Raw genomic sequence first — 119,919 nt, forward strand, 5'->3', positions numbered from 1 at the left:
CTCTGTGAGCATTTGTGTGCCCAAGCCTCATAGGCGTATCGAAAGGGTCCCACCCTGGTCACCAATGTAGCTGACCGATGTAGAGAGAGACAATTGCCTTTGCAGAATGTTTGTGTGGTCTAAAGCTTATGTGGTCCAGAGATGAGAACCCTACCATTTAGGGGGAAAGCCTAGACTACTGACAGGGACAATGGATTTCTCATCACTGAATGTTACAATAATCTTTTTTTTTTTACCTGTTAAACAGATTCTGCATTCATTTTAGTCTTTAAGATTTCTCAAACAAGCATGTGAATCTGTAGTTGGTGTTTTTCAACTCTAAAATGCACTAAACGGTGCAAGACAAAACCCATGAAGAAAAGACAACAGGCAAATGCGTACAGTATATGGTCTCATTGTCTAATAGTAACAGCAGGGCTAGTTCAAACTGCAGGACTTGGTGAATAGATCATGGGAGACAAAAGTGAGAGACAATAATGAAGATGTTAAACAAGCATGTGTATCTAAAATGGGTGTTTTTCAACTATAAAATGCACTTACTGTGTAAGACAAAATCCACAAAGAGACAACACGCAAATGCCTATGTGGTCCCACTGTCTAAATAGAGGCGGCAGGGCTAGTTCACAATGCAGTAGGATGGTTCTCCTCATAGGTGATTGAATCAGCTCATGCTTGATGAGTAGCACTTGGTTGATCGCTGGGAGCAGGATACAGGGGAGCTGAAAAGATCATGCGATACGAAGGTGAGAGACAACAATTAATAAAATAAATCACAGCAAAGGAATGTAGTTTGTGAGCTAGAAAATGAACATCCCAACCGTCTGAGGCAGGGTGCTCTGCAATCATCCTACTCCAACTATTGACAGGAATGTTGAGCATCTCCCAAAACACATACCTCCAGCATTTTCTGCCTGTGCGTACAACATTGTAATTGCTCCTTAAATTGGTCAAGATGGTCAACCATGCCCATTTTCTTGTTGTGATCCATTACAAGCTCTGGAACAGATATAAGTTCCTACCACTTTTAAAAACAACTCCAAAACCTCTGTGGTAAACCGTGGGGTGTTGGGTTGAGCGTGCAGAGATTGACACAGAGACAGCTGGTTGTCTGTATGGCTAGCTGGTGAAAGTGATAGATCAGGTTTACGCTTTGTGAGCGCAGCCCAAATTCACAGGTACACACAACTTTCCTTGCCTGACAGACTAACTAGTTAGCAAGCAGCTTGGGACGTTTCCATATGAATTACATCGGTAAAAACAAGACAAAACAACCAACTAGTTAGCTGACTATATACAAATAAACACTACAACTATTTCCATAATACAGAGAGCAATCATTTGAGCTCAACAGCTGATGTGCTCGACTGTACCAACCAAGTCATCATGACATGACAGGACTTGATAATCTATAAACTATTCCCCAAGTTTCACAGCATCAAACATCGACAACATTAAACATATATGTTTATTTTTTATTTAACCTTTATTTAACTAGGCAATTCAGTTAAGAACAAATTCTTATTTACAATGACGGCCTACCGGGGAACAGTGGGTTAACTGCCTTATCTGCTGTTTACGTATTTCACTCACCTCGACATCATCGCTTTTCAAAGTGCAAGGATGTGTGCGAATCCGTATCACCAACTAACATAGATAAAGCCTCTTTCACAGTGAAAAGTTGTCTACTTCGGCGCTGTCATTTTGAGTAATGAAGTAAAAAAAATGTTGAAAAGTCAAATGACAACATACTCTGTTTCTGGTTTCTGGTTGATGACAACAGCCATGTGAATACTACAACAGGTTGTTAGCAAGTAAATGTTGCGATATTGACACAGATAATAATGTTAGAAAAACAGGGATGTTCGCTGTCGCTATTGTAATTTAAAGAAAGGCTGTCGATGGCTGCTATGGGTTCTAAAGGGTTAAATTATTACTTGGAATAAACTGATACCTAAAACACTGCTTGTCCCGGAATTACATGTTAGGTAGTGATTAAAGCTATCTGCTCCTGCTAGCTAGCAACAGATCTACTTGTTGTAACTAGCTAGCCAACTAGCAAGCTAGAGAGATAGAGATCTCAGCAAGCTAGAGAGATAGAGAGCTCTCTCAAGCTGTCACCAGCTGTGTTTAGTACCTTAGATCCGGAGAACTTGATTGGCTGACATGATCATCAGAGATGGTACCTGGATAGTACACAAGTTTTGAATGGTTTACAGTTTAGTTCTCAGCGCCGTTTGCCTGTCCAGCTAGCGAACATAAAAATAAGTATTTGGAAAAAAATGGCAAGAATTAACATTGCCAATAAACGGAAAGGTCTTCAGAAGAAATACATATACACAATATGTAAAAAAAAATGCTTCTCCTCAACAGAGATAAATCATCTCGAAAACTAAAGCATATAGCTTTCTACGGCCCACCACCTATCTGACTTGTTTGGATTCAAAGTCTGAGTTGTTGACCCGTACTGTAAAGTTAACCTCCAATCAGATATCAGACCTTCAGGATGTAAAGAGAACTGCAACTCTGCTTCACAGAGGTGTGACAGAATGAGGAATGTGGAACACAACACAGAGAAGGTTGAATTCATGAGAAGACAATAAAACCGTTCGCATTGAGTGTTGATAAAAGAGAGGCCGGGGTGCGGGCTGACCTGTGATTGGGCCATAGATGTGGTGTTGAAATGTGTGTGTGTCTCTCTCAGTGAAGGCCTGGGTCTAGACTAAATGTGTGTGCCTCGCTCAGTGCAGACCTGGTTCTAGACTGAATGTGTGTGTGTCTCCCTCAGTGCAGACCTGGCTCTAGACCACTTTGCCATGAGAAGGTTTTTCCAACGACAAAGTGTCTTCGTTAATGACTCCCTCGCAGAAACAGTAGGAATCTGGTTGGTTGACCTCGATCTGCAAAAGGTCCTCTGCACAACAGGTCAATATATTTCAAAGGTCAACTCTCAGGTCAACAGTGAGATTCAGATGTTTTCAGGTTGAGGGGTTTCTTATTCTGAAGTTTTACCTGAGATTACACGGTCAGGGGTCAGACTTGGGAGGTCAATCACTTGACATACTTCTTGTCACACGGAGCGGGACAGGTGAACCCAAGAGCAGACTCAGACGAGGAGACTGGGATGAGGTAACCAAGGTATTTATTGAAACACAGGGGGAAGATTGATTTCAGGCCAGGGGAAGCTCGGGCGGGTTGCCGGAAACCAAATGCGGAGGCTGAGGCTGGAGCGAGTGGTGTTAGGACAGGGTAAGCAGGTCGGGAGGGGAATCCAAGGGAGCGTAGAGTGGGGAATCCAGGACAGAGTAGCAGGACTGACGAGAAGTCGGACTGGAGACAGGGACCAGAGTCAGAGCGGGCAGATCTGTAGCGGAGAGGAAAACAGCGTCAGGCAAGGGAAAACAGGACAACAGGAACAAACGGCTAGAAACATGGACTGACAGAGCAGAGATTACGATCTGGCAGTGTGGAAGTGGCAGGACTGAGTATTTATAGAGGTCTTGATTATGGAACAGGTTGCAGCTGGTGGGGATCTGCTCTGACTCCAGCACACCTGTCTCTCGTCCACACAATCACACACACACACACACACACACACACACACACACACACACACACACACACACACACACACACACACACACACACACACACACACACACACACACACACACACACACACTGGGGGAGTGGCGGCAGGTCAAGTAGACACAGGATGAGCACTAGAGGGCGTGGCAGGAGCAGATGTGACACTTCTTCCCTCTCTCTCTCTCTCTGTCCCACTCTCTCTTTCGCTCTTTATCCCCTCCCTCTCTATCCCCTCTTTCTCTCTCTTTCTCCTCTCCCCCTCTCTCTCCCCACATCAAATATGTGTGGATGTTCAGCAGTCCACTAAAAGGAGTGATGAAGAGGAATCCCTCTCTTCCTCATCTGTGTTGTTCTTCAAGGCATGCTCAACATCAAGCCTGAGGGAGGTTAGAAATACTGACAGAAACACCCTACTACACATCTCACATCAAAATTATACACATTGTTCTCAGATATACAATTTATGATGCACTGCTGAATTTGCACTGTATATTTCATTTTTGTGTTGTGTGCAGGATGTCATCTGTTCCTGAGATTTTACCGGAGCCTGCAGGCTGTCTGCACCTCAGCAGTATAGTGAGATATAATACTTCAGCTATTATACATTTATATTATATACACTGAGTGTACAAAGCACTAGGAACAACCTTCCTAATATTAAGTTGCACCCCCTTTGCCCTAAGAACAGGCTCAATTCGTCGGGACATGGACTCTACAAGGTGTCGAAAGCATTCCATAGAGATGCTGGCCCATGTTGACTCCAATGCTTCCCACAGTTGTGTCAAGTTGGCTGGATGTCTTCTGGGTGGTGGACCGTTCTTGTGGTGGACCGTTCACGCAAAACTGTTGAGTGTGAAAAACCCAGCAGTGCTGCAGTTCTTGACACACTCAAACCGGTGCCCCTGGCACCTAATACCATATCCAGTTCAAAGGCACTTAAATATTTAGTTTTGCCCATTCACCCTCTGAATGGCACACATACGCAATCCATGTCTCAATTGTCTCAAGGCTTAAAAATCCTTCTTTAACCTGTCTCCTCCCCTTCATCTACACTGATCGAAGTGGATTTAACAGGTGACATCAATTAGGGATCATCAACTTTCACCTGGATTCACAAGGTCAGTGTATGTCATGGAAAGAGCAAGTGTTCCTAATGTTTTGTCCACTAGCATAATGATGTAAAACCAGCAATGGTAATACAATTATATGTGTGTTTACTTTCTCTGTTTATATCTGTCACAGTCACGTGCAACCAGTAAAGACAGACATGGTTTACTTTGTACTGCAACCAGCTCAACTGCTGAAGGGGGACACAATGGTAAGGTTTTTCCAATTGCATTCATCTCTCTACTCCGCCTGTCTGCCTCGCTCTCTCTGTCTTGAGCTTTCGCGAGTGAACTTGCAACATTGCATCGACTGTGTCCAGCCCAAATGGCGGGTGCATAGTGCACTCTTTGGATGAGTGCAAAGGTTGCAGGTAGCTGTCACGATCGTGTGTAGAGACGGACCAAGGCGCAACGTTCTCTGAGTTCCACATATTTATTATAGTGAAACTTTGAACAAAACAAATAAAGAAACAACGAAACGTGACTAACTGGTGCACATGCACTAACTCAAAGCGCAAAATAATATCCCACAAACACAGGTGGGAAAAATGATACCTAAATATGATCCCCAATTAGAGACAACGATTCCCAGCTGCCTCTAATTGGGAATCATACAAATCACCAACATAGAAATAATAAAGTAGAACCCCACATATTAATAATAAACTAGAATACCCCCCCAGTCACACCCTGACCTACTACACCATAGAGAAACAAGGGCTCTCTATGGTCAGGGCGTGACAGTAGCCTACTTTTTGAAATGATTTGTTTGGCATTTAAATGAAAACTTAATGACTGGTTGTGTTCATGCCACATTAAAAGGAAATACATTTGTACCGTTAAAATACATATTTTACTATTAGGCCTATGAAAATGTTGAAAGAAATGTGCAAATAGGAATTTTTGTGAAAAAAATTTATCCTCCCCAAATGTCACAATACAATTCACATTCTCCCAAAACTTTTGAACTCTGAAATCCTGAAACCCACATGGGACATGTAATGTTGTACAAACATTAGTGGACTGGGATGACTCTATGAACCTGTATAGACAGCTAGGTGAGGTAACTGTCTGTCTCTACTGTCTGTGGTTCAGGTGGAACGCGATGATAAAAATCCTCAGCCAGCCAGCCGAGAGGTCATCTTCAGGCTCCAATTTCACACTGGCATTATCCACAGACAGCCCCTCCTTTTCCCCAAGGTAGACCTTGAAACAGTCAATACAGGTACAGCAGTATGCCTAATGTGAAGCCTAATTCAATTACCTACTCTCCCTCCCGCTCTCACACACACCCACCTCTCTCTCTTTCTTTCTCGGTCTCTCACTTTCTCTCACACATACACACCCTCCCTACTCTCTCGCTCTCTCTCTGTAAATATTGTCATGGGCTAACCTTGGTCCAATCACCAGGTGATGAGTACAGGTGTGAAATACACACGGAAGCAAAGACACACACACACACACACACACACACACACACACACACACACACACAGATAGAGATAGATTTTCAACTTCCCTCCCTTTTCCAGATCCCAGATTTCCAGACGATGGGAAGGTTGTGTTGATGTTCTCTGAGAGTCCTGAGAAGATGCCGGGTAATTCCCAGCCATCATTGTATTTAGACATAATCCTAAACTCTCAAACCCCCTCAAACCACCATGGTCCAACGAACACGGCTACAGCTGGTGTGGCTGACTAACAGCCCCTACCAACCCCGGTCACCACGCAGTCACACATCCTGTCAGTCGCCGTCTCAGACTGTCAAGATTGTCGTATGAACGAAACCAAGGCGCAGCGTGCGTATCGTTCCACATCTTTATTTATATGTGAAACTATGCAATACATACAATAAACTATAAAAAACAACAAACCGTGACGAAGAGGTACAACATGCACTAACTCAAAATAATCTCCCAAAAAAAAAAAAAAAACAACTTAAATATGATCCCCAATTAGAGACAATGATGACTAGCTGCCTCTAATTGGAAATCATACGAAAACCCCAACGTAAAAAAAAGAACCTAGAACACAACTTAGAAATAAATACACTAGACAAACCCCCCCCCCAGTCACGCACTGACCTACTCTACCATAGACAAATACGAGCTCTCTATGGTCAGGACGTGACAGTACCTCCCCCAAAGGTGCGGACTCCGGCCGCAAAACCTGAAACCAAAAGGAAGGGTTAGGGGGGGTGTCTAGTGTTGGTGACGGCTTCGGTGCAGCACGAAGAATCTTCTCATCCCGCGGATCCTCCCGCATTGGAGGCAGTTCTGGTGCGGGACGAAGAACCCTCTCATCCTGCGAACCCGCCAGCATAGGAGGCGGCTCTGGTGCAGGATGAAGAACCCTCTCATCCTGCGAACCCGCCAGCATCGGTGGAGGCTCCGGGCTGCGGACCGTCGCTGGAGACTCCGGACTGCGGACCATCGCTGGAGGCTCCGGACTGCGGACCGTTGCTGGAGGCTCCGGATTGGGGACCGTCGCTGGAGGCTCCGGGCTGTGGGCCGTCTCAGGAGGCTCCGGGCTGTGGGCCGTCTCAGGAGGCTCCGGGCTGGCCAAGCAGAGCAGAGCAGAGGTAACACACATCATGACTCGGTCACAAATCAAATAATTCCTTCTGGGACCAGTGCATCAGAATTGTTCACCTGTTCAGTCAGAGTCTGAACAGATACACAGGCACGTCTGTTTTCACAATACGTGTGTTTGAGCAGAAATTGTGCATAAAGGTTTGATTTATTCTGGGCCTGCTTGACCAAAGTGAAGAGTCCAGCCTACCTGTGCCTCCTTGCTCTGGCCAGAAGGGGACAGTATTCAGCAGAATGCAGAGCCTGAAACTTTTATTGGTCACATACATGTGTTTAGCAGATGTTATTGCGGGTGTAGCGAAATGCTTGTGCTTCTACCTCTGACAGTGCAGTAATATCTAACAAGTAATATCTAACAGTTTCACAACATACACCCAAAATACACGTAAATCTAAGTATGGAATGGATTAAGAATATATATACATATACGTCAGAGCGGCATTGGACTAAGATACAGTGGCATAGTTTAGAGTACAGTATGTACATATGAGATGGGTGATGCAATATTTACAAACAATTAAAGTGACTAAGATACCATAGAATAGTATAGAGCACAGTTTACACATATGAGATGAGTAATGAAAGATACGGAGACATTATTAAAGTGGCTAGTGTTTCATTTCCTTAAAGTGGCCAGTGATTCCTAATCTATGTCTATAGGCAGCAGCATCTGATGTGCTGGGAGCTAGTATACAGTGCATTTGGAAAGTATTCAGACCCCTTGACTTTGTTACATTACAGCCTTATTCTACAATTGAATAATTTTTTTTTTGGCCAACATCAATCTATACACAATAACCCATAATGACAAAGCAAAAACAAGTTTTAAGAAATTTGTGCAAATGTATAAAAAAAAAAAACTGATATCACATTTACATAAGTATTCAGACCCTTTACTCAGTAAAGGTCAGGTATTCTGCCACTGTGTACTCTCTGTTAAGGGCCAAATAGCATTCTATTATGCTCAGATTTTTTGTAAATTCCTTCCAATGTGTCAAGTAATTATCTTTTTGTTTTCTCATGATTTGGTTAGGTCTAATTGGGTTGCTGTCCTGGGGCTCTGCGGGGTCTGTTTGTGTTTGTGAACAGAGCCCCAGGAACAGCTTGCTTAGGGGGCTCTTCTCCAGGTTAATTTCTCTGTAGGTAATGGCTTTCTTTTGGAAGGTTTGGGAATCACTTCCTTCTAGGTGGTTGTAGAATTTAGCAGCTCTTTTCTGGATGTTGATAATTTGCGGGTATCGGCCTAATTCTGCTCTGCATGCATTATTTGGTGTTTTACATTGTACACAGAGGATATTTCTGGAGAATTCTGCATGCAGAGTCTCAATTTGGTGTTTGTCCCATTTTGTGAATTCTTGATTGGTGAGCAGACCCCGACCTCACAACCGTTAAGGGCAATGGGTTCTATAACGGATTCAAGTATTTTTAGCCAGATCCTAATTGGTATATCGAATTTTATGTTCCTTTTGAAGGCATAGAAGGCCCTTCTTGCCTTGTCTCTCAGATTTCTCACAGCTTTGTGGACATTACCTGTGGTGCTGATGTTTAGGCTGAGGTATGTATAGTTTTTTGTGTGCTCTAAGATTACAGTGTCTAGATGGAATTTGTATTCGTGGTCCTGGCAACTGAACCTTTTTTTGGAACACCATTATTTTTGTCTTACTGAGATTAACCTCTCTGGGGTATGTGGGACACTAGCGCCAACAGCCAGTGAAATAGCAGAGCGCCAAATTCAAAACAACAAAAATCTCGTAATTCAAATTTCTCAAACATACAAGTACACCATTTTAAAGATAAACTTCTCGTTAATCCAACCACAGTGTCCGATTTCAAAAAGGCTTTACGGCGAAAGCATACCATTAGATTATGTTAGGACAGCACCTAGACAAGAAAAACCACACAGCCATTTTCCAAGCAAGGAGAGGCGTCACAAAAAACAGAAATACAGCTAAAATGAATCACTAACCATTGACGATCTTCTTCAGATGACACTCCCAGGACTCAGGGTTACACAATACATGTATGTTTTGCTCGAAAAAGTTTATATTTATATCCAAAAACCACATTTTACATTGGCATGTAATTTTCAGAAATGTTTTGCCTCCAAAACTGCCGGTGAATGAGCACATCAATTTACAGAAATACTCATCATAAACGTTGATAAAATATACAACTGTTATGCATAGAATTATAGATACACTTCTCCTTAATGCAACCGCTGTGTCAGATTTAAAAAAGATTTACAGCGAAAGCACATTTTGCAATAATCTGAGTACAGCGCTCAGTCACCAAAACAAGCCATACAGATACCCGCCATGTTGTGGAGTCAACAAAAGTCAGAAATAGCATTATAAATATTCACTTACCTTTGATGATCTTCATCGGAATTCACTCCCAGGAATCCCACTTCTACAATAAATGTTCGTTTTGTTTCGATAAAGTCCATATTTATGTCCAAATACCTCCTTTTTGTTCACACGTTCAGTTCACTATTCCAAATGAAAAATGCGCGAGCACTAAGTTCAGACAAAAAGTCAAGTTCTATTACAGTTCATAGAAACATGTCAAACGATGTATATAATCAATCTTTAGGATGTTTTTATCATAAATCTTCAATAATATTCCAACCGGACAATTCCTTTGTCTTCAGAAATGAAAGGAACTCAGCTCGCTCTCACGGCTGCGCACGTGACTGAGCTCATGCCATTCTGCTAGACACCTGGTTCAAATAGCTCTTATTCTCTCCCCATTCACAGTAGAAGCCTGAAACAACATTCTAAAGACTGTTGACATCTAGTGGAAGCCTTAGGAAGTGCAATATGACCCCACAGACACTGTATATTGGATAGGCAATCACTTGAAAAACTACAAACCTCATATTTCCCACTTCCTGGTTGGTTTTTCTCAGGTTTTTGCCTGCCATATGAGTTCTGTTATACTCACAGACATCATTTAAACAGTTTTAGAAACTTCAGATTGTTTTCTATCCAAATCTACTAATAATGTGCATATCCTAGCTTCTGGGCCTGAGTAGCATGCAGTTTACTCTGGGCACGCTTTTCATCCGGACATGAAAATACTGCCCCCTACCATAGTGAGGTTAACTATCAGGGCCCAGGTCTGACAGAATCTGTGCAGAAAATATAGCTGCTGCTGTAGGCCCTCCTTGGTTGGGGACAGAAGCACCAGATCATCAGCAAACAGTGGACATTTGACTTCAGATTCTAATAGGGCGAGGCCGGGTGCCGCAGACTGTTCAAGTATATATGATATATATGTTGAAGAGGGTGGGGCTTAAGCTGCATCCCTGTCTCACCCCCCGGCCCTGTGTAAAGCAATGTGTGTGTTTTTAGCCAATTTTAAACGCACACTTGTTGTTTGTGTACATGGATTTCATAATGTCGTATGTTTTCCCCCCAACACCACTTTCCATCACTTTGTATAGCAGTCCCTCATGCCAAATTAAGTCGAAAGCTTTTTTGAAATCAACAAAGCATGAGAAGACTTTGCCTTTGTTTTGCTTTGTTTGTTTGTCAATGAGGGTGTGCAGAGTGAATATGTAGTCGGTCATACAGTAATTTGGTAAAAAGCCAATTTGACATTTGCTCAGTACATTGTTTTCACTGAGGAGTCTGCTGTTAATAATAATGCAGAGGATTTCCCTGATGTTTCTCTACTTTTGTGGATTGGGGTGATCAGTCCTTGGTTCTAAATATTGGGGAATATGCCAGAGCTGAGGATGATGTTAAAGAGTTTAAGTATAGCCAGTTGGAATTTGTGTTCTGTATATTTTATCATTTAACTTAGGATTCCATCAACCCCACAGGCCTTTTTGGGATGAAGGGTTTGTATTTTGTCCTGTAGCTCATTCAAGGTAATTGGAGAATCCAGTGGGTTCTGGTTGTCTTTAATAGTTGATTCTAAGATTTGTATTTGATCATGTATATGTTTTACTCTTTATTCTTTGTTATAGAGACAAAAATATTGGAGAAGTGGTTTATTCATACATCTCCGTTTTGGATAGATAACTTCGTGTTGTTGTTTGTTTAGAGTTTTCCAATGTACCCAGAAGTGGTTCGATTCTGTGGATTCTTCAATTACAATGAGCTGATTTCTGACGTGCTGTTACTACTTTTTCCGTAGTGTATTTCTGTATTGTTTTAGTGATTCACCATAGGCTCAGGTTCTCTGGGTCTCTATGTTTTTGCTTAGATAGGTTTCTTTCTTCGGTTTTTGCATTTTTAGTCAAACCATTTGTCAATGTTCTTCATTTTCTTAGGTTGTCTGCTTGAAATGTTTAGATTTGATAGGGAAGCTGTGAGGTCAAATATACTGTAGGTTTTCAACTGCCAAGTTTTCACCTTCACTATTACAGTGACACATTTTGTTCAGGAAATTGTCTAGAAGGGATTTAATTTGTTGTTGCCTAATAGTTTTTTTTGTAGATTTCCACACTGCTTTCCTTCTATCTATGGCATTTCTTAATATTATTCACTTCCTGTTGAGATAATTTTCTTCATAATTTCTAGCCAGATGTACAATGTTCCTGTTTTGACCAATTTAATAGAGTGGGTTTGGTCTGCTCTAAACCAAATTAGCATAACCCCCTCTCTCTCACTCACTCCTTCTCTCTCCTCTTGCTCATCCTATTCTTTCCTCTGCCATTCCTAGTCTCTTACTGATTATTGCACTGTACTCCCCGCCTGCTCTGTTGCTCCAAAAGTTTCTGTTTTGCTCCTTTTCTCTCTTCTCTCCTCTCTCCTCTTTCCTCTCTCCTCTCTCCTCTCTCCCTCCCTTCCTCCCTCCATCTCCTGCTCTCTCAGTACCTCCAGACCCAGGTAACAGTGTTGCGTAACTTCATGTGTATCTGTGGTGAAAGGGTGAAGGAGGATCATTCTACTGCTAGCATCCATAAACACACACAAGATTAAGATGTGTATTCTTTACACACACACACTCACTCACACTCATACCAACACACACATGCGCACACACAGAAAACCTTGAGCTGCCCATATATGGAGAGGGGAATGTAAACATGGGGGTGGGGTCTCAAGGGAGTTGTGTGTGTTGGGGTGGGGGGCAGTGGGTAGATCAACGGATGGAAACCTGCAACCTGAACCTGACAAAGTAGAGAGGGGGGAGAGGAGAGAGAGGGAGAGAAGGGAGAGGTAGAAGGGAAAGGTAGAGAAAAAGAGAGGTGATACGTAGAGAGAAGAAGAGAGGTGAAATGTAGATAGAGAGAGAGAGAGGATAAGATATAGAGGGAGAAAGAAGAGGGGTTAAAACAGAACCATCTGCGTTTTTTCTTCTCACAGGCTGGCACCCTCATGTCTTTGCGTGAGCGCGTGTTTACCTGTTAATGTACGGTGTGTGTGTGCGTGTGCAAGTGTATGTGTGTGTTTGATTATGCTTGTATAACTGTTTGCATGGTGCTTGGCCACATTGCTTTCCCAACGCGTGGTCTGTCTAAATTACATGGCTGCCCGGCTGTGCCAATTTAGACCTGGTATAAAACAGCTGGAATTCAAACATCAATCACCAGCTATAGTGATTGTTACAGCTGTCTGGGGTTGTGTGTGTGTGTGTGTGTGTGTGTGTGTGTGTGTGTGTGTGTGTGTGTGTGTGTGTGTGTGTGTGTGTGTGTGTGTGTGTGTGTGTGTGTGTGTGTGTGTGTGTGTGTGTGTGTGTGTGTGTGTGTGTGTGTGTGTGTGTGTGTGTGTGTGTGTGTGTGTGTGTGTGTGTGTGTGTGTGTGTGTGTGTGTGTGTGTGTGTGTGTGTGTGTGTGTGTGTGTGTGTGTGTGTGTGTGTGCGTGCGTGCGTGCGTGCGTGCGTGCGTGCGTGCGTGCGTGCGTGCGTGCGTGCGTGCGTGCGTGCGTGCGTGCGTGCGTGCGTGCGTGCGTGCGTGCGTGCGTGCGTGCGTGCGTGCGTGCGAATTACCAGGGTCTCCCAGAACCCCCTTTCAAACCTAACCTGTGACATCATGTCTAATAATTAAGTGCTATGCAAACAGAGACAAAGAGAGAGGGAGCAGTTACCCAAAAACAATTACATTTCCTTAATATGACTGGCGAGAAGCTGCATACATGCTCTTGCAGTGAGCTGCTTCCTCAAATGCTAACTTTCTCTCTGAATAAGTCTGAATGGGTCATGTTACAATACCTAGTCTATCTGGAGAGATGTCCTCATAGGAGTCCCATCAAACTAGGGGGTCCAAGGTATCATTGTCCAGATGACAGAGGGTCCACTTTGCCAACCAGGACTCAGGGGTAGACATAACATAGTAAGTGAAAATTATTATATGTTAGAGTTTGGTATGTATTAATCTGAGGCTGTCCATAATATATCTGGGATGATATGTTACGAATTCCATTTTTGTGGTTAACGTTTGCAAGGTGGCTAGGTGGCTAATGCTAACATTAGCTAGTTGGCTAACGTTAGCTAGGCTAGGGCTAGGCTAGGTTAGGGGTTAAGTTCAGGGTTAGGAGTTAGGTTAAAGGGTTAAAGGGTTAAGGTTAGGGTTAGGGGAAAGGTTAGCTAACATGCTAAGTACTCATATCATATTAATTTTAGTGTCCTGGATTTTCATTTACTATGTTACGTCTAGCCTATGAGACCAGCCTGGTTTTGCAAGTGGCTGCTGCCTTCACATGACAAGAATCATATAGAGCACATGAGAAAGAGAGACTGAGTAAGACAGAGGCAGTGTCGGTCATGGGTTTGTTTCACAACAGCCCAGCATTGTCAAGGAACACACACATACAGTGCCATGCAAAAGTTTTCATCCCCCTTTGCGTTTTTCCTATTTTGTTGCATTACAATCTGTAATTTAAATTGATTTTTATTTGGATTTCATGCAATGGACATACACGAAATAGTCCAAATTGGTGAAGTGAAATAAAAAAAATTACTTATTACAACAACAACAAAAAAAACGGAAAAGTGGTGCGTGCATATGTAGTCACCCCCTTTGCTATGAAGCCCCTAAAAAAGATCTGGTGCAACCAATTACCTTCAGAAGTCACATAATTAGTTAAATAAAGTCCACCAGTGTGCAATCTAAGTGTCACATGATCTGTCACATGATCTCAGTATATATACACCTGTTCTGAAAAGGCCCCAGAGTCTGCAACACCACTAAGCAAGGGGCACCACCAAGCAAGTGGCACCATGAAGACCAAGGAGCTCTCCAAACAGGTCAGGGACAAAGTTGTGGAGAAGTACGGATCAGGTTTGGGTTATAAAAAAATATCCGAAACTTTGAACATCCCACGGAGCACCATTAAATCCATTATTAAAAAATTGAAAGAATATGGCATCGCAACAAACCTGCCAAGAGAGGGCCGCCCACAAAAACTCACGGACCAGGCAAGGAACCACATTGTCCGATTTCAAAAAGGCTTTATGGCGAAAGCATAACATTAGATTATGTTAGGACAGCGCCTAAACAAGAAAAACCACACAGCCATTTTCCAAGCAAGGAGAGGCGTCACAAAAAACAGAAATACAGCTAAAATGAATCACTAACCTTTGATGATCTTCATCAGATGACACTCCCAGGACTCAATGTTACACAATACATGTATGTTTTGTTCGATAAAGTTATTATTTATATCCATAAACCCCATTTTACATTGGCACGTGATGTTCAGAAAATGTATTGCCTCCAAAACTTCCGGTGAATGAGCACATCAATTTACAAAAATACTCATCATAAACGTTGATAAAATTTACAACAGTTATTGAAAGAATTATAGATACACTTCTCCTTAATGCAACCGCTGTGTCAGATTTCAAAATAGCTTCACGGCGAAAGCACATTGTTCAATATTCTGTGTACAGAGCTCAGCCATCAAAGCAAGCTATACAGTTACCCGCCAAGTTCTGGAGTCAACTAATCTCAGAAATAGTATTATAAATCTTCACTTACTTTTGCTGATCTTCGTCGGAATGCACTCCCAGGACTCCCACTTCCACAAGAAATGTTTGTTTTGTTCGATAAAGTCCATATTTATGTCCAAATACCTCTGTTTTGTTTGCGCGTTCAGATCACTAATCCAAAGGCATAAGCGTGAGCGCAAAACCCAAGACGAAAAGTCAAATAATTCCATTACCATTCGTAGAAACATGTCAAACATTGTTTACAATCAATCCTTAGGGTCTTTTTAACATAAATCTTCGATAAAATTCCAACCGGACAATAGCGTATTCATTACAGAGGAAAAAGAAGGAACACGCGCCTGCGTGCCCGCGCAGAAAACAACTTGTTGGTCCCAGGCTTGAGACAGCTCTTATTCTCTTCCCAGTATCAATAGAAGCATGAAACAATGTTCTAAAGACTATTGACATCTAGTGGAAGCCTTAGGAAGTGCAAAATGACCCCACAGACACTGTAGTTTGGAAAGGCAATCAGTTGAAAAACTACAAACCACTTCCTGGTTGGATTTTTTCTCAGGTTTTTGCCTGCCATATGAGTTCTGTTATACTCACAGACATCATTCAAACAATCTACTAATAATATGCATATCCTACCTTCTGGGCCCGGGTAGCAGGCAGTTTAATTTGGGCACGTTATTCATCTGAATTTCCGAATAACTAATCTTGGGTGAAATACCAGTGTGCAATCACAGCAGCAAGATTTGTGACCTGTTGCCAGAAGAAAAGGGCAACCAGTGAAGAACAAAACACCATTGTAAATACAACCTATATTTATATTAATTTATTTTCCCTTTCGTACTTTAACTATTTGAACATCATTACAACACTGTATATAGAAATAATATGACATTTGAAATGTCTTTATTCTTTTGGAACTTTTGTGAGTCTGTTAACTGTTAACTTCTTATTGTTTATTTCAGTTTTCTTTATTAACTATTTCACTTGTTTTGGTAATGTAAACATATGTTTCCCATGCCAATAAAGCCCCTTAAATTGACATTGAATTGAGAAGGGAGAGTGAGAGAGAGCAGAGACGGAGAGAGAGAGGGCGTGGGGGGACCCAGGGGGGCAGTTAGCACCTATAGAGTAAGAGAGAAAGAATGTTACTCTCTGCTAGTCATCCTTTAGCTGCCTGGGAGAAAGAGAGACGACAGGAGAGGTGAGGAACTCTGCGCAAAACCTGGTCTGAATGGTTACCACTCTTTTCCTTCTCTTTCCCCTCTCTTTCTCTTCTCTTCTTCCCCTCTCCTTTTAATTTAGTATTTTATTTATCTTTCTTGTTTCACTCATGTGTTTGTCATCTGGGTTCTCTCCTACTCTTGAAGGGACTTGTGGAATAAGGCGTTTCTTGCATGTTGTTTCCAGATGTAGTGATGATGTAAGCTTGTTACAGTGTTACGTTGTTGCTGTAAGTTGTTGTAGTACTGTTTGTATTCGTGAATGCATGTGGCGTTAGTGATGGTAGTGAGTGTTTTTGGTGGGAGAGGAGTTGGTGTAAGTTACAAGGGTATAGTTTTTGTCTGTGTTGCAGCTTTTTCAATATGTGTGCGACATTGATGAGTGGGAAGGGATGTTTGCGTGCTGGTGTGTGTGTTTGTGTGTGTGCTCTGTGGGAGTGGAGTGGAGTGGAGTGGAGTGGAGTGGGTGGAGTGGAGTGGAGTGGAGTGGAGTGGAGTGTGTGTGTGTGTGTGTGTGTGTGTGTGTGTGTGTGTGTGTGTGTGTGTGTGTGTGTGTGTGTGTGTGTGTGTGTGTGTGACATGAGGTTGAGAGAGGCTTTACTATGCCAGTCTGGTTTTGAGTTTCATAGTCTCGCTGGACTGAGGAGGCTACACTGGGTATTTATCATTCCGTGTGTATGCGCGCGTGTTTGTGTGTGTTTTTGCATTTGTGCGTGTGTATGTAGCATTGTTATGATGGATTTTTGTCCATCTGGATAACATATTGGGTTCGAAACCAGCATTACGGAAAAACACATGAATTTCATAGGAATCTGATCTTGCATGATCTCATGTGACCACGTGTGATTTTGTGTAAAGTTCATGTGATAGCATGCGACAACATGTGAGTACATGTGAAAACATGATCTCATGTGAAATAAATGTGACAACATTGGGATTCAAAATGTCAACGTGATAACTTGGAACTACACGTGATAACATGATCTGCTACACCACCAGAATACATTCCTGCACTTTGCTAAAAGCTGCCTAGATTCAAGTCAATAATGGTCCAATTATCACCACTAACGTTACAGCAACATAAAACTAGCAGTGCTCAAGGGTACTTGACATAGAGTATACATGAGTGCTTCGAGGATTTGAACTTGCAACCTCTTGAGTGCATCAATGTTTCTGCAGTGCCACCAGGTTCATACTTTTTCAGAATGGTGTAAGTGCAGACCACAATTAAAGGTGTTTTCTGGTAGAGGCGTTTCTTGATATGAAGTTACACCCATTGATGCTTGCCATTGGTCCGTGGCAGGTTCATTCGCGTCTGGAACAACAGTTGTTGACAACTGTTGCAATGTAGCTAAGCCTAACCCTAATCCTTTTCCTAAACTTAACCTCAGTCTATTATCCTGCCATGCTAATTCACCAAACCTGACAAGGCAGCAGCTACTCTTCCTGGGGTCCAGAAAAACTAAGGCAGTTATATATAATTAAAAACACTACATTACATTCCACAACAGATTTCACAACACATTAAGTGTGTGCCCTCCCTTATATGACCTAGATAGTTTGTGTGTATGCATTGGTATGTAGGCTACATGTGCCTTTTTAAAAATGTATGTAGTTCTGTCCTTGAGCTGTTGTCTAATTATGTTCTGTATTATGTCATTCTGTATTATGTTTCATGTTTTGTGTGGACCACAGGAAGAATAGCTGCTGCTTTTGCAACAGCTAATGGTGTTACGTTCGTCAATGGAAGGATCGGACCAAGGTGCAGCGTGGTAAGCGTACATCTTTCTTTTATTAGATGAACACCGACAAAGAAAATACAAAACGAATGTAAAGTTCTGCAGGCTTCACAACAGCTATACAAAAGCAGGATCCCATAAACAAAGGTGGGAAAAGGGCTGCCTAAGTATGATCCCCAATCAGAGACAACAATAAACAGCTGCCTCTGATTGGGAACCATACTAGGCCAACAAAGAAATAGAAACATAGATATGCCCACCCAAGTCACACCCTGACCCAACCAAATAGAGAATAAAAAAGGCTCTCTAAGGTCAAGGCGTGACAGTACCCCCCCCCCCCCCCAAAAGGTGCGGACCCCGGCCGCAAACCTGAACCTATAGGGGAGGATCCGGGTGGGCATCTTCTCTCGGTGGAGGCTCTGGTGCGGGACGCAGACCCCGCTCCGCTTGAGGCTCCCCCCACTTCCGTGGAACCGGACCGTGGATCGTCGCCGGAGGCTCCGGACCGCGCATCGTCGCCGAAGGCTCCGGACCGCAGACCCTCGCCGGAGGCTCTGGACCGCAGACCCTCGCTGGAGGCTGTGGACTGCAGACCGCCGCTGGAGGCTCTGGACTGCAGACCGTCGCTGGAGGCTCTGGACTGCAGACCGTTGCTGAAGGCTCTGAACTGCAGACCGTTGCTGGAAGCTCTGGACTGCAGACCGTCTCTATAGGCTTCGGGCCATGGATCCTCACAGGAGACTTCGTGCCATGGATCATCACTGGAGGCTTCGTGCCATGGATCATCACTGCAGGCATCGTGCCATGGATCATCAATGCAGGCTTCGGGCCATGGATCATCACTGGAGGCTTCGTGCCATGGATCATCACTGGAGGCTTCGTGCCATGGATCATCACTGGAGGCTTCGGGCCTTGGACCGTCTCAGGAGGTTCCGGACCATGGGCCATCATAGGAAGTTCCAGACTGTGGGCCGTCTCAGGAGGTTCCGGACCGTGGGCCGTCTCAGGAGGTTCCGGACCGTGGGCCGTCTCTGGAGGTTCCGGACCGTGGGCCGTCTCTGGAGGTTCCGGACCGTGGACCGTCTCTGGAGGTTCCGGACCGTGGACCGTCTCTGGAGATCCGGGCCGTGGAGCGTCTCTGGAGGTTCCGGACCGTGGAACGTCTCTGGAGGTTCCGGACCGCGGACCGTCGCCAGAGGCTCTGGACCGCAGACCCTCGCCAGAGGCTCTGGACTGCAGACCCTCGCTGGAGGCTCTGGACTGCAGACCGCCGCTGCAGGCTCTGAACTGCAGACCGTCGCTGGAGGCTCTGGACTGCAGACCGTTGCTGAAGGCTCTGAACTGCAGACCGTTGCTGGAAGCTCTGGACTGCAGACTGTCTCTATAGGCTTCGGGCCATGGATCCTCACAGGAGACTTCGTGCCATGGATCATCACTGGAGGCTTCGTGCCATGGATCATCACTGCAGGCATCGTGCCATGGATCATCAATGCAGGCTTCGGGCCATGGATCATCAATGCAGGCTTCGGGCCATGGATCATCACTGGAGGCTTCGTGCCATGGATCATCACTGGAGGCTTCGTGCCTTGGACCGTCTCAGGAGGTTCCGGACCATGGGCCATCATAGGAAGTTCCGGACCGTGGGCCATCTCAGGAGGTTCCGGACCGTGGGCCGTCTCAGGAGGTTCCGGACCGTGGGCCGTCTCAGGAGGTTCCGGACCGTGGGCCGTCTCTGGAGGTTCCGGACCGTGGGCCGTCTCTGGAGGTTCCGGACCGTGGGCCATCTCTGGAGGTTCCGGACCGTGGGCCGTCTCTGGAGGTTCCGGACCGTGGGCCGTCTCTGGAGGTTCCGGACCGTGGACCGTGTCTGGAGGTTCCGGACCGTGGACCGTGTCTGGAGGTTCCGGACCGTGGACCGTCTCTGGAGGTTCCGGACCGTGAAACGTCTCAGGAGGTTCCGGACCGTGAAACGTCGCTGGAAGCTCTGGACTGGGAACTGTCGCCGGAAGTTCTGGACTGGGAACTGTCGCCGGAAGCTCTGGACTGGGAACTGTCGCCGGAAGCTCTGGACTGGGAACTGTCGCCGGAAGCTCTGGACTGGGAAGGCGCACTGGAGGCCTGGTGCGTGGAGCCGGGACAGGTGGCACCAGACTGGTGACACACATCTCAGGGCGAGTGTGGGGAGCAGGCACAGGACGTACCTGACTGGGGACACGCACTTCAGGAAGAGGGCGAGGAGCAGGCACAGGATGTACTGGGCTGTGGAGGCGCACTGGAGACCTGGTGCGTAGAACCAGTGCAGGATATACTGGACCATGGAGGCACACTGGAGGTCTGGAGCGTAAAGCTGGCACAACCCGTCCTGGCTGGATACTCACTTTAGCCCGGCAAGTGCGGGGCGCTGGCATAGGACGCACTGGGCTGTGAAGGCGCACTGGCGACACAGTGCGTAGAGCTGGCGCAGGATATCCTGGACTGAGGAGGCGTAATGGAGACCAGGAGCGCTGAGCCGGCACAACCCGACCTGTCTGAATGCTCACTTTCGCACGGCAAGTGCGAGGAGCACCGGGCTGTGGATGCGCACTGGAGACACATTGGTATCTCCGCAACGGTCACATGCTCCTTAAAGCGAGTGCGGGGAGTTGGCTCTGGTCTGAAACCTGGCTCTGCCAACCACACCGTGTGCCCCCGCCAAAATGTTTTTTGGGGCTGCCTCTTGGGCTTCCGTCGTGGTCGTGAACTTCGGAGTCGCTGTTGATCCTCCCTCGCTGCCTCCGTCTGCTCCCATGGAAGGCGATCCATTCCTGCTTGGATCTCTTCCCACGTCCAGGAACCCTTTCCGTCCAATATATCCTCCCATGTCCAGGATGTCTGCTCCTCCTGGCCACGCTGCTTGGTCCGTTTGTGGTGGGATCTTCTGTTACGTTTTTTGATGGAAGGATCGAACCAAGGTGCAGCGTGGTAAGCATACATCTTTCTTTTATTAGATGAACACCGACAAAACAAAGAAAATACAAAACGAACGTAAAGTTCTGCAGGCTTCACAGCAGCTATACAAAAACAAGATCCCACAAACAAAGGTGGGAAGAATGCTGCCTAAGTATGATCCCCAATCAGAGACAACGATAAACAGCTGCCTCTGATTGGGAACCATACTAGGCCAACAAAGAAATAGAAACATAGATATGCCCACCCAAGTCACACCCTGACCCAACCAAATAGAGAATAAAAAAGGCACTCTAAGGTCAGGGCGTGACAAATGGGGATCCTAATAAAATACCAAATTCCAAATACACTCAGGCTACTTGTCATGACTTCCGCCGAAGTCGGTCCCTCTCCTTGTTCGGGCGACGTTCGGAGGTTGACGTCACCAGCCTTCTAGCCATCGCCGATCCACTTTTCATTTTCCATTTGTTTTGTCCTTGTCTTACACACCTGGTTTCACTCCCCAAATTACTTGTTCATTATTTAACCCTCTGTTCCCCCATGTTTGTTTGTGAGTGATTGTTTGTTTGTAATACGGTCCGTTATTGTGGGCTAGATTATTGCGTTATATTATTGATTCTTTGAGTAAATTACGTTTATTACTCATATCTGCTGTCCTGCACCTGACTCCTCTACACCAGCTACACACAGGCTTATTACACTACTGCTCTACTCCCACATATCTACAACACAACATTCATGTGTATGTGTTTGTATAGTGCATATGTTATCATGTGTGTGTATGTGTGTGTCTTTACTTGTGTGTGTGTGTCTCATCACAGTCCCCGCTGTTCCATAAGGTGTATTTTTAAGTCCAATTTCACTGATTGCATGATGGTGCAATGTTTCTGCTGGTATGATGGTGCATTGATCAGGCATACAGTTTAAAGACATTATTTTAGCAGTGCACAAATGTATTCTTGCCAATAAATTCATAGCCGATCTCTATCATGGTCACAGACCTGGTGGTGTAGCAGGAAATTCAGATTGCTGGCATCACCCTTACGGAAAAAAAGTACATTATATCACGGGACATTTCACATGTGAAAACATGATCACGTGATTTTCATGTGTTTTTTCTGTAAAGGTGAGAACCATGTTAGGATGTTTGTAAGAGTTTGTCACGCTCTGACCTAGGAGAGCTGTGTTTTCTCTGTTTAGCTAGGCCAGGGTGTGATAGGTGGGTGGGCATTCTATGTTTTTGTTTCTATGTTTTGGCCGGGTATGGTTTCCAATCAGAGGCAGCTGTCTATCGTTGTCTCTGATTGGAAGCCATACTTAGGCAGCCTGTTTTTCCCTGTGTTTTCGTGGGATCTTGTTTTTGTGCAGCTGTGTTTGTGCAGCCCCAGAACGTCACGTTTGTTTCAGTTTCACCTGTTTATTGTTTTGTTCGGGTTCACTAATAAAATATGTGGAACTACGCTGTTCCTTGGCTAATTTATGACAGGGAATTCGAAGACAGCACTCGTGACAGAGTTTCTCAAGACATTTGTTTTACCAGTCATCAGGACATCACATGATGGTCCAATATGGTTTTAAACCATCCCAAACCCTTATAAATTACTGTAATGAAATGGTAGTTTTAAAGTCAGTGGTACGCTGTTCAGCCTAAGTATGACTCCACCTGGGATTTGAACTCACCACTTTTGGGGTGCACCAATTTTTTGTGCTGTGCCACAAAGTCTGTAGCATTCCCATACACATTCATTACCTATAATACATCTCTGCACTTAGCAAAAGACTGCCATCTGCATTGCTTTTTGAGTTATCAATTATTGTGACTATTCTCTCATTATTATTTCATTGACTTATTTTAGCAATTTGAGGGTTTTCTGTATAGTTCAATGTTACTCCTGAATCACTACGATAAATATAATAGTTTTTCATGAGTTTACTTTTAACAAAGATGAGATTAACACCTAAGAAAGAGCACAGGTGAAATCAGTTATTAACACAGGCGTAGGGGCGTAGAAGAAAGATCAGAATGCCATGAACCAAGAGGTTGTGAGTTTAAATCCCTGGTGACAACATGTTGAAAAGTAATTACTGAAAAAAGAAACATACACAATGTAGTCATGTATGTGAAAGTGTGTCAAATATGTAAGTTGAAAACATTATGTTAAAAGCACTGTGTGTATCATAACAACACATTCTTGTTTTCACATGTGCAGTGTTCCAGAACCACATGTTTCCACATGTGAAATGTTAAGTGAAGTGTTCCAAAACCACATGTTTTCACATGTGAAAAGCTGCTCTGGCACCCCAATGGTGGAACAAGCTCCCTCACGACGCCAGGACAGCAGAGTCAATCACCACCTTCCGGAGACACCTGAAACCCCACCTCTTTAAGGAATACCTGGGATAGGATAAAGTATTCCTTAGAAGGATTACTTTATCCTATCCCAGGTATTCCTTAAAGAGGTGGGGTTTCAGGTGTCTCCGGAAGGTGGTGATTGACTCTGCTGTCCTGGCGTCGTGAGGGAGCTTGTTCCACCATTGGGGTGCCAGAGCAGCGAACAGTTTTGACTGGGCTGAGTGGGAACTGTGCTTCCGCAGAGGTAGGGAGGCGAGCAGGCCAGAGGTGGATGAACGCGGTGCCCTTCTTTGGGTGTAGAGACTGATCAGAGCCTGAAGGTATGGAGGTGCCGTTCCCCTCACAGCTCCGTAGGCAATCACCATGGTCTTGTAGCAGATGCGAGCTTCAACTGGAAGCCAGTGGAGTGTGCGGAGGAATGGGGTGACGTGAGAAAAGTTGGGAAGGTTGAACACCAGACGGGCTGCGGCGTTCTGGATGAGTTGTAAGGGTTTAATGGCACAGGCAGGGAGCCCCGCCAGCAGCGAGTTGCAGTAATCCAGACGGGAGATGGCAAGTGCCTGGATTAGGACCTGCGCCGCTTCCTGTGTAAGGCAGGGTTGTACTCTGCTAATGTTGTAGAGCATGAACCTACAGGATCGGGTCACCGCCTTGATGTTAGCGGAGAACGACAGGGTGTTGTCCAGGGTCACGCCAAGGCTCTTAGCACTCTGGGAGGAGGACACAATGGAGTTGTCAACCGTGATGGCGAGATCATGGAACGGGCAGTCCTTCCCCGGGAGGAAGAGCAGCTTCGTCTTGCCGAGGTTCAGCTTGAGGTGGTGATCCGTCATCCACATTGATATGTCTGCCAGACATGCAGAGATGTGATTAGCCACCTGGTTATCAGAAGGGGGAAAGGAGAAGATTAATTGTGTGTCGTCTGCGTAGCAATGATAGGAGAGACCATGTGAGGATATGACAGAGCCAGGTTATTTGGTGTATAGTGAGAATAGGAGAGGGCCTAGAACTGAGCCCTGGGGGACAGCAGTGGTGAGAGCACGTGGTGCGTAGACGGATTCTCGCCACGCCACCTGGTAGGAGCGACCTGTCAGGTAGGACGCAATCCAAGAGTGAGCCGCGCCGGAGATGCCCAACTCGGAGAGGGTGGAGAGGAGGATCTGATGGTTCACAGTATCAAAGGCAGCAGATAGGTCTAGAAGGATGAGAGCAGAGGAGAGAGAGTTTGCTTTTGCAGTCCGGAGAGCCTCCGTGACACAGAGAAGAGCAGTCTCAGTTGAATGACCAGTCTTTAAACCTGACTGATCTGGATCAAGAAGGTCATTCTGAGAGAGATAGCAAGAGAGCTGGCCAAGGACGGCACGCTCAAGAGTTTTGGAGAGAAAAGAAAGAAAAGATACTGGTCTGTAGTTGTTGACATCGGAGGGATCGAGTGTAGGTTTTTTGAGAAGGGGTGCAACTCTCGCTCTCTTGAAGACGGAAGGGACGTAGCCAGCGGTCAAGGATGAGTTGATGAGCGAGGTGAGGTAGGGGAGAAGGTCTCCGGAAATGTTCTGGAGAAGAGAGGAGGGGATAGGGTCAAGCGGGCAGGTTGTTGGGCGGCCGGCCGTCACAAGTCGCAAGATTTCATCTGGAGAGAGAGGGGAGAAAGAGGTCAAAGCAATGTGAGCAGGACCAGCGGTGTCGTTTGACTTAACAAACGAGGATCGGATGTCGTCAAGCTTCTTTTCAAAATGGTTGACGAAGTCATCCGCAGAGAGGGATGTCTTTAGCTAAGATGTCTTTAGGGAATGTGATACCTAATATCAACATCTAGTGCAATTTTGTGGCACAAACTTTATGGTTACGGTAGCTATATACTGTGTATGTTATGCATGCATTGTTACAGTGAGTATGTTATTATTGCTCTTCAAGATGAAAATGTCTGTCTAAACCGCTTCCATCAGATAGAGGAATTTGTGTGTTATCTAATATCAACATCTGGTGCAATTATTGTAGTTTTGTAGAACAGAGTGGCTAGTCAGCTGGAACCACTCTCTAGTTCATTCTACAATCCTTTTTGTCTTTCCTGGTTTAATCTGATATTAGAGGTCACTTTGTGTGTGGTGTGCATGTGTGTGTGTGTGAGAGAGAACAAATCAGTTGGAGGGGCCTTTGATTTCCATAAGTGGGCACGTTTTTTCATGGGACCTTCAATTTTTTTAACGGGTGTAATAGTAAAAACATAGGAAGCTTGTGAGTTTCAAGTTTGGGGAAGCTTACGATTTATCCTACCATTTATACTGATCTGCATGCCAATTATGATTATTTTTAAATGTGCATTTTCATGGAACAGCTCCATTTCAATAATAATCATTGTCAGATGGTTAATCATAAAAATCTGAAGTAAAATTATAAAAATCTTAAAGTAAAAATTCAACTATGGCAAGAGGACCAGCCTCTGCCATATGGACACATTGGTAAACTGTGATCCATTGGCGGCTAAAGAAATGAGAGCATAGAACTCTGAGATAGCCTTTAGGCCAATTCAGAAGTAGGCCTATAACTTCCATCGTCAACTAAGTAAAATACATATGTCTAAAGCCAACAAATAAAACAGTAGAAAACATTCCGGTTCTCTCTACTCTGCCTCCCTTTCTATCTGTCTTGACTTGATCTGTTGCTAGTGAAGTGCAACATTGTATCAAATCATTACTGGTTCCGGCCTGAAGCAGTAGCTAGCGAACTTACAACATTCTATCAACTGGCCTATTCCGGGCCCTCAGAGTTTCCTGCTCCAGTGATGTTTCTACAAGATATATGGGATCACCAGATCATGACATTTGGCTCTTTCACACCGAAGCGTTGGTGATTATCGAGGATGGGAGTGTTGAAAATATTTTTTAAGTACTGAGGAACTATTATTTGCAATGGATGTTAAAAAACAGACTTTGTTGACTTGTGTGAGATGAACAAAAAATAACTGAGAAGCTCAGCTTATTAGTTGTGTACGCGGTTAAGAAATCAGACAGATGGGCACTTTCATACAGTTGAGGTCGGAAGTTTACATACACCTTAGACAAATACATTTAAACTCAGTTTTTCACAATTTCTGACATTTAATCCATGTAAAAATTCCCTGTCTTAGGTCAGTTAGGATAACCACTTTATTTTAAGAATGTGAAATGTCAGAATAATAGTAGAGAGAATGATTTATTTCAGCTTTTATTTCTTTCATCACATTCCCAGTGGGTCAGAAGTTTACATACACTCAATTAGTATTTGGTAGCATTGCATTTAAATTGTTTAACTTGGGTTAAACGTTTTGGGTAGCCTTCCACAAGCTTCCCACAATAAGTTGGGTGAATTTTGTCCCATTCCTCCTGACAGAGCTGGTGTAACTGAGTCAGGTTTGTAGGCCTTCTTACTCGCACACACTTTTTCAGTTCTGCCCACAAATGTTCTATAGGGTTGAGGTCAGGGCATTATGATGGCCACTCCAATACCTTGACTTTGTTGTCCTTAGTCCATTTTGCCACAACTTTGGAAGTATGCTTGGGGTCATTTTCCATTTGGAAGACCCATTTGCGACCAAGCTGAATATAATTGAATATATCCACATAATTTTCTATCCTCATGATGCCATCTATTTTGTGAAGTGCACCAGTCCCTCCTGCAGCAAAGCACCCCCACAAAATGAGGCTGCCACCCCCGTGCTTCACGGTTGGGATGGTGTTCTTCAGCTTGCAAGCATCCCCCTTTTTCCTCCAAACATAACGATGGTCATTATGGCCAAACAGTTCTATTTTTGTTTCATCATACCATAGGACATTTCTCCAAAAAGTACGATCTTTGTCCCCATGTGCAGTTGCAAACCACATTCAGGCTTTTTTTATGGCGGTTTTGGAGCAGTGGCTTCTTCCTTGCTGAGCGGCCTTTCAGATTATGTCGATATAGGACTCGTTTTACCTTAGATATAGATACTTTTGTACCTGTTTCCTCCAGCATCTTCACAAGGTCCTTTGCTGTTGTTCTGGGATTGATTTGCACTTTTCACACCAAAGTACGTTAATCTCTAGGAGAAAGAACGTGACTCCTTCCTGAGCGGTATGAAGGCTGCGTGGTCCCATGGTGTTTATACTTGCGTACTATTGTTTGGACTGATGAACGTGGTACCTTCAGGCATTTGGAAATTGCTCCCAAGGATGAACCAGACTTGTGGAGGTCTACAATTCTTTTCTGTTGTCTTGGCTGATTTCTTTTGATTTTCCCATGATGTCAAGCAAAGAGGCACTGAGTTTGAAGGTAGGCCTTGAAATACATCCACAGGTACACCTCCAATTGACTCAAATTATGTCAATTAGCCTATAAAAAAAAGCCATGACATCATTTTCTGGAATTCTCCAAGCTGTTTAAAAGCACAGTCAACTTAGTGTATGTAAACTTCTGACCCACTGGAATAGTGATACAGTGGGTTATAAGTGAAATAATCTGTCTGTAAACAATTGTTGGAAAAATGACTTGTGTCATGCACGAAGTAGATGTCCTAACCGACTTGCCAAAACTATAGTTTGTTAACAAGAAATAAGTGGATTGGTTGAAAAACGAGATTTAATGACTCCAACCTAAGTGTATGTAAACTTCCGACTTCAACTGTACATATGCATGCATTCTGGAGAGAGACGCACCATGTGTTCGCCACACACCCCTCCCCTTCTTCATGACGCAACATTTTAAGTGATACTTAAGACACATTCTCTTCACAAATATTTTTGATGCTTTTCACTGACAGACACAACTCAATCAGCTAGAACTATTCTGCACTTCCAAGTAAAAAGGCAGTAACTGCTCATTTGGTCAAAAATGAGTTAATATCATTTTTTTGCTACATTAAATACATGCTTAATCATGTGTACAAGTATCCTGCCTCTATTGTATTGTGTTTTGGAGAAAATGGGGGTCATGTTAGCAGTAACTGCATAAAGTTACTGTGAAACCAAGGTAAATATAAGAAATTTCTCCCAGTTTCACGCTATGAGCAGTTACTACCTTTATGCTTGGTAGGGCAGTATTGCTAGATGCACTACCCAAATTGCAGGCTTCCCAAATAGGTATAGGCCTACACACTTGTGTGTCACGGCTGTCAAAAGGATCGGACCAAAATGCAGCGTGTTCGTAGTTCCACATATTTTATTTAACGTGAAACTGAAATGCAATACACTAATACTTGAAACACAAAAACAACAAACCGTGACACAGAGAGAAAACACACTACTCAAAATATAATCACCCACAACCACAGGTGGGACAAACATCAACATAAATATGACCTCCAATTAGAGGTAACGAGGATCAGCTGCCTCCAATTGGAGATCAACCCAAACAACACCAACATAGAAATACAAAACTAGAAACTGAACATAGAAATACAAAAACAGACAAACACCCCCTGTCATGCCCTGACCTACTCTACCATAGAAAATAACTTCTTACTATGGTCAGGACGTGACATTGTGATTAAGTGATAATGCCCGAAAAGCTGGTGACTGGAGCATATATTGCACGGGTGATGTTAGGGCCGAGACTATGTTGAGGGCCGGCAAACTGTGCCAATATATCCTCAAAACACTGGCTTTGAGGGAATTATCACTTTTATACAACGGGTTACCAACATATTCAAATAATTATTGACATATTTTAATTCAAAACATTATTTTTATGAATTTATTCATACTATGTAATCCTTCCACGAGATATAGTCCTGACACAAATCGATGATTTGCTACCCAAGCTGGCTGGTCGTTAGTTCTATCGGTTCGGTTGCCGGAGACGTGACCCAGTCATTAAGTCTTTTTGTTCTAAATCTATGGATATTCAAATAGAACAGTCGTTCATTCTAAATGGCCATTAGCATGATGGCTGTGAATGTTCTTATCCCTTGCTTGCTAGTCTTAAGGATCGGTGTCCCGCTAACGGGACAACTTCCTGTGAAACTGGAGGGCGCACAATTCAACTAAATAATCATAAATATTATGGATTTTAAACATTTAGGTACATATAAATGTCTTATATCGTCTGAAAGCTTACATTCTTTTTAATCTAACTGCACTGTCTGATTTACAGTAGCTATTACAGTGAAAACATGCCATGAGATTGTTTGAGGATGGCGCCCCACATCAAAATATTTTTCCACCGGCACAGGTTTCATACTTTCACATATAACGATTAAATATTCACTTACTTTTAAAAAATGTTCCTCTGATTTGTCATCCAAAGGGTCCCAGCTATAACATGTAGTGTCGTTTTGTTAGATAAAATCCTTCTTTATATAACAAAAAGTCTGTTTACTTGGTGCCATCGATTTGAGTAATCCACTCGTTCAGCTTGCAGAGAAAGGAATCCGAAAATCTACCCCTTAACTTTGTTTCAACACGTCAAAATACATTTCTATTTACTCCTCAGATACCCTAAAATGTAATCAACCTATAATATGAAATATACGGAGCTGTGAAGGGAACGGCACCTCCATACCTTCAGGCTCTGATCAGGCCCTACACCCAAACAAGGGCACTGTGTTCATCCACCTCTGGCCTGCTGGCCCCCCTACCTCTGAGGAAGCACAGTTCCCGCTCAGCCCAGTCAAAACTGTTCGCTGCTCTGGCACCCCAATGGTGGAACAAGCTCCCTCACGACGCCAGGACAGCGGAGTCAATCATCACCTTCCGGAGACACCTGAAACCCCACCTCTTTAAGGAATACCTAGGATAGGATAAAGTAATCCTTCTAACCCCCCCCCCCCCCTTAAAAGATTTAGATTAACTATTGTAAAGTGGTTGTAAAGGTGAATGCAACAATTTGTAAGTCGCTCTGGATAAGAGCGTCTGCTAAATGACTTAAATGTAAATGTAAATGTAAATATTTATTTCAGAAAGAAGTATGTTCAATAGGAAACCTATTTTAGCAGTAATTTCTTCATGGCGCACGCAAACACAAATTTCCAAGACTGTCTTTCTACTAAAACTGTTATTTCTTATTCTTTTTTTAAAAGTTAAAAGCCTGAAACCTTGAACATAGACTGCTGCCACCCTGTGGAGGCCATAGGAATTGCATCCAGCGAGCTAATTTCAATATGACATTTCTCTTGCATTTAAGTGTTTTCTTTACAATGGTACCTGTCAAGGGGCACTCAAGGAAGCAGGAGGGGTGAAGTCAGGCGCAGGAGACAAATGTCCGTGAACACACGTTTAATTGACACAAACCTCAAACAGCCAAAAAACAGGCAAGGCATGGCAACAATACAAAATAGACAGAATGAACCCTAAAACAAAGTAGGGGCGCAGCTCAAAACTCGCAGCCTTACTAATACACAGGCAGAGGGAAAACACCTAACCCCAGCCTAACAAACCTGACGAAAACAATCACGTACAAACAAAACCCTACACAGAAAGACTAAATAACCCCCCCACTAATGAACTAACACAACACAGGTGCAACCTAAACTAGACCTAACAAAAAGAAAATTAACAGAGAATCGGTGGCAGCTAGTAGGCCGGCGACGACGACCGCCGAGCACCGCCCGAACGGGGAGAGGCGCCACCTTCAGTCGACGTTGTGACAGTACCCCCCCCCCGACGCGCGTCTCCCGCAGTGCGCCGACGCCGGCCTCGAGGACGACACGGAGGGCGAGGCGCAGGGCGATCTGGATGGAGGCTGTGGAACTCCCGCATCAGTGATGGGTCCAAGATGTCCTCCACCGGTACCCAGCACCTCTCCTCCGGACCGTAGCCCTCCCAGTCCACGAGGTACTGCAGGCCCCTTACCCGGCGCCTGGAGTCCAAGATGGACCGGACTGTGTACGCCGGGGCCCCCCCTATGTCCAGGGGGGGCGGAGGGACCTCCTGTACCTCAGCGTCCTGCAGTGGACCAGCTACCACCGGCCTGAGGAGAGACACATGAAACGAGGGGTTAATACGATAATAAGAGGGAAGCTGTAACCTGTAACACACCTCGTTTATTCTCCTCAGGATTTTAAATGGCCTCACAAACCGAGGACCCAGTTTCTGGCAGGGCAGGCGTAGAGGCAGGTTCCGGGTTGAGAGCCAGACTCTCTCCCCCGGGGTAAACACGGGGGCCTCACTGGGGCAGCGGTCAGCGCTCTCCTTTTGTTGTCCCCTGGCCCATTCCAGGGATTCCTGAACGGCACTCCAGGTCTCCTTATAGCGCTGGCCCCAGTCCTCCACCGCAGGGGCCTCCGTCTGGCTCTGATGCCAGGGCACCAGGACCGGCTAGTAACCCAAAACACACTGGAAAGGCGACAGGTTGGTAGAGGAGTGGTGGAGAGAGTTCTGCACCATCTCGGCCTATGGCACGAGCCTCGCCCACTCCCCTGGCCGGTCCCGGCAATACAACCACAGAAACCTGCCCACCTCCTGATTAATCCTCTCTACCTGCCCATTACTCTCGGGGTGAAAACCTGAGGTCAAACTGACCGAAACCCCCAGCTGCTCCATAAATGCCCGCCACACCCGGGACGTGAACTGGGGGCCTCGATCAGAGACTATGTCCTCAGGCACCCCGTAGTGCCGAAAGACGTGGGTGAACAGGGCCTCCGCGGTCTGCAGGGCCGTAGGAAGATCAGGTAAAGAGAGCAGACGTCAGGACTTAGACAACCGATCCACAACGACCAGGATCGTGGTGTTCCCCTGAGACGGCGGGAGGTCTGTGAAATCCACCGACAGGTGGGACCATGGTCGCTGTGGAACGGGGAGGGGCTGTAATTTCCCTCTAGGCAGGTGCCTAGGAGCCTTACACTGGGTGCACACCGAACAGGAGGAGACATAGCACCTCACGTCCTTCACCAAGGTGGGCCACCAGTATTTCCCACTAAGACCCTGCACCGTCCGCTCAATCCCTGGATGACCCGAGGAGGGTCTAATTTCAATATGACATTTCTCTTGCATTTAAGTGTTTTCTTTACAATGGTACCTGTCAAGGGGCACTCAAGGAAGCAGGAGGGGTGAAGTCAGGCGCAGGAGACAAATGACCGTGAACACACGTTTAATTAGCACAATCCTCAAACAGCCAAAAAACAGGCAAGGCAGGGCAACAATACAAAATAGACAGAATGAGCCCGAAAACAAAGTAGGGGTGCAGCCCAGAACTCACAGCCTTACTAATACACAGGCAGAGGGAAAACACCTAACCCCAGCCTAACCAACCTGACAAAAACAATCATGTACAAACAAAACCCTACACAGAAAGACTAAATAACCCCCCCCCCCACTAATGAACTAACACAACACAGGTGCAACCTAAACTAGACCTAACAAAAAGAAAATTAACAGAGGATCGGTGGCAGCTAGCAGGCCGGCGACAACGACCGCCGAGGGCCGCCCGAACGGGGAGAGGCGCCACCTTCAGTCGACGTTGTGACAGTGCCAATTATATGCATATCCTGGCTTCAGGGCCAGAGCTACATGCAGTTTACTTTGGGCACGTCATTCAGACAGGAAATGTTGCAAATCTCGGAGAGACAGCAAGGTTATTACAAATCTCCGCTGTGGAAAACCAAATGCTAGTCTAAAAGAAATGGGGGATAATGTCTAAATGCTTTTTACAGTGTAGATCTAGTATATAAATGACCTGGCTGTGCTGATGAGACAATGGATTGAGGAGTCAGATGGAACAGAGTAAATAGGCATTTGAACGTCATAGATTTGGTGGTAACTTGTGGAATAGACACCGGCTCAAATGCAGTTTTAACCAATCAACATCCACGATTAGAACTAATGATCCTCTGTGGCTAAGTCATGCTCCCTGGTGAAGTATTTTAATTATTTTATTTAGACAGGAGTAATTATATAATTTTGCCAAAATATCAATTTACTTTAGGGCATCCTAACAGTGCACTGTGCACCCGCCAACTTTCCTTTCCTATTTGCAACATGCTGAACCCAGAGATCTGATATAATGATGAGATGCTCATGTCTCCGCCCTAACAATGGGAGTCTTTGTCCCAAAGATGGGAAGGCAGGTGACAAGCTTAGGTCTGCATATTATTCCCATAGAAACACATTGGGCTTATAATGGACAGATTTTGGCGAGTGAACCCTCTCGCTTAGCCTCTTCCTCTCTGCTGAAACTACACTGACTGCACAAAACATTAAGGACACTCTTTCCATGATATAGACTGACTAGGTGAATCCATATGAAAGCTATGATCCCTTATTGACATCACTTGCTAAATCCACTTCAATTGATGTAGATGAGACATGAGACAATTGAGACATGGATTGTATATGAGTGCCATTCAGACGGTGAAGGGCAAGACAAAATATGTAAGTGCCTTTGACCAGGGTATGGTAGTAGGTGCCAGGCACACCGGTTTGTGTCAAGAACTGCACCACTGATGGGTTTTTCAAGCTCAACAGTTTCCCGTGGGTATCAAGAATGGTCCACCACCCAAAGGACATTCAGGCAACTTGACACAACTGTGGGAAGCATTTGGAGTCAACATGGGCCAGTATCCCTGTGGAACTTTTTCCACACCTTGTAGAGTCCATGCCTTGACGAATTGAGGCTGTTCTGAGGGCAAAGGGGAGGGGAGGTTCAACTGAGATTGAAATGTAATAACAATAACGAGGCTATACACAGGGGGTACAAGTACTGAGTCAATAGGCAGAGGTTAATTGAGGTAATTCAGGTAATATGTACATGTAGGTAGGGGTAAAGTAGCTATGCATAGATAATAAACAGCGAGTAAGAGCAGCATAAAAAAAAGGTGGGGTCAATGCAAGGCCTGGGGGTAGAAGCTGTTAAGAAGCCTTTTGGACCTACACTTGGCACTGTGCGTGTGTGTGTGTCCAGTGCACCAGGCCTCTGTGTGTGTGTCGAAGGATGATTAAAAGAGATTGAGGGTTCTAAGTTGTTAAGCGTGTCATACTTTTTGTCTCTGTGTGTCTAAGTGTTATCGCTGTCTGTTTTACACATCTTCTCTGCCTCTTCCTCAGCTCTGCCTCATAGCCCTGGCCCTGCCGATGGCAGCCTCTACGCCAGAGTGAGGAAGAGAGTAGTGACAAAGGAGGTGATGTTTCCCCTGACAAGCAGCGGCCCTATCCCCAGTGACCTCGCCCTGTCAGCCAACAGCGATTCAGGCCTCTCTATTGCCTCCCATTGGACAGGGGTTATTACTGCAGTGAGCCCCGGGAGAGGGCCCAGTGAGGACGAAGGTAACCAGCAAAGGAGGCTTCTATCTGGGGTTGGGCTGGAGAAGGCTCAGCCTCCTCTGGAAAACATGACAAAGCTCCCAGACTCCAGTAATGGAGAGGGGAAGTTGGACGGGGACAAGGAAGGCTTAGGGCAGCCTGTCAATGGGGAGGCCTTGCCCAGCGAGAGGGAGATAGACATCCTGGATGATGACGAGGTTATCCCTGAGGCTAGCCCCACCTTGGACAGGCATAGCTCGGCTAGCATTGGCTCATTGTCCTCTGAGAGCCTGCCTGAAGCCCAGCAACTGGTCCAGAGTGGAAGTGGATACTCCACACCATCCACCCACAACACCCAATCATGGGTGCAGCAGCAGCAGATGGTCGACGCCCCAGAGGGGGAGGAACAAACAGACAGGGGGTGGGACAGCCCTGTGGATACACCTCATCTGATTGGTCCAGACACCCTGTCAGTTCCAGACATGCCCAATACGGGGACCAGCAGAAGAGAGGCGGTGCAGAGACGAGTGGAGGAAGGGGTAGGGGTTGAGAGGTTGCCTGTGCAGATGGACAGTGACAAACATTCCACACACACCACATATGCCACACACACCACACATGTCCAACACACTACACATGCCACACACCACACACACACACCCTCACCCTCAGGGGAACCCTGTGGGCAGGAGGAGCTTGCCTCGTTAGCAACAGACATGGATGAGTCCATCGATCAGCTCAACCAGTTGATCCTAGACCTGGACCCCACCTTCATACCAGTCCCCACCCGACATCCCGCCCTCCCCCTGTCCCGCTCCGCCTCCCTCCACACCAATGGGATAAGTCAAACGACAACCGAAGCCAACACCAGCCAATCAGGTGAGAACATGTTAACCAGAGCGGGGTACCATCCTTCTCATTCAAATAACATCATACTGACGAGCTAGCAATGACTTCAAATTGAACATCTGTTTGTCTAATTTGAGATACAGTAGAATCACAATAGAATCACAAGGAAAGGCGCTGTCCCTCTGTTACGTTATAATATTTCAATATTCATCTTAAAAATGTATATTAAAAAGTGATTTTATTCATTTTACTTTCAAAATTCTTACAGGTAAAACATTCAATCAGTTACAATGAGAATCAATCACTCAATCGATCGTCAATAAAAAAATTCAAAAGAATAAACAATTCAAACAATAACCAAATGGTCATCCAATCAAAAAATAAATAAAATAAAAGCGATCAAAAAAGAATCAGAAGAATTAGTCTGTCAATCTGTCAGTTAATCCACAAAGTGTCTGTGTGTTGGGGGAGGGGTGGGGTCTGGGCTGGCAATTGCTGGATGGAGGCGACAGTTGTGGTTATATCCTCTGCCGTCTATGGATGAATTCCCTAGTGGGGAGGCAACCATGAACAGCCATCTGGAGTGTGTATTTCTGTTCTGATGGTAATGTCAGGGTCATGGTTTCTGGGATGACTTGGGTGGTGGTGGGGGCTGTTTCTGGGACGTTTTGGGTGGTGGGTTGGGCGTTGCATGTGGAAAGTTCTGGGTTCTGGGACTGGTTCTGGCTTCTTCATTGTTGTTGTCTGGTGGATGGGGTAGGGGTTAGTGGGGTTGGGTTTTTTGGCTCTTACCCTGCCTGTGTGGGAACTGGGGCAGGTTCTGAAGAAGTGGCTGCCGTTCCTGCACAGGTTACAGGGTGCAGTCCAAAGTGGGAAGGTTGTCTTTACAGCTCTGGCTGTGCAGGCTGCGGCCAGATGGCCTAGTTGGCTACAGTTCATGCACAGTTTGGGCATTTATACACAGTACCAGTCAAAAGATTGGACACTCATTCAAGGGTTTTTCTTCATTTGTACTATTTTCTACATTGCATAATAGTGAAGACATCGAAACTATGAAATAACACATATGGAATTAAGAAGTAACCAAAAAAGTTTGAAACAAATCAAAATAAATTGTATATTTGTGATTCTTCAAAGTAGCCACACTTTGCCTTGATGACAGCTTTGCATACACTTGGCATTCTCTCAACCAACTTCATCAGCTAGTCACCTGGAATGCATTTCAATTAACAGGTGTGCCTTGTTAAAAGTTAATTTGTGGAATTTCTTTCCTTCATAATCCATTTTAGCCAATCAGTTGTGTTGTGACAAGGTAGGGGTGGTTTACAGAAGATAGCCCTATTTGGTAAAAGACCAAGTCCATATTATGTCAAGAACAGCTCAAATAAGCAAAGAGAATTTCAAGAACTTTTAAAGTTTCTTCAAGTGCAGTCGCAAAAATCGTCTCTCATGAGGACTGCCACAGGAAAGAAGACCCAGAGTTACCTCTTCTGCAGAGGATAAGTTCATTAGAGTTACCAGTCTCAAAAATTGCATCCCAAATAAATGCTTCACAGAGTTCAAGTAACAGACATTTCTCAACATCAATTGTTGAGAGCAGACTATGTGAATCAAATTCTAATCAAATCTAATTTTATTTGTCACATGTGCCGAATACAACAGGTGTAGACCTTACCGTGAAATGTTTACTTAAAGCCCTTAACTAACAACGCAGTTCAAGAAATAGAGTTAAGAAAATATTTACAAAATAAATAAAATCAAAAAGTAACACAAGAAAAATACATAACAATAACGAGGTTACTGTATATACAGGGGTTACCAGTCCAAAGTCAATGTGCGGGGGTACAGGTTAGTTGAGGTAATTTGTAAAGTGACTATGCATGGATAATAAACAGTGAGTAGCAGCAGTGTAAAAACAAAGGGGGTGTCAATGTAAATAGTCCGGATCAATTAATTGTTCATCAGTCTTATGGCTTGGGGCCAGAAGCTATTAAGGGGTCTTCTGGTCCTAGACTGGGCGCTCTGGTACAGCTTGCCATGCGGTAGCAGATAGAACAGTCTATGACTTGGGTGACTGGATGTAGTCTTTGACCTATTTTTGGGCCTTCCTCTGACCCCTCCTAGTACATAGGTCCTGGATGTCAGGAAGCTTGGCCCCAGTGATGTACTGGGCCGCACGCACTACCCACTGTAGTGCCTTATGGTCAGATGCCGAGCAGTTTCCATACCAGGCTGTCATGCATCCGGGCAGGATGCTCTTGATGGTGCAGCTGTAGAACTTTTTGAGGATTTCAGGACCCATGCCAAATCCTTTCAGTCTCATGAGGGGGAAAAGGTTTTGTTGTGCACTCTTCACAACTGTCTTGGTGTGTTTAGACCATGATAGTTCATATGTGATGTGGACACCAAGGAACTTGAAACCCTCGAACCACTCCACTTCAGCCCCGTCGATGTTAATTGGGGCTTGTTCGGCCCGCCTTTTCCTATAGTCCACAATCAGCTCCTTTGTCTTGATCACATTGAGGGAGATGTTGTTGTCCTGGCACCACACTGCCAGGTTTCTGACCTCTTCCCTATAGTCTCATCATTGTCGGTGATCAGGCCTACCACTGTTGTGTCGTCAGCAAACTTAATGATGGTGTTGGAGTCATGCTTTGCCACACAGTCATTAGTGAACAGGGGACTAAACACACACCCCTGAGGGGCCCCAGTGTTGAGGATCAGCGTGGCAGATGTGTTGTTGCCTCAACTCACCACCTGGGGACAGCCCACCAGGCAGTCCAGGATCCAGTTTCAGAGGGAGGTGTGTAGACTCAGGGTCCTTAGCTTAGTGATGAGCACTGTGGGCACTATGGTGTTGAATGCTGAGCTGTAGTCAATGAACAACAGTCTCATGTAGGAATTCCTTTTGTCCAGGTGGGAAAGGGCAGTGTGGAGTGCGACTGAGATTGCATCACCTGTGGATCTGTTGGGGTGGTATGCGAATTGGAGTGGGTCTAGGGTTTCCTGCATTATGGTGTTGATGTGAGCCATGACCAGCCTTTCAAAGCACTTCATGGCTACCGATGTGAGTGCTTCGGGGCGGTAATCATTTAGGCAGGTTACCTTCACTTTCTTGGGCACAGGGACTATGGTTGTCTGTTTGAAACATGTAGGAATTACAGATTCGGTCAGGGAGAGGTTGAAAATGTCAGTGAAGACACTTGCCAGTTGGTCCACGCATGCTTTGAGTACACGTCCTGGTAATTCGTCTGGCTCCGCGGCTTTGTAAATGTTGACCTGTTTAAAAGTCTTGCTCACATCGGCTATGGAGAGCGTAAGCACACAGTCGTCCGGAACATCTGGTGCTCTCGTGCATGCCTCAGTGTTGCTTGCCTCGAAGCGAGGATAAAAGGCATTTAGCTCATCTGGTAGGCCTTCATGGTCCAATTGCTGAAAATAAACCACCACTAACGGACACCAATAATAAGAAGAGACTTGCTTGGGCCAAGAAATACGAGCAATGGACATTAGATCGGTGGAAATCTGTCCTTTGGTGTTGATGAGTCCAAATTTGATATTTTTGGTTTCAACCGCCGTGTCTTTCTGAGATGCAGAGTAGGTGAACGGATGATCTCTGCATGTGTGGTTCCCACCGTGAAGCATGTATGAGGAGGGTGCTTATCTGGTGACACTATCTATGATTTATTTAGTATTCAAGGTGCACTTAACCAGCATGGCTACCTCAGCATTCTACAATGACACTCCATCCCATCTGGTTTGCGCTTAGTGGGTCTATCATTTGTTTTTCAACAGGACAATGACCCAACACACCTCCAGGCTGTGTAAACGCTTTTTGACCAAGGAGAGTGATGGAGTGCTTTATTAGACAATCTGGCCTCTTCAATCACCAGACCTCTGCCCAATTGAGATGGTTTGGGATGAGTTAGACCGTAGAATGAAGGAAAAGCAGCCAACAAGTGCTCAGCATATGTGGGAACTCCTTCTTGACTGTTGTAAAATCATTCCTCATGAAGCTGGTTGAGAAAAGGCCAAGAGTGTGCAAAGCTGTCATCAACTCAAAGAGTGGCTATCTTCAGTATACCACCCCTACCTTATCACAATTGATTGGCTCAATCTGATTAAGAAGGAAAGAGATTCCACAAATGTACTTTTAAGGCACACCTGTTAATTGAAATGCATTCTAGGTGACTACCTCATGAAGCTGGTTGAGAGAATGCCAAGAGTGTGCAAAGGGTGGCTAATTTGAAGAATTTCAAATATAAAATACATTTTGGTTTGTTTAACACTTTATTGGTTACTACATGATTCCATATGTGTTATTTCATTGTTTTGATGTCTTCACTATTATTCTTCAATGTATAAAAAAGTACAAATTAAGAAAAACCCTGGAATGAGTAGGTGTGTCCAAACTTTTGACTGGTATTGTATATGGCACATCTGTCAATTTTTTGGTCCTTAAATGAAACTGGTATATTTTTTATTCATCACAAATTTCTTTAACGTATTTTGGTCTTTAACGCAAGGCCGACAGACAAGTTCCTTACTTTTCCCCCCTTGCACTTGCCTCTTCCATTTTTATGTTAATGCTGCAATAAATTGTTTGTAATTTTGGGTAGAGCAGTCATTTCCATATATTTTTGTTAGCTGCATGTGTGACATAACTCCACCAGTCCTATTTATGATATAATTTACAAAGATTATACCTTTTTTAAACAAAATGCTTCCTTATGGGCCCTTCCCATCAATAAAGAGAGAAATAGAAAACATTTTCACATAAATGAGCTATATAGATATTAATATTAAGTGATATCCGTATCGCCCTTAGACAACACCACTGCTGTTGTCCTTGCGTCCAAGTGTTTATTCAAATTGGATGTATAATCTTTGGATGCCGATAACAGTCACACCGTTGGAAGACATAGCTTGGACTGTTGCCTACAAAAACCTATTCCTGCTCGTTTCCCACGATCCAGCCAACGCATTTGGTGTGTCATCGTAGTGGTCTCTGACTTGTGTTCAGACACGCTCAGGCGGAACAAACTTAAACTTAAACTGTTTTCAATGCTGATTTGAATGTCATTGAGAAAACAGAATTGTGTCCCCAAATTTTTTTCTCAAACATCCTTTTTTAATTTATAAGTAATCCTAGATGTGTTCATCTAGTTTTTCAATAGTATCTGTAATCAAATTACTATATTTTTTCTGGTAACGTAACGGATTACAGTTACAGTTTTATGTAACAGATTACATGTAATCCGTTACTCCCCAACCCTGACAGTACAGCTCCTCAGTTACAGTACATATTTACATTGGAATCCCTCAGAAACATACTGTACAACAGTCCTCTGTCTGTCTGTCTGGCATGAGGACTCAGTGACATGATGCCAGAGGCCAGTCTAAAGAAAATAAAGCTGTGCCAGCTTTCAGCTTTTTAGACAGAGAGCTGAACCGCAGGTAGTTGAGTTAATCATAGTTTGGTTTGGTTTGGGTATGTTCTCCTAGCAGAGTTCACTGCTTCCAACACAGACACGCTTTATTCACCTTTGTCCGCTATGTTTGCTGAGTGGGTGCAAAAGTTTGGAACTTTTATATAAGCACTGTAAAATCAGGTCCTCATAGGTACAGTACAGTAACTGACTTAAACGTATCTTTTGAAGTGACTGGAAGAAATGTCTTCACAGCTAGGATTATATGTAGCAGTGCCTAAGCAAACATAGCTGTATTCGTTGCAGTTGGAACTGTACTTTATATATCCGGACAGGGGGATAATGTGACAAACAAACTGGTGTAATGACAATTAACTAGATGTGAACGTAGTGTGTGTGTGTGTGTGTGTGTGTGTGTGTGTGTGTGTGTGTGTGTGTGTGTGTGTTTACTGTATGTGTGTTTGTGCGTGCGTGCATGTGTGTGTATATGAAGATACCAGAATTTTGCAACCCTACTTTGCAGGCCTTTTTCTGGCCACTGTATTAGGGTAAAGCTAGGCATCAAAATAAGGCCTTATGAGACATGTAATGTATTGTCATAAATAGTTTGTCATTTGTTTTTTCCAAAAATCTTTACAGGTAAAATGTAAAATAAGTTAATATTCAGTCATCATTCATTTCAAATTCTAAATAATAAATCCAAACAATAAGCAATCAATTCAAATTAGGCAAACCAAATGGTCATCCAATCAAACAAAAGCAAAAACAAAAGCAGTCAATCAAACACAAAATAATCGGGAGAATCAGTCCATCAGTCAATCAGCACATCACTCAGTCCACAATGTTTATTTGTGTTGGAGGAGGGGAAGGGGTGGAGTCTGAGCTGGCAGTTGCTGGATGAAGGGGACATTTGTGGTTGGCCGGTGCTGTGTCCAGGGTTGGTGCTGGTGTTGGGGCTGGGACTGGAAGTTGTGTTGGTGCTGATGGAGTTAAATGAGTGAAAAAGGAAAATGGTTGCAAAAGCCAGAGCCAATTTGTGTCTGCAGGAAGGAGTTGTGACAGAGAGTTTTACATTTTGTATAGATATGTGATATACATTTAAAAATAAATTCCAAATATAGTTTACATATTTCTTGTCCTCATGATAGAATAATCCCCAACCCTATATCCTAGACACCCACACACTAAGAAGGAGTCCTTATCTGTTTTATAGGCCTACTGCAAGTAGCCTATATGCAGGCAAGACAGAAAGATAAACACGATCAGAGACCCACTAAAGCAGCACTGCCCACTCAAGTGTCTGAGCCTGCCTGGCAGGGTTTGTCCTATAAAGCCAAAGCCCCCAGATGGGTGAGCATAATATCGCTCAAAGCTACTAATGAGAACCTTGATCACCTCGTACCTAGCCGGTGGGGATTCTGGTGGAGTACCCCCACCCAGGTAGTGGCAGTGCTGGCAACACTACAGTAGCTGCAGTAACCCTTGGGGATGAGGTCACACTCGAACAACTAGAGAGGGGGCAAATTATTGCGGCCCTGGTGTCACAAAATCATAGAATGGTCTGACTGCACTGAGGTGCTTGGAAAAATGGTCACAACGGGGGACCAGTGTGAGTGTTTGTCGGGGGAAAGGGGTGTGTCCGAGTTCCATAAGCTAGGACTAGACATTGGTTAACCAAATCTCCCATTTCTTGCTCAATTTGGCATGCCTTCTCAAACAGCTACAATGGTATACGCATTCACACATCAAGTCTCCTCTTGAGTTGGGCTTGGGGTTGGAACAACTGTTGAACATCTGAGCTTGTGGTTGTTTGTGGGGGAGGGGTGGAGAGAGTGCGTATGTATCCCACATATGTTGCTATGGGGTAATGATCTTAGGGACAGGGTAGGATGAATCACAATAATTGTTTTTGCAAAATAATAATTGCTTGCCGAAAATGTAATTTTTTGTAATGTCAGTCCTTGTAATGTCAGTCCTGGTAACAATCCTTCATAGGAAGGGCCTACATTATTACACATACTATTCGTTAATTGTGGAAACAAATTAAGATATGCAATCATTTTTTACATAATATATATATCATTTTTATAAGTACATACAGCATAATCGAGGTGTGGGCATTGGAAATGCTTTTGGCTGTTGATCTGCTTCTTTTCTCTACGTTGCATAGTGTGCTCTTTTCAAAGGATGGGTCCCAGTCTCTGGGGGCCCCTGGTATCCAGGTGGGCAGGGGTGGTCTGCCAGTCAATGGGACAACAACCCAACTTGGGATGGGGGGAGGTTTTAGCGGGTAGTGGAGAAGAATTGGAGGTTTACTCAGTCGCAGTGAAAATATAGCTATAGGGACACTCAATCATCATGGTACTTTTTAATGATAAGTTTACAGACATATATTATGATAAATGGAATTGAAACTTGTATTTCATTATGGCAAATGGTGAAATTAGTATAATCAGTTATAATTGTAATGGCTTAGCAGATAATAAGAAAACACAATCAGTATTTACCTGGCTAAAAGAGAAGGAATATAGTATCTACTCCAACGGGCAAAGAAACTCAAAAGGGGTGATGATATTAGTTAACGATAATTTTATCCGAATGTGTAAGTGTACTACATCACTTATTGGATGACAAGAAAAGACAACTTTTACATTACCATGTAGTTTACCAATAAAATGGTCTGACTGTCACAATTGTCGTAGTGATGAGACCAAAACGCGGCAGGGAAATGTATACTCATCTTCTTTATTATAAGGAAAGAAGGCAAACCCAAAATAAACACGTATACAAAAAAGAAACACACCGACAATAAACAGTTCTGTAAGGCTTGACACTATACACGGAACAATCTCCCACAAATGACAAACACAAACACACCCTAATATATGGGACTCTCAATCAAAGGCAAATAGACAACACCTGCCTTCAACTGAGAGTCCCAACCCCAATTAACCAAACATAGAAACAGACACACTAGACTAACCATAGAATACATGAAAATCAAACAGTGCCCAAAAACCCCGGAATACTTAAATCAAATGCCCCTTCAACAAACACACCACCCCGAACCACATAAAACGAATACCCTCTGCCACGTCCTGACCAAACTACAATGACAATTAACCCTTATACTGGCCAGGACGTGACACTGACGGTGAAGTGGACTTAATTTATTTCTTTAGGATATAAATACCTATTATCTCACTACAATACATTTGAATAGAAAGTTACCAAAAATAGATAACATCTTGACCATGGAAAGGAAAATACCTGTATGTTTGTGGAAAAATCACCCTGATTAACTCTTTAGCCATATACTAGTTTACCTAGTTGCTTATGGCCCTGCCTACACCTAACAACTTGTTTTTTAAATTATATGACAGCTGTGCATTGCAGGTTGCAAAATAGTTGGGAAGAGATTTTCATTGTACCAATTCTATGACACATGGTTTATGAACTGAAAAATAAAATGACGCTGGATTGAAAGCTTGGAGTTTTTCAATTTAAATTATTATACAAAATTATTCAAACAAATATAATGTCAAATATATCCATATATATATACATGCGACCAAAAATAAACTACATATGGGCAGTACCAAAACAAGTGATCTAATGATTCCGTCCCTTCGAATAAAAAATCTGCAGAGCTGGGATGGTTGTATCCTCTGATTTTTTATTCGAAGGGACGGAATCATTAGATCACTTGTTTTGGTACTGCCCATATGTAGTTTATTTTTGGTCGCATGTTCAGGAATGGTTGAAGAATTGTAACATTTACTTGGAGCTAAGTCTGCAAATAGCACTGCTGGGTGATTTGGAAAGTCATAGTCAATCGAGAAATAATATAATAATACTCTTAGCAAAAAAAATATATAGATACTATAGATACTATGAGAATATACATTTTTTGAACTTTTGTGAAACATCACAACAGAATTGAACAATATATGGGGGAAAAAAATCGAACAAAAAACAAGATAATTGATGTAAATATTACTGTAAATAAAATGTATACAGTATGTATAAGCCTGAAGCAGAAGCCTAAGTAGTGTTGTCAATTAATTCACTCCAATCAGAGAGGGATGATAGGGTTGGGAAAAAAATAAAGAAGGAAATACATAAAAAATATATGCAATTCCAGTCAAAAGTTGGGACACACCTACTCATTCATATTTTTATTATACATTGTAGAATAATAGTGAAGACATCAAAACTATGAAATAAAAAATATGGAATCATGTAGTAACAAAAAGTGTTAAACAAATCCAAATATATTTTTGATTTTAGAATTTTCAAAGTAGCCACCCTTTGCCTTGATGACAGCTTTGCATACTCTTGTCATTCTCTCAACCAGCTTCACCTGGAATGCTTTTCCAAAAGTCTTGAAGGAGTTCCCACATATGCTGAGCACTTATTGGCTGCTTTTCCTTCACTCTGCAGTCCAACTCATCTCAAACCATCTCAATTGGGTTGAGATCGGGTGATTGTGGAGGCCAGGTCATCTAATGCAGCAATCCATCACTCTCCTTCTTGGTCAAATAGCCCTTACACAGCCTGGAGGTGTGTTGGGTCATTGTCCTGTTGAAAAAAAATTATAGTCCCACTAAGCGCAAACCATATAGGACCAAACCATATCGCTGCAGAATGCTGTAGTAGCCATGCCGGTTAAGTGTGCCTTGAATTCTAAATAAATCACTGACAGTGTCACCAGCAAAGCACCCCCAGACCATCGTACTTCCTCCTCCATGCTTCACGGTGGGAACCACACATGCGGAGATCATCTGTTCACTTACATGGCGGTTGGAACCATAAATCTCAAATTTGGACTCATCAGACCAAAGGACCCATTTCCACCGGTCTAATGTCCATTGCTCGTGTTTCTTGGCCCAAGCAAGTCTATTTTTCTGATTGGTGTCCTTTAGAAGTGTTTTTTTTGCAGCAATTCGACCATGAAGGCCTGATTCATGCAGTCTCCTCTGAACAGTTGATGTTGAGATGTGTCTGTTACTTGAACTCTGTGAAGCATTTACTTGGGATGCAATTTCTGAGGCTGGTGACTCTAATGAACTTGTCCTCTGCAGCAGAGATAACTCTGGGTTTTCCTTTCCTGTGGCGGTCCTCATGAGAGCCAGTTTCATCATAGCGCTTGATGGTTTTTGCGACTGCACTTGAAGAAACTTTAAAAGTTCTAGAAATGTTCGATATTGACTGACCTTCATGTCTTAAAGTAATGATGGACTGTCGTTTCTCTTTGCTTATTTGAGCTGTTCTTGCCATAATATGGACTTGGTCTTTTACCAAATAGGTCTATTTTCTGTAAACCACCCCTACCTTGTCACAACACAACTGATTGGCTCAAACGCGTTAAGAAGAAAATAAATTCCACAAATTAACTTTTAGCAAGGCACACCTGTTAATTGAAAAGCATTTTAGGTGACTACCTCATGAAGCTGGTTGAGAGAATGCCAAGAGTGTGCAAAGCTGTCAACAAGGCCAAGGGTGGCTATAAAGAATCTCAAATCTAAAATATATTTTGATTTGTTTAACACATTTTTGGTTACTACATGATTCCATATGTGTTATTTCATAGTTTTGATGTCTTCACTATTATTCTACAATGTAGAAAATTGTACAAATTAAGAAAAACCCTGGAATGTTAGGTGTTTCCAAACTTTTTATTGGTACTGTATGTGACAATATGCTTCGCATATTCTACAGTGGTGTCATGGCGAGTGTAGTGAGCTATGCCATTGTGTGCTTTAAAGGGAATTTATCCAAGGAGGACTTAAACAAGCTTGACAAAATCATCAAGAAAGCCTGTGCTACAATTGTCTGCAGCCTGGAGTTAATGCAGGACATGTTCATAAAAAGGCTGCAAGCAAACACACATGATCTGTTCTCTCTGTCTCTCTCTCTCTCTCTGTGTCTCTGTCTCTATCTTTTCTGTCTTGTCTTTCTGTCTTCAGGCTGGAAGCACAGACAGGCCAGTGATGTCACAGATTCCCCATGGTTCCATAGTCCAGGTTGGAGCGGAGCCCAGACGTTCCAAAACTCTCTGATCTTCAGGCCCAACCTCTTTCCCTCCCAGGTACACACACACACAACACCTCAACTTACCGACCTCCCAGTTAAACACACCACCCCCTACTGGTTACACACCTGTTATACACCATTATACACCTTGGTCATGATTATGCGGTTAGTAAAAACACCTGTCTATGTCCATGGTTAATCTATGTTGAATTCCATTTAAACATCAGTAGTTCATGTTTGTGTTGGTGTGAAGCAGAAGAACTGTGGTGGTCAGGCTGTTTTGTCTGAATTGCTGAGATTCCTGGTCTGTGTCCCAAATGGCACCCTATTCCACATAAAGTGCGCTATTTTAACCAGCAGGCCCTGGGAAAAGTAGTGTACTATAATGGGAATAAGGTGCCATTTGGGATGCAACTCTCACACCTATTCTCATGGCAGGACAGCATGAATAGCAAGAACAGCCACACACACATATCACAGTCTGCCCGGCATGTGTGTGTGTTCACAGCGTGGCCGTCTCTACAGGATGGACAGTGTGGACTATAAAGGACAGACTCCAGTGACGGGGAGCTGTGACATAGTCCCACCCACACCAGCATTTCCTGTTTCTCCTCCAACGCCCTATGGTAAGAGACAGTGAATAAAAAAATAAGATGTGTGTGTGTTCTTCTATCATATCTGATCAGACATCTTCTCTCTTCCCCAGTGAAAAGTTTTCCAGCCATCTCTTACCTGAGGCATAGCAAGGGACAGTGGGAGATGAGCAGAACATCACAAGGTACATTTATACTCTGTTACTATGTGTGTTTGTGTGTGTGTATTTGAATGCTTTTTGTGTGTGTCTATGTGTGAGCGGAGAGAGAGAGAGAGAGAGAGAGAGAGAGAGAGAGAGAGAGAGAGAGAGAGAGAGAGAGAGAGAGAGAGAGAGAGAGAGAGAGAGAGAGAGAGAGAGAGAGAGAGAGAGAGAGAGAGAGAGAGAGAGAGAGAGAGAGAGAGAGAGAGAGAGAGAGAGAGAGAGAGAGAGAGAGAGAGAGAGAGAGAGAGAGAGAGAGAGAGAGAGAGAGAGAGAGAGAGAGAGAGAGAGAGAGAGAGAGAGAGAGAGAGAGAGAGATGTTCCTGCTTGGTTGGAAAGAACACCCAGCGTGAACCCAAACCTTTGAGCTGTGATTAGTGCTGGACAAGGTTCAGAGGCAGGGTGGAATCCTTAAGTGGTACGCATAAGCCATTATACTTTCACTATTATGCCCCCACTTTGCCCTCTGAACCTGGCCTCTCCACTGCTGATGTGCACATGGTTGCATTTTGTAATACCGAATGATGGGCATGAGGGATTTGTCTAGGGTCACTAACCTGTGGGGCGGCAGGTAGCCTAGCGGTTAAGAGCGTTGGGTCAGTACACAAAAGGTTGCTGGTTTGACTCCCCGGGCCGACTAGGTGAACAATCTGTAGATGTGCCCTTGAGCTAGGCACGTAACCCTAATTGTTCCTGTAAGTCGGTCTGGATAAGAGTTTCTGCTAAATGACTCAAATGTGACTGTAGATAGGGGTTTTGTGAGATGCATTGGTGTTAATTGTCCTGTTTAGGATATTTTAGTCTGGGACAAACCGGAGGTAACGGGGAAATAAAGACATCATTCTCATTCTATCCCATTGACAGAAGCCAGTTCAGCTGATACTGTAAATAATGATATAATTAGCCCACTGTACAGAGATGAAGTGACTTCTGTTGGCAGGATGCCCACATACAAAAAAACTACAGTTGAGTGGCCACACAACTACAACATCATTAAGTTTGCCGACGGCACAACGGTGGTGGGCCTGATCACTGACAACAATTAGACATCCTGTAGGGAGGAGGTCAGAGACCTGGCATTGTGGTACCAGGACAACAACCTCTCCCTCAATGTTGGTAAGACTAAGGAGCTGATCTTGCACCACAGGAAACAGAGGGCCGAGCACGGCTGTAGTGGAGCGGTTCGACATTTTGAAGGTCCTTCACTAAGGATCCATCACATCCAAACACATCAACACAATTGTGAAGATGGCACAACAAAGCCTCTTCCCCCTCAGCAGGCTGAAAAGACAAAAAAAGTTAAACAGCTGCACCATCGAGTGCATCTTGACTGGCTACATAACTGCTTGGTATGACAACTGCTTGGTATGACAACTGCTTGGCATCTGACCGCAAGGCGCTACAGAGTATAGTACGTACAGCCCAGTACATCACTGGGACCGAGCTCCCTGCCATCCAGGACCTCTATACCAGGCGGTGTCAGAGGATGGACCAAAAAATTGTCAAAGACTCCAGCCACCCAATCCACAGACTGTTCTCTCTGCACACACACACACACACACACACACACACACACACACACACACACACACACACACACACACACACACACACACACACACACACACACACACACACACACACACACACACCACATATGCTGCTGCTAGTCAGTTTAACCCTACCTATATGTACAGTACAGTACGTAGCTACCTCAATGACCTCGTACCCCTGCACATCGACTCGATACTTGTACTCCCTGTCTATAGCCATGTTATTTTCTGCTCCCTATATACAGCCTTGTTATTATACTCTTCATTTGTATTCATTATTCATAGAACCCTTAGCTGGACCCCCTCCATAGCCATAAAAGTAAATATGCGACCCCTGACCTTCAAGAATGCCTTTTGATTGGAGGAAACAGATTGCAGAGGCTCTGTAGAAGACAATGCAGAGTGGTCAGTGAGAGGAAGGGGAAGGCAGGGGGCCTACCCTATATAGACAGAGGGAATACTCTCTCTCTCTCTCTCTCTCTCTCTCTCCCCCTCTATAAAATGCATACTTAAGCAGTGTCACAACAAGTCAGTAGCGAACAAAGAACTATTTTCCAATAAGGAATGGAGTGGAGTGGAGTAGAGTGCAGTGTAGCATAGGAATGGGAAATGGTTAGTCTTTGTGTTCTGTTCCAGTTCCTAAATGACTTCACTCACGACCACAGAAGTTTAACCAGAGCACACACTGCTGCCTTACAACAGAGTAAATAGACAGAGAGATGGAATATAGAGGAGAGAGTGAGTGAAAGGGGACAGAGGGGCAGTGAGAGAGTAAAAGTGGGAGAAGAGGGAGAGAACAGACAGTTCTCTCATTTTAATTACTCCCTTATTTGTGCCGGGAGGCAGACAAACATTCTTCAGCCCCATGGAAAAGACCAGCTGAGCCAGGAGAGACAGAAAGGAAAAGAGTGATAGAGGATTCAGTAAAAAGAAAAAGAGAAAAGTTCCGAGTTTTAGAAAGAGAAAGCAGCAGAGGAGAGAGGGGAGAGAGAGGAGTGAGAGCAAGAGAGAGGAGATCTGTTTAGCTGACAGAGCTGTGGAAGTGGCAGTGTGCAGCTCCAGTTTCCTCCAGATAGACACAGTGGGATAGTCCTCTGAACGTCTCTCCATCATGACTGCTTCTCTCGGTATGTACTGTTACTGGACACATAGCTTGTGTGTGTGTGTGTGTGTGTGTGTGTGTGTGTGTGTGTGTGTGTGTGTGTGTGTGTGTGTGTGTGTGTGTGTGTGTGTGTGTGTGTGTGTGTGTGTGTGTGTGTGTGTGTGTATTTGTTTTTATTATGGATCCCTGTTAGCTGCCAAGGCAGCAGCTTCACCTCCTGGGGTCTGGCAAAATTAAGGCAGTTAATTTAAGGCAGAGCTGTGGCAGTGTGCAGCTCCAGTTTCCTCCAGATAGACACAGTGGGATAGTCCTCTGAACGTCTCTCCATCATGACTGCTTCTCTCGGTATGTACTGTTACTGGACACATAGCTTGTGCGTGTGGGCGTGTGTGTGTGTTATTTGTTTTTATTATGGATCCCTGTTAGCTGCCAAGGCAGCAGCTTCACCTCCTGGGGTCTGGCAAAATTAAGGCAGTTATATACAATAAAAAAACATTATATTACAATTCACAACAGATTTCACAATACGCGAAGTGTGTGCCCTCAGGCAACTACTCTACTACCACATACACTACATGACAAAAAGTATGTGGACACCTGCTCATCGAACACTTCATTCCAAAATCATGGGCATTAATATGGGTTTGGTGCACCCTTTGCTGCTATAACAGCCTCCATTCTTCTGTGAAGGCTTTCCACTATATGTTGGAACATTGCAGCGGGGACTTCTACCATTCAGCAACAAGAGCATTAGTGAGGTCGGGCACTGATGTTGGGCGATTAGGCCTGGCTCGCAGTCAACGTTCCAGTTCATCCCAAAGGTTTTCGAAGGGGTTGAGGTCAGGGCTCTGTGCAGGCCAGTCAAGTTCTTCCACACTGATCTTGACAAACCATTTTTGTATGGACCTTTCTTTGTGCACGGGGGCATTGTCATGCTGAAACAGGAAAGGGCCTTCCCCAAACTGTTGCCACAAAGACTCTCTCCAGATATACTGTCCCCATCCATACAGCCAGCTGGGTTCTCGGTACATCACGCAGACAGGAATAAACTCTCCTGGAAAAAGCAAGGTGGTAGTGTATGTTTCATGATTAACTACTCATGGTTTGATTCTATTAACGTACAAGTCATTTTGTTCACCCAACCTAGAATACCTCATAATCAAATGCCTACCGTATAACTTATAGTAGTAGTCACAGTTACATATATTGCCCCTCAAGCCGATACCATGACAGTCCTCAAGGAACTACACTGGACTTTGTGCAAACTGGAAAACACATATCCTGAGGCCGCATTTATTGAAGCTGGGGATTTTAACAAAGCAAATTTGAGGAAAACGCTACTGAAGTTCAACCAACACATTGACTGTAGTTCTTGAGCTGCTAAAATGCTCAACCACTGTTACTCCCTCTTCCAGGATGCCTACAAGGCCCTCCCCCGCCCTCCCTTTGGCAAATCAAATCCCGACTCTGATAGGCAGAATCTCAAACAGGAAGTACCCGTGCTAAGATCTATTCAATGCTGGTCTGACCAATCGGAATCCAAGCTTCAAGATTATTTCGATCACGCGGACTGGGATATGTTCCGGGTAGCCTCTAAGAATAACATGGACGTATACACAGACACAGTGACTGAGTTCATCAGGAAGTGTATAGGAGATGGTGTTCCCGCTGTGAATATTAAAACCTACCCAAACCAGAAACCGCGGATAGATGGCAGCATTTGTGCAAAACTGAAAGCTCGAACAACAGCATTTAACCATGGCAAGGTGACTGGGATTATGGATGAATACAAACAGTGTAGTTATTCCTCCGTAAGGCAATCAAACAGGCAAACCATCAGTACAGAGACAAAGGGGAGTCGCAATTCAGTGGCTCAGACACGAGACGTATGTGGCAGGGTCTACAGACATCCACAGATTACAAAGGGAAAACCAGCCATGTCGTGAACACTGATGTCTTCCTCCCAGACAAGCTAAACACCTTCTTTTCACGCTTTGAGGATAACACAGTGCCCCTAACGCAGCTCGCTCACAAGGACAGTGGGCTCTCGTTCTCCGTGGCTGACGTGAGTAAGACATTTAAGCGTCACCTCTATCTCTACCTTACCTGACACCCTAGACACACTTCAACTTGCTTACCGACCCAATAGATCCACAGACGATGCATTCGCCATTGCACTGCACAGTGGCCTATCCCATCTGGACAAGAGGAATACCTATGTAAGAATGCTGTTCATTGACTATCGCTCAGCCTTCAACAGCAGAGTACACTTCAAGCTCATCATTAAGCTCGGGGCCCTGGGTCTGAAACCCGCCCTGTGCAACTGGGTCCTGGACTTTCTGACGGGCTGCCTCAGGTGGTGACGGTAGGAAACAACACCTCTACTTAGTTTATTCTCAACACAGGGGCCCCACAAGGGTGCGTGCTCAACCCCCTCCTGTACTCCCAGTTCACCCATGACTGCGTGGCCTTGCACGCCTCCAACTCAATCATCAAATTTGCAGACGACTCAATAGTAGTAGGCCTGATTACCAACAATGACAAGACAGCCTACAGTGAGGAGGTGAGGGCCCTGGGGGAGTGGTGCCATGAAAATAAACTCAACGTCAACTAAACAAAGGAGCTGACTGTGGACAGCAGAGGGAGCATGCCCCTATCCACATTGATGGGTGTCACGAGATCCCTCTGGGTTCTCTATGGTGTATAGGTCAGAGCGTGACTCAGGGGGTGTTTTAGTCATTATATTTCTATGTTGGTGTTTTAGTATGGTTCCCAATTAGAGGCAGCTGTTTCTCGTTGTCTCTAATTGGGGATCATACTTAAGTTGTCATTTGTTCCCACCTGCTTTATGGGATATTGTTTTGTGTGAGCGCATTCAGCACCACGTAGTTCACGTTCGTTGTATGTTTATTGTTTTTTGTTTAAGTTTTCACTGCAAATAAAGATGTGGAACTCAACACACGCTGCTCCTTGGTCCATCCATTATCACGACCGTGACAATGGGGCCGCAGTGGAGAAGATAAAAAGCTTCAAGTTTCTCGGCGTACACGTCATTGTCAGTCTGAAATGGTCCACCCACACAGATAGCGGGTAAAAATGTGCAACAGCGCCTCTTCAAACTCAGGAGGCTGAAGAAATATGGCTTGGCCCCTAAGACCCCCATAAACTTTTACAGATGCACAATTGAGAGCATCCTATTGGGCTGTATCGCCGCCTGGTATGGTACCTGCACCGCCCGCAACCATAGGGCTCTCCAGAGGGTGGTGCAGTCTGCACAATGCATCACCGGGGGCACAATGTCTGCCCTCCAGGACACCTACAGCACCCGATGTCACAGGAAGGCCAAAAAGATAATCAAGGACATGAACCACCCGAGCCACTGCCTGTTCCCTCTTCTACCATCCAGAATGCGAGGTCAGTACAGGTGCATCAAAGCTGGGACAGAGAAACTGAAAAACATCTTCTATCTCAAGGCCATCAGACTGTTAAACAGCCATGACTAACATAGAGAGGATGCTGCCAACATACAGACTCAAATCTCTGGCCACTTTAATAAATACACTTAATAAAGGTATCACTAGTCACTTTAAATAACGGCACTTTAATAATGTTTACATATCCTACATTACTCATCTCACATGTATATACTGTATTCTATACCATCTACTGCATCTTGCCTATGCCGCACGGCCATCCCTCATCCATATATTTATATGTACATATTCTTATTCATCCGTTTACATTTGTGTGTATAAGGTAGTTGTTGTGAATTTGTTAGATTACTTGTTAGATATTATTGCATTGTCGGAACTAGAAGCACAAGCATTTCGCTACACTCGCATTAAAATCTGCTAACCATGTGTATGTGACCAATCAAATTTGATTTGATTTGGATGTCAAGAAGCTTGGCCCCAGTGATGCACTGGGCCGTACGCACTAAAAATCGAATCAAATACATTTGTATTTGTCACGTCCTGGCCAGTATAAGGGTTAATTGTTATTGTAGTTTGGTCAGGACATGGCAGAGGATATTTGTTTTATGTGGTCCGGGGTGGTGTTTTGGTAAAAGGGTGTTTGATTTAGTATTTCCGGGTTTTTGTTTTATGGTCTATGTTTATGTATTTCTATGTGTAGTCTAGTAAGTGTGTTTCTATGTAGAGTTAATTGGGGTGGACTTCCAATTGAAGGCAGCTGTGTGGTGTTGCCTTTGATTGGAAGTCCTATATTAGTTGGGTGTGTTTGTCTGTGTGGTTGTGGGAGATTGTTCTGTGTTTAGCCTTGTGCCTTGCCAGACTGTCTGTATATCGTTCGTTCACTTGTTTTGTTATTTTGGTGTTCATTTTGGAAAGTTAATAAACGTCAAGATGAGCGTACACATACCTGCTGCGTTTTGGTCCTCCATTACCGACGAAAACCGTGACAGTATTTGTCACATGCGCCGAATACAACAGGTGTAGACCTTTCAGTGAAATGCTTACTTACAAGGCCTTAACCAACAATGCAGTTAAAATTTTTAAAAATACCTATAAAAATAAGAATAATAAATAAAAGTAACAAATAATTAAATAGCAGCAGTAAAATACCAATAGCGAAACATAAGTTATTACAATTTTTAATGTTCCGTTGGTAGTTTAATCTTGCTCGTAGGTTATCGATTTTATTATTCAATGAGTGCACATTGGCCAATAGAACGGATGGCAGTGGGGGTATACTTACTCGCCTACGAATTCTCAGAAGGCAGCCCGACCTCCGCCCCTTTTTCTCTTCACGCAAATTACGGGGATTTGGGCCTGGTCCCGGGAAAGCAGTATATCCTTCACGTCGGACTCGTCGGCGGTCATGAGAGACGGTAGCAGCAACATTATGTACAAAATAGGTGATAAAATAAGTTACAAACAACGCAAAAAACTCCGTAGCGACGTTCAGTCAGATGCCAAGCAGTTGCCATACCAGGCGGTGGTGCAACCGGTCAGGATGGTCTCGGTGGTGCAGTCATACAACTTTTTGAGGATCTGCTGACCCATGCAAAATCTTTTCAGTCTCCTGAGAGGGAAAAGGTGCTGTCGTGCCCTCTTTTCAACTGTCTTGGAGTTTTTGGACCATGATATTTCGTTGGATATGTGGACACCAAGGAACTTCAAACTCTCGACCCGCTCCACTTCAGCCCTGTCAATGTTAATGGGGGCCTGTTCAGCCTTCCTTTTCCTATAGTCCATGATTAGCTCCTCTGTCTTGCTCACATTGAGGGAGAGGTTGTTTTCCTGGCACCACACTGCCAGGTCTCTGACCTCCTCCCAAACTTAGTGATTGCCACACAGTCGTGGGTGAACATTGAGTACAGGAGAGGACTAAGCACGCACTCCTGAAGGGAACCAGTGTTGAGGATCACCGTTGCAGATGTGTTGTTGCCTACCCTTACCACCAGGGGGCGGCCCGTCAGGAAGTCCAGGATCCAGTTGCAGAGGGAGGTGTTTAGTCCCAGGGTCCTTAGCTTAGTGATGAGCTTTGTCGGTACTGTGGTGTTGAACGCTGAGCTGCGTTCTCACATAGGTGTTCCTTTTGTCCAGGTGTGAAAGGGCAGTGTGGAGGGGAGTTGAGATTGCTTCATCCGTGGATCTGTTGAGGCGGTATGCAAATTGAAGTGGGTCTAGGGTTTCCGGGTTGACGGGGTTGATGTGAGCCATGACCAAACTTTTAAACACTTCATGGCTACCAACGTGAGTACTACGGGTTGGTAGATATTTAGTCAGGTTACCTTCGCTTTCTTGGGCACAGGGACTATGGTGGTCTGCTTGAAACATGTAGGTATTACAGACTCAGTCAGGGAGAGGTTGAAAATGTTTGTGATGACACTTGCCAGTTGGTCCACGCATGCTTTGAGCACACGTCCTGGTAATCCATCTGGCCCCACGGCTTTGTGAATGTTGACCTGTTTAATGTGATTAGCATGACGTTGTAAGTAACAAAAAAAAATCCCAAGACATAGACATATTTTATATGGGCAGAAAGCTTAAATTCTTGTTAAAGAACACCCTCTCTGTGCTGTTGGACAGGTAACTCTCGATCCACAACATAGCAGGGAATGTAAAGTCCTAACACAAGTTTTTCCAGCAGCAGATTGTGATCAAAAATGTCAAAAGCTACACTGAAGTCTAACAAAACTGCTCCAATAATCTTTTTATTATCAATTTCTCTCAGCTAGTCATCAGTCATTTGTGCAAGTATTGTCCGTTCATGTTGAATACCCTTCCCTATAAGCGTACAGAAAATCTGTTGTTAATTTGTTTACTGTAAAAGAGCTTTACTAAGGGTCGGTAACAACCTGATTGGTCGGCTGTTTGAGCCAGTAAAGAGTGTTGGCTATTCTTAGGTAGCAGGAATGAGTTTTGTTTCCGTCCAGGAACACACTTTCCTCTAGGCTTAGATTAAAGAGATAATAGGAGTGGCAATATCGTCCGCTATCATCCATAGTAATTTCCCATCCAATTTGTCAGACCTAGATGGCTTATCATTGTTGATAGACAACAACAATTTGTTCATCTTTTCCACACTCCTTTTATGGAATTCAAAATTACAATGCTTGTCTTTCATAATTTGGTCAGTTATGCATGGAGGTGAAGGTACATCATTTGTTGTTGGCATGTCATGCCTAAATTTACTAATCTTGCCAATGAAAAAATCATTAAATTAGTTGGCAATAGCAGTGGGTTTTGTGATGAATGAGGCATGTGATTCAATGAATGATGGAGTCGAGTTTGTCTTTTTTGCCCAAAACTTCATTTAATGTGCTCCAAAGCTTTTTACTATCATGCTTTATAGAATTTATATTGGTTTCATAGTATAGTTTCTTCTGTACGGGTGGGTGTTGCTATGGTGACCAGTGAGCTGAGATAAGGTGGGGCTTTAGTTAGAAAAGACTTATAGATGACCTGGAGCCAGTGGGTTTGGCAACAGATATGTAGTGAGGGTCAGCCAACAAGAGCATACAGGTCGCAGTGGTGGGTAGTATATGGGGCTTTGGTGACAAAACAGATGGCACTGTGATAGACTACATCCAGTTAGCTGAGTTCAGTGTTGGGGCTATTTTGTAAATGACATCGCCAAAGTCAAGGATCGGTAGGATAGTCAGTTTTACGAAGGTATGTTTGGCGGAATGATTGAAGGAGGCTTTGTTGCGAAATAGGACGCCGATTCTAGATTTAATTTTGGATTGGAGATGCTTAAAATGTGAGTCTGGAAGGAGAGTTTACAGTCTAACCAGGCACCTAGGTATTTGTAGTTGTCCACTGTCACGTCCTGGCCAGTATAAGGTTAATTGTTTTTGTAGTTTGGTCAGGACGTGGCAGAGGGTATTTGTTTTATGTGGTTCGGGGTGTTGTGTTTGTGTAAAGGGTGTTTGATTTAGTATTTCCGGGTTTTGGTTTATGTTTAGTTAATTCTATGGTTAGTCTAGTGTGTGTGTTTCTATGTTTGGTTGATTGGGGTTGGGACTCTCAGTTGAAGGCAGGTGTTGTTTATCTGCCTTTGATTGAGAGTCCCATATATTAGGGTGTGTTTGTATGTGTTATTTGTGGGTGATTGTTCTGTGTTGAGCTTTGCTTTGCCAGACTGTTTGTTAGTTGTTCGTTTTTCGGTTTTGTTATTTTGTATGTTCATTTTTGAAGATAATTAAAAATCAAGATGAGCATTCACGTACCTGCTGCGTTTTGGTCCTCATTCACCGACGACAACCGTGACAGAATCACCCACCACTCAAGGACCAAGCAGCAGAAGAAGGAGCAGAGGGAATTCGAGTTGGACTGGCGGGAGAAATGGACCTGGGAGGAAGTTCTGGACGGGGCCGGACCTTGGCACCAGGCTGGGGATTATCGACGCCCGCAGTGGGAAATTGAGGCAGCCAAGGCGGAGAGGCGGTGGTACGAGGCCAAGTACGCGCTGAAGGAGAAGCACGAGAGGCACCCCCAAGAAAAATTTTGGGGGGGGGGACACGGGTAGTTTGGCTAGGCGTAAGAAGAGCCGGAAGCCAGCTACCCGTGGTTATATGGAGGAGCGTATGGGGTGGAGAGCGCTATGTTTCGCTGAGGAGCGCACTATCTCACCCATACGCACGCACAGTCCGGTGCGCGTTATTCCAGCCCCTCGCAGGTGCCGTGCTAGAGCGGGCATCCAGCCTGGTAGGAGGATGCCTGCGCAGCGCATCTGGTCGCCGGTACGCCTCCGAGGACCAGGCTACCCAACTCCCGCTCACGCACGGCTACCATCAGGCCCCTGCACAGCCCAGTCTGCCCTGTACGGGCACCCCGCTCGTACAGGGCTACTAGTTCCATCCAGCCAAGACGGGTTGTGCAGGAGGTAAGATCGAGACCGACTGTGCGCCTCCATAGCCCTGGGTTTCCAGCTCCTGTCTCTCGTGCGGACCCGGAAGTGCGTCAACCCAGTCCGACTCGTCCTGTTCCCGCTCCCCGCACTAGCCTGGAGGTGCGTGTACATAATCTGGTAAGCCCAGTACCAGCACCACGCACCAGGCTACAAGTGCGTCAACCCAGCCTCGCCAGTCAACAGTCTTCATCAGAGCTGCCCGCCAGTCAACAGTCATCATCAGATCTGCCCGCCAGTCAACAGTCATCGTCAGAGCTGCCCGCCAGTCAACAGTCATCGTCAGAGCTGCCCGCCAGTCAACAGTCATCGTCAGAGCTGCCCACCAGTCAACAATCATCGTCAGAGCTGCCCGCCAGTCAACAGTCATCGTCAGAGCTGCCCGCCAGTCAACAGTCATCGTCAGAGCGGTCAGACTGCGCTGAACTGCCGGAGTGGCCAGACTGCGCTGAACTGCCGGAGTGGCCAGACTGCCCTGAACTGCCGGAGTGGCCAGACTGCCCTGAACTGCCGGAGTGGCCAGACTGCCCTGAACTGCCGGAGTGGCCAGACTGCCCTGAACTGCCGGAGTGGCCAGACTGCCCTGAACTGCCGGAGTGGCCAGACTGCCCTGAACTGCCGGAGTGGCCAGACTGCCCTGAACTGCCGGAGTGGCCAGACTGCCCTGAACTGCCGGAGTGGCCAGACTGCCCAGACTGTCCCGAATTGCCAGACTGCCCAGACTGTCCCAAATTGCCAGACTGCCCAGACTGTCCCAAATTGCCAGACTGCCCAGACTGTCCCGAATTGCCAGACTGCCCAGACTGTCCCGAATTGCCAGACTGCCCAGACTGTCCTGAATTGCCAGACTGCCCAGACTCTCCCGAATTGCCAGACTGCCCCGACTGCCCCCCGGCGATGCCAGACTGGCCCGACTGCCCCTCGGCGATGCCAGAGTGGCCCGACAGCCTGGAACGGCCGGAACCAGAGCCACCTCCAGAAATAGGTGGGTTGGGGAGGGGGGGTGTAGCACAGTGCCGTCGTTGACGGCAGCCACCCTCCCTTCCCTCCCTTTAGAAAAGGGGATTTTTTTTTTTGGTGTTGCTTGGGGTTATTTTTTAAGGTGCTTCTGGGGTAGCACCTTTAAGGGGGGGTACTGTCACGTCCTGGCCAGTATAAGGTTAATTGTTTTTGTAGTTTGGTCAGGACGTGGCAGAGGGTATTTGTTTTATGTGGTTCGGGGTGTTGTGTTTGTGTAAAGGGTGTTTGATTTAGTATTTCCGGGTTTTGGTTTATGTTTAGTTAATTCTATGGTTAGTCTAGTGTGTGTGTTTCTATGTTTGGTTGATTGGGGTTGGGACTCTCAGTTGAAGGCAGGTGTTGTCTATCTGCCTTTGATTGAGAGTCCCATATATTAGGGTGTGTTTGTATGTGTTATTTGTGGGTGATTGTTCTGTGTTGAGCTTTGCTTTGCCAGACTGTTTGTTAGTTGTTCGTTTTTCGGTTTTGTTATTTTGTATGTTCATTTTTGAAGATAATTAAAAATCAAGATGAGCATTCACGTACCTGCTGCGTTTTGGTCCTCATTCACCGACGACAACCGTGACATCCACATATGTCACGTCGTGACCAGCAGGTGGAGTAGGTGTACAAGTGTTGGTCAGGGCGTGGCAGAAGAAGTTGGGTTTTCTTTGTTCTGTCTAGGTTGGGTGTTTCTATGTAGAGGTAATTGGGGTGGACTTCCAATTGAAGGCAGCTGTGTGGTGTTGCCTTTGATTGGAAGTCCTATATTAGTTGGGTGTGTTTGTCTGTGTGTTGGTGGGGAATTGTTGTGTGCACTGCTTTTTTGGTTTAGCCTGCTGCACTGTCATCTCGTGAGTACTGTTCATGGTTTTGTTTTTGGTTTTCCAGTGGATACTTTACTTGTTTTGTTGATTAAAGAAACATGAGTGTCCACAATCCCGCTGCGCCTTGGTCCTCTTCTCTACATGACAACTCCTGTGACAACATATTCTAGGTCAGAACCGTCCAGAGTAGTGATGCTAGTCGTGCAAGAGGGTGTGGGCAGCAATCGGTTGAAGAGCACGCACATAGTTTTACTAGCATTTAAAAGCAGTTGGAGGCCACGGAAGGAGCGTTGTATGGCGCACAGTGTCCAAAGAAGGGCCAGATGTATACAGAATGGTGTCGTCTGCGTAGAGGTGGATCAGAGAATCACCAGCAGCTAGAGCAACATTATTGATATATACAGAGAAAAGAGTTTGCCCGAGAATTGAACCCCGTGGCACCCCCATAGAGACTGTCAGAGGTCCGGACAATAGACCCTCCGATTTGACACACTGAACTCTATCTGAGAGGTAGTTGGTGAACCAGACGAGGCAGTCATTTGAGAAGCCAAAGCTATTGAGTCTGCCGATAAGAATGCGGTGATTGACAGAGTCGAAAGCCTTGGCCAGGTCGATGAAGACAGCTGCACAGTACGTTCTTTTATCGATGACGGTTATGATATTGTTTAGGACCTTGAGCGGGGCTGAAGTGCACCCATGAACAGCTCAGAAACCAGATTGCATAGTGGAGAAGGTACGGTGGGATTCTAAATGGTCGGTGATCTGTTTATTAACTTGGCTTTCAAAGATTTTAGAAAGGCAGGGCAGGATGGATATAGGTCTATAACAGTTTGGGTCTAGGGTGTCTTCCCCTTTGAAGAGGGGGATGACCACGGCAGCTTTCCAATCTTTGGGGATCTCAGACGATACTAAAGAGAGGTTGAATAGGCTAGTAATAGGGGTTGCAACAATTTTGGCTGATCATTTTAGAAAGAGAGGGTCCAGATTGTCTAGCCCAGCTGATTTGTAGGGATCCAGATTTTGCAGTTCTTTCAGAACATCAGCTGTCTGGATTTGGGTGAAGGAGAAGCGGGGGAGGGGAGTTTAGGAAAGTTACTGGAGGTGGCTGAGATGTTGGCCAGGGTAGGGGAGCCAGGTGGAAAGCATGGCCAGCCGTGGAAAAATGCTTATTGAAATGATCGATTATCATTTATTTATCGGTGAGGACAGTGTTGCTGTCCTCAGTGCAGTGGGCAGCTGGGAGGAGGTGCTCTTATTCTCCATGGACTTTACAGTGTCCCAAAACGTTTTGGAATTAGTGCTACAGGAAGCAAATTTCTGTTTGAAAAAGCTAGCCTTAGCTTTCCTAACTGACTGAGTGTATTGGTTCCTGACTACCCTGAAAAGTTGCATATTGCGGGGGCTGTTTGATGCTAACGTAGAATGCCACAGGATGTTTTCGTGCTGGTCAAGGGCAGTCAAGTGTGGGGTGAACCAAGGGCTATATCTGTTCTTAGTTCTAAATTTTTTGAATGGGGCACGTTTATTTAATATGTAGAGGAAAGCACTTTTGAAGAGCAACCAGGCATCCTCTATTGACGGGATGAGGTCAATATCCTTCCAGGATACCTGGGGCAGGTCGATTAGAAAGGCCTGCTCGCTGAAGTGTTTTAGGGAGCGTTTGATAGTGATGAGGGGTGGTCGTTTGACCGCGGACACAGTACGCACACAGGCAATGAGGCAGTGATCGCTGAGATCCTGGTTGAAGACAGCAGAGGTGTATTTAGAGGGCAAGTTGGTCAGGATGATATGTAAGAGTGTGCCCATGGTTACGGATTTAGGGTTGTACCTGGTAGGTTCCTTGATGATGTGTGTGAGATTGAGGGCATCTAGCTTAGAATGTAGGACGGCCGGGGTGTTAAGCATGTCCCAGTTTAGGTCACCTAACAGTATGATCTCTGAAGATAGATATGGGTGAACAATTCACATATGGTGTCCAGGGTACAACTGGGGGCTGAGGGGGGTCTATAATAAGCGGCAACAGTGAGAGACTTGTTTCTGGAAAGGTGGATTTTTAAAAGTAGAATCTCTAATTGTTTGGGCACAGACCTGGATAATATGACAAAACTCTGCAGGCTATCTCTGCAGTAGATTGCAACTCCACCCCCTTGGCAGTTCTATCTTGTCAGAAAATGTTTTTGTTAGGGATGGACATCTCAGGATTTTTGGTCGCCTTCCTAAGCCAGGATTCAGACACGGCTAGGACATCCGGGTTGGCGGAGTGTGCTAAAGCAGTGAATAAAATAAACTTAGGGAGGAGGCTTCTAATGTTAACATGCATGAAACCAATGCTTTTATGTTACAAAAGTCAACAAATGAGAGCGCCTAGGGAATGGGAGTGATGCTGGGGGCTGCAGGGCCTGGGTTAACCTCTACATCACCAGAGGAACAAAAGAGGAGTAGGCTAAGAGTATGGGTAAAGGCTAAAATAACTGGTTGTCTAGTGAGTTCGGAATAGAGAGTAAAAGGAGCAGGTTTCGGGGCGCGGAAGAATAGATTCAAGGCATAATGTACAGACAAGGGTATGGTAGGATGTGAGTACAGTGGAGGTAAGCCTAGGCATTGAGTGACGATGAGAGAGGTTTTGTCTCTAGAGGCACCATTTAAGCCAGGTGCGGTCACCGCATGTGTGGGGGATGGAACATAAGAGCTAGCTAAGGCATATTAAGTAGGACTGGAGGCTCTACAGTGAAATAAGAGAAAAATGACTTACCAAAACAGCAATAGACAAGGCATATTGACATTAGAGAGAGGCATATGTAGCCGAGTGATCATAGGGTCCAGTGAGTAGCTAGGTGAGCTGGAGGCATGGCGATTCAGACAGCTAGCAGGCCGGGGCTAGAAGTAGGCTAGCAGATGGGCCTCAGGGGGACATCGCAACAGGAGAGTCTGTTGAAACCCCCTCGGACGGTTACGTCGGCAGACCAGTTGTGATGGATCGGCGGGGCTGCGTGTCGGCGGCAAAGGGTCTAGGCCAATTGGCAGAAGAGGTATTAAAGCCCAGGAATTATCTGATGGAATTCTTCGGCTAGCCAGGATAAGGGCCTAGCTCGAGGCTAGCTCCAGGTTAACTGGTGCTTGCTTTGGGACAGAAACCCCCTCGGACGGTTACGTCGGTAGACCATTCATGATGGATCGGCTTGGCTCCGTGTCGGCAGCAAGGGTCCAGGCAGATTGGCAAAAGAGTTAATTGAAGCCCAGGGATTGCTTGATGGAATCTCTTCGGCTAGCCGGGAGATGGGCCTAGTTCAAGGCTAGCTCCAGGCTAACTACTAGTTAGTTGCTAGTTAGCTGGCTAGCTGCTGAAGGGGGTTCCAGTTCAAAAGTGTAAAAATAGCAGATCCATACCACATTGGGTGAGGCGGGTTGGACGAGAGTATGTTCAGTCCGTAGATGGAAAATGAGATAAAAAAACGAATACAAATATATACGAAGAAAAACAATATATACAAGGGATGGGACAAGACAATCAAAACAGACATCACCACTGCTACGCTATCTTGGAAGAGGGTGTAGTGGTTTCTTTGCAGCAATTCGACCATGAAGGCCTGATTCACGCATTCTCCTGAACAGTTGATGTTGAGATGTGTCTGTTACTTGAACTCTGTGAAGAATTTATTCGGGCTGCAATTTCTGAAGCTGGTAACCCTAATGAACATACGCTGCACAGAGGTAACTCTGGATCTTCCTTTCCTGTGGCAGTCCTCATGAGAGCCAGTTTCATCATAGCGCTTGATGATTTTTGCGACTGCACTTGAAAAAAACTTTCAAAGTTCTTCAAATTTTTCGGATTGACTGACCTTCATGTCTTAAAGTAATGATGGACTGTTTTTTCTCTTTGCTTATTTGAGCTATTCTTGCTATTAATGTTCATATGCATTAAGAAGGAAAGAAATTCCACAAATACTTTTTTTAACAAGGCACACCTGTTAATTGAAATGCATTCAAGGTGACTGGTGTGGCAGGTAGCCTTGCAGGTAGGAGTGTTGTGCCAGTAACCGAAGGTTTGTTGGATCGAATCTCTGACCCAACCTGACAAGGTAAAAATCTGTCCTTCTGCCCCTGAGCAAGGAAGTTAACCCACTGTTCCCCGGGCACCGATGATGTGGATGTCGATTAAGGTAGCCCCCCGCACCTCTCTGAAGAATCGCAAATATACAGTATATTTTAATTTGTTTAACACATTTTTTGGTTACTACATGATTCCATATGTGTTATTTCATAGTTTTGATGTCTTCACTATTATTCTACAATGTAGAACATAGTAAAAATAAAGAAAAACCCTGGAATGAGTAGGTGTGTCCAAACTTTTGACTGGTATTGTATGTTTGAGCTGATAGTGCAGGGTGAGCTGCACACAGACTTCCTACTGGGCCAAACCACCTCAGTGCCAACAGTATATCTCAGGTGTGTGTGTGTGTGTGTGTGTGTGTGTGTGCATGCATGCATGCAGGCACATACTCTTCAGTCTGCCCATAACTCTCTCTGGTCTCTCCCATTCCAGTGAGTAGGTAAAGCTTTCTGGCCAAATAAAACAGAGAGGGGGACAGGGGAAGCTGATTTAAAACACAGCAGAGAAGAGGATAGGGGGAGTTGATTTAAAGAGACGCACCTGCTAGTTTGTCTTCTGTGCAGGTGAATGCTTTAGAGTCTAGCTAGCCCCTGAGAGGTCCAGAGAGGAACAATGGGGGCGGAGGTGCTATAGGAGGTAGTGTGCACTATTAATTTTGATGAATAACTTCCAGATAGGATGAGAATAATAAGGTGTTTCCAGATAGAATCCTTGTGGAAAGGGTTCTAAATGGAACCCAAAAGGGCTCTTGGTGATGTGAATTATTGGTTACTTGCAGTTGGCGATATGATTGGTTGTTGAAACCAGAATTTTTTTGACACCATTGTCAGGGGGAGCTATCCGGGCTCTGCAATGCTGCATCTCTCTCTCGCTCTCTCTCTCTCTCTCTCTCTCTCTCTCTCTCTCTCTCTGATCCAGTGAATATCTGTCAGACTGGGCCTCTCAGTGTGTGTGTGTGTGTAGGGGAGCGAGCGAGAGCACATTCCTGTGGTCAATAGGGAGTTTGTGGATGCCAGGGCCTTCGTTCCTGCGTAGTGTGAGTGTATGTTTGAGAGAGGGAGAGAGAGACAGCGAGAGAGAGGTATGTGTGAATGTTTGCTTGCTTTTTAGCATGCGTGTGTGTATGTATGCTTGCCTGAATATGTGTGTATGCGTGCAGGAATGTGTATACATACGGTGTGTGTGTGTGTGTGTGTGTGTGTGTGTGTGTGTGTGTGTGTGTTTGTGGTTCGGCAAGAATCATGCCCATGTTTCGTTGCCATCTGGAAGTGGTACTACATGGTTCTGTCCTAACTGAGGAGTCTTTGTCCTCTTGAATACACCAATGGTAACATCTTACTATCTTACCTAGCTTAAATAAGTACCGCCTTGTAACCAATATTACAGACGGCGGGTTCATGGAAGGGAGTGGTTTACAGGCCCCCAGTGTCTGGTCTGGAGATTGAAGTCACAAGCTCTGCTGGAAAAAGTTCTGGTCTGCCCTAGAAAGCCTATGTACAACAATATTTTTGGACGTTTGGGCTCTAAAATGTGTTTAGTATGATCAAGTTCAATCCCCACAGTGAATTCTTTTAAAGTTTACTACAAATAAACATATTTAATTAAATAGTGATCTATTCTGACTACTATGTTGGTCGTTTGTCTGTCCAGCAGGCTAGGATCGGAGGTTCCCTGTTGACTCTCTTAGGCAGGTGTCACGACTTCCGCCGAAGTCGGCTCCTCTCCTTGTTCGGGCGGCGTTCGGTGGTCGACGTCACCGGCTTTCTAGCCATTGCTGCTCCATTTTTTATGTATCCATTTGTTTTGTCTTGTTCCCTGCAAACCTGGTTTTCATTCCCCAATCAATCTACATGTATTTATTCTTCTGTTCCCCATCATGTCTTTGTGTAGGATTGTTTGTGTTACGTGTTTGTTGTTGACGCGCCAGACTGTTTTTTTTTTTTTCCGTGGTATTTCACAAAGACGTTTATTGTTAAACATAATTCTTGTGACTGTTATGCGCGTTTTGCACTTTTGCCTCAATAAAGTGTGCACCTGTTCACAAATCTCTGCTCTCCTGCACCTGACTTTGCTACCAGTACGCACACACCTGACAGAATCCTACACCTACCATGGAGTCAGCAGGAGCAGGTACCCCGGTCAGAGGAGTCGAGGAACACATCCAGGAACACATGGCAATGCTACATCATCTCGGTGCCATGATGGATCACGTTGTCCAGACCATGGACCACTGGGAGAGACAGGAAGTCTCTCCAGCGCCTCGACCAGCGCAACCGGGGTTACCTCTACTCGTCCCGTCCGGATCCAGCTCCAGTGGGATGCATCTCTATGATGGGACAGGTGCACAGTGCCAGGGGTTCCTTTTACAACTGGACCTATACCTGGCCACCGTTCACCCAGCTCCCTCAGGAAGGGAGAGAGTATCCGCCCTCATCTCATGCCTCTCGGGGAGAGCTCTGGAGTGGGCATACACCGTGTGGGGAGAGGAAGACGCGGCGTTGGACCACTTCGAGGAGTTCACCCGCCGCTTCTGGGCCGACTCTTCCATTTGAGGCAGGGGACGATTTTGCGCTGGAGTTTAGGACCTTGGCCGCCGGAGCAGGCTGGAACGACAGGGCCCTCATCGACCACTATCGATGCAGCCTACGTGAAGACGTCCGATGGGAGTTGGCCTGCAAGGATGCCACCATCACCTTTGACCAACTGGTGGATCTGTCCATCCAGTTGGATAACCTGCTGGTCATCCGTGGATGTCCTGAGGGGGCTCTGTCGGTTCTATCTCCCAGCACTCCCGCTCCGGTGCCCATGGAGTTGGGAGGGGCTGCGCGTAGGGAGGCTGGAGGAGGGGCCTTCATGTGCACCATCTGTGGCCGCAGAGGGCATACTGCCGGTCGGTGCCGGCAGACCTTTCCCGGTGGATAGACCTTTCCCGGTTCATGCTCTGGATAGTCGACCATTAGGGTCCAGGCTAATCAGGGAAGCCACCATCTCCCTGGCTATGGAGACGCAAGGGGGTCACGAGGAGAGAATAAGTCTCTTTCTCATTGACTCTCCTGCGTTTCCCATGGTACTAGGCCTTCCTTGGTTGGCTCGTCATAACCCCACCATTTCCTGGCAACAGAGGGCTCTCACGTGGTGGTCGCGAGAGTGCTCGGGGAGGTGTGTAGGGGTTTCCGTTGGTGCTACCACGGTGGAAAGTCCAGACCAGCATTCCCCCAGAATATGCCGATTTGGCTCTCGCCTTCTGTAAAAAGAAGGCGACTCAATTACCACCCCATCGACGGGGGGATTTTTCGATAAATCTCCTGGTAGACGCTGCACTTCCCAGGAGTCACATGTATCCCCTGTCGCAAGCGGAGACAGTGGCTATGGAGACATATGTCTCTGAATCCCTGCGTCAGGGGTACATTCGGTCCTCCACTCACCCGCCTCCTCGAGTTTCTTTTTTATGAAGAAGAAGGATGGAATTCTGCGCCCGTGCATTGACTATAGAGGTCTCAATCAAATCACGGTGAGGTACAGTTACCCGCTACCTCTTATCGCCACGGCGATTGAGTCAATGCACGGGGCGCGCTTCTTCACTAAACTGGATCTCAGGAGTGTGTACAATCTGGCGCGTATCCGGGAGGGAGACGAGTGGAAGACGGCGTTTAGTACCACCTCAGGCTATTATGAGTACCTCGTCATGCCGTACGGGTGGATGAATGCTCCATCAGTCTTCCAATCCTTCGTAGACGAGATTTTCAGGGACCTGCACGGGCAGGGTGTAGTGGTGTATATCGATGACATTCTGATATACTCCACTACATGCGCTGAGCATGTGTCCTTGGTGCGCAAGGTACTTGGACGACTGTTGGAGCATGACCTGAACGTCAAGGCTGAGAAATGCCTGTTCTTTCAACAGGCTGTCTCCTTCCTAGGGTATCGCATTTCCACATTGGGGTGGAGATGGAGAGTGACCGCATAGCAGCCGTGCGTAATTGGTCGGCTCCCACCACGGTAAAGGAGGTGCAGCAATTTTTAGGGTTTGCCAATTACTACCGGAGATTTATCCGGGGTTTTGGCCAGGTGGCTGCTCCCTCCTCACTGCTGAAGGGGGGTCCTGTAGGTCTGCAGTGGTTGGTTGAGGCGGACAGAGCTTTTGGGCACCTAAGAGCTCTGTTTACCTCGGCTCCCGTGCTGGCCCATCTGGATCCTTCTTTGGCATTCATAGTGGAGCTGGACGTGTCCGAGGCTGGGATTGGAGCCGTGCTTTCTCAGCGCTGTGCTTTCTTTTCGAAGAAGCTCAGCCCAGCGGAGCGAAACTATGATGTGGGGGACCGGGAGCTGTTGGCTATGGTTAAGGCTTTGAAGGCATGGAGACATTGGCTTCAGGGGGCTAAACACCCTTTCCTCATCTGGACTGACCACCGCAACCTGGAGTACATCCAGGCAGCTAGGAGACTGAATCCTCGTCAGGCAAGGTGGGCCATGTTCTTTACCCGTTTTGTGGTTACCCTGTCCTACCGACCAGGTTCCCAGAATGTGAAGGCAGATGCACTGTCCCGGCTATAGTCCCGGCTATATGACACAGAGGAGCGGCCCATGGCTCAGACTCCCATTCTCCGGCCTCCTGCCTGGTAGCGCAGGCTGTGTGGGAGCTGGACACGGAAATTGAGCAGGCGTTGCGTACAGAGCCCGCTCCACTCCACTGTCCAGTCGGGCGTCAGTACGTTCCGTCTGGTGTCCGTGACCAGTTGATCTATTGGGCCCACACATCACCCTCTTCTTGTCATCTGGGGATCGGTCGGACGGTGCACTGTCTGTCTGGGAGGTACTGGTGGCCCACCTTGGCTCGGGACGTGAGGGTTTATGTTTCCTCCTGCTCAGTATGCGCCCAGTGTAAGGCTCCTAGACACCTGCCCAGAGATAAGATACATCCCTTACTCGTTCCACAACGGCCTTGGTCACACCTGTCGGTGGATTTTCTAACGGATCTTCCTCCCTCACAGGAAAACACCATGATCCTGGTCGTTGTGGATCGTTTCTCTAAGTCCTGTCGTCTCCTCCCTCTGCCCGGTCTCCCTACAGCCCTACAAACTGCAAAGGCCCTGTTTACACACATCTTCAGGCACTACGGGGTGCCTGAGGATATAGTGTCTGATCGAGGTCCCCAGTTCACTTCGAGAGTCTGGAGGGCGTTCATGGAACCTTTGGGGGTCTCGATCAGCCTCACCTCGGGTTTCCACCCCAAGAGTAACGGGCAGGTGGAGAGAGTGAACCAGGATGTGGGCAGGTTTCTGCGGTCCTATTGCCAGGACCGGGCGGGGGAGTGGGTGGCGTTTGTGCCCTGGGCAGAGATGGCGCAGAACTTGCTCCGCTACTCCTCCACTAACCTCTCCCCCTTTCCGTGTGTATTGGGGGACCAGCCGGTTCTGGCACCGTGGCATCAGTCAGACCGAGGCTCCTGCGGTGGACGATCGGTTCAGACGTGTGGAGGAGACCTGGGAAGCCACCCATGGTCACCTCCAGCAGACCGCACTACGCCAAAAGACCAGCGCGGACCGTCACCGCAGTGAGGCCCCGGTGATCGCACCGGGGGACAGGGACTGGCTCTCGACCCTAAACCTGCCCCTCCACCTGCCCTGCCGGAAGCTGGACCCGTGGTTTGTGGTGCCATTCAAAGTCCTGAGGAGAATGAACGAGGTATGTGACAGGTTACAGCTTCCCCCCGATTACCATATTAACCCCTCATTCCAGGTGTCTCTCCTCAGGCCGGTGGTGGCTGGTCCGCTCCAGGATTCTGAGGTACGGGAAGTTCCTCCGCCCTCTCTGGACATTGAGGGGGCCCCGGCGTACTCCGTTCGTTCCATCCTGGACTCGAGGTGTCGGGCAAGGGGCCTTCAGTACTTCCTGGAGTGGGAGGGGTACGGTCCGGAGGAGAGGTCCTGGGTTCCGGTGGCTGATGTATTGGACCCTGAACTGCTGCGTGAGTTCCACCATTGCCGGCCGGATCGCCCTGCGCCTCGCCCTCCGGGTCATCCCCGAGGCCAGCATCGATGCACCGCTGGAGCCGTGCGTCAGGGGGGGGTACTGTCATGACTTCCGCCAAAGTCGGCTCCTCTCCTTGTTCGGGCGGCGTTCGGCAGTTGACGTCACCGGCTTTCTAGCCATCGCCACTCCATTTTTTATGTATCCATCTGTTTTGTCTTGTTCCATGCACACCTGGTTTTCATTCCCCAATCAATCTACATGTATTTATTCTTCTGTTCCCCATCATGTCTTTGTGTAGGATTGTTTGTGCTTTGTGTTAGTTGTTGACGCGCCAGACTGGCTTGTTTTTTCTGTGGTATTTCACGAAGATGTTTATTGTTAAACATAATTCTTGTGACTGTTTTGCGAGTTTTGCACTTTTGCCTCAATAAAGTGCGCCTGTTCACAAATCTCTGCTCTCCTGCACCTGACTTCGCTACCAGTATGCACACACCTGACAGCAGGATGAAAGCGACTACATTGACCATAATCCTTTCACCATAATCCTTAGCAAATTCAAATTCAAATGCTTCTGGCTTCATGCGCCATCTGGAATTTTCTGTGGATTACGGCAGCGCTATAACTATCTACTGGTGATAGCTAGTAACTGGCTAGCTACAATGTAAAAAATGTCCTGTAATTTTTGGGGTAAATTACTGGCAGCACAGTAAATTACTGTAGAGTTTCAGGACCTTTACTATAACACACATTTACAGCTTATTACTTAAACACCTAACTACAGTAACATGCTGAATTTACAATGCATTACTGGAAGGACATTGGTTAGTAAACTGTTGCAGATTTACAGTCGTCAGGATGTCATGTGATGGTCCCAGATAGTCCTAAACCTTCCCAAACCATTATATGTAAAACCCACCCCACTGTGTAGCACAGAGCAACACTTTAAGGGGCATTGCACTAATAATGGCACTGACTAGGGAAACGTTCCCGCTGTTCTTAGTGCCGGTCTGCATGTTCAAACTTACATTTTGTAACTAATAATGGCGTGAAAAATGCCTCTTTGATATTAATTCGAAGGGCAGATATTATTAAATATTAAAACATTAGACCTCTCACTAAAGGCGTCAGTCAAAAGTTATACTTGAATCCAAACTGGATTTAACAAACAATTACATGAAAAGCACACATTTATAAATCCCAAACTCTAAACGTAATTGGAAAGGTAGATACAAATTATGATGTAAACACTATGCTGTGTAATGAAGGTGCACATGGATCAGATTCAAACTTTGAAGACCGATATCGAGTCATTGAAGGCAGACCAGCAGAAAAATAAACATTATCTGAGGGCAGCGTTACCTGCGACAGCTGATGCATTGGTCCAGAGCCAGGCGGCATTGGCAGAGAGTCAGGCGGAGAATGACGCGTTGAAGAGGGCGAGTTACGAGATGGAGTCACAATCCATGCCAGGCACACCTGTGAGCTCTGGAACTCCACCTCCGACAGGAAGATTCAGCATACCTGGCAAGTTCGTCAGGTCGTCGGTTCACCCTGACATTTCCATTCCTCTTCTGACAACAGAACTTGACCAACTGCTCACCAGGCACAGCAAGAGCCATCCTGCCCGTTATGCTGTTTTGCTATTCCAAGGAAGAGTAACCGAAGAGAGATAGCACGAGTGGGCACAGAATACCAACTGGGATGGATCCAGAGGAAAATGTGGCTTACTAGTGAACCTCCGTGTGTTCATCATTAATACTGTGTCTCAGAAGTTTCTGTCCATGACTGACACAACCCAAAAATTGTCTTTCAAACACACACGGTCACGTTGTACAGAGCCATTATGGCTATTAGCAGGTAGCTGGACAATAGGCTTGCCAAGAAGGAGGGTAGTGGGAGAATTCTATTGACAAATGTATTTCTTAGTTAGGTTGGCTGTGTCACAACTGGCCATGATTGGTTGCAATTTCAGTTTAATACACCAGAAAAGACAAAACAAATAATAGAACAAAAATTATTATTACTTTAATGTATCACATCCGACCGTGATTGGGAGTCCCATAGGGTGGCGCACAATTGGCCCAGTGTCTCTCTCCCTCTAAAAACATAAATAAATGTTTTGGCCTTTTGGCCCTCCAAAATATCATTGTATATTATCAATTTGTTGGCATAGTCATATAGCCTGGCACCTACATAAAACTGAATGACTCACTCATTCATGGCTTTGGATTAAAAAAAATAAGTACCAACATTCTTTCTGATAGTCTTTAACAAAGAAATGTTTTGGTTATCCTGACCTGGACGCCATGTACAGTGTTATAATAGCCCATTATGGGCTGTTAGCAGGACAATACCTTTACCAACACCTCTCTGTATTTTGATACTTTGTGGATGGGGCCTCCAGATTGGTGCAGCGGTCAAAGACACTGCATCGCAGTGCAAAATGCGTTGCTACAGATGCAGGTTCGATACGCCCACCGGGAGAACCATATGTAATTATTGGCGGTCATGTTGAAAAAAATATTTTCTGATATACCGTAGGCGACATGAGTCTCACTAGTGTTCAGTAATGTGCTGTTAAAAGTGGTGTAGGTCTTATTTATTTAAAGAGCATAATGAAGTTAGAAGCAATAGGATTTGAAGCAATAGCCTAAACGACCTGGTCAACTATTTTAGCACCGTTTTGCGCTGTTCTAAGAAAAGCATGGGGACTGGTCTTGATAAATCAATGAGATTTTATTTTCACTGAATCTCTGTTTGGGTATTGACTACAATTAGGGTGTGGAAATGTTATGCTCTTAGTACTGTAGCAAACTCCCAACCATCATGTTGTACAGCGCCATATTTTACGTTCCATCCTAACGGAAACCCTGAGGGTTTTTCGTTTTTCTTGGAATAGAAACACCATAATATTAATCAAATGAATTAAGCAAAATTTCTTAAAATCAGTCCCTTATACTATGTTCTTACAGAAAAAGGTTATAATTTCTCTAGTACAGCCATTATTGAAGGCTATCAAATGCTTCTCAAAGATGCCCTCTGGTGGTCAAACTAGCACTAACTAACGTTAATGGTTACACTGGCTGACACTTAAATAACCTGCCATAGAATTCTGAGGCACAATTCAAGCTGTGCTGCCGTAAGCTGCCACTTTAAAAGGACGAACCACTGTAGTTGCTGTGAAAAAGTGATACTTTCTGTATTAATAGTAGTGTTTTTGCTCATGTTTGGGTTACCTGTGTTGCCAACCTGGAATGTGGGCTAATGCTAGATATATGGTAGCCTAATCCTTGGAATTTTGTAATAATTTACATTATTTATAGTCAAGGGGTGTTGTGCTTGTTTCGGGCGCAGAGGAAGCCGCTCGCTCTAGTGGTTGCTTAACGCTCTATCACGCTCTGATTGCTCTCGCTCTAGCCTGCCTAGTCAGTGAGTCAGTTGAATGAGAGAGCCAAGCCAACTCGAAACTGAAGAGACCAAGGAACTCCCCTGTGCCTAAGAGTTCTGCTTTACGCTCCCTACCCAGGCCAACACCCCTCTCTCTGGGCATCACGCATCACCGCATCTCAGCCAGGGCTCAGCCACCTCCACAACCTCGCCCACCAGGCGAACCGGGGCACCTGCACTTAAGTACCTCTCTCCCGGCCACTAAGACCTATATAGCCCCGCTGTCAGCAACCACCAGCACCTGATGACCCAAACGCACTCTGTGCACCTGGTAACCTCTAACAGACTCTGTGCACCCTACACGCTGAAGGAGACTGCAAAGTGAAACATCTGTGTATGCTATCCCTGCTATTCCTGGATGCAGTGATTATTTTTATTTATTAAGCTTTATGCGACAACTTTTGAGTGTGGACCCATCAGACTTTTTTATTCACCTGGTAACCTATAACAGACTCTGTGCACCTGGTAACCTGCTTGCTTTCCCCACTCTATGCTCCTGCTTTGCAGCTGCCACCCTATCTCCGGAACCAGAGCCCCAGAGTGCTATGTTTGTTATGTTTTTTTCCTCGCTTCCTGTAATGTCTCGGCGTCACCCTAGCACTGGGAACAAACACACGACCCTCAGAGCCGGCACTTGCTGCTTACGCCCATCCACCAAAACCCAAGCTTTCTTGATGGTAATAATGTCAGGGGGACGCACTACTGCTCACCGTAGGTCCACCACTGCGCTCCATTTGCTTACTATTGCTTACCAGAGTCCCAGCTCTCTCGTCCCACCACCACTCCGCTGCATCGGCCGCTCCGACAATTGATCACTCTCGCTTACCGGCGGTATCCCAGCGCTCGCCATCGGCACCGGCCACATCCCACCACCACTCTGCTGCATCTGCCGCTTCCCGCCACCACCACCACCACCACTCTGCTGCATAGGCTGCTCCGGTCGGACTTCAAGATGTGGGGAGATTACATCAAACCTGCCACTAGGGGCAACGCTGAGCATTATTACCATCAAGAAAGCTTGGGTTTTGCTAGGGTTTTGACAGGGATGGTGGATGGGCGTAAGCAGCAAGCGCCGGCTCTGAGGGTCGTGTGTTTGTTCCCAGTGCTAGGCACTTGTTTTAATTTTTTGGGTTTTAACCCTATCCCAAACCTTAACCCTTATCTTAACCATTCAGAATGAATGCCTAAACCTAACCTTAAACATCGGACATGTATGGACTAAAGTCAGATTCTGCAGTGAGACTCTGAGAGCTTATTGATGTGTGTGTGTGTTAGAGCCCTGCACGGGCATGACTTTTAAGCCCTACCTATACCCACAATGTTCAAGTCCTACCCTATCCATAGCAAGGGCTTCGCTTGGGCTGCTTTGCTCAATGAAGAGACATGAAAGAGCAGTTAGCTGTTAGTTACTTTTCAACACTGAAACCTCCAGGAACATTATTGTTTTCTGTGAAATAATATCTCCTGTTTTATATTTGAGGTTACATGAGGTTGAAGCACTTCTGACTCCATGTTAGGATCTTAGTCAGATATGACTGTACTGCGCGACAGAGCACGCGCAAATGGCTCAGCTTCAAAATGTTAGTGATCAATTTAGTGATACCCAAGCCTTGCCCGTACCCTAGTTAATGTTGAAAAAATAGGCCCCACCCTGCCCTAACCCTATGTATAATGTCAGGGTGCGTCGGGCTCGTGTCAGGTAGCAGAGATCTAGTGTGTGTGTATGTGCCTATGTGTGTGTGCGCGTGTGTGTGACTGCATCATGGAATGTGATTGCTGTAATTAGAGAACGGCAGTGACATCAGCTCCTCTTGACTATTGACCTTTAACCTCTAAAGTTTAAGGCCTGTGTCTGATCCTCTTCAACCTCAGAGGGATCAGCACGGGGTCAACGGTCTACACAAGGCTAAGGGCCGAAACGTGTTGCTCTTACTTTTAACAATAACGAAGCACTTTTATCAACTTCCACTGCCCTCCAAGAGTTGTTGTAATTCCTTTTCACTTCAAATTGTTCCTTAATTAATGCAGTTTGGTTGGAAAGTGTGGTAGCGGCAATGTTTCCTTCACCAAGACTCCAGACAAAAAGAGGGGATATAGGTAGAGAGATAGATGGATGTGATATTAGGTTGTATCGACAGTTGTGCTTATCTCGACAGAAGTTCTCCTTTAACATGTTAACCATCTTAGGAATACGTGGGACACACAGATATACACACACACGCACCCATGGACATCCAGTTGAAGTCAGAAGTTTACATACACTTCGGTTGGGGTAATTAAAACTTGTTTTTCAACCACTCCACATATTTCTTGACACAAGCGATTTTTCCAACAATTGTTTACAGACAGATTATTTCACTTACAATTCACTGTTTCACAATTCCAGTGGGTCAGACGTTTACATACAATAAGTTGACTGTGCCTTTAAACAGCTTGGAAAATTCCAGAAAATTATGTCATGGCTTCAGAAACTTCTGATAGGCTAATTGACATCATTTGAGTCAATTGGAGGTGTATTTCAAGGCCTACCTTCAAACTCAGTGATTCTTTGCTTGACATCATGGGAAAATCAAAAGAAATCAGCCAATACCTCCACAAGTCTGCTTCATACTTGGGAGTAATTTCCAAATGCCTGAATGTACCACGCTCATCTGTACAAACAATAGTACGCAAGTATAAACACCATAGGACCATGCAGCCGTCATACCGCTCAGTAAGGCGATGCGTTCTGTCTCCTAGAGATGAACGTACTTTGGTGCAAAAAGTGCAAATCAGTCCTAGAACAACAGCAAAGGACCTCAGCAAAGAAGAAGCCACAGCTCCAAAACCGCCATATAAAAGACAAACTACGGTTTGCAACTGCACATGGGGATAAAGATCATACTTGTTGGAGGAATGTCCTCTGTTCTGATTAAACAAAAATAGAACTGTTTGGCCATAATGACCATCGTTATGTTTGGAGGAAAAAGGGGGAGGCTTGCAAGCCGAAGAACAGCATCCTAACCATGAAGCACGGGGGTAGCAGCATCATGCTGTGGGGGTGCTTTGCCGCAGGAGGGACTGGTGCACTTCATAAAATAGATGGCATCATGAGGTAGGAAAATTTGGTGGATATATTGAAGCAACATCTCAAAACATCAGTCTGGAAGTTAAAGCTTGGTCGCAAATGGGTCTTCAAAATGGACAATGACCCCAAGCAAATTTCCAAAGTTGTGGAAAAAAAGGGCTTACGGACCACAAAGTCAAGGTATTGGAGTGGCCATCACAAAGCCCTGACCTCAATCCTATAGAATATATGTGGGCAGAACTGAAAATGCATGTGCGAGCAAGGATGCCCCCAAACCTGACCAGCTCTGTCAGGAGGAATGGGCCAAAATTCACCCAACTTATTGTGGGAAGCTTGTGGAAGGCTACCCAAAACATTTGGCCCAAGTTAAACAATTTAAAGGCAATGCTACCAAATACTAATTGAGTGAATGTATACTTCTGACCCACTAGGAATGTGATGAAAGAAATGAAAGCTGAAATAAATACTTCTCTCTGCTATTATTCTGACATTTCACATTCTTAAAATAAAGTGGTGATCCTAACTGACCTAAGACAGGGGATTTTACTTGGATTAAATGTCAGGAATTCTGAAAAACTGAGTTTATTAAATGTATTTGGCTAAGGTGTATGTAAACTTCCGACTTCAACTGTACATGCACTCTCTCATACACACAGTCGGACCTCCCCAGGCCAGATTGGCACCAGCTTTTTGTTTACATTGAAGATGTAGGGTAAGGTCACCATAAACATATAGAAAGTTTGCATCCCAAATGTCCTCCTATTCCCTATATAGTGCACTACTTTTGACCAGGGTGTGTGTGTGTGTGTGTGTGTGTGTGTGTGTGTGTGTCCGTGTTATGTAATCTAGTACTGGAGATGACAAGAGGGGGTTCAATTCAGCCTAAATTCCTCAACATCAAGTCAATGGAGAAGAGGGAGAGAGAGAGGGATGAAAGAATAGGAGAGAAGGAATAACAAGAGAGAGAGCGCAAGAGAGAGAGAGGAGAGAGAGGTGGGGAGAGTGGGAGGGGGCTGTAGTTGATACAAGGAGGTCTTTATGGTGGCTACATTTTTTCTTCATTACTCATCATTACTCACACTGCTTCTCCTGCCTGAAGGGGCTTGTTTGTGGGATCTTTGGGGAATGACATCAAATGTTCAGTTTTTATATGAAATAGGTTACCTTGCACCATGACAGTCCCAGTCTTGTAGAGGTTGATTGTTATCATGGTGCTGTCAGGGTTGTCTGTCTCTTTTACCTTCACCCATAGTGTGAGCAGACTGCTGAGCGCCATACATTTGGCTGGTCAGTGAGAAAGATGAAATTACTCACATCACCGTATTTGTACAGGTCTGTGTAAAGGGTTTCTGGCCTCCCCTTTAGTAGTTTCTGTTTAAAAGCTTTCCTTGTTGTGTAATTTTTTGGCTACTGGAGAGAATGTACTCAGTGCTGAGGGAACACATGGTGCCTGTGGGCACTGCTGCTGCTGCTCTGTTCAGCTGCTACTGCACCATTGCCATGGCAACCGTTTTTGTTTGTCTGCTTATGTTGCTAGCTTACTCTAATTTTGCTAAAAGAAATCTTCAAAAAAATCTTTACACACACAAAAAAATATATGTTTAAGGTTAGAGTCCGTGCTGCTTTTTGGTTTATTCACTCAGTTTGGTCGTTTGATGTAGTTGTGTTAACTGCACTTGCTAGGTTTGTTCTAGCTCAATTTTTAACTTGCTGGCTAGGTTTTTGTTGTGTAGCTAGTTAAGGAGAGTAAAAAACTACTTCATTTGAGGAGCAAAGTAAAAAAAATTATATTCAGATTGAATAGAGTTGTTGTTCATCATATCTTGTCTTGAATTATTTTTAGATTGGAGATGTTCATCTCATTTTAAAAACAAAAAACATATGAATCAGGTGCTCATGCTGAGCATGTCTGTAGCTCTCGCTCTCTCGACAGAACATATGGAGCACAGAGCTAATACACAGGATTTGGTGAGAACTCACAAAGAGCAGTGTGTAAGAAAACATCTCATGGACTGTTAATCTGAGACTTGCTACAGTAAAATAAATTAGAAGCAAACGTATTTTGGAAGTGGGGAACTGAACAGATTATGTTAAAGGATCACCTTCATACAAACCTCCAGTCACATACTGCACTGTATGCACCATAGAGTTGGATACAGGGCGCATTTGATCCAAAGCATGTTTTTGCATGGGCAGCTATTCAGCGTCTCAAAGATAAGAGATGAGCTCTCTAGTAGCCTAATATGCACCTACCTGTAATGTTAAAGGGGAAGCCATGCCACAGTCTTAAAGGGTTGCTGTTATTTTTATTTTCTTGCAGATTCCCGAAGTTTCCTGGACAGTAGTATGAACCAAACTCCAGCCTCGTCGAATGGAGAGCTTTTCTGCTCGGAAGTGTCCTTCACTCCCGCCACCTGTCAGAGAATGTTCGGATCCATGCACTCTGTATCGTCAAGGAGCACCCTCCCACACACAAACAGGTACTGCCTTTCTTTCACACTGCAGTGTTTTTGTGAGTGTGTTTACTGTAGCTACATTTTGTCACGCCTGCTCCCGCTCCCCCTTTCTGTTGCTCGAGGACGCCAGGTTGCCCATCATTATGCACACCTGTCAACATCATTACGCGCATCAGCGCTTCATTGGACTCACCTGGACTCCGTCACTTCGTTGATTGCCCCTTCTATATCTGTCTGTTCCTCAGTTTGATCCCCGTGTCAGCATTATTGTTGTCATGTTTCCCTTGTTCAGACGCTGTCCTTGTTTGTTTCATGTCCGTTTATGCATTAAATATTCACTCCCAGTACTTGCTTCTCGTCTCCCAGCTGCTGTTCTTACATATTTGTACTTATACTTGATCATCCCCTTCTCTCTCTCTCCTCAGCCAAACCCCACCTCCAGTGTGGCTGGACAGGACTCCTATGTCCCTGTCCTCCCCATTCCTCCCCCCTTCCTCTTCCTCTCTTTCTCCCCTCAGCCTCCTCAATGCGCACAGATCTCCCCTGGGGGCACAGAGGGACCTGGAGGGGTCTGGGGGCCAGAGCCGGGGTGAGAGGAACCAGGGTGCCCAAAGCCAGGGGGATTTAGTCTCTCTGCTGCTGGGGAATGGACATCTTGGTCTGGAGGACAGCCTGTTGGAAGCTGTGGAGGGGCTGGGGGCCCTGGATCTAGGCCTGGGGCTTGGAGAGGGTGGACTGACAGGACTGACACCCGTGCTGCCTGAGAAGAGGGTACCACGGCTGGCTGGGTCCCGGTCCCCCTCTCTCAGTGGATTATCCAGCCCCCACAGTGGTAGTAGTCTCAGCATCCCCTTCCCCTCAGCCATGACCCCAGCCCCTTTCAGAGGACTCAGCCCTGGTGTTGGTGGAGCCCCTTTGCCTGGATCAGGTACACATGCACGCAGACACACACACACACAGGCAGACACACACACACCATCATTCCTGTTCCCAAAAAACTCTAAGGCATCCTGCTATGATTACTACCGACCTGTAATAATGAAGTGCTTTGAAAGGCTGGTCATCGCACACATCAATTCCATCATCCCAGACACCTTCGACCCACTCCAATTTGCATACCTCCCCAACAGATCCACAGATGACGCGTTCTCTATTCCACTACACACTGCCCTCTTCAACCTGATCACCAACGCCTGACTATGAGACAGTCTACAGGGAGGAAGTCAGAGACCTAGCAGTGCGGTACTAGGACAACAGTCTCTCCCTCAACTTCAGCAAGACCAAGGAGCTGACTACAGAAAACAAGGGTGGGTGCACACCCCCATCCACATCGATTGGGCCATAGTGGAGAGGGTCCAGAGATTCAAGTTCCTTGGTGTCCACATCACTAAGGACTTGACATGGTCCTCTCACACAGCCACAGTTGTGAAGTAGGCATGATTTGGCATAGACCCTCAGATCCTTAGGAACTTATAGCTGCAGCATTGAGAGCATCCTGACTGGCTGTATCACTGTCTGGTATGGCAACTGCACCGCCCTTGAACAAAAGGCCCTACAGAGGGTGATATGGACGGCCCAGCACATCACTCGGGGTGAGCTCTCAGTCAATCCAAGATGTACATGCCAGGCAGTGTCTGAGAAAGGCCAGAAAAATTGCTGAAGACTACAGCCATGCTGCTGTCCGGCAGGCGGTACCAGTGCATCAAGGCTCAGACCAACAAACTCCTAAACAGCTTCTATCCCCTGGCTATAAGACTGTTAAATGGCTAACAACTACTGCTCTCCCTCTCCCATAGATACCCACACTGACTCTATGCCCATCCACAGGACTCCACCCGCTCAGACTGTCTTACTTACACACACAGTGGTTTGGTGGGCATTGCTTATACTCAGTTCTTAATCCCGATTGATACTTATCAAAGTAGTGTATTGGAGGTATGTGCCGTATCAATTAATAGGGCTGATGGAACAGATTGGAATGTTTATATTAAAATGCAGATCAACTATTATTTCTTCGCATTTTAGGCACATTAAAATACACACGGCAGTAGGCCTATGCGTGAATGTTGCAAAAATGTGTAGCCCTACTATTAACCTACTGCACAGTACAGCTTGGATAGCCTGAATGTGAAAGACCAATATGGGATTCATTATTTTAGGTCATTCAGCGTGTATGTCACTGTTTCTCATAGAATCTTTCACACAGGGCGCCACTCCGTAGCTGGGAGGGCCGTTTGGAAACATTTTGGCAAAATTCGAGTATACCCACTTCTCCAGGCACCACATGCTCACTCACACACTCATTATTGACGCCATACACTTACACCTAATGGCACACACGACCTCACAACTACGCTGCTGCTAAAATTATTATTGATTATATGTATTACTATCACTACGCTGCTGTTAATTGATTATTGATTGCCATTACCATTAGTATCTATGTATTTATCCTGCTATTACTCCTGTTTACATGTACACTATATATACAAAACTATGTGGACACAATTTTAAATTTTTGGATTCAGCTATTTCAGTTGCTGACAGGTGTATAAAATCGAGCATACAGCCATGCAATCTCCATAGGCAAACATTGGCTGAAGAATTGCATTTCTGAAGAGCTCGGTGACTTTCAACGTGGCATAGGATGCCACCTTTCCAACAAGTCAGTTAGTAAAATGTCTGCCCTACTAGAGCTGCCCCGGGCAACTGTAAGGGCTGTTATTGTGAAGTGGAAACATCTAGTTACAACAACGGCTCAGCAGTGAAGTGGTAGGGCACATAAGCTCACTAAACGGGACCGCCGAGTGCTGAAAAGCGTAGCGCGTAAAAATCGTCTGTCCTCTGTTACTGGCTTTGGTTTTCCATTTATGTTTTTAGGATGGACTTTAGCACATATAGCTTGTTAGCACATAGGGTGCACTGATTGGTGTCACCTCGTCAGTCAGTGTGTGTTACACCTGTGCTGGTTGCCAACTCATTAGTGGGAAGGTGTTTAACCTGTGTTGGCCCAGGTGCTATTTAGGAGTGGCTGTCCCAGTGCTCCAGTGGACCTTTAGAGATGTTGGGGAGAGCTACACTTTACCTCAGCTGTGGTGCCATTTTGAGCTCAACCTGTTTGTGGTTTTGGTGTTTCCCCTGTTTGTTTTGCTCCATCTTTTTACTCCCTATCCTAAGCTGTTGTGGATTTTTCTTTTATTTTGTCTTTTTGGGGGCAAACCTAGTGGGCATCCATGGTGGGTGTATTTTAGGACCCCTTACTAGTGGCTTTGCCAACTTTCAGTGGACACCCACATGGTGCTTTTCAGAACCCCTTTTGAACCCCTTTCTGTTTTGTTTGGCTGTCAGTGATTTTCTTTGTTAGTTCCCTTTGTTGTGAGAGACATTTGAGTTTGTCTTGTGTGAACGTAACAAAATGGGAGCTCTTCTGGGATTTAGTGTCCCATGAGTATGGTAGTCGCTCTAATCACCTACTCTGAAGCTCTTCTGTGCCCAGATATTTGAGTGTTCAAAATACACTTTTGGGTAGAGTTTCTGTCACTGACATCAACCTTGCGGGTTCTAAGATTTGTGGAATCATTTTGAAAGTCCCACAAACACACAGGCTAATAAAAAAGCCATGGATCTTAAGTTGGAAACATTTGTGAAAAACCCTACATGGGAGATGCTAGATAAATGTATCTGGCGAATCTGCTCATCACTGCAAAGCATTATGACATCAAGGTAGTGTCTGGCCATCCAAAATCAGTAGTCAAAGAGTTGATCGGTGCTGCTCTGGTGGAGGAAGAAATCCTTCCGTATAGGGATGTTGGTGAAAAGGGTCCTATGGGTAGTAGGTCAATTCCCAAAGACTTGTAACTGGGGGAGATAGAACTAATGGCAAAATAGGAACAACAGAAATTAGAGGTGGAGCACAGGGAAAGACAAGATGAGCATGCAGCCAGACTAGAACAAGAATGTGCACATGCCTAAAATGGCCGTGAGATATTTGGTCACAGGTCCTCCAAAGTGTTCTTGTGGGAAAGGCTCAGAAGGTGTATGCCGCTTTTTCTCTTTATCTCTGTTAAAGCTGCTATCCTTTGGGCATACGAGTTGGTCCCAGAGGCATACCCACAACAAATTACGAAAGACAGAATCGCAAAGCCACGTTGAGTTCGCAAGGGAACAACCATGTCGTTTTGATCGGTGGTGTGGTTCTCAAGAGATCAAGGACCTTGAGGATTTAATTAAAGACTCTCATACTTCTCAAGCAGTTCAAAAATTGCCTTCACGAAAGGGTTGCAACCTACATTTATGAGCACAAGGATCTCACTCTTGAGAAAGCTGCAGTTCTTGCAGATGAGTTTGTGTTGACACATAAAACTACATTCACAAACAAAGCACCCAGTAGTTAACCCTATGCAAAAAGCAATCCAGAGAAGTCACCTCCTACTACAAGGTTTCCGTCCATTTGTACAGTGCCCAAAGATAAAGATCGGCAGGAAACTGCTTTTTCGTATCCACCTGCCGTGAGAAAGGGCACATTGCCTCTGTGTCCTAAATTGAAACAGAAAAATGAGAGAGAGCGAGAGAGAGAAAGACAGTTCTTGTTGTGGGAGCACATTAAGTCTCCTGGGTATCTCTTAAGATTTTGGATCAGATGTATGTGAACCCTTTGTTTCTGACAGGTTCGTGTTTCTGCAGAGTGGCGATGCTTTTAAGCAGCCGGTGAAAATACTGCGGGACACGGGGGCAGCCTAATCCTTCATTTTGGAATGGGTTACTTTGAAAGAGATTGTGTTCTAATGATGAAATTACGTTCTTGCACCACTTCTGAACAAGAGATACTGAGGTTGGCTCACGATGGTAGTATGGCAGGCCATCTTGGGGTCAACAAGATGTATGAAAGACTGGGATGAAGTTGTACCTCTTGTGCTGTTAGCGTCACGGGCGGTTATTCAGGTTGTAGTCTGAATGAACTTGTGTTTGGACATCATGTCAGAGGTCATTTGAGACCTCTCAAAAACAGAAGCAAATCTGTTAGAGCATGTTAGAGCTTTTTGATACAGATTACATCGAGCCTGTGAGTTTGCCAGTGAGAATTTGGAGAAGGCTCAAATGAAAATTAAAGTTTGATATGATCGAAAGGCTCGAAGCCGCACTTTCTTTTTGTTTTGTTACACGTTCTGGGGACACCGTTGCAGACTCGCTTTTCAGGTCCTTACCGCTTAGTGAAAACATTTGGTAGTAAAGTTACTAGGGATATCAAATCAAATCAAATTGTCAACACAGGTACAAGCCCTAACCAACAATGCAGTTAAAAAAAATTAAAATAAAAATAGTAATAAATAATTAAAGAGCAGCAGTAAAATAACAAAAGCAATAACAAAGGCTATATTTAGGGGATACCGGTACGGAGTCAATGTGCGGGGGCACCCGGTTAGTCGAGGTAATTGAGGTAATATGTTCATGTAGGTAGAGTTATTAAAGTGACTATGCATTGATAATAACAGAGAGTAGCAGCAGTGTAAAAGGGGGGCAATGCAAATAGTCTGGGTAGCCATTTGATTAGATGTTGCAGGAGTTTTCCCTTGAAATCTGACACGTCCGTGGTAGGGACAACTTGGTTGCTGATTGTCTTTCAAGGGTGGGCAGTTAATACATTTAGATTTTTGTGTTTAGCCATGCCCTTGCTAAAAAAATACATTTTTATTGAACGTTTCGTCGTTTTGGAGATTAGTTTATTTTTACACCATCCCATCGGGTTTGCTCTTGGTGGGACTATCATTTGTTTTTCAACAGGACAATGACCCAACACACCTCCAGGCTGTGTAAGGGCTATTTGACCAAGAAGGAGAGTGATGGGAGGGCTGCATCAGATGACCTGGCCTCCACAATCACCCGACCTCAACCCAATTGAGATGGTTTGGGATGAGCTGGAATACAGAGTGAAGGAAAAACAGCCAACAAGTGCTCTGCATATGTGGTAACTCCTTCAAGACTGATGGAAAAGCATTCCCCATGAAGCTGATTTAGAGAATGCCAAGAGTGTGCAAAGCTGTCATCAAGGCAAAGGGTGGCTGATTTGAAGAATATATTTTGATTTGTTTAACACATTTTTTTTACAGTTTTGATGTCTTAACTATTTTTCAAAATTTGGAAAATAGTAAAAATAAAGAAAAACCCTGGAATGAGTAGGTGTGTCCAAACATTTGATTGGTACTCACCTATATGAGAATGCTATTCATTGACTACAAATCAGCGTTCAACACCATAGTGCCCTCAAAGCTCATCACTAAGCTAAGGACCCTGGGACTAAACACCTCCCTCTGCAACTGGATCCTGGACTTCCTGACGGGCTGCCCCCAGGTGGTAAAGGTAGGTAACAACACATCCGCCACGCTGATCCTCAACACGGGGTCTCCTCAGGGGTGCGTGCCCAGTAACATCCCGTACTCCCTGTTCACTCATGACTGCATGGCCAGGCACGGCTTCAACACCATCATTACGTTTGCTGATGACACAACAGTGGTAGGCCTGATCACCAACAACGATGAGACAGCCTATAGGGAGCAGGTCAGAGACCTGACCGTGTGGTGCAAGGACAACAACCTTTCCCTCAACATGATCAAGACAAAGTAGATGATTGTGGACTACGGGAAAAGGAGGATCTAGCACGCCCCATTCTCATCGACAAGGCTGTAGTGGAGCAGGTTGACAGCTTCAAGTTCCTTGGCGTCCACATCACCAACAAACTAACATGGTCCAAGCACACCAAGACAGTCGTGAAGAGGGCATGACAAAACCTATTCCCCCTCAGGAGACTGAAAAGATTTGGCATGGGTCCTCAGATCCTTAAAAGGTTTTACAGCTTCACCATCGAGAGCATCCTGATGGGTTGCATCACTGCCTGGTATGGCAACTGCTCGGCCTCTGACCGCAAGATACTACAGAGGGTTGGGCGTATGGCCTAGTACATCACCGGGGCCAAGCTTCCTGCCTTCCAGGACCTCTATACCTCTACACCAGAGGAAAGCCCTAAAAGTTGTCAAAGGCTTCAGCCACCCTAGTCATAGACTGTTCTCTCTGCTACCACATGGCAAGCGGTACCAGAGCGCCAAGTCTAGGTGGAAGAGGCTTCTAAACAGCTTCTACCCCCAAGCCATAAGACTCCTGAACATCTAATCAAATGGCTACCCAGACTATTTGCATTGCCCCCTGTCACGTCCTGACCAGTAAAGGGGTTATTTGTTATTGTAGTTTGGTCAGGACGTGGCAGGGGGTGTTTGTTTTATGTGGTTTGGGGTTTGTTGGGATATGTATTTATGTAAGAGGGGTGTTTGTTTTATGTATTCCGGGGTTTTTGGGTATTGTTCTATGTTTTGTATTTCTATGGTTTTTCTATGTTGTGTATTTCTTTGTTGGCCTGGTATGGCTCTCAATCAGGAACAGCTATATATCGTTGTTGCTGATTGGGAGTCACACTTAGGTAGCCCTTTTTTCACCTGTCTTTTGTGGGAACTTGTTTTTGCACTGCTAGGGTTAGCCTGCAAAACTGTTTAGCTGTCATTCGTTTTCTTGTTTTTGTTACGTGTTCAAGTTTATTAAAATAAACGTTAAAATGAGCACTCAACCCGCTGCGCCTTGGTCTACTCCCTTTGACGGCCATTACACCCCCCCTCCCCCTCTTCTTCGCTGCTGCTACTCTATGTTATTATCTATGCGTAGTCACTTTAGTAACTGCACCTACATGTACATATTACTTCAATTACCTTGACACCGGTGCCCCCGCACATTGACTCTGTACCGGTACCCCCTGTATATATCCCCGCTATTGTTATTTTACTGCTGCTCTTTAATATATATATTTTTTTGTATTTTCTTAAAACTGCATTGTTGGTTAAAACCTCTTACATCTAGATGTGCCGCTAGCGGAACGCCTCGCCAATATCCAATGATAGAGCGTGGCTCGAATTACAAACACCTCAAAAATCCCAAAACTTCAATTTTTCAAACATATGACTATTTTACACCATTTTAAAGACAAGACTCTCCTTTATCTAACCACATTGTCCGATTTCAAAAAGGCTTTACAACGAAAGCAAAACATTAGATTATGTCAGGAGAGTACCCAGCCATAAATAATCACACACCCATTTTTCAAGCTAGCATATAATGTCACAAAAACCAAAACCACAGCTAAATGCAGCACTAACCTTTGACGATCTTCATCAGATGACACTCCTAGGACATTATGTTATACAATACATGCATGTTTTGTTCAATCGGGTTCATATTTATATCAAAAACCAGCTTTTTACATTAGCATGTGACGTTCAGAACTAGCATACCCACCAAAAACTTCCGGTGAATTTACTAAATTACTCACGATAAACATTCACAAAAAAACATAACAATTATTTTAAGAATTATAGATACAGAACTCCTTTATGCAATCGCTATGTCCGATTTTAAAATAGATTTTCGGTGAAAGCACATTTTGCAATATTCTGAGTAGATAGCCTGGCCATCATGGCTAGCTATTTTGACACCCACCAAGTTTGGCACTCACCAAACTCAGATTTACTATAAGAAAAATTTGATTACCTTTGCTGTTCTTCATCAGAATGCACTCCCAGGACTTCTACTTCAGCACCCAATGTTGTTTTGGTTCCAAATAATCCATAGTTATATCCAAATAGCTGCGTTTTGTTCTTGCGTTCAAGACACTATCCGAAGGGTGACGCGCCGGCGCGTATCGTGACAAAAAAATTCAAAATATTCCATTACCGTACTTCGAAGCATGTCAAACGCTGTTAAAAATCAATTTTTATGCAATTTTTCTCGTAAAATAGTGATAATATTCCAACCGGGAGACCTTGTTTTCGTTCAAACACTGAAAATAGAAAATGGAGTCTTCACATGCACGCGCACACCAGTGTCATTGTGCTCAGAACGACCACTTTCCAAAAGCCCTACTGTTTTTTGCCCAGGGACTGCAGAGTCATCATTCCCCGTTCTAGGCGCCTTCTGAGAGCCTATGGGAGCCTTAGAAAATGTCACGTTACAGCAGAGATCCTCTATTTTCGATAAAGAGGCTATAGAAGGCCAAGAAATGGTCAGAGAGGGCACTTCCTGTATGGAATCTTCTCAGGTTTTGGCCTGCCATATGAGTTCTGTTATACTCACAGACACCATTCAAACAGTTTTAGAAACTTTAGGGTGTTTCCTATCCAAATCAAATAATTATATGCATATTGTAGTTTCTGGGCAGGAGTAATAACCAGATTAAATCGGGTACGTTTTTTATCCGGCCGTGAAAATACTGCCCCCTATCCTAAACAGGTTAAGGGCTTGTAAGTAAATATTTCACTGTAATGTTGTTGTATTCGGCGCATGAGACAAATAAAATGTGCTTTGATTTGTTTTATTCTGTATATTACCATTACTATATAACCATAAGTATTTCTGCTACCAGTCACTTTTCATCCCTGTTTATATGTACATCTGCCAATCACGCCTACACGGACACTCTGGCCCACACTTTTACGTTTACATACACACATTCACCACCATGCACACATCAACCCACCACTTATGCTACTGCCATATTGTTTAATATTATTATTATTATTTTGCTTCCTACCAGTCACTTTCTCCTAATCACTGCCTACATGTACATATCTACTTCAAATACTCCACTATCCCTCCCTATTGCACATTTGGTGCTGGTACTGACCCTGTATATACAGTACCTGACATTTATCTGAAATGTAGTTGTTTTTTCCTCACTTATTTGGTGTGTTTTTGTTATTGTTGTGTAGTTTATTAGTTATAATATTTTGCTACTCAAAATCGCACTGTTGGGTAGGGCTTGGAAGTTAAGCATTTCACTGTGCTTGTGCATGTGAAAAATGAAACCTCATTACACAGTCTGTCCCATGTTGTAAACATGTATAGACAGCTATACGTTGACTCTCACCTGTACATACAAAGACAATGGCATGCCTGAATTCACACTCAATCATACTGTCGTACACGATTTTCACTGTGTCTCAAAAATATGTTTATATACTATAGTGCTCTATTTCTCTCTTTCTCTCTCTTCACACCAAATGGTTGTCTCTGTCTGTGTGTTGTGTTGCAGACCCGTTTTCCAGTAAGCAGGACAGTGTGAAGTTTGTTCAGGACACGTCCAAATTCTGGTACAAGCCTGACATCTCCAGAGATCAAGGTAAATATTGTTTGCAGATATTAGACGGGTGCTGCAAGAACTCTTTCTCGTGTGTGTGTGTGTGTGTGTGTGTTGGCTTGGATATTTTATTTTCACACTGTGCTTTCCAGCACAGTTCCAGCCATTATGCTAGATGTGCATTACACATTGTGCAACCAGGCCAGAGCAGTACAGTTTGGCTTGGCTTGGCTCTGTTTGTCTCAGAAGTCTGAAAAGGGCATCAAGGTCACTACTGACTATGACATGGGTGTTGTGACTGTGTTAAACTTTATTTTTTGACTCCTGTGGTGATCTGTAGCCATCGGTGTGCTGAAGGACAGAGAACCAGGATCCTTCATCGTCAGGGACAGTCACTCATTCCAAGGAGCCTACGGATTGGCTATGAAGGTGGCCACACCCCCTCCCTCTGTCCTGACACAGAGCAAGAAAGGTGGATGTGATAGGCTACAAATTACTGCGTTCCGAAATGGCATGATATTCCCTATAAAGTGCACTTCATTTGACCAGAGCCCTATGGGAATAGGATGCCATTTGGGATGCAGGCTGAGAGAGGTCCATAAGTTCCAACATGGTCTCATTAGAATATGTCATAACATTTTACCATTGTAGTTATATGTCACTTCTGACTTTCTTCTAATGAGATATTTCTGTCAGTCCACGGCGGTGTAGGATGAAGTTGCCGCTAGATGCTGATCCTGTGTCAGTTTAGCATTTTTTCCACTAATGGTAAAGGTTAGGATTAGGGGAGGGGAAGCTGATCCTAGATCTGTACCTAGGGCATTTGCTAGTTCCCCAATCCGCTCTGATGTCACTTCCTATCTCCATAGTGGGTGGCGACCTATCCAATGAGCTGGTGAGGCACTTCCTGATTGAGTGCACACAGAAAGGGGTGCAGCTTAAGGGCTGTCCCAATGAACCCTACTTTGGTGAGGACATATTCCTGTGTGTTGTGCTATGTGCTTATGTATGTGTGTTCTGTTCTGTTCTTTTGTGCTGTTTTGTGTTGTAATCTGTGCATATGTGTACTGTATGGGTGCATATGTTCAGTTTTGTGAAGTAATACAATGTATTCCTCTGGTGGACATACGCAGTAGTGCATCTTAACAGGTCCACAAAATCTGGTCCAAAAAATATTCTTGGTTGACCAATGACTTGATGGAAAGGTATATGAAAGCATCTGAGACAGTGTTTTCTGTTCTTCACAGGAAGTCTGACTGCGTTGGTCTGTCAACATTCCATTACCCCCTTGGCCCTGCCCTGCAAACTCATCATCCCCGAAAGAGGTAAGAATGTGTGTGTGTGTCTTTCCTTGTGTTTTTATAAATACAATTATATCAGTTCCCACTAAACTTCCCTTTTCTTCCTGTGTTGTCAGACCCTCTAGAAGAGACAAGTGATCCATCAACACAGTCCGTAACCAACTCTGCTGCTGAGCTACTCAAACAGGGAGCAGGTACTTTATAGTCTCAGCTCTCCTCTTCTCTGACATTCGGTGTGTGATCGTGTGTGTGTGTGTGTGTCAACTTTCATTGTGTAACATGTATGCTTCTCCGTGTAGTTCATGGGCTCAGTAGAGCTGCAGTCTCTGACTGGGTACCAGGCTGTATGTGTGTTACAGTGTATAACGTGTGTGTGTTACAATGTGTAATGGGTGTGTGTCTCTCTCCCTAGCTTGCAATGTGTGGTTCCTGGGCTCAGTAGAGCTGGAGTCTTTGACAGGGTACCAGGCTGTGCAAAAGACAGCCAGTCTGACTCTGGCCATGGACCCTCCTCCAACCTCCACTGTGGTTAATTTCAAAGTCTCAGCACAGGGCATCACTCTCACCGACAATCAGAGGAAGTGAGTCATACACACACTTGCATGATCACACATGCACGCGGCATGCCATGCATTCATGTGAGACACACACACACACACACACACACACACACACACACACACACACACACACACACACACTTGAGCATGCATATGTATGCATGCACACACATATAATATAAAGAACCTCCTACAAAATAAGGGTATGGTATTGTTCCCTGGGGAACACAAATATCTAAATACAGATAATGTACCTTCAGAGGTACACATAATGATATCCCATGGTATTGTTCGTTATCCTTTTGGTACATGTGCGAATAAAGAGTATGAGGGTCCATTTTTGTACCCAATATTTTAAATATTAAGGCAATCATCACACTCTAGTTCTCGACGTACGGTGAAGGTACATTTCTGTGTCCCAATACATTGCAGAAAAGCAATGTATTGAAGGAAGGTACATATTTGTACCCACCATAAGGCGCAATGATTAATTTATGCCACTTAAAAGGAACTAACGGCTCTGTCACTGGGGTGGTACACTAAAAAGGCACATTTGTACCGTCTTTTACATTTTAGTCATTTAGCAGACGCTCTTATCCAGAGCGACTTACAGTATTGAATGCATACATTTCATACATTCATAATTTTTTTCCCTGTGCTGGCCCCCCGTGGGAATCGAACCCACAACCCTGGCGTTGCAAACACAATGCTCTACCAACTGAGCTACAGTGAACAAGCTACAGGGCCTTCATTATCATCAGTGGTGTAAAGTACTTAAGTAGTTTTTGAGGGTATCTGTACTTTACTATTTATATTTTTGTCAACTTTTACTTTTACTTCACTACATTCCAAAAGAAAATAATGTCCTTTTAACTCAAATCAAATGTTATTGGTCACATACACGTGTTTAGCAGATGTTATTGCGGGATTAGCAAAATGCTTGAACTCCATACGTTTTCCCTGACACCCAAAAGTACTCGTTACATTTTGAACATTTACATTTACATTTAAGTCATTTAGCAGACGCTCTTATCCAGAGCGACTTACAAAATGGTGCATTCACCTTATGATATCCAGTGGAACAACCACTTTACAATAGTGCATCTAAATCTTTTAAGAGGGGGGGGTTAGAAGGATTACTTTATCCTATCCTAGGTATTCCTTAAAGAGGTGGGGTTTCAGGTGTCTCCGGAAGGTGGTGATTGACTCCGCTGTCCTGGCGTCGTGAGGGAGCTTGTTCCACCATTGGGGTGCCAGAGCAGCGAACAGTTTTGACTGGGCTGAGCGGGAACTGTGCTTCCTCAGAGGTAGGGGGGCCAGCAGGCCAGTGGTGGATGAACGCAGTGCCCTTGTTTGGGTGTAGGGCCTGATCAGAGCCTGAAGGTATGGAGGTGCCGTTCCCTTCACAGCTCCGTAGGCAATCACCATGGTCTTGTAGCGGATGCGAGCTTCAACTGGAAGCCAGTGGAGTGAGCGGAGGAGCGGGGTGACGTGAGAGAACTTGGGAAGGTTGAACACCAGACGGGCTGCGGCGTTCTGGATGAGTTGTAGGGGTTTAATGGCACAGGCAGGGAGCCCAGCCAACAGCGAGTTGCAGTAATCCAGACGGGAGATGACAAGTGCCTGGATTAGGACCTGCGCCGCTTCCTGTGTGAGGCAGGGTCGTACTCTGCGAATGTTGTAGAGCATGAACCTACAGGATCGGGTCACCGCCTTGATGTTAGTGGAGAACGACAGGGTGTTGTCCAGGATCACGCCAAGGTTCTTAGCACTCTGGGAGGAGGACACAAGGGAGTTGTCAACCGTGATGGCGAGATCATGGAACGGGCAGTCCTTCCCCGGGAGGAAGAGCAGCTCCGTCTTGCCGAGGTTCAGCTTGAGCTGGTGATCCGTCATCCACACTGATATGTCTGACAGACATGCAGAGATGCGATTCGCCGCCTGGTTATCAGAAGGGGGAAAGGAGAAGATTAATTGTGTGTCGTCTGCATAGCAATGATAGGAGAGACCATGTGAGGATATGACAGAGCCAAGTGACTTGGTGTATAGCGAGAATAGGAGAGGGCCTAGAACAGAGCCCTGGGGGACACCAGTGGTGAGAGCGCATGGTGCGGAGACAGATTCTCGCCACGCCACCTGGTAGGAGCGACCTGTCAGGTAGGACGCAATCCAAGCGTGGGCCGCGCCGGAGATGCCCAACTCGGAGAGGGTGGAGAGGAGGATCTGATGGTTCACAGTATCAAAGGCAGCAGATAGGTCTAGAAGGATGAGAGCAGAGGAGAGAGAGTTAGCTTTAGCAGTGCGGAGAGCCTCCGTGACACAGAGAAGAGCAGTCTCAAATAAAAATAAAAATAAAAAAAGTCTTGAATTCTTAGCAGGACAGGAAAATGGCCAAATTCATGCACTTATCAAGAAAACATCCCTACTGCCTCTGATCTGGCGGACTCACTAAACACAAATGCTCTGTTTGTAAATATGTATGTGTTGGAGCGTGCCCCTGGCTATCCATAAAAAAAGAAAATGGTGCCGTCTGGTTTGCTTAATATGAGGTATTTGAAATGATTTATACTTTTACTTTTGATGCTTAAGGAAATTTTTGCAAATACATTTACTTTTGATACATAAGTATATTTAAAACCAAATACTTTTAGACTTTTACTCAAGTAGTATTTTACTGGTTGACTTTCACTTTTACTTGTCATTTTCTATTAAGGAATCTTTACTTTTACTCAAGTATGACAATTGGGTACTTTTTCCACCACTGATTATCATATTTCCTTGCAATTCCCTCACGGGTTCAAGTCCGAGCTCTTGCTGGGCCACTCAAGGACATTCAGAAACTTGTCCCGAAGCCACTTCTGCGTTGTCTTGGCTGTGTACTTAGGGTTGTTGACCTGTTGGAAGGTGAGGCCCTGAGAGCTCTGGAGCACTTTGCTCTGTTCATCTTCCTTTGATCCTTACTAGTCTCCCAGTCCCTGCTGCTGAAAAACATCTCCACAGCATGATGCTGCCACCCCCATGCTTCACCGTAGGGATGGTGTCAGGTTTCCTCCAGACATGACGCTTGGTATTCAGGCCAAAGAGTTAAATCTTGGTTTCATCAGACCAGAGAATCCTGTTTCACATGGTCTGAGAGTCTTTAGGTGCCTTTTGGCAAACTTCAAGTGGGCTGTCATGTGCCTTTTACTGAGGAGTTGCTTCTGTCTGGCCACTCTACCATAAAGGCCTGATTGATGGAGTGCTGCAGAAATGGTTGTCCGTCTGGAATGTTCTCCCATCGCTGCAGAGGAACTCTGGAGCTCTGTCAGAGTGACCATTGGGTTCTTGGTCACCTCCCTGACCATGGCCCTTCTCCCCCGATTGCTCAGTTTGGCCGGGCTGCCAGCTCTAGGAAGAGTCTTCGTGGTTCCAAACTTCTTCCATTTAAGAATGATTGTGGCCATTGTGTTCTTGGGGACCTTCAATGCTGCAGACATTTTTTGGTACCCTTCCCCAGATCTTTTCCTCGACACAATCCTGTCTCGGAGCTCTACAGGCAATTCCTTTGACCTCATGGCTAGTTTTTTTCTCTGACAATCAATGTCAACTGTGAGACCTTATATAGACTGGTGTGTGCCTTTCCAAATCATGTCCAATCAATTGAATTTCTCACAGGTGGACTCCAATCAAGTTGTAGAAACATCTCAAAGATGATTAATGGAAACAGGGTGCAATTTTGAGTCTCATAGCAAAGGGACTGAATACTTATGTAAATAAGGTATTTAAATGTTTTATTTTTAATACATTCGCAAAAAAAATCTAAAAACCTGTTTTCACTTTGTCATTATGGGCTATTTTTATTCAATCCATTTTAGAATAAGGCTGTAACGTAGCAAAATGTCAAAAAAGCCAATGGGTCTGAATACTTTCCAAATGCAATGTATCTCATGAGGCCTTATTCTGAGGCCTAATTTTACCCTAATACAGTATGCCACAGAGACTTTGAATACCGTATGTGAAAATGTAAATGTGACAAACTTTCCAGTTTTATGTATTGCATGTAGTATATTGTGTTGTGATTGTGTATTTGTATGCTGGCGTCACAAAATGAATTTCCATGGAAAATTTAAGTATATCGTATTGTATCTGAAGTATGAACTGGGGTAGAATTATGCACCTGTAACTAAAGGTTCAAAGGACTACCTTACATGGTACCACCCCATTAACAAGCATTGGTACCCATTTAGGAACATATCTAAACCTTTTTTCCAATAGTGTAGTTACGACAGATATTGTATACTTACATTACAATGTACTCACCCCTCACTGTCTCTCTCTGTCTGTAGGCTGTTCTTCAGGAGACACTACACCGTCAATATCGTCATATTCTGTGCCCTTGACCCACAGGACCGCAAGTGAGTACTGAGCACTCCTGTGTGGGTGTGTGTGTCTCAGATAATCATGCATGGTAACTAACTATTCTCTGCTCACAAGGTGGACAAGAGATGGCTGCTCCTCTGCTAAGTAAGTCATTCCCTCACTTCAGCTCCTGTCATTATTTTTCTCTCTCTTACTCATTGTCTTTCTCTGTCTTTCTCTCGATCCCCCTTTCTCATTGTGTTTCACAATGTGTCTTTCTATCTTTACATATCTCTCTCTATCCCACAGAGAGATATAACTTGTTTTTTCTGAAGTATTTGCTGAATAGCAACAGAAAATGTTTTGCAACTAAAACAATACTTATTTTTAGAAAAATTCTGGTAGGTCCCTCTCCATTTTGGCCCATATGTTTCTGTTGCATTCCTAGTGAATATGACCCTCGATTCTCCTGTTTGGCTGTTGAAGCTGAACGCTTACTGAGCTTCTCTGCTGTTTCTCCTCCTGTCAGGATCTTTGGTTTTGTGGCGAGGAAGTCGATGAGTGGGACGGAGAATGTGTGTCACCTGTTTGCTGAACACGACCCCGAACAACCTGCCAGTGCCATCGTCAACTTCGTTTCCAAGGTGATGATTGGATCACTGAAGAAATAAGACTTGTATATACACACACACACACACACACACACCACACACACACACACACACACACACACACACACACACACACACACACACACACACACACACACACACACACACACACACACACACACACACACACACACACACACACACACACACACACACACACAGAGAGAGAGAGAGTTTGTCCTGCTGGTACATACTGCACTTAAATGCTGACGTAGAGAAGACTAATGTGTTGCATTATGGCAAACTACCAGCAGAGGGCAGCACAGTAGCAACATCTTTACCCTGCCACCAGGGGTGTAGGGTGACATTTCCCCTAGACGCTGATCTTGAGTCAGTTTTTGCATTTCCCCCACTTATGGTTAAGATTAGGTGAGGGGAAATCTGAACTGATCATAGGTCTGTTCCTAAAGGAAACTTGACCCTGAAGTGCATCGAGGACTTAACCTTCTCAAGAAAACCAATGCTTATATTAATGAAGTCTGCTTATCAGAGGAGGCTGATGGGCAGAGATCATTGTAATGGCTGGAATGTACGGTATCAAACACATGGTTACAATGGTCCAGCCCTCCTATATTGACGCCCACCAGCCACCACTGATATATATCTATATGATCTGGATGTCATTGTAAAGGGAGGGAATCTGTCATGTACGTTAGTATTTTTAGGACATTTTTTCAAGAACTTTATTTGTTTAACTGTAATCTATATGATATTACCCTATAATCTCACGGCATTACTAGTCTGGCTTTACCTGCCATGCCGAGTAAAAGGCTTTCAACAATGAAAAGGGTCACTTTCAATCACTTCAGCCAATCCTTTTTAACTCATATCATCAGTGAAACATAGGATACTCTACAATCCAGTGCTTGACTTGGGCCGGAACACACCAATATAAACTGTACCGGCACCCAAAATGAGTACCGACACCCAAAAGGATTTCAGTCAAGCACTGCTACAATCGACTGGGTTTGTTTAGCATCAACTTAATAGTTAAGCCCCACCATGGAGTAGCACCATATCATAGAGTTTAAGATTAAAGCTAGAGCACTGATGTCTTAGACAAATCAGACCACACTGATCAGTTCAAATTAGCGAGTGACCATTCTATTGTATATGACAACAGAGTATCGTCTGCTATTTTTTATTCATCTCCTGACAATACTACATGTTGAATCGTCTCCGTTCGTCGACACCCAGCAGGTATCTTCTGCGTACAGCCCACGTTTGTTATATTAGACTAAAGCCTATATCTGGTGTCCCTTTCAACAGATATTAACAGATTTTAAAAGATGTGGTTTTATACATTGGCTGAAATATTTATAATTGATGTGCATATGTTTTTATAACTACTTATGTCTTTGATAACATAATTGTCTGTATATTTAACATTATACATTATTTTTGAAAGATGAATAACTCTGAGGAGATATGAAACATATTGTTGTAAGGAATGTTGTTGTAAGGAATACTATGATTACTGTCTTGTTCTTGACAATGGCATGGTGTAGCACTGGTAACTGTGTGAGGAAATTTGGGTCCCAAATGGCATATGTAGTGCACTGAAGTAGTGCTGGTCTGGTCAAAAGTAGTGCACTATATTGGAAATAAGCTCCCATTTGGGATGTACCCGAAGTCTCTTCCTTGTCACATTGTTGGAGAGTTGATGGGCTTAGGGAACTGTTTTCCATACTCACATGTTTCTGTGATCCATGTCTCCTACTTCTGTGTTTTCCTGAGTTTTCTAGCCCAAGAGCATAACTTGAGTACTCTATTGCACATGAAGTTGGTGGCACCTTTTAATTGGGGAGGACAGGCTACTGGTAATGGCTGGAGTGGAATTGTATCAAATACATCAAACACATGGTTTCCATGTGTTTGATGCCATTCTGTTTACTTCATTTCAGCCATTACTGCCAGGCTGTCCTCCCCTCAGCAGCCTCCACTGCTCTATTGTAAGAATTTGGAAATTCATGTTACTTCACTCACACATGGAAAATAGAATCTGATGAATCTACATAAATAAACCACCTCCACCCTGTGTTCTATTGGCGAACGTACAATCACTGGAGAAAAAACTGTTCCGTTGGAGTTCCGTTGGAGACTATCCTATCAACGGGACCTGAAGAACTGTAATACCTTGTGTTTCTTGGAGTCCTGGTGAAACAAGAACATGGATAATATAGTGCCTTCGGAAAGTATTCAGACCTCTTGACTTTTTCCCCAAAAAATTACGTCACAGCCTTATTCTAAAATCGATTTAAAAAAAACACACACACAATACCCCACAATGACAAAGCGAAAACCGTTTTTTACGTTTTTTTGATATTGTATTAAAAACACAAACAGAAATACCTTATTTACATAAGTATTAAGACTCTTTGCTCTGAGACACGAAACATTTTGTCCAGGTGCATCCTGTTTCCATTGATCATCCTTGAGATGTTTCTACAACTTGATTGGAGTCCACCTGTGGTAAATTCAATTTATTGGACATGATTTGGAAAGGCACACACCTGTCTATATAAGGTCCCACAGTTGACAAAGCATTTCAGAGCAAAAACCAAGCCTTGAGGTCAAAGGAATTGTCCGTAGAGCTACGAGACAGGATTGTGTCAAGGCACAGATCGGGGGAAGGGTACCAAAAAATGTCTGCAGCGCTGAAGGTCCCCAAGAACACAGTGGCAACCATCATTCTTAAATGGAAGAAGTTTGGAACCACCAAGACTCATCCTAGAGCTGACCACCTGGGCCAAACTGAGCAATCAGGGGAGAAGGGCCTTGGTCAGGGAGGGGACCACGAACCCGATGGTCACTCTGACAGAGCTAAAGAGTTCATCTGGGGAGATGGGAGAACCTACCAGAAGGACAACCATCTCTGCATCCCTCCACCAATCAGGCCTTTATGGTAGAGTGGCCAGACGGAATCCACTCCTCAGTAAAAAGGCACATGAAGCCTGCTTGGAGTTTGCCAAAAGGCACCTAAAGACTCTCAGATCATGAAACCAAGAATGAACTATTTGTCCTGAATGCCAAGTGCCACGTCTAGAGGAAACCTGGCACCATCCCTACGGTGAAGCATGGTGGTGGCAGCATCATGCTGTTGGGGTGTATTTCAGCGGCAGGGACTGGGAGACTAGTCAGGATTGAGGATAAAGTACAGAGAGATCCTTGATGAAAACCTGCTCCAGAGCCATCAGGACATTAGACTGGGGCAAAGGTTCACCTTCCAACAGCACACAGCCAAGACAACGCAGGAGTGGCTTCGGGATAGGACTCAATGTCCTTGAGTGGCCCAGCCAGAGCCCGGACTTGAACCCGATCAAACAACTCTGGAGAGACCTGAAAATAGCTGTGCAGCAATGCTCCCCATCCAAGAGAAGAATGAGAGAAACTCCCCAAAAGCTTGTAGTGTCATACCCAAGAAGACTCTAGGCTGTAATCGCTGCCAAAAGTGCTTCAACAATTTACTGAGTAAAGGGTCTGAACACCTATGTAAATGTGATATTTCCGTTTTTGTATTGTTTATAAATTCGCAAAATTTTCTGAAAAACAGTTTTGTCTTTGTCATTATGGGGTATTGTGTGTAGATTGATGAGTGGAAAAACAATTTAATACATTTTAGAATAAGGCTGTTACATTACAAAATGTGGAAAAAGTCAAGGGGTCTGAATACTTTCTGAAGGTACTAGCGGATTTTTCCATGCATCGGCAGGACAGAGCAGCAGCTTCGGGTAAGCTCAAGGTTAGAATACCTAATTATAAGCTTTAGACCATATTATTTACCAAGAGAGTTTATCTATACAAAGTTAACATATTGAATATACGAAAGCTCAGGAAATATTTCTCGTTTTTATATGCATATTTAACCCCTTATTTTTGTTGGCACAAAACTACCTGCATACTTCCATTTGTTGCAATGGGTTACTTTCAGACGAGTTCCGTGACACTTATGGGGGTGGTAGAGCAAAACAGAGAACACCATCGTGTTGATGAGTCTCCCTTTCCATAGTGGTAGGCCAAACCGTTTAGTGAGAAGACCGATTTTCGAGAAGTCTTATGGTCTAACAAACACCACTGTAGCTCGGCCACCTTCCCCGGCAGATGTGGAAGTCCGACATAGGCGGATGTGGTGGATTGAGACGCAGCCTATGCAAAAAAAAATGATATCTGAAGCTAAAACTGATGGATTTTGATGAGGATTTTTTCAATGATGTTACTTAGATTGACACACAGGTGATGAATTTACTATTTAGCAGTCTGGCTATTTAGCAGTCTTATGGATTTGGGGTAGAAGCTGTCTCTGAGAGCCAATGCTCCGGTACCATTTGCCGGATGGTGGCAGAGTGAACAGTCTATTGCTTGGGTGACTGGAGTCTTTGGCAATTCTTCGGGCCTTCCTCTGACACCCCTTGATATACAGGTCCTGCATGGAAGCGACCTCGGCCCCAGTTATGTACTGGTATTCCATCTGGCCTGGCAGCCTTATGATTGTTAACCTGTTTAATAATTTTGCTCACATCGGCAACGAAGAGCGAGATCACACAATCATCCTGAAAAACAGTCTGTCTTAATAGCCAGACCTCTCACATGACCCAGCTCCTCTGTAAGCTCAGTGTAGGCCAACGCCAGGTTCAAACTGCACAGGAGGAACAATAGTTGATAATCTTTCAATGTTAGGGTAGCATTCTAAATGGAACCCTATTCCTTAGACGGGGTGTCAGAGTAGACATCTTTGATAGGCACCAGTAAAGGTAACTATGTCCGCAATGATTCCCCTACGATGTATAAACGCTTGCCCTCGCATTCAGGTGCTACACAAACAAACCACGCACTATTCTCCTTTCTATCTTTCCTGTAATAAAGCTTACGATTTCTAGAGTAGTCCACCAGTACATTAAAGTTTCACTCTTTCTGTTCTGAAAAATGTTAGCGTGGTCGTCTATCAGATTGTGCCATATAACCAACTCCTATGAATAGCCAACTTCTATGGTAACGTGGAATGAAAATACAATAGGAGTTGGCAAGACAGCATAATCAGATCTGGCACCAGGCTAGCCAAATGTTGATTCTCTGCCAGTCAATGTTCACCTGCCGGTCATGTGTATATATTAGTGTGTGTCCTGTTACCCTGCCTTATCATATTGTGCTCACCTGGGCTGTGAGGGTGTGTCCTTTGAAGGTGTATTTGTCCCTCAGCCCTTTCTGCAGCCTCAGGAGCATGTTGTCCAGTCTTTTCAATCCTTGCCTGTGTCTTTCCAGTCCTTGCCTGCATCTACACCATGGGGACAGCGACCTCATGAAGGTCTGAGAGCCGACAGTCCACCACACTCTCCTACAGACAGAGAGAGAGATAAAGACTTACATTTACATTTAAGTCATTTAGCAGACGCTCTTATCCAGAGCGACTTACAAATTGGTGCATTCACCTTATGATATCCAGTGGAACAACCACTTACAATAGTGCATCTAAATCTTTTAAGGGGGGGGGTTAGAAGGATTACTTTATCCTATCCTAGGTATTCCATAAAGAGGTGGGGTTTCAGGTGTCTCCGGAAGGTGGTGATTGACTCCGCTGTCCTGGCGTCGTGAGGGAGCTTGTTCCACCATTGGGGTGCCAGAGCAGCGAACAGTTTTGACTGGGCTGAGCGGGAACTGTGCTTCCGCAGAGGTAGGGGGGCCAGCAGGCCAGAGGTGGATGAACGCAGTGCCCTTGTTTGGGTGTAGGGCCTGATCAGAGCCTGAAGGTATGGAGGTGCCGTTCCCTTCACAGCTCCGTAGGCAATCACCATGGTCTTGTAGCGGATGCGAGCATCAACTGGAAGCCAGTGGAGAGAGCGGAGGAGCGGGGTGACGTGAGAGAACTTGGGAAGGTTGAACAGCAGACGGGCTGCGGCGTTCTGGATGAGTTGTAGGGGTTTAATGGCACAGGCAGGAAGCCCACTCAACAGCGAGTTGCAGTAATCCAGACGGGAGATGACAAGTGCCTGGATTAGGACCTGCGCCGCTTCCTGTGTGAGGCAGGGTCGTACTCTGCGAATGTTGTAGAGCATGAACCTACAGGATCGGGTCACCGCCTTGATGGTAGTGGAGAACGACAGGGTGTTGTCCAGGATCACGCCAAGGTTCTTAGCACTCTGGGAGGAGGACACAAGGGAGTTGTCAACCGTGGTGGCGAGATCATGGAACGGGCAGTCCTTCCCCGGGAGGAAGAGCAGCTCCGTCTTGCCGAGGTTCAGCTTGAGGTGGTGATCCGTCATCCACACTGATATGTCTGACAGACATGCAGAGATGCGATTCGCCGCCTGGTTATCAGAAGGGGGAAAGGAGAAGATTAATTGTGTGTCGTCTGCATAGCAATGATAGGAGAGACCATGTGAGGATATGACAGAGCCAAGTGACTTAGTGTATAGCGAGAATAGGAGAGGGCCTAGAACAGAGCCCTGGGGGACACCAGTGGTGAGAGCGCATGGTGCGGAGACAGATTCTCGCCACGCCACCTGGTAGGAGCGACCTGTCAGGTAGGACGCAATCCAAGCGTGGGCCGCGCCGGAGATGCCCAACTCGGAGAGGGTGGAGAGGAGGATCTGATGGTTCACAGTATCAAAGGCAGCAGATAGGTCTAGAAGGATGAGAGCAGAGGAGAGAGAGTTAGCTTTAGCAGTGCGGAGAGCCTCCGTGACACAGAGAAGAGCAGTCTCAGTTGAATGCCCAGTCTTGAAACCTGACTGATTAGGATCAAGAAGGTCATTCTGAGAGAGATAGCAGGAGAGCTGGCCAAGGACGGCACGTTCAAGAGTTTTGGAGAGAAAAGAAAGAAGGGATACTGGTCTGTAGTTGTTGACATCGGAGGGATCGAGTGTAGGTTTTTTTCAGAAGGGGTGCAACTCTCGCTCTCTTGAAGACGGAAGGGACGTAGCCAGCGGTCAAGGATGAGTTGATGAGCGAGGTGAGGTAGGGGAGAAGGTCTCCGGAAATGGTCTGGAGAAGAGAGGAGGGGATAGGGTCAAGTGGGCAGGTTGTTGGGCGGCCGGCCGTCACAAGACGCGAGATTTCATCTGGAGAGAGACGGGAGAAAGAGGTCAAAGCACAGGGTAGGGCAGTGTGAGCAGGACCAGTGGTGTCGTTTGACTTAGCAAACGAGGATCGGATATCGTCAACCTTCTTTTCAAAATGGTTGACGAAGTCATCCGCAGAGAGGGAGGAGGGGGGGGGGGAGGAGGATTCAGGAGGGAGGAGAAGGTAGCAAAGAGCTTCCTAGGGTTAGAGGCAGATGCTTGGAATTTAGAGTGGTAGAAAGTGGCTTTAGCAGCAGAGACAGAAGAGGAGAATGTAGAGAGGAGGGAGTGAAAGGATGCCAGGTCCGCAGGGGAGGCGAGTTTTCCTCCATTTCCGCTCGGCTGCCCGGAGCCCTGTTCTGTGAGCTCGTAGTGAGTCGTCGAGCCACGGAGCAGGAGGGGAGGACCGAGCCGGCCTGGAGGATAGGGGACAGAGAAAATCAAAGGATGCAGAAAGGCAGGAGAGGAGGGTTGAGGAGGCAGAATCAGGAGATAGGTTGGAGAAGGTTTGAGCAGAGGGAAGAGATGATAGGATGGAAGAGGAGAGAGTAGCGGGAGAGAGAGAGCGAAGGTTGGGACGGCGCAATACCATCCGAGTAGGGGCAGAGTGAGAAGTGTTGGATGAGAGCAAGAGGGAAAAGGATACAAGGTAGTGGTCGGAGATTTGGAGGGGAGTTGCAATGAGATTAGTGGAAGAACAGCATCTAGTAAAGATGAGGTCAAGCGTATTGCCTGCCTTGTGAGTAGGGGGGGAAGGTGAGAGGGTGAGGTCAAAAGAGGAGAGGAGTGGAAAGAAGGAGGCAGAGAGGAATGAGTCAAAGGTAGACGTGGGGAGGTTAAAGTCACCCAGAACTGTGAGAGGTGAGCCATCTTCAGGAAAGGAACTTATCAAGGCGTCAAGCTCATTGATGAACTCTCCAAGGGAACCTGGAGGGCGATAAATGATAAGGATGTTAAGCTTGAAAGTGCTGGTAACTGTGACAGCATGGAATTCAAATGAGGAGATAGACAGATGGGTCAGGGGAGAAAGAGAGAATGTCCACTTGGGAGAGATGAGGATTCCAGTGCCACCACCCCGCTGGCTCGATGCTCTAGGGGTATGCGAGAACACGTGGGCAGACGAAGAGAGAGCAGTAGGAGTAGCAGTGCTATCTGTGGTAATCCATGTTTCCGTCAGCGCCAGGAAGTCTAGGGACTGGAGGGTAGCATAGGCTGAGATGAACTCAGCCTTGTTGGCTGCAGACCGGCAGTTCCAGAGGCTGCCGGAGACCTGGAACTCCACGTGGGTCGTGCACGCTGGGACCACCAGGTTAGAGTGGCAGCGGCCACGCGGTGTGAAGCGTTTGTATGGCCTGTGCAGAGGGGAGAGAACAGGGATAGACAGACACATAGTTGACAAGCTACAGAAGTGTTGTTTCTTGTATTATTGTCTCTTGTGTCTTTAGAGAACTGTTTCACTTTGATATCCTTTTTCTTCTGTCCTGATTTTCTCTTTCTTTTCTTCTGTTAACTAGATATTCTTTGTTGTTCTTCGTTAGCTAGCTAGCTTCTTCCAAAAGAGTCCCTAGCAACTGCTTAGCAACTGGTAAACAATTCAGCTAGCTAAGATAACTACAATTTTATGAAAAATAGTTATTTTTCAAAAGCCTATCTTCTTTGTTTGTTGCTTGTTTTTTCTCCTCTTCAGTCTTGCAGTTTTCTTTTGCTTTTTTCCGATGTACTTCACTCTAAAAACCATGTAAATTTCAATATTTGTAGGAGCTAATTTTTCAGCTGCTGCTGCTCAAATTGGAGTTCTGGGACTTGAGCACCACCCTCTTTAACATATATATCAATGAATTGTCAAGGACACTAGAACAGTCTGCAGCAACCGGCCTCACCATATTGGACTCTGAAGTCAAATGTCTACTTGTCGCTGATGATCTGGTGCTTCTGTTCCCAACCAAGGAGGGCCTACAGCAGCACCTACTGTAGATCTTCTGCCCAGATTCTGTCAGACTTGGGCCTTGACAGTGAATCTCAGTAAGACAAAAATAATGGTGTTCCACAAATGGTCCAGTAGCCAAGACAACAAATACAAATTCAAGACACTGTTTCCCTAGAGCACACAAATAATTATACCTACCTCGGCCTAAACGTCAACACCACAGGTAACTTCCACAAGGCTGTAAACATAGAGACAAGGCAAGAAGGGCCTTCTACGCCATCAAAAGGAACATAAAACTCAACATCCTGATTAGGATCTGGCTAAAAACTTAAATCAGTTATCAAACTCATTGCCCTCTATCATTGTGATGTCTGGGGTCCCCTCACCAACCAAAAATTCACAAAATGGGACAAACACCCAATTGAGACTCTGCACAAACACCCAATTGAGACTATGTACACAAAATATACTTTCTGTACAATGCAAAACCCCAAAATGATGGGGAAGCTGAGGTACACTTCCTAACCTCCTGTGTAACGTATGACCAGATTAGAGAGACATATTTCCCACAGATCACACAGACCCACAAAGAATTTGAAAACAAATCAAACGTGTCACGTCCTGACCAGTAAAAGGGGTCATTTGTCATTGTAGTATGGCCAGGGCGTGGTAGGGGGTGTTGTTTTTGTGTGTTTTGGGGTTGGTTTGTTTCATGGGGATTTGTTCAAGTTTTCATTTTCTATGTTAATTTTCTATGTGTGGCCGAGTATGGTTTCTAATCAGAGGCAGGTGGCTTTTGTTGTCTCTGATTGGAAGCCATACTTAGGCAGCCTGTTTTTTCCTGTGGGTTGTGGGTGGTTGTTTTTCGTATAGTCTATGTTACCTTACGGAACTGTCGTGTGTTGTTTTGTTATTTTTTGTTTAAGTGTTCACTTTACTTTAATAAAAAGAAGATGAGCACTCAACACGCTGGGCTTTGGTCCAATCCTTCCGACAGATGTGACACATTGATAAACTTCCATATCTGTTAGAAATAACACAGTGTGCAATCACAGCAGCAATGTTTGTGGCCTGTTGCCTGTGGAGCACAAACAACATTGTAAATAGAACCTATATTTATCTGTTTATGTATTTTCCCTGTCATACTTCAACTATTTGCACATTGTTTATTGTCTATTCAATTTGCTTTGGCAATGTAAAGATATGTTTCCCATTCCACTATATCCCTTTGAATTTACACCTTTAGACCCCAATAGAATTCTACAATGCTGCTGTAGATTACAGAGAAATTTCAAGATTAAGCTCATTTTCTCACACATTTGAAACAAACAGACATAGCTCATAATCAAAGAACAAATTACAATTGCAAGTTAAATTACTTTTAAAGAGCACAACCACCATTTTTGAATATGACACCACATGCATGTCAATAGGAATAACACTCATTTTGTCTTCCATTGTCTAAAAACACGCAATATCACACCCTAGAGAATTTAAATTGTAGTAAATTTGACTAAATTACTGACTCGAATTGTACCAAGGATATTTATAAATATTATTTACATATAAATAAATACAATTATCAAATGTGACCAGAGGAAAAATATTCTGAAAGTATTTCAAAATCCACACAAAAAAAGCTAACAGTACCAGTTAAACGTTTGGACACACCTACTCATTCAAGGGTTTTTCTTTGTTTTTACTATTTTCTACAATACTATGAAATAACACATATGGAATCATGTAGTAACCAAAACAACTTTGCACACTTGGCATTCTCTCAACTAGCTTCACTTAGAATGCTTTTCCAACAGTCTTGACGGAGTTTCCACACATGCTGAGCACTTGTTGGCTGCTTATCCTTCACTCTGCAGTCCAACTCATCCCAAACATTCTCAATTGGGTTGAGGTCAGGTGATTGTGGAGGCCAGATCATCTGATGCAGCACTCCATCACTCTCCTTCTTGGTCAAATAGCCCCTACACAGCCTGGAGGTGTGTTGGGTCAATGTTCTGTTGAAAAACAAATGATAGTCCCACTAAGCGTAAACCAGGTGGGATGGCATATAGCTGCAGAATGCTGTGGTAGCCATGCTGGTTAAGCGTGCCTTGAATTCTAAATACATTGCTGACAGTGTCAGTGTCACCAGCAAAGTACACCCTCACCATCACACCTCCTCCTCCTCCATGCTTCACGGTAGATGGTTCACGGTGGGAACCACATATGCGGAGATCATCCGTTCACCTACTCTGCGTCTCACAAAGACATGGCGGTTGGATCCAAAAATCTCACATTTGGACTCATCAGACCAAAGGACAGATTTCCACCAGTCTAATATCCATTGCTTGTGTTTCTAGGCCCAAGCAAGTCTCTTCTCTTATTTTTGTAGGTGTCCTTTAGAACTGGTTTCTTTGCAGAAATTAGACCATGAAGGCCTGATTCACGCAGTCTCCTCTGAACAGTTGTTGAGATGTGTCTGTTACCTGAACTCTGTGAAGCATTTATTTGGGCTGCCATTTCTGAGGCTGGCAAATCTAATGAAATTATCCTCTGCATCAGAGGTAACTCTGTTTCTTCCTTTCCTGTGGCGGTCCTCATGAGAGCTAGTTTCAAAATAGCTCTTGATCATTTTTGCGACTGCACTTGAAGAAACTTTCAAAGTTCGTGACATTTTCTGGATTGCCTGACTTTCATGTCTTAAATTAATGATGTACTGTTGTTTCTCTTTGCTTATTTGAGCTGTTCTTGCCATAATATGGACTTATTAGTCTTATACCAAATAGGGCTATCTTCTGTATAGCACCCCTACCTTGTCACAACACAACTGATTGGCTCAAACACATTAAGAAGGAAATAAGTACCACAAATTAACTTTTAGCAAGGCACATCTGTTAATAGAAATGCATTCCAGGTGACTACCTCACGAAGCTGGTTGAGAGAATACCAAGAGTGTCCAAAGCTGTCATCAAGGCAAAGGGTGGCTACTTTGAAGAATCTCAAATATAAATATATTTTGATGTGTTTAACACTTATTTGGTTACTACAAGATTCCATGTGTGTTATTTCATAGTTTTGATGTCATCAATATTATTTTACTTTGTAGAAAATAAAAAAAATAAAGAGAAACCCTTGAATGAGTATGTGTGTCCAAACTTTTGACTGGTAATGCATGTAAAAATGCAACAAAAACTATTCAGAGACTGTTTCAGAATATAGATAACTTCTTTCAATAAGATTTAGTACAGACCAGCCCTGACACAAAAGGTAGAATAGTAGCCCACTTTGACAACAAATCAGTGAATGCAACAAGTATTAGATAGAGGCAGGTAAAGAGAGAAGATACAAAACACAACAACTGTTCAGAGAAAATCAAAGATTTGTACAACAAATTAATATTTCACACTGTCACTTTAGTGTTAGCATTTAGCCTACAACGTATGGAATTTCTGGAAGCACAGCCCCATCCTGCAAAGTTTCACAGCACACGTAGAGCACCTAAAGGAGGTTTCTAGACATCTCCCACTCTTTGCCCTGCGTCCACTCTGGATGGACACCACACACCCTCTCTTGCGCCCCCCAAATTAGTTAAAACTTGGTCCACATGCCCTGGTGCCACAGTCTTGGCTCTCCTCTTCCTGCCATTGTAGCCATATCACAAAGTGAATGCACAAGCCGCATGTTGAATGTCTTCAGGGACCAGCATTTGTGGTTTCTGGGAAGGGGCCTGTGCAGGGTCCCCCACACAATGTATGCATTTATGATGGAAATGTTGAGCATATCAAGACTCAGGATAAGACCCAGATGCAGACTGTTCGAATCACAGATGTTTACAAACAAATGACAGGTCAAGACAGGCAGAGGTCAGTAATCCAGGGCAGTGTCATAAAGGTACAGCACGGCAGGCAGGGTCGGGGTCAGGGCAGGCAGAATGGTCAAATATAGTGAGACAAAGGGCTGTGAGACAGGGGTTTAATTCTAGATGCATGGAAAGTGTGATGTATATGGAGAGTGCGGGGCAACAGAAGGTGAACAGCAGAGGGGACTAAGGACCTTAGAGATGGAGAAAGGGCCAATAAAACAGGGGGAAAGTTTGCTGGACTCCACCCTGAGGGGCAGATCCCGAGTGGACAGCCATACCCTCTGCCTGAGACGATAGCAGGGAGCAGGGGTCCAGTGGTGGTCCGCCTGTCGCCGATAGCTGGAGGGGGTCTTGAGGAGGGTGGACCATGCTCTCTTCCAGGTACGGCAACAGTGGCATACGAACATCTGGGCCGAGGGTATGTTGACCTCTTCCTCGTGCTCAGGGAAGAGTGGAGGTTGATAACCCATTGAACACTTGAACGACGAGAGACCAGTGGCCGAGCAGGTATGGTGTTGTGGTCGTATTCCACCCACACGAGTTGCTGGCTCCAGGTGGTGGGGTTGGCATAGACGAGGCAACGAAGAGTCATCTCCAGGTCCTGATTGTCTTGCTCCAACTGGCCGTTAGATTGGGGGTGAAAACCGAAGGACAGGCTGGCCGATGCCCTATTGGGGGTGCAGAACACATTCCAGAACCGGGACAAGAACTGAGGACCGCGGTCGGAGACCATGTCCACCGGAAGTCCATGGATCCGGAAGACGTGCTGCACCATGAGCTGGGCTGTTTCCTTGGCTGAGGGTAACTTGCGAAGGGAAATGAAATGGACGGTTTTGGAAAACCTATCCACTGCCGTGAGGATAGTGGTGTTGCCATCTGATGGAGGGAGACCCATGATGAAGTCCAGGGATATATGGGATCAGGAGCACTGAAGAATGGGAAGAGGTTGAAGGAGGCCAGCCCGAGCTTGCCGCAGAGTTTTATTCTGAGCACACACGGTGCAGGCGGCGAAGAAACACGGAGAAGTCTGGGTCCGATGGTGTTGCAGCGGGGCCATAGAGGCATGAAAGCGCATCCGGCTTCACATTTTTGGAACTCGGGTGGTAGGAGATGGTGAAGTTGAGGCGCTTGGGGGTGGGGAGATATTCCAAGTGGTCTTTCCATAATATGAATGGGTGTTCTGCCCGCTCTAACCAGTGCCTCCACTCCTCCAACGTCATCTTCACCACGAGTAGTTCTCAGTTACCCACGTCATAATTCCTTTCTGTGGTGTTGAGTCAATGAGAGAGGAAAGTGCAGGGATGCAGATTTTGGTCTTGGACAGGACAGACCCCACTCTGACGTCCAAGGCATCGGCCTCCACCACCAACTGCCGGGACGGATCCAGATGGATTAGGAAGGGGGGCGGTAATGAATTGGTGCGTGAGGTTCAAGAACGCCCGGTCTGCAGCTGGAGACAATGTGAATGGGACCTTGGGAGAGGTAAGTGTTGAAAGAAAGGAAGCCAGAGTGTTGTAACCCCAGATGAACCGGCGGTAGAAATTGGCAAACCCCAGGAAGCATGTCAGCTGCACTCTGGAGATGGGATGCGGCCAATCCACCACCGCTCTCACCTTTCCAGGATCGATCTGTATGTTGACTGCAGCTATGATGTGTCCAAGGAAGGAGATGGTGGAGCAATGGCATTCACATTTCTCTGCTTTGATGAATAGCTGTTTTTCCAGAAGACGCTCGAGGACTTGTCGGACACGGAAGACATGTTCTTGAGCCGAGCAGGAAAAAACGAGGATGTCATCGAGGTAGATGAACACGAACTGGTTTAACATGTCACTGAGACCATCATTAACCAGAGCCTGGAACACAGCAGGATTGTTGGTCAGTCCGAATGGCATCGCCAGGTATGCGTAGTGCCCGCTAGCCGTGTCAAATGCCGTCTTCCACTCGTCCCCTTCCCGTATCCATACCAGATGGTAGGCGTTCCGGAGGTCCAACTTAGAGAAGATGGTAGCACCCCTGGAGAGGCTCGAAAGCCAAGGCGATAAGTGGAAGCGGGTAACAGTTTTTAACCGTGATGTCATTCAGGCCCCGGTATTCGATACACGGGCGCAGGGTTCTCCTTCATTTCCACAAAGAAGAACCCTGCACTGGCGGGGGAGGCAGAAGGACAAATATCCATCTCAATGTACGTCTCCATCGCCTTGCTCCGGACCCGACAGGGAATAAAGCCACCCCCGAGGCGGTATAGTGCCCGGGAGAAGGTCGAAGGTGTAGTCATAGGGCCGGTGCGGAGGAAGTGAGGTGGAATGAGCCTTGCTGAAAACCTCCCAGAGGTCCTGGTATTACGCGGGAATGGCAGAGAGGTCTGGGGCTTTTACGAAGCCCGCAGGAAGACATGCCGGGGCAGGCTGCGCCGGCTTCAGGCAATAGGCGTGGCAGAACGGGATCCAACCCTTGATCGAACCCACAGTCCAGTCAACTAGGGTATTGTGTCTCTGGAGCCATGCAAACCCCAACACAATGGGTACCTGAGGGGATTCGATAAGTATAAACTGGATCAACTTGTTGTGGTTGCCTGACACTCGCAGATTGGTAGGAACTGTGTTGTGGGGGACTCTGCCAATTGAATGCCCATCCAGCGCTCTGACATCCATGGGAATGGAGAGGGGTTGTCCCAGCTCAGACACCAGGGTAGCGTCCATAAAACTCTCATCAGATTCAATGAGTACCCGAAGAGATTTGGGAGAGTCACCCCACAGCAGGATGGCATGGAGAGGGGAATGAGTAAGGAGAGATTGGACATTTTCTGTAATTCCCACCAGTGTACTCATACCTCCTGATGAGCTGGGTCTTTTTACAGGAAAGGTAGAAATGTAATGACCTGTAGTCCCACAATACAGACAGCTCTTGGTGTTCAGTTTGTGTAACCGTTCAGCAAGAGACAATCTAGCCAAGTTGCATAGGCAAGTCGGCAGACCTCTGTGATTCCCGGGGGAACTCGGGTAACCTCGAACTCTCGCCAATGTAGATGATAGTCTGGCACACTATGGGAGTCTTGGCGTAGCTGGAGTAGCTTCCGAGCAAAGGAGAATCAAACACTTTTTTCACCTCCGCAATGTACTCCTCTAGACTGAAACACGCAGTGGCATGTTGCTCCCACACTGCTGTAGCCCAGGCGAGAGCCCTCCCGGACATCAGTGTTATAAGGTACTGATGTAGCTATGAGGGAGCACTGAGAGAGAAACGCCCGACAGGTCCCTGAATCTCCTGCAAAGCGTTCCGGAGGAGGTAAGCTGAGTTCTCGGGAAGCCGGGGTGGACTGGGGTTACTGCTGATAGCAGGGTTACTGAGAGGCTGGGAGATTATGGTAGTGGCTGGCTGTCTATCTAATAGACAATCCACATACTTGCTCCAGCAATGTATGGAAAGCACAGTTGTGGCATTCCGCCAAGGTCTGGAATCCTTCCATAAGGTTGTGAAGTAACTCCTCGTGTCTTCCAATGGTGGCTCCGTGGTAGAAGATGGCGTCGCAGAGCTGGTCCGAGTCTGCTGGGTCAGTCATGACCAGTTCGTACTTTCAGGACTCAGGATAAGACCCAGATGCAGACAATTCAAATCACAGGTGTTTTCTTTACAAAACAAGGCAGCAGAGTTCAGTAATCCAGTGCAGTGCTGTGTCTGTAAGGTACAGAACAGCACGCAGGCTCAGGGCAGGCAGAATGGTCAAAACCGCGAGGACTAGAAAACAGCAACTATAGAAACTCAAAAGTGGGACAACATGCTGGTAGGACTTGACGGGACAAGACGGACTAGCAACAGACAATGCAGGTATAAATACACAGAAGATAATGGGGACAAATGGGAAACACCTTGTGGGGGGTGGAGACAAGCACAAGGCAGGTGAAACAGATCAAGGTGTGACAGAGCATCGCCCAAAACACATTCTTCCACCATTTTCTGCCTGTGTCCAACATTGTAATAGCTCCTCAATTGGTCAAGATGGTCAACCCTGGCCATTTTCATGTTGTAATCCATTACAAGCTCTGGAACAGATATAAGTTCCTACCACTTTTAAAAACAATTCCAAAACCCCTGCCATTGTCACTTTAGACCCAGGCTGTGTGGTACAGTACAATTGTGAATGGTGGGACTTGGGGCAGACACACTCAGGTGTGCTCTCCCTCTTCCCCTCTTCCTCCTCCTCTCCCTCTCATTCTACTTTGTACTCTCTCTCTGTTTCGTCCTCTTCCTCCTCCTCTCCATCCTCCTCCTCTCCCTCTTCCTCCTCTTCTCCATGTTCCTCGCCCTCCTCTTCACTCTCATCTTCCTTCCTTCAGTCTCCTCTCCTTCAATCCCCTCTTTCTCTATCCCTCTACTCTCCCTCCTCTTCACTCTCCTCTTCCTCTCCCTCTACTTTCCTCTCCCTCTACTTTCCTCTCCCTCCACTCCTCCCACCTTGCTCCACATCTCTATCCCTCCAATCATCTCTAACTCCACTTCTTCCATGCTTTTTGCTTCTAAGCCTTGACTCTCCACATCACTTCCCTCACTTTCTAGAGAAACAGATTAACAGAGTAACAGAGGGAGAGGAGCAACAAATAGGATACAATTGTGGTCAGGAACATAATCTTTCTCTCTCCCTCTGACACGGTCTTTCTCTTCCTTCCTATTTATTCTTCTCAACCATACACATACTCTCTTCCTAATAAGGGGTTTCCATAATAAATTGTGTGATACAGTTACACGCCTCCCATTCCACACACACACACTCTCTCCTCTAATCATCTCTTGCTTTCTTGCCTGACAGACTACATTTACATTTACATTTAAGTCATTTAGCAGACGCTCTTATCCAGAGCGACTTACAAAATGGTGCATTCACCTTATGATATCCAGTGGAACAACCACTTTACAATAGTGCATCTAAATCTTTTAAGGGGGGGGGTTAGAAGGATTACTTTATCCTATCCTAGGTATTCCTTAAAGAGGTGGGGTTTCAGGTGTCTCCGGAAGGTGGTGATTGACTCCGCTGTCCTGGCGTCGTGAGGGAGCTTGTTCCACCATTGGGGTGCCAGAGCAGCGAACAGTTTTGACTGGGCTGAGCGGGAACTGTGCTTCCTCAGAGGTAGGGGGGCCAGCAGGCCAGGGGTGGATGAACGCAGTGCCCTTGTTTGGGTGTAGGGCCTGATCAGAGCCTGAAGGTATGGAGGTGCCGTTCCCTTCACAGCTCCGTAGGCAATCACCATGGTCTTGTAGCGGATGCGAGCTTCAACTGGAAGCCAGTGGAGAGAGCGGAGGAGCGGGGTGACGTGAGAGAACTTGGGAAGGTTGAACACCAGACGGGCTGCGGCGTTCTGGATGAGTTGTAGGGGTTTAATGGCACAGGCAGGGAGCCCAGCCAACAGCGAGTTGCAGTAATCCAGACGGGAGATGACAAGTGCCTGGATTAGGACCTGCGCCGCTTCCTGTGTGAGGCAGGGTCGTACTCTGCGAATGTTGTAGAGCATGAACCTACAGGATCGGGTCACCGCCTTGATGTTAGTGGAGAACGACAGGGTGTTGTCCAGGATCAGGCCAAGGTTCTTAGCACTCTGGGAGGAGGACACAAGGGAGTTGTCAACCGTGATGGCGAGATCATGGAACGGGCAGTCCTTCCCCGGGAGGAAGAGCAGCTCCGTCTTGCCGAGGTTCAGCTTGAGCTGGTGATCCGTCATCCACACTGATATGTCTGACAGACATGCAGAGATGCGATTCGCCGCCTGGTTATCAGAAGGGGGAAAGGAGAAGATTAATTGTACTAGCTACAGAGTTTGCCAATGTTAGCTAATTAGTTACAAAGCTGGGACAGTTTCCAAATGAATTGCATCGGTAGAAACAGGACAACACAAGCAACTTGTTAGCTGGCCATGTAAACAACTATCCAACTCATCATATGAGCTTCACTGAGCAGACATCTACTACCCTAACATGACAGCTAAAAACAATGTAGGCAATGTATAGCCTATGAATATCTGCACCTAGCAAACATGACAAACCATAACCTAAGCCCAAAAGATACAAATAAATGACTCTAGCCTTCATTTCAGTGGCTAGTTAAAACAGCTGGTTGTCAGTATGGCTGGCAAGTGAAAGTAACAACTGAGATTGATGCTTCGTGAGTGCAGCCCTAATTTACTGCTACACACAAGTTTTCTTGCTTGACAGACTAACTAGTTAGCTAGCTAGCTATAGCAAGCAGCTTGGGAATTTTTCATATTAATTACATCGGTAGATCAAGACAAAACAACCAACTAGTAAACTGACTATATACATCTAAACACTGCAACTATGTCCATGAGACAGAGAGCAATCCACTCCTTTTTTCCAAGATGGCGTAGCAGTGCAGACGTGGTTTGTCGTCTTCTCGTGTACTTTTTGTAATTTCATCTTTTTTTTGTATATATTTAAATTTATTTTCAATCTCTTTTCCATTTTTAAATTAAATATACCTTCCGGTAACCCGCCTCACCCAATGTGACACGGATCCCCAATTTTTTTAGACCTTATTGCCAGAACCTCTATCAGAAGCTAGCCATCAGAAGCTAACCAGCTAATTAGCTACTAGCTATTTAGTCATTGTTAGCCACTGCTAGCGGCCTTTACACAGACACTTGCCGTTTTTTTTTTATGTATTTTTTTAGCATGGATAATACTTGCCAGCCTGCCAGTATCGAACTGTTTTCTCCACTACAACACCGGATTCCTGCCGTAAACCCTGGACCATTACTCCTGATCATCACAGCTAGCTAGCTGCCACCGAGTGACCCAGCCCCGAAGCTAGCCCTGAGCCAGGCCCACCTCCCGACCTACTCTGTGATCACTCGGCTACACAGCCAATGCCTCCCGGACTCTACCCCAACACGGCTAGTATCCACTACTCCACCGGATATTTGCCATAAGCTCTGGACCTTTGCATCGGATCATCACTGCTAGCTAGCTGCTACCGAGTGGCTATAGTGGCTAACGCCCCTGCTCCGAAGCTATCACCAGTTAGCAGTGAGCCAGGCCGATTTCCCGACTAGCAAACGAAATTACTACAACTACAATACCTCTTTCGCCATCTGGCCTGGACCCTTTGTCGACACGATGCCCCGCCGTACCACCACGATCGGTCCGCCGACGTAACTCCATCTGCTGTGCCCTCAACCGGCCTTTGCCGGACGTCGAAGCAGACGCTTCTACTTACCCCGGCCTGCTAACTTTATACGCCATGTCTCCCGCATGCTAGCGTAGTTTACGACTACCCCGCGGCTTCCCTGTTTCATCTATTGCTGTTCACTGGACCCTATGATCACTTGGCTACATAGCCCAACCAGAAACCGTGGATTGATGGCAGCATTCGTGCAAAACTGAAAGCGCGAACCACTGCTTTTAATCAGGGCAAGGTGACCGGAAACATGACCGAATACAAACAGTGTAGCTATTCCCTCCGCAAGGCAATCAAACAAGCTAAGCATCAGTATAAAGACAAAGTAGAGTCGGAATTCAATGGCTCAGACACGAGAGGTATGTGGCAGGGTCTACAGTCAATCACGGACTACAAAAGGAAAACCAGCCCCGTCACGGACCACGATGTCTTGCTCCCAGACAAGCTAAATAACTTCTTTGCTCGCTTTGAGGACAACACAGAGCCATTCACATGGCCCACTGTGTTAACCCTTGCAAGGCTGCCGGCCCAGATGGCATCCCCAGCCGCGTCCTCAGAGCATTCGCAGACCAGCTGGCTGGTGTGTTTATGGACATATTCAATCAATCCTTATCCCAGTCTGCTGTTCCCACATGCTTCAAGAGGGCCACCATTGTTCCTGTTCCCAAGAAAGCGAAGGTACCTGAGCTAAATGACTACCGCCCCGTAGCACTCACTTCCGTCATCATGAAGTGCTTTGAGAGACTAGTCAAGGACCATATCACCTCCACCCTACCTGACACCCTAGACCCACTCCAATTTGCTTACCGCCCCAATAGGTCCACAGACGATGCAATTGCAATCACACTGCACACTGCCCTAACCCATCTGGACAGGAGGAATACCTATGTAAGAATGCTGTTCATCGACTACAGCTCAGCATTTAACACCATAGTACCCTCCAAACTCGTCATTAAGCTCGAGACCCTGGGTCTCGACCCCACCTTGTGCAACTGGGTCCTGGACTTCTTGACGGCTGCCCCCAGGTGGTGAGGGTAGGTAACAACATCTCCACCCCGCTGATCCTCAACACTGGGGCCCCACAAGGGTGCGTTCTCAGCCCTCTCCTGTACTCCCTGTTCACCCATGACTCTCAGCCCTCTCCTGACTCTCAGCCCTCTCCTTGAGGCGTGCAAACTCAAACATGCACGCCTCAAACTCAATCATCAAGTTTGCAGACGACACTACAGTGGTAGGCTTGATTACCAACAACGACGAGACGGCCTACAGGGAGGAGGTGAGGGCCCTTGGAGTGTGGTGTCAGGAAAATAACCTCACACTCAATGTCAACAAAACAAAGGAGATGATCGTGGACTTCAGGAAACAGCAGAGGGAGCAGCCCCCTATCAATATCGACGGGACAGTAGTGGAGAAGGTGAAAAGTTTTAAGTTCCTCGGTGTACACATCACGGACAAACTGAAATGGTCCACCCACACAGACAGCGTGGTGAAGAAGGCGCAGCAGCGTAAGAAGCAACAAGTAATAAGAAGTGCTTGTTTCCCCAATAGCCTGCTGGAATAGGCTACTGAGGATGGGGTCATAATTTTAATCACTGAATCAAATATTAATAATATGTATATGAACTGAATATGCTTAAACAACAGCCAGTGGGTTTTTTTAATGTGTTTTACGTGTAGCCTAATCTGACTACTGTTACCATCAATCGAATGCGTTCATAATAACACAAGGCTACAACAACAATAAACTGAAGTTATAGGCTATTTATTCAATTGGTTTGCCAGCTCCAGGTAGGCTGCACAAGTGGCCCAAATGAATTTGCAATGACTCTAGTGATGTCGTAATGTAAACATATTTATTGTATCAAATGGTAGCATACAATGGCATTTACATTAATAGGCTACTTGATGGCCAACAGAGGCAAATGTATTATTCTCCACATTTATCCTAATGTCAGTTTATTGAGGACTTTTCCCCATACAAAAATAACCACGCAAAGGAGTTCCATAACTTCCATTTCAAATTTCCACTCCAGCAGCCCCCAAGACCCAAGAACTGAGCACACAAAAAACTTCGCTTGATACCGATTTCTTTAAGCATTCAACATTAGAATGCAATTTAAACCATCTCAGAGCGGATTTATGTAATGCGCACTAGTGTGCCCAAAGTTGTTTTCCAGTGCTTTGTCTCCATTACTTCTTGATGTGCATCAGTTCTAGAGTATTAATATGTTTCATGGAAAAAGGTTTGGAAATAGGTGTCTCCATAAGGACAATCTAAATAGCCTTCCTACAACTGGTAAACAGTTGACAACGTGCGAACATGCTGCTTCTTCCTCTCGCCAATAACTGTACTTCTCTCTCTCACACACACACACACACACACACACACACACACACACACACACACACACACACACACACACACACACACACACACACACACACACACACACACACACACACACACACCTCCGGCCCTCCCCACTACTCACTCAGCAACAGACTGTCTCACTGCCTGACAGTCAGGAGCAGGTCACATGGAAATATATATATTTAGGAGTAATGCCTTGGCGGCCGCCTTGCATCTTAGTAATAGCCCGAAAACCCACAACCCGCGACTAATACAGTTTCCCCCGTGACATAATTTTCAAAGTAGCCCAATTTTTGCAGGAAAACCACGAACATGGCAGCACTGATCAATCTGTCTTTGCAAACTTCCTGGTATTGGCCACAAGAAAAAGTGTGTTCACTCAAAATCTGAGCATTTCTATACCCCCTAAACCATATGAGTGATATTTAAGTCACTTAACAAGCAATTTTACAAGGAAATCTTAATTACTGTTCAATATGTTTAACTAATAAGACTACCTATGCCATGTAAACTGGACTAACACCTCAGTAATGGGTGTAATAAATCCAACCCCTTACTGATTGGATTAGTTTAGAAAAATGTAAGTTATTTATCTTTGTATAGTATAAGATCAATTAATCAGTCAATGTGCATGAGAAAAAAACAGATATTAAATCAAACTATTCTAATAATTCCACCTGCAAAAAAAGCCTGTTGGGAAATATAATGGTGCACCTCCCCATCTTTTTCACTTTGAAAGACATAACGGAAATGAACTCAACACAGTCAAGTAACAACAACACCATGATTGAAAATATTTATTGAATCAAATGTCCTTCACTTGTGCTGAAATGTATGTAAGCTGAC

General features: G+C 45.3%; 1 protein-coding gene across 1 annotated transcript; it reads left to right on the forward strand.

Annotated features, from left to right (window-relative positions):
• Nucleotides 1-16,267: 16,267 nt before the first annotated feature.
• LOC106584067 (tensin-3) lies at nucleotides 16,268-98,718 on the forward strand. Its single transcript, XM_045706329.1, has 16 exons — nucleotides 16,268-16,379; nucleotides 34,425-35,498; nucleotides 46,867-46,988; nucleotides 47,442-47,559; nucleotides 47,640-47,711; nucleotides 79,502-79,661; nucleotides 80,063-80,565; nucleotides 89,764-89,850; nucleotides 90,149-90,280; nucleotides 90,678-90,776; nucleotides 91,056-91,133; nucleotides 91,226-91,303; nucleotides 91,522-91,690; nucleotides 95,995-96,063; nucleotides 96,143-96,172; nucleotides 96,537-98,718. Exons 2-16 carry the CDS (start codon nucleotides 34,502-34,504, stop codon nucleotides 96,676-96,678), a joined length of 2,856 nt encoding a protein of 951 aa, XP_045562285.1. The 5' UTR covers nucleotides 16,268-16,379; nucleotides 34,425-34,501; the 3' UTR covers nucleotides 96,679-98,718.
• Nucleotides 98,719-119,919: the final 21,201 nt, after the last annotated feature.

This window comes from Salmo salar, chromosome ssa23 (assembly GCF_905237065.1).
Source record: "Salmo salar chromosome ssa23, Ssal_v3.1, whole genome shotgun sequence".
Taxonomy (NCBI): domain Eukaryota; kingdom Metazoa; phylum Chordata; class Actinopteri; order Salmoniformes; family Salmonidae; genus Salmo; species Salmo salar.

Excerpts from the sequence above, each read along its gene's own strand:
- LOC106584067 (XM_045706329.1), top strand. The coding sequence starts at position 34,502 with ATGTTTCCCCTGACAAGCAGCGGCCCTATCCCCAGTGACCTCGCCCTG. Across the intron at positions 46,989-47,441 it reads CCAACCTCTTTCCCTCCCAG|CGTGGCCGTCTCTACAGGAT; the intron begins GTACACACACAC and ends GTGTGTTCACAG. Across the intron at positions 91,134-91,225 it reads ACTCATCATCCCCGAAAGAG|ACCCTCTAGAAGAGACAAGT; the intron begins GTAAGAATGTGT and ends CTGTGTTGTCAG.